A 144,179-nucleotide genomic window follows, 5' to 3' on the forward strand; every position below is an offset into this window, starting at 1 on the left:
TGCAAAATTTTTTTTAGCAAACAATATTGCAAAATATATGTTTTGCACAATACCTGGTGCTACATGTAAAATGTGTAAAAGAAAGACAACACAGTTGTGGAATAGATTAAATTGTTGGCATGGAAACGCATCCATCTGTCTGTCCGTCTGTCCATCCATCCAACCTCCATCAGGTTGGAGGCTGTGGGTACACCCTGTCCCAGTTTATTATTTATTTATTTATTATTAAAAATTAAATAATATTAGAATAAATTCTGGAAAAGAGCAAATTGAAATTTATTTGCATAAACCGATGTGGATGCATGATTTGTTTTAAAAAATGTTTAAAGACAACACCAGATTGATGTGTGTCAAATTTTAATGGAGAAATATTGATTGATGTTTGAATTATGCCCTGGACAAAAATGTTTTAAGATTGACTGACTGAGGCAGCATTCAATGGCAGGGGGAGTAAAGTACTGTAATTTGCATATATTAAATACTTTTGGCTTGTGTGATGACAACTTCATACACATCTTAAGCAAATACATTCTGTTAGATGGTCTACAGTGCAAGTGCATGAGCACATTATGCAACTAATTTATATCTACATAATGATCATTCATTAGTAACGGCGAGCTTCAATAAGAGTGCTCAGTAATAGTGGCTAACCATAGCTCAGAACCAGTTAGCTGGTTTATAGCTGAGCTTTCCTCCCTCTGGCTGTCCCTGATGTCACTAAGCATTACTGATTGTATTGCTTGAGCTGTTGCTGGCCCATGATGTAAAAACTCAAACTCTTCATTAAAAATACAGCAGAGTTGTTAAACTATGGGTAAAAGTCCACTAACATTGAAAGAGGTTCATCCATTATACAAGTGTCTATAAATAAATTACATAATGGAAGGGGTTTTCATGCAGTAGCAGATTAAAGAAAATATTGTGTTTGCCTGACTGACAGGGACGATTACCCACAGTACAGAGCTAGCTTATGCAACAATGAAGATGCCAGCTCTGAGGTCAGATGAACAGCAACAGTATCAGTTCGGACTGCGTAGTTTAAGGTAGTAAAATAATGTATATGTGTACGTATAAACCAATACTGAAAGGTTTTCTAATGGTCAAAGAGAAAAAAGCTAACAGAATCAGGATTATCAATCAACCTTCAATCAATCAATCTCTATTTATATAGCGCTTAATCACATCAGCAGACATTTCAAAGCAAGAAATACAATTTATGCTAAATGCAAGTAAAAAAGTAACACTGGGGATTTAAAGATGCAAACTTATAAAAAGAGAAAAAAGATCTCTGTAATGAGGAAGTAGTAATCCTTTCCTCTGTAACCCCTGTGTCCATTGGGTCCTAGATCCTCTGTCAGTTTCTTGTGAACTGAATAGAATGTGTGGGTTTAGCGGAGGGATGGCAGATCTCTCCAAATTGGCAATGCTTCAGTTAACACTGCTCCTGAGAAACCCAGTCAACTCAAACCCCTTGTCAACTTGAACTGTTTGATCTGGGATACTAATCTGGACCTTACCAGTGGCACTGAGAGAGTTAAAATGTATCATCAGTGAAACTATTCTCAGGCCCTGCTTGCCTCTTGTGCAACTCTGTTGGGTAGTTTTTAATTTGTGCTCACATTTCTAAGCCTAAATGAGAACCCAACAGTCCAGAACTAACATGACTAACAGAGAAACTTTGGGAAGCAGGTCTGTTTTATTGCTCCAGCTGGTGTTGAAAATGTTTCTCAGTTTTAATGCTGCAATACAAATTGCTGGAGCATTTAAACAAACCTCAAGATGACAATCTGACACAAAAATGTACTTGCACACGAGAAAACTTTTCTTCTTCAGTTCTTTAAAATCTATCGATGCCAGTTGAAAGACACATTCTGACAAACCTTTCTTGCAACTGAAAGGATAAAAGCTCCGGTATCACTGCTCACATCAAGGCAGGCATTCTGAACATGAATCAGCGTGCTCAAAGGAGCTGTGTTATTTCAAGTAACTCACCTGTTGAAGATTTACTGAGGGTGCTCCACTGGTAGCTGCTGGGCTGCCTACTGAGGTTTAGATCCAGATGGGCGACAGTTCTCTTGTTGCCATTCCTGTCAAAAACCTCAGAGAAGATTTTGGGATCATCGGTGTTACTGGAGCTGTCTTGATCATGTTCCACATCCTTATCTGAAAGGAGTACAATGCGGTGGTTGAACTGTGGGCTTGTCTGCTTAGAAGAAAAGGGGGACAAGACCGGGGACATGCTCTGTAGGGTGTTTGAGGCAGGGAACGATGAGTTGAAGACTCCCGCCAGAGAAGGTGAACAGGGGCTCTTTCTAAGGGATTTGTTTTGGGCGTAAGGTTGAGAAGAATGGGACAGAGGCAAACATAGTCCTTCAGGAAGCATGCTACCCCTCTTTCCTCCATTGAGTTCTCTTTGCTTTCCATGCTCCTGCTGGCAGCTGCTAATCTCTGGGTGTAGCCCTGTTGTGTCTGGGCTCGTATGACTCACATGTTGCACTTTCCCTTCCACATCCTGCACTTTGGCAACAACTCGTATGCCCACATTGCTCTGGTTGGTTTCACCACACACCTGTTGAGAGAATGTGACTTTTGATAAATTTTCAGGTAAAGTTTCACCCACGGAATCAAACCTCTTCAATGGTCGAAGGTTGCTCCCGCTCTCCCGTCGATTGAGACCGTCCATCAGATTGCAAAAGGATGACTCGTAACCAAGCTCACCATCATACTCTGAGAAGTCATTGCAGAAATCCACATCAGAACCAAATGTCTGGTTGTCCTCCGTGAAGTCCCAACCCTCACGAGTGATCAGGAAGGGTTCTTCCATCGGCAGGAGGAGATTACTCACTGCGCTGATATCAGGACCCGTGATTGAGCTGTCAGAGAGATTGACAGGTAAAATACCAGGGGTCTGTTCTGCTCCTGAAGTTGAGGATACTGACACACCACCGTTAGCTGGAATGTCAACAGATGAAGGCGTACTTGAAACTTTCCTTTTCATCTTATTATGCAGGACCTCCCCAACACCGTCAAGCTTTTTACCTCCAGACTTCTTCAGTTTTTTATTCTTGTATGTGGCTTTTTTAGTTTCTGGAGGCACAGTGACAGAATAGTTACTGGATTCCTGACCTCCAACATAGTCTTCCTCATTCTCCATGCAATCCTGAAGTTTCCCATCCTCATTGCCCATCCTGATTTTGTTGGCACAAGTGTGGCACAGCGACAAGAGATCTGCCAGCAACTGGTGGTGCTCCGCCACCAGCCAGCACAGTTCTGCAACAGCTTCCTTTATTGCCTGATTGGAGCTGAGGAGTCTGCCTGAGGAGTGAGAAGACTGGCCTCTTTGTTCAGACACTGCAAGATCATCCCTTCTCCAGACATGACCATTACCAGCCCCTTCTGAATGAGGGGCGTGGTTCTTATACTTGAACTTCTGGGCCTGCCTCGTGGGGAAATAAAGGCTTATGTTACATAGCTCATGGATGGGTGGATACAGGAGCAACACAGTATGTGTGCCCTCCATGATGGGTGCCATTTGAATCAACCAAGCACACTGTGTAAGTGGTCAGTCCCCAGAGAGAGTGATTGGGCTTGGACTGCAGAAGGGGATATCTGGCTATTCATCACCTGTTTTGTCTAGAAAATGCAAGAGAGAAAAATACAAACAATAATTGGAAAATATATCCCAGAACATGTTTATCTACTAACATTTATACATGCTTGGTGGCTGATTTTTAGTTTTGTGTAAAAAAAATAAATCATGATAAACAATTGGACTGACAAAACATTTTTGAAGCACAGCAACACAAACTGGTCTTTCCCAAAAATGGACCTTCACATTTTTAAACTAAACTCAGTTTTAATTTTAAGCCACTTGAAAAGTGCCAACTTCTGCCAAGCATATTTAAAAATCCTCTTATGGTGACAAAATGACCTGCCGTACTCTGCATCTAGTAGGCTTGGAATAACAATAGAGTTTCCAGCTCCTTAGCTACTTGCTATAAGAAGTGACATCACTGTACCACGTCAGTACAAAACACAAATAAATAAAATACTATCCGAAAAAGATCAGCATGGTAGTGTAGTGTGTGGTGCTGTTGTCTCACAGCAAGGAGACTTTGAGTTTAATTCCTTTCTATGGAGAGTTTGTATGTTCTCCCTGTGTCTTTGTGGGTTCTGTCTGGGTTCTCCAGCTTCCTCTTACCTCCAAAAATATGCAGGTTTGGTAAATTGTTCAATCCAAAATTGGCCGTGGACGTGGCTGAAGAAAGGATGATTACAATCATCCAATCTTCCCAAAGATGAATGAAAAAATATATGAAATATTCTGGATCTATACCAACTTCCGGATCACCTGTTGCCCTCGCCAGGGCAAACAATTTCCAAAATTTAATTGAAATACTTCCAAAGATTTTGAGTTATTCTTCTTGCAAACAAAAACACACTTAGACAAACAAATACCACTTATCTCATAGCCTGCTGCAACTTTCAGTGGCAGAGGTAGGTCCAGCAGTTGCCTTAAATTAAATTAAATCTTAATCTAATGTCCAACAAGATGTATGTCTATCGTCAAAATGACTGCCTTCAGGCATCTCTTAAGGTAGGAGAAGAAGAAAAATCATAGATCTACCCTTTTTTTTCCATATCAACTCCAAAATGTAATGGTTCAATTTCTGGCACATGCACGAGAACCCTTCATCCTTAGTTTATACATAACTGACAAAAATGATAAAATAATTACAGAAATATTCTGCAACTGCCCCTTCAGCCAGATGCACTCCAGAATCTAAAATTAAATCTTCATTCATTAATATAAACAGTGATTATAGTATAATATACACTTAAACCCCAACCCTGCATTATCTTCATCTTCCTTCAGCTGTATGAGAAGATGAAAGATTTCTGGGCCATATTTAATTTTTATTAACATTTTATAAGCTACCGCACAAAAAGCAAAGAGTGTCACACAATATGACGGCATCTCAGTAGTATAGCGTCTATTTGGGATGTTTACAAGAAAACCAAGCACGCATTTGACATGAACTTCAATGAAAACTCTTTATCATACACGCAACCTTTCTGAAATGTTTATGTCATAGCATAATCCCGCGGGTTACTGTCACCTTGCAACGGGCACCAGTGAAATGTAATGAGACGGCAGTATAATGACACTGTTCTGCCCTGTCTGCTATCCTCTAACTACTGAAATAGAAAAATATCCACCAAAATTTATTACAATTTAAAATGTAATTCATGTAATTCGTAACAGACTCGTATCAATTTCATTATAGTGTGATTTTTGTTAAAAGCAGAGAATACGATCTAGTCGACGTGAGAACGTAAGTGTACCTTCAGCAGGTAAAAGCACTTTGAAAAAAGATAAACATGACTTACCGATTGAGAAGCATGGCAAATATTTCTTCACATCTCTGCAGCGCAGCCAGCCAGGACTCAACGCGGCTCCACTGGGCCGCTCCGCCGTGACTGACGGGAGTACGGTCCAATAGAAACCCGCAGCGCCAGCTCACTGCTCTCTGATTGGTTTGTTAGCTTCCATCCCCGTCCCACAATTCGTGTCGGTGCAGCTGCAGCTTGCAGGTAGGCCATGTGATGGATTCCAACGTGCGCATCGAGCAAAGGGAGCCAAGTGTGGCTGGAAATAATTTACATGTGGCAGCACTTTCCAGCGTTGGCTGAGACACCAGGGGCATATCGTTACACACTCAGAGACGCTGAACATCACGGTCCGGGTGGCGCTGTTCGTCACGAAACAGCCGCACCTACTGGTGAACACACGCTTCTGTCTTATTAGTGTCCATTCAAAACAGGTATCTAGTCATCCATTCATTCATTTTACATACCTATTCCTCCGCTTTCGCGTGTAACGGGGGTTGCTGGAGCCTATCCCACTGGAATCTATGACATTATATATTCATACCTACCAAGGAACGTATATTTTCGGTCCAGTTTTTTTCTCTTTCAGCAATAAAAAAGGTCTATCTTTATTTTCTTACTATTGAGGTCACTGTAATAAATCACAAAATATGGACATTACTTATTTGTGTGCAGACTAATGTAGCCGAAAGAGGACACAAGCCAGTGTCTTATTGTGCTGGTCCCAAGCCCAGATAAATACAGAGGGTTGTGTCAGGAATGGCATCCGGCGTAAAACTTTTGCCAAATCAAAGATGCGAATCAAACCAATGACTTCCATACCGGATCGGTCAAGGCCCGGGTTAACAACGACCACCATCGGTGCTGTTGACCTACAGGGCGCCGGTGGAAATTGGACTACTGTTGGTCGAAGAAGGAGAGGATGAAAGTGTGTCTGTAAGAAGAGAGAGAAGAGGAACGCCAAGAGTATAGGACTGAGAGTAGGGACGTTGAATGTTGGAACTATGACAGGAAAAGGTAGAGAGTTGGTTGACATGATGCAGAAGGGGAAGGTAGACATACTGTGTGTCCAGGATACCAGGTGGAAAGGTAGCAAGGCTAGAAGTTTAGGAGCAGGGTTCAAGTTGTTTATATCATGGTGTAGATAGGAAGAGAAATGGAGTAGTAGTTATCTTGAAGGAGGAGTTTTTTAGGAATGTCCTGAAGGTAAAAAGAATGTCAGATAGAGTGATGAGTCTGAAGCTAAGAAATCGAAGGTGTGATGTTCAATGTTGTTAGTGGGTATGCTCCACAGGTAGGATGTGAGCTGGAGGAGAAGGAGAAACTCTGGTTGGACTTTGATGAAGTGATGCAGAGCATACCTAGAAGTGAGAGAGTTGTCATTGGAGCAGACTTCAATGGATATGTTGTGCAGGTAACAGAGGTGATGAGGAGCTGATGGGCAGGTTTGGTGTCCAGGAGAGGAACGCAGAAGGACAGATGGTGGTTGACTTTGCAAAAAGGATGGAAATGGCTATAATGAATGCTTTCCTCCAGAAGAGGCAGGAACATAGGGTGACCTATTAGAGTGGTGGTAGGTGCACACAGGTAGACTACATCTTGTATAGACGGTGTAACCTGAAGGAGATCAGTGACTGTAAAGTAGTGGTAGGTGATAGTGTAGCCAAACAGCATAGGATGGTTGGGTGTAGGATGAATCTGGTGGTGAGGAAGATGAAGAGGACAAAGACAGCAGAGGACGAAATGGTGGAAGCTGAAAAGGGAAGAGTGTTGCATAACTTAGGAAGGAGATAAGACAGGCTCTGGGTGGTCAGGAGGTGCTTCCAGATGACATGACAACTACAGCCAATGTGATCAGGGAGACAGGTAGGAGAGTACTTGGTGTGTCATCTGGAAGGAAAGTAGATAAAGAGACTTTGTGGTGGAATGAGGAGATACAGGAGTGTATACAGAGAAAGAGGTTAGCTAAAAGAAGTGTAACACTGAGAGGACCGAGGAGAGTAGACAGGAGTACAGGGAGATGCAGCGTAAGGTGAAGGTAGAGGTAGCAAAGGCCAAACAAGGAGGTTATGAAGACTTGTATGCTAGGTTGGACAGTAAGGAGGGAGAGACTGATCTATACAGGTTGGCAAGACAGAGAGACAGAGATGGGAAGGACGTGCAGCAGGTTAGAAATAGAAATAGAAGTGAAACTTGACTAAAAAACTCACATGCACATTGAGGACTGGTGTCCGTTCACGTCATCAACACTAGAGGGCGATATTGGATCATGATTCAGAGGTGAAGTTCAGTTCATTTCAGTGGAAGAGATGAGTTATTCCAATATGACAACGGTAAGGATAGTTTGTCCAGACTCACCGTTTTGACTGGGTAAGATTTTTTTTTAAAAAAACTTAAATTTTTATAAAATTGAATGTCAATTTTACAGGCCGTGACACGTTCTATCTCCTTAACTCCTTTCCGGAAAAACACTTCACAGTTTCACCACCTTTTTAACTTTCCTGTGCTTAATGTCACAGAACAACGACAACACTCCGAACACTGTGTGGACGTATTACGTAATTTAGCTTGTTAGACCGAAAATATCACATGTTTGTGTCTTGTTTATCCTATGACTATGTTTTCCCTCTCTTTATAAAATGCGTAATAATGAAAAGCTACAGAAAGCCATTTTGTTAGCTAACCGACACAACGCGCTTGAACACCAACAGAAGCGTCGTGTTTGTGGTGCTGACCGTGGTGCTGAACCGGACCCACGCACAGGAACGGTGGCTCCCGTCACACACGTCCGTGTCCCGCGTTAGCGCGTTATCTGTCTCCCTGACGAGGAGGCAGGGCGGGAAACCACCAGCTAACGGCACGCGGGCTCCTTTCCGGTCACTCCGCTGCATTTAACACACCTGCGTTTGAATATTCGCGCGTTCCCGGTTGTAATTAATAAGGTCTGCCGGTGACGTCGAACATAAAGACCCCGCTGCTGTATCCGGGCTACGCGGCTTGTCTTCTCCCTGGTTCCCCTCCACACCGTCCCCAGTTGCTCCAGCCCACCGATGCTGACACGCTCTCCTCCTCCGGGGCTTGAGCACAGGGGCTTGAGTGACACATGCTGCGGTAGTCTCCCCTGCTCCGTGGCCGTGGATTAGCTATATGCTAATATCGACAGGAGAGAGGAGCCAGCGGAGGCTTCTGAACTGCCTCCTTTGCAGCCATGGCTGAAGGTGGAGAAGGAGAGGATGAAATTCAGTTCCTCAGGACCGTGAGTACATTTTGGACCTGAAGCTCTGCCTTACTATCTCTTTCACTGTACCCTGTGCGTGGATTTCTCCGCTCGATTAGCTGCTATCACTTCTCCTCAGTGATGTTATTTTGTCAGGTAGCCTGTGGTAACCATTTGCAGATCTTACAGGCGCTGATAGCGCTCCATTGTTATGCGCATCGTTCACTGACAGCTCTTGTCTCTTCTGCAGCACCAGAAGTTGTATCCCATGCCATATCAAACTTACATTATGTACCCTGCTGCACGGCTATAGCCACAAATCTTCACTAACATTAGATTTAATCAGTCATCAAATAACTTGTATACATGTAAAAAGCTTCCTGTTGCATCATTGGAGGATATAAAGAGTTGTATATGCTGTAAAACAATTCAAACGTGGAAGCCTGACAGTGTCCAACAGAAACTCCAGGGTTCCTGTGCAACAGCTAAAGGTCTATGTTCATTGATTTTGTCATAAATATTCTTGCTGCACCCGAACAAGAGTAGTAATGTTGTCCTATGGGACATGATCCAAAAGTAGATGCTACACTTAAATGAATTAATGTCACTTAAAATGAATCTTAACATTCAACATTGTCCAAACACTTCCCACTTTTGACAAACAGAGATGATTTGATGTGATTGTGCATTGACAGGCATGTGTGTGTGAGAGGAGATCCACTCAGTGACAGGAGTTGAAGGAGCAGAGTGTTGGAGGTCTTCCAGTCAGACCCAGAGACTGTAGGAGGTGTTTGGTTGCACATATCACTGCCTCTGCTGCTCGTGGTTTCCCTTTATTAAGCTGCTCACTGATGCACAACCTGCTGTATTTGGAGATAAACGGAGCAGTGATGTACTTGATTATTCCTCATTATACTCATCCACTCTTGCTTTTTTTTTTTTAAAGTCAAATCTTCCTATAAAGACTTTAAAAATAATTTGACAGAGAAATGCATCTTAGTAATGAACCTCATTTTACTTCAATGTGGATTCAAGCATAAAAAACATCCAGTAAGTGATGAACCAATTCTTGAGCGAGTCAATGTTATACGGCTGATAGGGGTCTCTATCCCCAGCAATCTTAAAAATTGCCCCGTCCTAGAAAAGCTGACCCCTGCTCTTCATTTGCCCCACGGCCCCCCCACCCTTTCAACCATAGCGCGTAGAGGTCATTACATCAGCAGGCTTGCCACTCCACAAAGCAGCTGACATTTCAGCATCGTTCCTACCGTCAGAAGGGATTTCTTAGAAACAAGATCCATAAAATTTGTGGATTTTTTTGCTTTTGGGACTGTTTTATTCCAAAATTTTGATCTGCATTGGTGTGAGCAATATGACATGATTACTTTTACAAATATTGAAATTGCAATATGATTCCAAAATGTAATAGGAATGGTGTTGTTATTCCTCTGATGTCTAAAGAATTGATTGCAGGCTGGGGCATCTCTTAATCACCACCATGCTTCATTTATAATTGTATGTTGTGACACATTCTACCCCTGGCAACTGCGAAGTGGATATTGCACTTGGCCTTATTGGAGTTTCATTAAAATGTCAATTAATTGTTTGGCCCCTTTTCACAGTGAACATTTCCCCCAGAAGAAGCCCTGAGAGAAGAAGCGAGAAGACGTTCTGATGTGAATGTGTTGCGATATTTTTATAAAAGGCTTAGCAGCTTGTTGCATCCCTCCACACAGGGAAACAGCTGACAGCTGAGATGATTTTGGGATGCGGGTGCAGGCTTGGTGTTAGTGAGTGTATGTGTGTGTGTATGTGTGTGAATGTGTGTGTGTGTGTGTTGAATGCAAATGCTGAGCTGTAGCTCTGTGGTGCAGTCAGGCTGCACCAGACGTGCCACAGCAGAGCACAGTGCAGAGATTATTCATCATTGTAAGCGAGGCACAGCAGACCTACTCATTGTTGGGCTGTACACTGTGTGTGTGTGTGTGTGTGTGTAATATGTATGTACAGTACATATGTATAACTTTGTACGTGTGTGTAATAATATGTATGCATGTATATGTATATGTATGTCTGTGCGTGTATATGTGTCTTTATGAGTGTGTGTGTGTGTGTGTGTGTGTGTGTGTCTGTGTGTGTGTGTGTGTGTGTGTGTGTGTGTGACAGTCTTGAATCTTTGTTGCTGAATTTTAGATGTTACTTGTTATTGGAGTCAAGAAGTTTGATAAAGAAGTTCACAAACCGCCTTTTCTAACAGCTCTCAGTAATTTCCCTGGAGTGGTCGTAGAAATTACCCCGACCAGTCTGCTGCCTATAAACTCAACTCAGTGGGAGGAAAGGGAAGCAGCAGAGAGTAAGAGTGAAAAGATTTCAGCTATGGGTAATTTGATGTTACGGGAAGAGGAACGATGCTGATGGTGAGGCAGGACATTTTTAGGAAAGCCTTCCCCAAACCCTTTTTTGATGTTAGTGGGCCACGGAGCTGCAGGAACTTTATTTTTCCCTCTTTGGAGATTGGTTACATTCACAGAGCCATCAGCTCTGGTGGCACGGCCATCATTAAAAGCAAGATAGAGAATAAGATATCAGATTATGGTTACACAAACAGCTCTTTATGTAAGAGCCAATTCAAACAGGAACTTCTTTGTGTCATCAGAGCAGATGAGAGAGAACGGTGATAAACGCTTACTCATTTTGGTTTCACACCTGGACAGAAGGCTGCTTCTGGGTAAAAACATGTTCTAGCACGTGTTACGATGTCAGCGTAGAAGCACACGTGAACGGATCCCTGCTAGGTGAATATCAGATCGTGACAGTTTTATTAGCGGTTAGAGTGGGAGTAGCGCCTCTGAAACAGCCTGGCTGGAGCTTTGAAGGATGCACTGTGACACTGCTTGTCTGTGAGAATCCATCAGTATCATTTTACAAAAAGGCAATGATTGCTACACAGAAGTAACCACAAGAACAACAAGAACAAAAACAAGTATGAGAACAGAAACCCCTAACAAAGTCATTACCTGTGTGTGTTCTTTAGTGACTCCTCACCCAGTCTCAACTTTGTGAACTTCTGCTTGTTTCTTTCTGATGCTCCTTTTAGCTCCTGGTTGCTCATCTGACCTTTAATACTATTCACTTTTATATCCCCATTTCTCCTCTTGCCTCTATTTGGCCCCTCTCTACTCCACCAGGGGTGTTGTATGTTATAAACAGGTATTAGCTTGTGTACCTGGCAGATGCTACCATTGGACTGTAATGTGACATGAGTGAACTGTGAGGGTGGAGGCTGTTTCCAACTGCTTTGCCCTTGCTCACACGCTACCAAAGGTGTCCTTGATCTGATTATGGAATCTATGGAATGAAGTGGAGGAATTTTTTGCTCACTTCAATGCAGACTATAGCTGAACTATTATAAATATTTTCATCATCAACACTGAGTTTTGTGAACCAGTAGGAAGGTAACTGAGATAAGTTAACTTAAACACATCAGGCTGTGACTTAACTTAATTTCCGTAAATCTCATTCTAACATATTTCACTGTTTTATAAATTAATCTACAAAGACTCATTTCTCTGTTGAAGTGTTACTGACCTTCCATAACATGCCTAAAGTTATTGTTCAGAGTGTGTCATCTATAGTTTAGGATGCATATTGTCATCATCGTACATATGTTTTTAATTATTACAGATTATGGTGAAATTATTCCCACTGGTGGGAAATCAGTTCAGTACACCCTCACATTCTTATTGATTTAAGGAGGAGAACTTTAATGCTACAATGAAGAGGCCTGCCGTCATTTCACATCTGAATCAAAAACATATTTGCTCGATTTAACTGGTGACGGAAAGAAATTTTGTACTTTTTTACTGCTATAGATTTCAGTTGTTGCGATGAAATGATTTTATGGAAAAACAACAACAAATAGAATCTTTCCTTGTGGTGTGTAACAAGGAATCTTGCTTGTCTGGTGTTATTACATCCCATAAAGCGGTGATGTATTGTAATCGTCAGTGTTTGTGTGTTTCTCCACCTAATATCTTCACAACCGTTGCAGAAACATGAAAGAAAAAGCGCATTACTCAGGCGGCAAAGGGGATGAAAATGAGATGATGACCTTGACCTTGAGAAAACTAGGTCAAGGTCGAACTTCAACTTTTGTACTCATCGCAGATTTTTGGAAGGCAGTCATGTGATACCGTACGTGCAATCTATTGGCTGACGGCATCTGGAAGTGCGCTACGTTCTGTGAGTCTCAGACTTCAGTAAGACACAAAAGTGTTAAACAGTCGATAAGAGTGTGGGGAAAGGTAATACAGATAGAAGGTGGTTTCATATCAGTATGGGGAGCGTTCATTAAAATTTAAATTACCGTAAATAATGAGACAAACAGTTTGTCGCACTATCGTGGAATTCGTTAATTGTGTGTGGTTCCTGGAGTGCATTAGCCGCGAAGAATGATGGCGCACTGTATTCCTTATTTGGTACACATTTCTGAAACCTGATGAAATATAATCACAAAACAACTGCAACATTTTCAGGAAGGCAGAGGCACAAAAATTGTGTAGGTCAGGGTAAAATCTTGAATTCAGGGGTGCCGCAGGATGTTGCAATCTCTGACTGCTTTGTTCCATCCCGCTTCAAAGCGGTGATGTATTGTAATTGTCAGCGTTTGTGTGTTTGTCTGTTAGTCCGTCCGTCTGTCCGTTAGTGTACCAAATATCTTCGCAACCGTCTCAGATGGAAAGATGAAACAAAAAGCACATTACTCGGGTGGCAAAGGGAATGAAAATGAGATGATGACCTTGACCTTGAGAAAACTAGGTCAGGTTCAAATTTTTACTTTTGTACACTCAGAAGCCGGATAAGATAGAAAGACGAGGGAAGTAAGACCGTAGATTAAGGTTACTGCTTTGATCTATGGAAGTAGGTCAGAGCACTAGCTTTGATCTTTGACCTTTGCAACTAGGTCAGGGTATAATTTTGAATTCAGGAGTGTCACGGAATGTTGCAATCTCTGACTGTATTGGTTCTTCTTACTATCTGTTTTACCGGCTTTTACTGCGTGGCCGATGACGCACAGAACCTTTCTATATCTATTTATATTTATATTTATATTTATATTTATATTTATATAAATGTGTGTTGTGGTTTTTTTCTTGGTAAGTTTTTTAAACTAACAAAATGCAAAAGTTTGTCTTGCATATGTCCCCACATACCACTACCACATATTGGGGTGTGTTCCGATACTCAGATTCTAAAGAAGGACGTTTCATCAGATGGCTGTTTCTCTTGTGTGTGTGATGAAGTTGATGCTGGAGATAGGCCTGCGAGATGGAGGGCATTAAGCCAGAAGGCCTGCCCAGAGTGATCCCAGTGTAAAGCTGCTGTAATGAGCTATTGATTGGGTCACCAAATGAAGACGTTTCCTCTGTAATGTCACTGACATGCAGCAAGTGGGCCCTATTGATGTGCTATTTTAGAACATGAATATTTAAAGAGGGAAATTTAGCACTCTTCCTCCCTGATAAGACCCTTGCCTTTTGGATGTTGACCTCCAACATGCTTAGCATTTAAGTGTCCAATTCTAGAAGAGGGAGTGTGCAGAATCAAATTGGTCTAATAAGAACAATTGTTTCAAGCTGCTGAAAAGCTGCTGGCTCGTACGATGGAATGGTCGTGTTGGATACTATGTTGAAGGGGATTAAAGCAACTAATTACTATTTTCCTCATTGGTGAATCAGTGGGCGATTAGTGATTTGATAGTGTTTAAAAAGCTACCAGTGCCCAAAGACTCATCTTTACTTACAGTCATCAACAACCCAACAGCTGATCCTCACACAGGAGAAGCCAACATTGTATGTACTGTAACTTCAACAGTTCTGTTATATTTGAATTTGTATAAATTTCCTGAATTGATCATTTTTCAGCTTAATGTCATTTCCCAGTGTGACCCCAACATTACAATCCGTGTTTCCATGAATGCTGAAAACCACCAGGGGACAAAGATTATCTTTGAATTATCTTTGAGGTGGCAGTTAAACATGTGACCCTTGTGTTACACAGGGATGTGAGTGCGGTCCTAGTCTTTAGGATGGAGAGCTTGGAAGGGTTTTACTAAAAATGACAGTCTTTCTCTTCTGTTTTATGGTTTGTTGTTCCTCCCAAATATCCATCCATCCATCCATCCATCTTCCACTGCTTATCCAGAGTCAGGTCGTGGGGGCAGCAACTTGAACAGGGAGCCCCAAACTTCGCTTTCCCCAGCCACATCCACTAGCTCTGACTAGGGGATCCCAAGGCCAGTGTTGAGATATTATTCCTCCACCTGGTCCTGTGTCTGCCCTGAGGTCTCCTCCCAGGACGTGCCAGGAACACCTCCCTAGGGAGGCGTCCCGGAGGCATCCGCACCAGATCCCTGAACCACCTCAGCTGACTCCTTTCGACACGAAGGAGAGCAACTCTACTCTGAGCCCCTCGCAAATAGCAGTGTTTCTCACCCTATCTCCAAGGGAGACACCAGCTATCCACCTGAAAAAGCCCATTTCTTCCACTTGTATCTGTTATCTCGTTCTTTTGGTCATGACCCATCGCTCATCACTATAGCTAGGGGTAGGAACGAAGATTGAACGGTAGATGGAGAGCTTTGCCTCTCAGTTTAACTCCCACTTTGTGGCAACAATGCGGTAAAGGGACTGCAATACCGCTCCTGCTGCCCCAATTCTCTGTCCAATCTCACGCTCTATTTTTCTCTCACTAGTGGACATGACCCCAAGATACGTAACCCTTATAGCACTATGATCGCAACCACGTGATCAGATCACATGTTTTTAAACCTTTCATAACAAATAAAGTCTGTCAAATGGATTGCTGTTTACGCGACAGTATAGATGTGAAACTGTCTTTCGGTTTTTATCTGGAGCCGATTGACCCCAGAAAACTGGAGATATGATTGTTTACATTCGAGCTAAGACAAGTGGTTCAAATGGCTTCTTTTATTGGTATAATCAGATGGCAGGCGCCGTATTTCTGTCCATCGAACAAGTGGGGATGCATTTATTCACGTGATTCGAACATGTCTCGCAATCCATGCATTTTGTCACTGGATGCAAACATGTACCATGATTCGTGCATTGCCTCACATGATACAAATGTGTCTCGTGATTCGTGCAATTCATGTGACGCTGTATCTTATTTTGAAAAACTCCTTTGAAGAGTGGCATAAGTGACACAAACTGTATATAGTTATGTTGAAAATCAATTTGATGAGCATGTTTTTGGTTTTTATGTGCAATAAAATATAATTTTTCCATTTTCAAATTTGACTGTGTGTGTCTATTTTGCCCCAATATGTCAATATAGTAAGTTATAGGGAAATAATAACTATCTCTTCATAAAACTGAAGTTGTGCTGAAGATAAACATACCAAGAATGGGTATGTTAAATCATTTTTAATGTGGTATATAGAGACAAATATCAAAGTTACCAAAAAACGGCCAAAATACTGTAGGTCAGGCGTCTAATAGCTAAACTCCTTCACTTGTGTAAGGATCTCATTCCCCACTTGGAGAAGGCAATCGACCGACTTCCTGCTAAGGACCATGGCCTCACATTTGGACAAGGATTGGATGGCCCTAAGGAGAGGCTCCCTCATCATCCAGCAGTACCTTCCACAGTAAGTCCCTGGGGACCCGATCGTACGCCTTCTCCAAATCCACAAATCACATGTAGACTGGATGAGCATACTCCCAAGCCCCCTGTAGGATTCCTGCGAGAGTAAAGAGCTGGTCCGTCGTTCCACGACCAGGACGAAACCCACATTGTTCCTCCTCAATCCGAGGTTCTACAATCGGCCGGATCGTCCTTTCCAGCACCTTGGAGTAAACTTTCCCTGGGAAGCTGAGCAGTGTGATGCCCCTGTAGTTGGCATTCACCCTCTGGTCCCTTTTGAAAAGAGGAACCACCACCCCAGTCTGCCACTCTTTCGGCACTGTCCCAGACTTCCACACAATTTTAAAGAGGCGTGTCAGCCATGACAGCCTCTCAACACCCAGAGCCTTCAGCATTTACGGGCGAATCTCATCAACACCCAGGGCTTTGCCACCCATGAAGTTGTTTAACTACCTCGGTGACTTTGCCCAAAGAGATTGCCTCTGCAACAGAAGACGGGTCAGTTTGGGGTAGTTGGATTCAGGAGTTCCTCAAAGTGTTCCTTCCACCCACTGACAACCTCCTGAGTCAAGGTCAACAGTGTCCCATCCTTGCCGTATACAGCTTGGATGGTGCCCCACTTTCCCCTCCTGAGGTGTCGGGACAGTACTCCAGAACAACTTTGGTGTCATCTGAAAGTCCTTCTCCATCTCCTCTCTGAACTCCTCCAATACCCTCTGTCTTGCCTCCATCACAACCGAGGCTGCAGTCCTTTTGGCTTGTCAGTACCCTGCAACTGCCTCAGGAGTCCCCAGGGACAGCACGCCCCTGAAAGCTTTCTACAGTCGGACAGCTTCCCTGACCACCGGGGTCCACCACGGTGTTCAAGGGTTACAGTCCCTTGAGGCACCTTGAGACTTTGAGACCGCAGCTCTCAGGTGCAGCTTCAGCAATGTAAGCTTTGAACATCGACCATTCCAGTTTGATGTCCCCAGCCTCCACAGGGATGCATGAGAAGCTCCTTCAGAGGTGTGAATTGAAGGCCTCGTGGACAGAGTCCTCCTCCAGACGTTTCTAGTTCACCCACACTACTCGTTTGGGCTTACTGGGTTTATCCAAAGGTTTCCCTCGCCAACAGACCCAACTCACCACCAGGTGGAGATCATTTGACAGCTCTGCCCCTCTCTTCACTTTTTATATATAGCTTTCTGGAGATGTTAATGTTTTTTTACTTGAAGTGTAGGTCTTCAGTTTTTTAGTCTGGGACATCTTTAATGTACAAGAAAAAGGATTATTCAGCTCTTGGCACATTATTTTTTAATGCTGAGGTTTGTGTGTTCTTCAAACTAACATAAATCTTTAAATTTATATGCCTGGGTCCACTTTTGTTTATGGTAAAAGAGCTATCTGTGCACTCAGTTAAACATATCCTGCATTGAAAATTGATAATAAATGAAAATGTAAACATAGAGGTCGGCTATGAGACTCAACCTGCACTTGGGTTTGGACCTTTTACTAAGAGGGAATTTTAAAAACTGGACCTGCATGGGTTTTAATTAAATACCCCTGCCCTAGAGGGATCCCGTGAAGGACCTCATTTAGGGACTCCAAGAAGGCTGAGTTTTCCCTCCCACAGCCTTAAGGTGTAGGGAGTCGAGTCTCTTTTCCACCGGGGTAAACCAACACAGCAGCGCTCAGCCTGGGGCTTATGACAAGCTTCTCACAAGCTCCTCCCAAATGGATCAATAAAATTAACAATAATGAACAAAAATTCAGGTCAGTTCAAAAAAGTGGAATTTGATTCCTGAATTTTCATGAAACACCAAGTTTTATAAATAGCTGTCCAGGAGGGGTTTTTTTGTGTGTAGTTTTGCTAGCAGGAATCTCCAGCAAGGAAGTTTCATGTCTTTTATGGCAGTAAATTTATAGTGGTTTTTTTGGATAAAATTATCCCAGATCATGTGTAAATCAGAAATCAGATGAAGCAAAAAACACTCAAAGATAGGAAAATATGAACTGTTAGACTTATAAATGTTTTCTGTTGCAAATCTGTATTTCCAAGTCTGTGACTATCAATTAATCACTGTTTGCAGTAAACCTGTACCTTCCACAGTATTTTACTGTTTATATCCTTCTTAAGTTGTAATTTTGTAATTTTCCTAACCATAAAACCTAAATATCTTTTTGTGCTAACCATCATCTACAACAGCTACATAATGAACATGAACATTTAACAGGAAGTTCTGAGTAAGTAAGCCAGTATGTGCATTTCCCAACATGCTTGGAAGCCTTTGCTCATCTGGTTGGTTTTCATTAAGAAATGTGAATTAGAGTTGCTTGTTTCCGTGGGACTGTGTTGAGTTTCTCTTCCATTTGACAGTAAATTCTACACATTGGGAAATGTTGCACAGCATAATTTCTAAGCTCTTCCAAAGTGTCAGTCTTTACAGTCATTTTTCCCCCAAAACGAACCAAAGGTCTTCTCCTTAATTGTAATTGACTGCTCTTCATAGAACATAACTTTCTTAAGTGCAAGCAGGTGGTGGTTCCCTACTTATGTAATCATGTTGCCACGGAGATATCAGTCACAGCTAAAAGTCAAATAAACCCTCACAACTCTTGGCTGTGTCTGTTAATCATTCTCTTCCTGCACGAAGCAGCTCTGATATCTGCAGTATTTCTGTCCAATGTTCCCACTGAGCCCCTAATAATCCATTTAGAGGAGTGCTTGCTGCTGCAATCTGCTGCCGTTGAGATGTGCTACGAGAGAAAGTTCAGTCTTTCTCTGCCAGGATCTTCACACGTACTGTAGGTGTTCCAGATGCAACAACAGTTACTGGATTTAAAACAAACAAACACCCTCTCGGTGTTGCCCCTCTCAGTGGGTGTTCTGCCTCTTCATCTGGTATTGACAACGGTGGCGTTTTCCACCTCATAAAAGATTCATATCGCTTTTAACAACCTCTGCGTTGCACCACAGCAGTGCAGATGACGAGATCACCTTCTTTTTTGGGTGTTGTTGCTGCAGAGTCAATGAGCAGTGTAATAAAAAAATCACTGTCTTACCAGTGAGCGAGGTTGGAGTTTCAATGGGGTTGCTTTTCCAGCAAAGACACTCATGCATGCTTACAGAAATTCAACCCACTTTACCTCATTAGTGCTATACTTGTATAAATTAGGAAAGCATTCCTTCTAGCATCACTCTTCTGTGGAGAGCTACAAAGTTTTTCTGCTTGACATCTAGGCCTAGCCCAGCAGGTGGGTTCAGAGTTTATCAGTTTTTCTGTACTCCCAACTTGCAGAGGTATTTCTGTGGCAATATAAAGTATGACCTGTCACGTTGAAACCCCCACCAGTCTCTGAATGACCCCTTCCTGAAAAGCATGGCAATGCAGCGTACTCAAGGTGGATATTTGATGTTGTAAAAAGCTTCCATATGAAGGGGTTAATTGAGTTTTGACTCCCAGACTGAATGAGATGTCTGTTGTCCACATTTTCTTTTTGGGCACCAACCTTTTTATTACATTGTTCTAAATTTGGCAAATGTCCCTAAGTCAAAGCTAATATAGTGCAAGATCTCTCTTCATCTGTCATCTCTTGAGTGATCCTTCAGCTGGCGGTTTGACACCGCAGCCCTTCACCTGGGCATCTTCACCAGTCCTTGAAGAAACTGAGTTCAACACAGTGGTGTCTGTAGTTCAGCCTCTTGGGAGCTCAATGACACTATGCATGCAATCATGTGGATAAGTGCACTGAACATTCTGTCAGGTCAGGCCGAAAAGGACTGTATATTTTTAACATGGCTGACTCTGCAATCACTGTTTTTTCACATGCAGTATGAGGATTAAGTGTGATACTGTGAGCACTGTTAGGTATCCCAGAGCAAAGTTAAAGAGCATTTTCAAATCATTATCCGATATGTGAACTGACTATGACCTATGTCCACATTATAGTATACTCTGATGTATAGAAAATGTCATGACATTCCTGTGGATCCGACCTGAGGCTGTGACATTTGTGAAATTCCTACACCCACTGCTTCCTTCCATATTCCAGGACACACATACAGCTCTTTTATGTCCCGACACAGAAAAAAAATGCAATGTCCATCTTTACACCTGACATTCCTTTCTTCAATGCCACACAATTGAAATGGAGTTTATGCTTCATGTCTTGGAGACAGGATGGTTACCAATGCACCCATTGGTGCTGCCCTCCTGTTTGACTTCTAGGAAAGTGCTTCCTTTAGAAACACAATACATTGCTTGTCAGGAAGTACAGCTAGTGCTATGTTCTACTAAAAGTCACAATTCCCTCAGAAGGCTGGGTTACTTTTGTAGAGACAGCAGAAAGGGTGGGTGGTAGTTTTATCCTTTTGTTCCAGCCCCAACTATCATGTTGCCATAGACCGCCCTGGAACAGCTCATCGTGTAGTCAAGGGAAAAATACAATACTACCCCTTTTCCTTCATTAAAATTTGTAATACCTCGTTGTAAAAAACTTAAAACAGTAATGCCACTACCTTCTTTGTTACTCTGTTCAATTGGTCAGTGGATGCCGAAAGCAAAGAGGTGATGAAAATGCTTACTTAGCAGTAAGGCACAGCCAGGAAAGAGGAGCAGTGCTGCAAGGTGCAGAGAAACACTTTACAGCTTCCCTGCTATCCCTCCTATGCTCTCTTGGTATTGGCTTATTACCTCCAGACCTGGAGGTGGGGTGGTGATCTGCCTATGGGGCTCACTTGTTTTATAAACTTTCTCCCCATGTGACCTTTAAAGCCCCTAATTTTATAGCTGCGCAATATTGAACTCCAAACTGTTTTCTTTACTGCAACGTGATTCGTAGATAAAAACAAACGTTTCATCCAGATGATGTGTAGCTACTGGTCTGACAGTTTGAAATGAAGATGGCTGCAATATTGATCAGACAAGCAACGCAATACAGGTGTGTGTGTGTGTGTGTGTGTGTGTGTGTGTGTGTGCGCGTGTGTGTGTGCGCGTGTGTGTGTGTGTGTGTGTGTGTGTGTGTGTGCAAGATGAAAGTCTTGATTTACTTCACTGCCTCACAGTAGTTCATTTCCAACCCACAACCACAAGAAAAAAAACAGAACAAAAGTCTGATCTGATTTTAATGCAAAAAACCAGTGATTCCAAAGAATTGATATTGAATCTCACACACCCGCCCGCAACAAACTCTGCCCAGAACCCTTAATTTTTAAATGATGTAATGATAAAATTATGTACACACTATGTCTAGAATCATACAGATTTTCTCCTTCTGTTATGGTGGGGATGTTTTAGGCCTGGTACTGGTACTTCAGGGTTATGATGACCACTACATTTTGCTGTAGTGACACTGGTCAGTGTGGGTGGGTTTTCTGTACGTTTCTATGTTGAAGTTCAATCCATTTCAAGGTGTACTGAACAGTCCAGATTTCAAAGGGCAGGACGTTGTCCTTAACGTCTTCCTGGGTGTACTTAATGTTTCATTTCTATCAAATTTTATGTCATCATTTTGTTGCTAATACATCACCTACTTATTATCAGGAAGGATATTCAAGATCGTTTTTCCCCCGTTTAAATCTGATATATTTTCGAACTGTTCCTTTAATTTTTTTGAGCAGTGTATTATCCAACCCTACCTCATATTTAATGGACTAATGCTTAAGTTTTTGGCAATGTCTGTGCACCACCATGCCAATTGCAACTACAAACATTTTGTGTTGTCAAAGATGTTTTTCACCCTGAAACATTCCTGAGGTGTTTGGTTCCCAGTGAACGTAATTCCTGTCCAGTCTTGGAGATAGATCACCTCGGTCCATATGGACACTGCTGTTCCCGGCTGTATAGTGTGACTGTACGGTGACTGGGTGATTAGATTGAGTGTACTGATTGGACCATCAAGGCCTGAATCCAATGTGAAACAGATGACTGTAAAATACATGCAGGATCAACCATGCATGTGAGTACGGTATTGAACTACCACTGATTAGATTATCTCTCAGTGCCTTACTGGTATTTTCTTGACTGAACATCAGGAGCATTTCCAGCCAATAACAACAGACAATAAAAAAATGTGATTTTCCCATCTGTACAAAGAGCTGTTGTGGATGTTGGTGTGGAGAGACCTGGTAGGCGAAGAAACTGCTGTTCATCTGGGCTGTATTATTTATTGAGATATTAGATAGTGTGTTAGTGTCAGTCTGTCGACAACCTTTCATCTGAGCTATGTGAACTATGGCAAAGTTGGCATGTGACTTTCTTGGGGCGGGGGGATGTGCAGCCTTGGTGGAGCAACTTTGATATGCAGGGTTCTCCACATTAATGAACGAAAAGGTGAAAAGCCGTCCCCGGTTTGCAGACCAAGAGTGTTTAGACTGTCTTCAGGACTTTGAGTCCAGCATGTCTTCTCTTCTGAAGCCAGTCTTTAGTAACTTTTGTTTGGATGCTCAAATAGCGGAAGTAAGAGATGGTCATCAAGCTAAGCAATGCCATTCATCACGACTATGGCACCATTCTTGCTTAAAAATGCATCCATAGTTAAAGCAGGATGACTCTGGGAACCAAGCTGTAGCTAAAACCACTCTCAGTCAGGTGAAGTGTGGGAGCATTTTTAGGCAGAGACTGAATGATGTGATGCTCATCCACAAACGGGACATGTCTGAACTGTGTGAGCGTGTAATGAGAAAACACCTGAGCATTTCAACGTTGTTTAGGATTGACCACGCAGCATTAGAAGCCCTGCTTTAACATACTGAGTGTGTTCATTTTAGTGTCCATAATGTTTGTTAATCACTAGTCCTCTGCACCATTGCTGTTACTTTATAAGAAAGAGAGATCTAACATCATAGTACACTGTATGGTCTGCATACTGGAAATGTCTCATGCCAGTTTGATACACTGCACCAGGACATCATTTTCTGTACCGTTTCAATGCAGATCAGTTCAGGGGTCAGTTCCTGGGTTCAACTTCAGGTTTCAGAGCCGAGCATGTTTGGCTGCATACAACTGCAGCCGGTTTTTACTCACTGCAGCTGTTTGACTACAGGCCAGTTTTGCTGCAAGAAAGCTGCAACCAGAAAAACCACAGGCATGTTTTCAAAAGGCAGTCTGACTGCATCACTACATGCAAATGCAAATACCTTACCTGACCCGATATTGCAGATTCAACGAGGAGATTTAAACCATTACATTGTGACCATACCGATGCTGTTAACAGTGTACAGTATTTTCCGTACTATAAGGCGCACTGGACTATAAGGCGCACCCTCAATAATTTGTTTGTTTTATAATTTATATCATATATAAGGCACACCGGATTATAAGGAGCACACAATAAAAAATAAATAAAATGTATTTGATAAACTGCAGCGGCTGTAGTTGCGCAATCCGTCCACTAGATAGAGCCGCGCTGCTCAGGCAGTCATGATTGCATTCATGACTTCCTGACTACCTTTGAATGGCCCCTATTGTTATGTCAATAAGCCATTCTGAGCCTCATCAAGGAAACCTGATCACTTGATCACTTTGCCATCTTAGAAAGAAGTCAACACGCATATTAAAAAACCTGACATTAAAAACTGGTTAAATTCATTACGAGTGCAGTCAGTGCGAACAGAGCGGATTATTTCCTGATCTGAAGTTCGAAGCAGATATTTAAGCTCCGACTTTTGTCTTTGTCAGTCAGTCAGTCATTTTCCAACCCGCTTAATCTGCTAACGCAGGTCGCGGGGTAGCCAGTGCCTATCCTGGCAGTCTCAGGGCGTGAGGCGGGGGACACTCCGGGCACGACGCCAGTGCACCGCGGAGCCACATAGAAACAAACAAAGCATTCACTCACACACTCACTCCTATGGTCAATTTGGGACCGGCCAATCAACCTGAAGCGCATGCTTTTGGAGGCGGGAGGAAGCCGGAGAACCCGGAGAGAACCCACGCAGACACGGGGAGAGCATGCGAACTCCGCACAGAGCGGGACTCGAACCCGGGTCCGCCGTGTTGTGAGGCAGCAGCGCTAACCACTGCGCCACCGTGCCGCCCCTTTTGTCTTTGTTTATTAATTAAATATTGTTTCGATCCATCGGTAGTCCAGTCGGAGGTGAGGTGCAACTATTTGCTGCTGTGTGTCCTAAACAATTTTTAACTAGTTTTTAATGTCAGGCTGCTAATTTACTGGCAAATATGATGCTGTTTTACTCCTAGAACTGACTTTAACGTCGGTGTCTCACCGCCATGAAGCTCACCGACGCCCCCCCAGAGCTATCAACTACTTTTTAATAAATCAATGCAGCACACCCGTTGGCACCTTTGTCTAGCAGTGACTGCTCTTGAAATTTCAGAAAAGGCTGCAAGTTCAGCTTTGAGGGTCTTTCATTCACCTTTATGCCAGTTTCTCCGTGTGTTTCCACAGACTAATAGAATGGACCGTCACTAGATTCCAGATGACAGCACAATGGCATTTTTAAGACCAATTGAGTTTAAAGTGGGTTATTTCCGACGCCAAATAGTTAGGAAATACTGAGATCAGTCAGTCAGTCAAACTTTATTAATAGAATTGTTGAACGTTCCTTATGTTTTGCTACGTAATCACCAGTACTCCTGCAGTCTGCTCTACCGTCTGAGAGCAGCTCAGTCAGAGCCGGGACTTCGGTGACGCCCCTTGACTACCGTTGTTAGGGGGCGTGGGCCCGAGTGCCTTGAGGGTGCCGTGAGGATGCTCCTCTGGTGACGGAGTGAGGCATGACTGGCGGCCAGACTGCCGGCTTTTTTTCAGCGATCATGTTTACCAATATTAATATGAATATTAATCCATATATAAAACGCACCGGATTATAAAGCGCACTACTGGCTTATGAGAAATTTTTAGGCTTTTAAGTGCGCCTTATAGTGCGGAAAATACGGTAACTGCATATAGTTTACACAAGCAACTAGCCACTGGCATTATTCAATAGCAGGCTTTAAAACTGTCCTCCTCAGCAAAGCCTTTAAAAGAGACGGAAATTTCACTGGATGTCTAGATTAATTTATGGTGTCACTCTGGGCTGGGAATTTTAATGACGTGTGTATGTGGAGAGGTTTTCATGCTGCTATAGCTTTGTTTGCCTCTCTCTCTCTCTCTCTCTCTCTCTCTCTCTCTCTCTCTTGCTCTCTCTGTCTCCCTCTCGCTCTCTCACTTTCTCACTCTCCTCCTGTCTGAGCTTAGGGGACAGCATGTTCAGCAATTTGCCTCAAGATGAGCATCAGCACTCCCATTTACACAGCCACACTGTAGCCCAGCATTCTCTCTCTCTCTCTCTCTCTCTCTCTCTCTCTCTCTCACTCTCTCTCTCTCTCTTTCCCTCAATCTTGATCTTTCTATTTTAGCTGCTGTCACCCCACAGGAAAAGAAAGCATTAGTCCGTGAACCACTTCAACAGAACACCAACCAACAGATAGCCATTATAATCTGCATCTGAATGTTCTTTGAACAAACATTGCTTGGTTTGATTCATTTCATGCTGATTAGGAAATAAACATCCTAGAAATCTTGACATGCACAGATATCAAATTCTGTTCTTAACTAATGAAACAAGCTTGATTTTAACCTAATCCACATAGGCAGCATGATTCACCAGCCATCACCTATGCTGTGGCGCTGAGGCTTTGGCTTTATCTCAGTGAGTTCACTTGTTAAAAGAAAGACCTGAAACTCTTCATCACTTACATCACCAATGAAAACCACGACCATTAGCAGTGTCATTTCTGCTACAGAAACATTGTAGTGTGATGAGGTGGCTGAGTGGTTAAGGCGATGGACTGCTAATCCATTGTGCTCTGCACGCATGAGTTTGAATCCCATCCTCCTTGATGTAAGTTTTAGGGGTGGCAGGAGCTCAAGCCACTAAGCAAAACTGCTGCCTCTCCATGTGAGTCTACGGTCATTGAACTGTTGAATGAAAATGCTATGTGCTTCAGACATGCTGTGTATTGTTACTCATGCAAATGGGTGTAATCTCGTTGCTGGGCCAGGTAACAACATTAAGTCATGTTGAGTTAATCCTAAATGACAAACACTTTTTGTCCAGGTCCTGAATTTTTCAGAGGTAATTATGACCCTTTCAGAAGAGTGCTTGTATGCGAGCAGGGCTTCATAAGTGACTGCAGTCATCTCTTCTCTCTTCTGAACTCCCTCAGAAACTTGGTTTTATGTAGCTGCCTGTGTGAGGTATGAGAAAAAGCTTGTCAGGGGTGCAAACTCAGCTGCATTTTGTTCTGCAGTGCTGAACAGCTGTATCAATCTGTGCACAACAAAGTCACCACGTGTGACCTCGTGAATTTACAGTGTTGACTGGCAGCAGCAGGTCCCAGGTGGGGATAGAGACTTATCAAAGTCACACGTGGACAAAGGCGAGTGTTGTGATCTGTGTGTGTGTGCATACGTGTGTGTATGTAATGCATCGGCTTTGCATGCAGCATTTCCTCCCTTGTCACGTCCTTTCCCTTCTTTCATCATGGCCTCTCCTCTGACCTATGCTGACGTATCCTTGGACCTCCACTCAAACGGCTTCTCCCTGGCTTGTCCTGATCATTTTGTCTTTTGTTCACCAGATCCTGTGGCACAGCATTGAAAATATAAAAGAAAGAACAAATCTGACCTTAAAGAGTGAGGTCAGGTGAGAGCTAAAATTTTTGCTACATCTTTAGAGTAGGAGTCTAAATTTTATTACCACACCGGTCTTTGCTGTGTCATCAATGCACTTGTAACTGGTTCTCCACACAGTGCAAGAAAAGTGCGTTTATGTGTAAAAACAGCTCAAAAAACATTGAAAGTATGGTTTCTATATAGGTTGAGATGCTGCAAAGCTGATGATGTGAAACATGAAGGCTGTTTTACAATAAATGCCCTCACAGCTTTCTCTTTTCTTTCCAATGTGTAATGATTTGCCATTTCCTCCTTCCTTCCTGTACCTTGCTATTTCTTTCTTTTGTATTTCAAAACCAATAATTTACTGCAAGGATTTTTAGTAATGAAGTTACAGAAAATATTTGAGAAATCCTTTTGTCCCTTACATAATTAGTAATGATAATTTCTTCTTAACATACAATAAAATGTAATTTCTTTATGCTACACACCCTCCCGAAGCACTGATTTGTTGCCACAAATATGCACATTCACAACAGGTACTTGTGGGGTTTTTTTGCTTTTCAGCTTCATATGCAGACTTAACATGTTGTCATGGGGTTGTCATGGTTGACAGCATCTTTGTGGATCCATGTCTTAAGCGAAGCTTCCTTTTTTGACAAAGGCACTGCTCTTTTCTTTACATGTTTTAATCATTCAGGTCACTTTACAATCAAAAAAGGTAAATGACACTAGAGAGAGTTAATTTCTCCACATGGACCGTACGATCAGCTGGATGTACACAAAAAGAAATCCTAGATCTCAACCAGGTTGCAAAATTAGGTGATAACACACTAAAGTTACGTCGACTTAGATGCCACATCTTGTTTTCTGACCATATATATGCATCTGTGCACAAATAATATGCACTACACAGTGCCTATACTCTACTTTCTTTGTCCTAATTATGCATAGCTTGCTTTCTCTGCAGTGTTGATGCCTTAAACATTGGCTTGAGTAACTTGCATGAATGTGAGCAGTGGTAATTATGAGAATAGAATACTGGATGAAACCTTATGGGAGGCATTAGAGCGACACATAAAATACTGATGTCATTCTGCTACCAACACACCCAGGTTTTCCTGAACAGAGGTACTTTGCTTTCTTCCTCTCTTGCTTTCGTTTTTGTGTCTGTAAGACATTGTTGAATGCAGCTTTACTCTGTGTATTGTAGCGCCTCCAAGATGTACTTGAAAAAATATTGCCAAGGCAGTGCAGCCCAGGGAAATACTTAATAAGGTGGTAGAACTCACTTTCTGTGAGCTGATGGCATTCATAGCCACTCCACTACCTGCTGAAATGCCTTTCACAGTTCTCCCAGCTGAAGGCTGAGCTGATCCAGACACCTCCTGAGAGCGTTCTGGCTCAGGTACCTATTGCAGTACTTTAGAGGAGGCCCACTAGAATTACATTATCCTCCACAAATCCTTGCTTTCCTTCTCTGGAATGAATAAAACTGTGAGCAGAAGTGTACATAAAACACTGGGCTTGAGAGGCAGCAAGAAAAAGAGAGGCTCTTTAAATAATTACACACTTGTACAGGCCCTAATGCCAGGATTATTCTTTTATGAGCCATAATAACCCCTCACTTGTCTCTGAACTCTGTAATCACTCTTTAGAATCATCAATATTGATAATTTATTTAGAAGCAGTGTTGCCGGTGTGTAAGTGCAGTCCAGCAATGACACTACGAGGTCAGGGCTGTAGGGTGGCTGTGTTTACATTCAGTGATTCTGGAGTCCAGGATGTACTACACCCACCTGTCACTATGCAAACATCTCCACCAATGTCGTTTTTCCCCAGTGTAGTGGGGAAGCCTGATTGGCTGAAGCCAAGAGAATAAGCTCATTGATATGCCTCAGCGTAACTTACAAAAGTCCCCAAGGAGTGTTACACTATGATGGTGTGTGCGCGCGAACACACACACACACACACACACACACACACACACACACACACACACACACACACACACACACACACACACACACACACACACACACACACACACACACACACACACACACATTAACACATTGGAGATGACAAATGCATTGATTTAAAGAGAACAGCAGGATGTGAGAGAGAGGGGGGGGAGGGAGGGAGGGAGGGAGGGAGGGAGGGAGAGAGAGAGAGAGAGAGAGAGAGAGAGAGAGAGAGAGAGAGAGAGAGAGAGAGAGAGAGAATTCCAGTAGAGGGGAATTTAATCTCAAGGTGCCCTTGGAGACAGGAGAATGTGATATTGTTATATTATTTTTTTCGGTTTTTAATATTCTCTTGGATGAAGGCTTGACATCACAGTTTGTGTAGCTGATGTTGGTGCTTCTGGAATCTAGTTGAAGGTCGTGTATGAAATTACTGCATGGGAATCAGATAAATTGATGTAACTTCCCTTCTCATCTGATTCCACAAGTAGGTTGACATTCTCTCATGATTGACTCATTTACTCAACAAAAATAACACGTTTCTGTTCCTACCTTTTACAAGTTAAAGTGAGACACAAAGGCTTGTTACCCTGAACTTTGTTCATCAAGTGTTTAAATCTGTGTTAGTATTTACCCATGATGTAGATAGTCCATCCACCTGACAGGTGGAGCAGATCAAGATGGTGAGTGAACAACAATTTAGCAACAGAATATAACATGATATAGACCCCAGACTCAACAGAAGAGTAAAAGACGTCTGAATAAATAAAATACAATTTACTTCAATGTCTTAAACAAGTGTCCCATTGCTTTTTTCATTGTAAAAACACCACTGAACAGCTTTTCCCTACGAGTATCACAATAAATTCATCACTGCCGATGTGTGATAGTCATTTTATTCTTATATGCTAGCATGGCATGTTAGCTCAACACATCACTGTGAGCTTGGTGGTCTGTTTCCATCGCACTGGAGGAATCCCCTGAAGTGTGATGTTTTATTCAGATTTTGTAAACTGACCCTTCCAGAGTCGAGGAGAGTCTGTTCCTCCCTTCCAGTCTGGCTGACATCAGTTAGAGCCTGGCTTCATGAATGATTGATGGGAGCGAGCATCTCCTCCTCCTCTCAGTCAGGTGTGATTAGGGGTTGAAGGGCAGGTTACAAAGGGAGGGGGAGACAGTGTCAGTTACTTTTATTGTTTGGACTTGAGCTTGTATATACTTCTTCGAGGTTGGATTTGGGAGGAAAGGTCTTGTCCTAGGTTAAACAAAGGCAGAGATATCATAGTGACAGGGCCTCATTAACAAGATGTGTGTGTGTGTGTGTGTGTGTGTGTGTGTGTGTGTGTGTGTGTGTGTGTGTGTGTGTGTGTGTGTGTGTGTGCGTGTGCGTGTGCGTGTGTGTGTTTGCATCTTGTCTCTCAGACAGGCAGACCTGCGATGCGTGGATTGATGCTGTACTTATAGCGCCCAAATCAACCTCCTGCTCACTCCATCAACAATGACACTGATTGCATGTTCCAGCCAGCCAAGTGTTGATTTACCATAGAGGGCTATTCATTTCAATCTGCATTTGAGCTGAGGAACAATTTCATATTGATCCGTGACTGTTAGCATCATCCAAAGTCCTTCCCATAACAGTTCTATGAAAGACACAATCAATCCAATAGCCATTATTATCTCAGTTATGCTTGCTTCCTTCTGTACAAAGACTGTGCTTGTACTCGGTACTGTACAGTTAAATTATGCTTTAAAACTCCAGAATATTTATTTTTTTCAAGGACTTTTTAATACATATTTTATTATTATGTCAGCTTCACTCTTCCTTGTGCGATTTTCACTCTTCAAGTGTTCTTACTGTGATTACATTACTCTGTAGTTGGTGTGATCTCGTAAACTCAAGACGTTTCTTGTGAAGAAATTCTTCCACTGATCACAGATGTGTGACGATCTCCTTAGTCTTTTTCTAATGATACGTTCAAGTCATATGTAACTTGGTAATTGTTATGTTAATGTTCATATTATAATTTACAACTGTCAAGTCTGATGTGGCCCCGCGATAAGCTGGCGTCTCATCCAGAATGTACCCCACGTCTTGCCTGTTGCCAGCTTAGCAGCTGTAAATCAGACAATGATGATGGTCTAGTATACAGTAAGATGGATGGATTTTTGATATGACATGTCATCCTTGCAATAACAATCCATGATTTTTTTAATTTGAATTAACATAATAACCAAAAAGTACAGGAAATACAGTTTTAAGGGGAAATGTGACCTGTCCTCATGTCACCTTCTCTTTCCTCCGTGCCTGCTGATGTAAATAGTCATACCAGAATGTTTTTGTTATATGACTAGCTGACAAGTATTGAAAAATCTTTTTCTATATAAGAGATAATCGTGTTCATGAAAGAAATCCAAAAACATTTTATTTTATTTATAGAAGGTTCACAGTGTTTTTAAAAATTGAATTGCTTCCTGATCTATGATTCATGCATACATGATCATGGATGTAGGAATAAAATGTGTGTCATCACGTGTTTTTAGGGCCCTGAGACTTATTTTCTTAACTTTCATGCAGCGCTAAACAAATGTTAGGAAAAGCTGCAGACACACATGCGCCTGCAGACTCGTCTTTACACTCTCACTCGTTTATTCATCGATCTGTAGTGGGGTGGAGGGCTTTACCGTTATTACCGCTGCTACTGCTCTCAGCACTATCGCTTCTGCATCAAATAATGCAGCTAGCCATTGTACCCCCACCCATCCGCCCTGTAGCATTTCATAGTGACACACATTTTTTTTAATTAAAAGATCAAATAAAATAAATAAATTGTATCCCCCACCCATCCGCCCTGTAGCAGCTCATAGTGACACACATTCGTGCTCACTCTACTATTATGAACACTAACTATGTCCAATTCACTGTTTACAAATATCAGAACACTTGTTGTGGGACTTGTTCTCTCCTTTGTTTTTATTTCTTCAATGATTCACCTTCATGAAGATAAAAGCCAGACTCAATACCTACAGGGCTGCAATAAAAATCAAATTTTTATTGGATTATAATTGCTATTTATGCATTTCTTTGACATAATAGCAGTGTTTAAATGTTCTGTGCAATACTGTAAATAATTAATGACATTGTTACTTCTCTCATGTCCTCTATGATGATGTTGCCACAACGTGTTGATGTAACTGATGCTAACATTGTTTTTAAAAAAAGCTTGTCCAGTTGCCCTCTCTATCTCTTGCACATTGGATAGAAAAAACACTATCATCTGTTGACTCCAGTGGAAATACATACATTCTCAGGTGCAATGACTCAGACACGTGCATTTGAAGAAAATAGGGCGCTCCCTGTGAAAACGGTAGCTTTTTGCAACTTCTATGACACCCTTTGAAATCGATGAGGTCGAGCTGTGTATTCTCCATCCAGTTCTTCCTGAATATCCATCATTAGGCACTAGATCTGAAAGAGAGACTGAAGTAAACAATAAAAAATCATTAAGAAACAAGAGTGATGGTTCGTATATTAGTTTGCTCATGTTTGAGCAACCTGCATGTAATTTTGGTGTAATTCTCGTTGCACATATGAGTTACAATTAATTAAGAACTATTTTTTCAGAGTTATATAAATATCCTTCTCATATGTATGTAGTTTTATTATGCCCATATTTTGTAGCCAACAAAGAACTCCTTGTAACTGCTAGGAGAAGAGAAAGAGTCATCCAGAATTATTTATCTTATGCTCACATACTGTACATGCATACATAAATCCCCTCTTAAGTACTGTAGCATTAAAAAATTTTCTTTAAACATTCATGCAGGCATTAATGTTTTCAGACCATTACATTCTTTTTAATCTTATAACCTCAAATCGATTGTCTCAGTTGTACCAAATATACTGAGTAAACAGTCCAGTGGATCTGGGTTGACTCACAGGGATCAGCTTTGGGTGGTCTCTGTTTAATCATCACAATTAGAAGAGAAAGCTCCGATTAGCCAGTCTAAAACAGAGAAATAACTATAGCTTGTTAAGAGTGGTAAATACACTATAGAATGAACTCTCTGTTGTGACTTTGACTCTTTAACTTTATACATGCACCTTCAATATCACTGTAAGTACACACCCTGAGGATTTGGCAATTCAGGAATGTCAAACTCATAATGTAATGCAAATTATACGAGTGATTGTGTATGGTTTCCTTTACTTATCCATATCGTAAATTGAACATAAACAGCGGTCTAGTTCAGGGATTACAATATAAATCTTTCTGGCTTCTCTTGTTCATTTCCCCTCCATGACCATCGACAAATACTGGTGGTGCTGGAGTTTTCTCTTATAGGTGCACTAGAATGACCATGTGTGTTTATGGGTGTGGTGGGGTTTTCTCGTGACGTACACAGTCACAACATCTACAGTGGGACACATAGCCGCACGGTCTAATGTCCATTTTGCCTTGACAGGATGATGAAGTGGTGCTCCAGTGCGTGGCCTGCATCCAGAAGGAGAATCGCAAATTCTGCCTGGCTGCTGAGGGGCTGGGCAACCGGTTGTGTTACCTGGAGCCCACATCTGAGGCAAAGGTAAGCACGGTTGTTCTGCTAGTATTAACATTACGTCATCCGTGTTTGTTTTCTCTGCAGTTCTGTAATGAACTATAAGGTCATGCACAGAGATAGATAGATAGATAGATAGATACTTTATTAATCCCGGAGGAAATTGCATGAATGTATTCATCAGATTTCACATGAAAGATGTTTTCAGGGAAGTGAATCAGATGAAAGGATGTGTTCACCCAGGAAAGAACGCCATGGAAACCAGACATCCATTTGTGTCCAATAAAGACTCAGCGAAGCCAAGCGGATATGCACACTCAGTGTGCCATCAAACTTTCACTGCATTTCCCTTGATGAGTTTTTCTTCCAAGGGTTCGGGGATTAGGTGGCATCTCTGTGGGCCTGTTGTCAGATGTTAATTCCCCAAAATCATGCCCCTGAACATTTTTTATTGAGTGTTTCATGAACAGAGCCGTTGTTGCTTTAATTACCGACACATTTACTGCAGCATAATCAGAGCAGCTGAAGTATTTGTTGGTTTTATGATGACATTTGAGTTGAATTTGAGTATTTGTCCTTGTAATCACCAACTTGCCACCTTATGCATTTTTTCTTCAGTTTTAACTCATCTAGAAAGAATAATCAGAAGTCTGATTCACTGTTGGATATCCTACACTTCACTGGAATTCAGCTGCCGATGTGACTTTAATATTTTCCTATTGCAAGCTATTGACAACAGGCTAATGGGGTTTTACCACATTGATTGCCTTTTAATCACAGTCATTTGATATTGTCTGAGATTACTTTTGCTCAAACTATGACAACGGGCAAATACAATGTAAATGAGAGTAAGTAAGGCTTCCTAGGGATTGAAGGATCTATATAATCCTGGTATTGAGCTTCTCCTCTTGTAACAATTCTAACAAAGAGTCTATATAGGTATGTTGAGGGGGCATAAGGCTTTCATTCTGGATTGAATGGGTAATTATATGTGACAGTTGTGATTGATGTTCTCCCTATCATGCACTTTGTCTTCATCCTCTGTCATTCTTATGAGAAGGCTTCACCCTGCCTTTGGGATCAACAGGTTAAAAAAACAACAACAACAACACACAAAGTGGTATTTCTTGGGTGCTTAGAAAGGACGCTTGATTTCCTGAGTGAACTGGTCTAGTAATGGCTACAGAACCAGCATGACAGGATGTGGTTGATTTAAAGTGTGCACAGTTTAAATGGGAACATCAATCAGCTGCTGAGAAGCTGGTTGATTGTGATATAAGACCCCCACCCCCATCAGAGACTCAGTATTATGACCACTGAATGTTAAATGCTCAAACACCACAATGGTAACGATGCTGTTTCTGTAAACAATTACTCATGTACACGTGAATAAAGGAGCTAGAATGAGTTAGTTTAAGTTTGGTGTGGATAGTTTCTTGTGTCAACCCTTTCAGTTGACAAGGTTGTCGGCTCCTCCAGTTGAATTGATAAAGAAAGGCAAGACAAGACACATCCTTGAATCAGTCAGCTTTGACACTTTTGACCTCTCTCTGGAGAGAGAAAGAAGGACATCATCTATCCATGGCTGTCATGAGCTTCTGCTCTTTTCCTCATTACACTGTTGAACAATTGGTCTACGGCCATAAACAATAAAACATTGCTGAGCTGCTCCCTGTTCTACACTGTGAAAGGATTTTCTTACTCATGTAGAACTTCATTTCACTGACTGCTCTAAAGGCTGTCCTCTCACCACCAGCTGTAATAGTCTTAACCTGGAGAGAGCAAAGGTCAGCTGTTAGTGATCATCAAAATGAGGGTGGCGTGCAGTACTACATGGCTCAGTGATTGAACGATGGTCTACTTATGAGAAAGTGATTTTATCCCCAGTCTCAAGAACTTGTCTTAGGTAATGGTGTGTATTAAAGTGTCAGTAGTTTGACATTTTAGGAAATTCACTCATTTGGTTACTTAACCCATGAAAACACAACAAATGGCGATAATTTAACATGAAGAGTGGAAACCGGGTGACAGGGGCAACAAAGCTGGCTTGGAGATATCCTTCTTCACTGTTAAACAGGAATATCGTTTTAGCTGAAATATGGGGAAATAAAACTTTTGTAAATACTTGAGAACATATTTTTGGAGCTTTTAGAGCCTTTGCCTATTGCAAATTACAAGAGAGCTAAGTCTCAGCTATGAGACTAAACTAAAGCAACAAAGATGAACACAAACACACCTCTACCTGTTCAATCCAGACCCGTTTTCTGAATGGATGAAACTAATGCAGAATTTGTTCATTCAGGCCTTAATTGATGTAAAGTAGCTGGACATTTCTAGATTTCTTAACTGTTAGAATGTTACATTATTTTGCACAATTTTACTTTGAGTGCATTTATGAAAGCACTGAATTTTTCCCAGGTCTGAACAATAATAGCATCAGTAAGTCCTTTATAATGAAAAAGTCTTCATATAAAACAAATCATTAAAGCTGATTTCTTCATTAGAGATTACTGAGGGTGTCTGCAGTCTGCAGCCAACCAACGACACCATCTGTACATGCTGTTGTTGGTTTCCATCACACACTGGCGTGTGCCGCAGTAAATCGAGTCTTCTTTGTTTGTTTCAAATGTCTCCACAATGCAGCACAGAGCATCTGTATTTTACCATGAGTTAGATGAGTTTGATGAACAGATGGCTGTCCGTGCACACTTAAGGCTACTTAAAGTTTGGCAATCTAAGAGTGAACCCGCTGCTATTTGAACCAGAAAAGGTGCTGTCTGAAGTTTACAAATGAGGGTAAATTGGCCTTTGTGAATGCACCAGTTTGAGGCCAACGAGGATCTTTTCTTTGGTATCATTTATCTTGTGCTTCAATCTCTACCTTCCTGATTCTGTCAGTGAATTAGCTCTATTCTCTCCTGTTCCGTCCAGTGCTGCCCTGGTTAGGGATGTGATGTGGCATTTCTTTGTTGTTCTAATATTACTCTGTCCAAGGCAGGGCTTACCTGAGCATAGACTGGCCTGAGAGTGCTGAATGTGTTTCTAAAATACTTTTTAATGAAACTCGCCCACTTGATGACACTTGGTTCAAGAGCTTTAAAAATGCAGCAGTCAGCATAGTCTTTATGAGTATGCATCAGAATATCCCTATAGATCAGGGAAAGCAGTGCTCTGGCTATATATGGATGCTTTCTATGTAAAACAAAATAATGTACATATGAAAATAAAATCTTTTTAATGGAGCATTCATTAGTTCTGCAGCTCCCCTTAGCTCAGGAGCTTTTTAGCTTCTTTTAGCTTGTTGTTTTGGTTTTCCAGGTGCTACTTTCACCACTGTCATCAGTGTTGTTTCCTAAATCGACAAGTAACTGCTTTCAGCCCTAATAAAACCATTGTGTGATACCTCCTAACTCCTGACAGACAAAGTTAGCAACCACATGTTGAACATATCTGAAAATAGCTGAGCCTTTTGTAGCTAGATCGGAAGACATTTCCTCAGGAATTGCTTTCAAACAAAAACAGAGCTAAATGGAGAACATTTGTTTTATTTACATTCGCCAGATGTACATTAACACAACAAAAATATGTAAAAAATTCATCTGACCGGGATAATACATAATGTATTATGTGTATGCATCTTGTTTCCACTGCCTCTTAAATTGAGCTGGACTTTTGTGGTCCCAAATGGTTGCATGAGATAATCAATTTCATTACCCAGAAGTGATAAAACTGTACACTCCCAGATCAAGATCAAGTTAAATTTTGTTACAAAAAAAAAGTGTACTTTGTGAAAACGAAGTGGTACTTTATTTTGGTCAGCTTTGTGCTTATTGAAGTCTACTCTGCTGTTACAGTATGTTCCTCCAGACCTGTGTATATGCACGTTCATTCTGGAACAGTCTTTATCAGTCCGGGCTCTACAGGAGATGCTGGCGAAGAGTGGACAGAACAGTGAAGGGGTAAGTAATCATTAACACACACACACACACACACACACACACACACACACACACACACACACACACACACACACACACACACACACACACACACACACACACACACACACACACACACACACACACACACACACACACACACACACACTCTGACATTCCATTATTCAGCTCTTCCTACAGCTCTTTTGTATGTCCTGTTCTGTTAGACATTGAGAGAATAAGGTAGTAAAATATTTTTTTGTGAATGCAGTCAGCTAAGTCGAATTTCAAGTTTTTATGTCACACTGAAGACATTAATGTGCGAAATAGGCCAATTACAGGGGCCTAGGAAACCTGGTTGGAGAGAGATCTAGGCTTTCATGAGTATTAATGAGAATGTTCTGGCTTTACTGCAGCTTTTCTCTCTCCAGTTTCTGCTTTTTGCTTGTTGATTAACATTAAACATTTTGAAAATGTGCATTCTTCCCTTTAGAATAAGCTACAAGCAAAGGCCCGAGCTTTCCAGAACATGTAACTTTCAATATAATTAATATAAAGACACGTGTCTGGTGGAGGGAATGCGTCCATGGAATCATTTTTTTTGTGTTGCCTGTTTTTTTCCCAGCTGTAACAAGTGTGTAATTCTTCCATCTTTGTCTTCTGTTTTCTGTGTAAAATCTCAATCTTCTGCTTTGTAGACGCGCGGCCCGGATCGATGGGTATGTGCACCATTCATACCATACCTTTCCCTTTTCACCCCTAATGCATGACACCACATGTCACCACAGAACATTCGTCCTGAAGTCAATAAAAATAGCAATTTATACAAACACCACAACTCATGCTTGATGTAACTCATGATTGTATGGATTTATTGTGCACACTGGGTGAAGAGATTGTGTGTGAGCTCCCACCGAGCTGACAGAGACAAATGACACACTTCCCAGTCAGGTTCCTTGCAACCACTAGCTCTCAAACAACTCACTTTCCACTGCTAGAGGGCCAGAGTGCCGATAGTACTGGATTAGCGTCAGATTAGCGTTAGTCTCGTCCTGGGGGCATTCAGATGGATGTTCTTTGCAGTATTATTTGTTTTATGCAAACCCTACCACACAGCATAAGCTCTAATTTGTCATACTATCTTTAAGTCACTCACTTTTGGCTTCTTAGCTATGAGGTGCTATTAGTCAATGCAGGCAGTTGAGAGCAAGATTGCAGAAGTGAGGCAGTTAAGTACTGATAATCACAGAAGCCCCCGGCTGACTTTGAGTTGACAGTAGCCAGGTCACACTCGGTGAGAATTTCCATAAATCCTCAGTTGCTAAGTCTCATATTCATTGACTTGATAGGTGAGAAAAATGAATGTTTCAGTGGCAGAGCAGTGCTGGAGCATTGTGGCTGCTGTGGATTGTCAGTGCAGAAGGACAGAAGTGAAATTCATTGGTTCCACTGCCACTGCGGGGATAAAATGGTGCTCAAAATATTTAATGCTAAATTAAACCTGAAATGGGAATAATTAACTGCTTATCCAACCTCATCTTTCTTCCAGAAGCACCTTAATAAGGCTATGGAGTCCATCTGAAATTGCATTTCGTGTTTTTATCTGCTGCAGCATAAATATCGGTGGAAATCACGTGCCCCCATTTCTCTTTATCAAATAACTAAAAGTTCTGTATTTATTGGAAAAAGTTTAATTGTCCATCTACTGTATATAGATTTACTTATTCCTACTGTTTCTCACATTGAGAAAGATCCACAAAGCAGTTTTATCACAAAATGCAAAGACTTTGACTGAAAACCAACATAAGCTCTCCTACAATTTAAATTTCTCCAGAGCAAAGTACAATGCTAACATCAGCTATGTAGGATATGTTGCAGCAGCATAAAGACAACATATAAATATCATTGTATACTAACAGCAGACTTTATAACAATGGCCAGTTGACTACACCCCGTGCTTTTATGTAACTTGTCTCTTCTGGGGTTGCGACTCGGCTCTGGAGTTACTGTTAATCAAACACAGGTATGTTCATCCAGTAGCCAAGAGGAAAATGAGTAATACAGACTCTTCACAAAATGATTGACAGCAGTTTAAACATATTTTGTTGATGGAAACGTTCACAACAGTAAAAAGGAACGACTGAATGTGGTTTTGTTTGGACTCTATTGGTGTTGGGTTTTATAATTTATAGTAGATTCTTCTGAAGATTTTTTCATGTCAGTATGTATCAAAAACAACATACATTTTCCGATGTTTCCTATTGGCTAACTGTACTACATTACTTTGGTATTTTCACTCTACTCAACTTGATTGTTTTGTATGTTGTCGTCCCATCCATTTTTCTTTTCCTGCACTGAAATGCCACTAGAGGAAGCACCATTGAAAGGGAAATAGAGGTCGAATGTGTATTGGCTTTGCTCTGAAATCAATGTCTTTTAACAGATGGTCTTATCTGTAGTGCAGGCTGTTTTAGCTGAAGGCACTTGGGGAGAGAAATAGAAGATAACACTCCTATAGTTAGTCTAAATGCCAACTCCCATTTAGCTCAGTATCCCCCTCCGATCACTGCATGGGAGTTTACTGTTGCTGTTCCAAAAGACTGATCTGTTTGATCTGAGGGTTGCTGGTCAAAAGGTCCACTGAAGTGGTCTCCTTTCTCTGCTCTGCCACCTCTTTTTCCTTCAGATATGCATTTTCGGAAGCCATGATACTGTGGCCACATGTATTCTGCAAAGCTGACACACCTTCAAATTAATGTCACTTGTGATCAACAGCAGGATAGGAGACAGAGCTTTATTGTTTCTTCCTTTGTACATCTGTGATTCAATAGTACAGTGTACTCATTTTAATACAGTTTTAGTCATTTCAGTAATTTAAGACCATTTTTTGCTGCAATGTTTCCACAAGTAGAAGATGATTTTTGTTTCTGCTACAAGCTGCAATTCCTTTTACTGCACTCTATCTGTACAGGACAGTGCCCAGCCATAGGATGAGGAAGTAAGTTGGAGACTTGAGGTTTATTGGTTGTGGTGATTGCAGCTGGATGTGCCTCAAAGCATTAAGCTCAGTACCTAAGCCAGCAAATAGCGGTAGCCAGAAGCACAGAAGGAGCCTGGAAACCAGTGCTGCAGTCTGCACTACACAACTGCATCAAATCACAGGCCTGTAGCCAATTGAGGGGGATATGAAAGAATGAGAAAAAAGGCTGAATGAAACTGAATCAAAGGTGAAATACTGCCAGGATTCATGCACTTCTGTGATAATTATGACTATATATCTTTGTATATATTTTAATGTGACGAAGTGGTTCTAGCTTCAGTTTACATTCCACTTCTATGGTTAAATTTTGCTATTCTTGTGCCAATGGTGTTGAGCTGTACAATGCAAAAGAATATTTTTGTTAAGGTCCAAAAGCTCTAGAAAACAATCACATGTTCCCCAAGGACGTTAATGTGTAAACCAAGGAAGATGCTGGCAGACAGGCTCAGGAGAACGAGTTATTTCTTAATAATGACACTCTTTCTTACCTTAATGCTTCCTAGAGGCTCATAAGAAAGGTGAGTTTCATGGGAGTTGGTTGCCAGAGAAAACCAACAAAAGCTCTTGCTTATCCCCACGCATCTCTTCCAATAGAGATACCACCTCTCCTAATCCTAATCCAATTCCATAAAATGCGGAGTCACACCCTGCTATTGTTGCATAAGAGACTGACAGCTGTTGTGCATCTTTCCCACATTACTGTAGTCAGTGTGGTGGAAAGATGACCCCTGCATCATTTTCATTCATGGATACAGGAACGCCAGCTCCTGTGGCACTTCAGATTGCATGTCTTCATTGGTGAGATAAGATGGGAAACCCTCCAAAAGAAGTGTGTGCCCCAGATTTCAGGTCATCGTCATTGGCACAAAGAGCCTAGAAGAGGTCAACATTCAATGGCAGAGGTTGAGCGTATATTGAAGCAGTCTGGGGGCTGCTGGGGTTCAGTCAGGAGCTTCAGCTTGATCTTTAATTGTGTGTTTCTTTTCATGAATCATCTCTGCAGGCAGCACAGAGCGGTGGACATAAGACTCTTCTGTACGGACATGCAATCCTCCTGCGCCATTCCTTCAGCTCGATGGTAAATGACTGCATCAGTGTCACCACCCCTAAGAACATTCAAACATGATTTGTGGGTTTTGCCATTAGATAGTTACACACGACAGTCACATGAATGACCAGCACATGTGTGCCGAGTCCTCTGCAGATGCAGTGTGTGTGTGATACGTCTCTGTTCTGTGTCTTTTGGCCACAGTACTTGGCCTGTCTGAAGACTTCAAGGTCGCAGACAGATAAGCTGTCATTTGATGTCGGGTTACAGGAAGATTCAGCAGGTAAAGTAACACCTTTGGAAAAGTCTGCTGTCATCCACCTTCAGTTGTGTCATTCTTATTTTTTCTTGCTCTCTGATGTCTTCAAGCCCCCTCCTTTCTCTCTTACACATTGTTTTTCAATGAGTTGTGTTTTACTTTTTCAACATCTCAGCTAATATTGCCTATAGAGTCCTGTAGATATGGTGCTGGTTACATCTTTGCTGCACATTCGGTAAGGTTGCCGTGATGTCCTGGTTCCTTGATGTTCTATTTGCATCTTTTGTTATTTTGTACCATATAGTCACGTCATTATGCTCTGAAGACAGTGTTCCCATGGAGCATCTACGTGTCCATATTTTCATTGCTTTGTGCATTATTTGTAATTTCAGATGTACATGTATCAACATGATCTGTGTGTGTGTGTGTGTGTGTGTGTGTGTGTGTGTGTGTGTGTGTGTGTGTGTGTGTGTGTGTGTGTGTGTGTGTGTGTGTGTGTGTGTGTGTGTGTGTGTGTGTGTGTGTGTGTGTGTGTGTGTGTGTGTGTGTGTGTGTGTGTGTGTGTGTGTGTGTGATTGTAGGAGAAGCCTGTTGGTGGACAATCCACCCTGCCTCCAAACAGAGATCTGAAGGAGAGAAAGTGCGGATTGGTGATGACCTCATCCTAGTCAGCTTGTCGTCAGAGCGATACCTCGTACGTTTATTTTTAGCTGTTTGTTGAAGCTGTAACTAGTGTATGTGTATGTTTTGTGTGTATGTGTGTGTGTGCGTGTATGTGTGTGTGTGCGTCAGCATCTTTTAGAGCGTAATCATGTGCGTGTTGTGTGTGTCTGTATGGAAAACCATCAACTCTACTTTTCCCGACATGGCAAAATTTCAGATTGTCCCAGTCCTTGAACAAATTGCTGGTCTTTCTGCCTGACCTTTCCTTCAGGGGGCTTTATGTTAAAAGGACGTCTTTCTTGTCCTTTGTGGTCATAAAACTGCTAACACTTACATTCAGCACGTATTATTTGCATTGAAACGCCTGCTCAGCTGGATTACGGTTCCTTTTGACTTATCATCTTCTTTGCACACACACGCACGCACGCACACACACACACACACACACACACACACACACACACACACACACACACACACACCCCTCTATCACCAGTATTGTGTTCCTTTGGCACTTCTGAAGAGACTTTCGCTTAAGTGGATCTTAAGTGATCTTTAGTCATCAGTTAAACCCTCATTCCCTCTAAGCTTAGCATCACAGCTCCATGCTATGTTAACCCTGGGAAACATGCTCCCTGTGATCCATGAAGTTGGACATAGATACCAGGGTGGTGTTTGCCTTTTTTGTGACAGCAGGGGATCAGCCAGAAGGGCAAAATAGTGTCATGGCCCCCAATGTCATTCATCATATACAGTAGGGACAGCTTCAGAGGGACCCTGGAGACGGACGGATATCGGGATACAGCTGCCACAAAATCGGATTAGCGGAGACAGAAAATGTGACACACAAGCATTACAGCCCCCAAAAGAGAGCAAATCGTCAAATCGACAGTTTTATAGTTCAATTACTCACCTCTAAACTACATTTTTAATGGATCAAAAAGTTTTTCAAACACTACTTTGGTGTCTGTCACCATCATATTTAGATTGATTTCATAGAAGTATTAGAAATCCATTGTTAATTCTTGAACCACATTAGTTCAGATCAGTATAACCCAGTTCTAATGTGATCCATTCTGTGGGAGAGAAAGTAGCGCCGCATAGTTAAATTGTGTCTGCGTGTAACCCAACTGACATCTCGTCTTTAGATCTGTTTTTTATGTTCAGCCCATGTGCTGCTACTGATGACGCTGTAAGCAGAAAAAGTCAATCCTCCAAATGATTTTTCTTTTCTTTCCTTCAGCATTTATCAATCTCCAATGGTAACATCCAGGTGGACGCTTCCTTCATGCAAACGCTGTGGAATGTACATCCCATCTGCTCGGGTAGCAATATAGAAGAAGGTATAGATAACACACAACCCAGAGATCATGCTAGAACACTTTCCCCGCATCTGAACTATTTCATTTAAAAAGAAGTAATCTGATTTGATAGTTTCTATGAAGAATCAGATTATTGCTGATCTAAGAGCAAAATGTTATTTTTCAATGTGGTCATTTTGATCTGTGAAGCTTTGATTGTCATGTGGAATAATCCTTAACTCAGGGTTTACCATGATCTGATCTTTTTGGATTTGTGTTTACAGGAAAAACACTAATAATTAGTTCAGTCTAGGAAACATTTCTTTTCAGGCTGCATCTCCAAAATAATCAGCATTCTATATAGAGTGAGAAAGGCAGCATCAACTACGGAAATTAAATATCACTGATATATAATCATTTTGAAGATTTCTTTGCTTATTCCTCCAATAGGCTACCTGCTGGGTGGTCATGTGATGCGGCTGTTCCATGGACATGATGAGGTGGTGGCGATTCCAGGCTCAGACCAGAGTGAAGAGCAGCAAAGGTGTGAAACACAGCCAGTATTTAACAAAAGCTACAGCAAAAGGGTCACACTGTTGTCATGTCTAAGCAGTTATGTAGCACAGGAGAAACTTCCTGACCTGTAAGTAACCTACTGTACAGTTCCTCGGATCCCACCTCGTGTGATAAAAATGGCTCTGAACGGCGCAACACTTGGCTGTCTGGGGAGCTAAAATAGCTACTGTGGTATTTTTGTCTGCTGTGTGACTCCTCAGCGTCAGCACAGATAAGGTAGGTTGCACATTCTGGGTGTGAAGTGGGCCAGAACAGTTGTCACAGTTCAGTCATACTTTTTTATGGAAGTTAGAAAAGTGCACAACAAGTATAAGGAGCATGGTTAGATTTAATTTCCAGTCCTGATTTTTCTCCTACTGTCATTCTTGAAACCCAAAAAAGACATCAAGCTTTTTGGAGGTCTTCCCTTTTTCTGGGTCAGATAACGCTATCATTGGTGGGTTGATGAGCGATTACTTTTATCTTTGGACCCAGTCACCCATATCACTGATAGACGGTGTCGCTGTAGGCTGTCAGGGTGAAAATGTTGTCTCTGTTTCAAGGACAGAACGTAGCAGTATTTACTGCCTGTGGTTCAGAGTCTGAGCATCCTTCCACTGAATATCAGAGTGACAAACATAAGGAGACAGTGTTCTAAGCCAGAATGAAGGAGCATGACAGCATCAGGGGTGGATAGATGTTTTATGCATCCATAGACTGGCCACATATGGCCACATATGCTTCTGTCCCCCAGGATAGTGAACTATGAGACGGGTAAAGCCGGTGCTAAGGCCAGGTCCTTGTGGAGGCTGGAGCCACTCCGAATCAGGTGGGCTGTTTTAAGTACTGTAATCTGTTCCGTTTTTTGGTTTAAAATGTTCAATCACTCCCTCTGTTATCCTGTTCCACCCTTTTCCTTTTATCTACTGTTTTCCTTATTGTTTCTATCCCTATCCATTTATCTTTACACTCCGCTTCTATTTGCCTACCTCTGATTTAATGCTGCACTTTGGCCTTTCTGTCTTTTTATTCCTTTAATTGTGTTCCTCGCTTTAATTTTCTGCCTTTCTCTTTCAAGTCTTTGTCTCAGCTGTGTTAAAGCCTCATAGGCGCGCAGCTTGTAATTCTTCCATTTCACTTCCTCTGCATATATTTGGAACATCTGTGGAGTTTTCAACCCTGGTTTGTTTTGAATTTCCCCAACAGAAACTGAGGAAAGAATTTTAAAAAATGTTGTCAGCTATTTGATCATTTTTGTGTTGCATGGCATTCTGAATAATTAACAGCTGGCTGCAATGTTTACATCAACTAATTGGCTGATGTTAGACTTCCAGGCATTATGAAAGGCAGCCTTTGTGTTCTTGTAAATTTTCATGTTTGTTTACTTTTAATGTGTGGGTGTCACACTGACAGCTGGAGTGGGAGCCACATCCGCTGGGGTCAACCCTTCCGTCTGCGCCACCTAACCGCCGGTCACTACCTGGCCTTGACTGAGGACAAGGGGTTGGTGCTGCAGGACCGGGAGAAGTCTGACACCATCGCTACTGCCTTCTGCTTCAGAGCCTCGAAGGTTTGGACACACACACTGAGATATGAGGACACAGAATGTATGTGCTTCACTTGATGCTGGTCCTCAAGGTGAAATGTGTCACATGGGGGCACACTCATTAAACATGAAAATGACTTGTAAACGATCACATCTAAACCTTTCAAACGAAACCCCCACTCCACTCCCTCCTCTGTGGAATGGAAAATCAGATTTTTTTCCAAGGACAAAGGAAATTATTGGACCAATGACAGCTATGCCAAAGAGGTTAATTTAACTGCACATGCAGACTCTGTCAAAACCAACCAGTTAGACCTAATGTGTTTTATGGAGTTAGAAGATATGGTCAAAGACCGAGAGCCAGTTAGTGGCCCCACCTTATGTGAGGAGATTTTTCCCTGAGGGTCATCATGCTGAAGTTGTATCTGACACTTAATGTCAAAACAAATGCAATCATCCCACTGAGATGATACAGTCATAAAACACAGAAACTTCTGGCTATTGGGTTGGTGGTGGTGAAATAAATGTCACCCTGTGTGTATCTTCTCTTCTCCTTTCCCCCTTCCACATGCAGGAGAAGCTGGAGCAGAGCCCCAAGCGGGACATCGAGGGAATGGGGGTGGCGGAGATTAAATATGGGGACTCGCTCTGTTTCATCATGCATGTGGCCACGGGACTCTGGCTGTCCTACCAAGCACCGGATGTAAAATCTGCCCGGCTGGGTCCCCTAAAGAGACGAGTGAGTGGAGAGACACACAGGCATTCATGGTCTATGCATCAATTTTTATTTAATATTATTATTTTTAGGGAAATATGTTTGTTGATTTTTTTTATCTGTCCCTCAACTAAACATAAACCTTGGATGTTGGCTATCATGGCAGGAGGTGTGTATGTGTGTGTGTGTATGTGTGTGTGTGTGTGTGTGCGTGTGTGTGTGTGTGTGTATGCGTGTGTGAGTGCATGCGTGTTTGATAATGCGTCCATTGAAACACAGCCAGAGAGCCTGCAGTCTCACCTGTGTTCCAGACATTGTTATTCAGGGATGGATGACGATGGCTGGATTACCCCCTCCCCCAAACTGTCTCACACTCTCTCCCCCTCTTCCCTCTCAAGGCGTGCCTACATGCTGAAGGTCACATGGATGACGGGTTGACCTTGCAGCGCTGTCAACACGAGGAATCCCGCGCTGCTCGGATCATCCGCAACACCACGCTGCTCTTCAACCGATTCATCAGGTTTGCTAAACGTGGCAGCACAACGTTGAATATTCCTCACTAATGAATGCTGCAATGCAACTGCACAAATTGCCCAATTAATCCAAATTACTGTCCGAATTTGTCTTGTAGCACTTTATTAGCGTAATCTGAAAAATGTGCTGTCACTTGTACAAGTCGTCTCACAGCCATACAGTGATGAACCTAATTAATACAGGTGGAGATAGATGAAGCAGCCTCGAAACACCCTTCATTATCAAATCACAGAAGAAGCTTAAACCCAAGCCCTGTAGATCCTCCCACTGTCCACACTTCTCTTGAATACACACAAGTGTTTAGAGTGTTATATGAATGAGCAGCCAAACCCCGAGCAGCTTGCTCACTGGTCCAGTCATGCATGTCCGAATGACAAGCTTTGGAGCGACGTCTCTGCTGTGCACGGTCAGCTGTGATCAAGGAGGCTGCTATGCAGCTCAGTAAATGTTTCTAGGTGTTTGTTATGAAATGGCCCGTTGTCTCCTGGGTTGGGCACTCATGGCTGGGACACACACATCTCCTCTCCCACGCTTACAATAGGAGATATTTTTAGCCAGCAAGCAGAATGCGTTTCAGCATGGATGAACCTGTGGAATAAACATGTGTGTTAGTCATCACAGTGTCTCCTCCAGTCTGCTCAGCCTCCCACTTACAGTGTTTTCACCTTTACTATTCTTGAAATAACTTGATCATAATCTGTCTTCATCTGTGTTTGTTCTCTCCTCACCAGAGACCTGGATTGTCTGGGTGTTAAGAACAGGGTGCTGATCTTGCTTCCCTTCGAGGAAGTATTGCAAACCTTAAATGACCTCATCACCTATTTTCTGCTCCCTGACATCGAACTGGAGCATGAGGAGAGGCAGATCAAGCTACGCTCACTCAAGAACCGGCAGAACCTCTTCAAACAGGAAGTGAGTTTAAGCATTATGCAAACTGACCATCCATGAAATTTAAAAAAAAAAGTGCCCAAGAGTAAAGAATTTGACTTATTATTGTGACGATTTCAGCAAGTGACTGCATATAGGAGTGAGCCAAGAGCAAATTTGCAAAAGACAAAGTGTGGGAAAGTCTAACACAGATCATTCTTTGTGGTATTTTTGAATGCTATCATGTATTTGAAGGTCTTAACTTCGTAGGTGTCAGCAGCTTTTGGTGTTATAATTTTTTTTTATGCTTGCCGGAGTGCATTGAACCATTCCGTTATGCCTCCAGGACCTAAATTACTTGAATCAATTATGGTGTCAGCTGCCTTACTGAGGGGGTCTGTGATGTCATCAATCCAAGCTCCCCTTTATTCTAACAGAGTAGAGAAATGTGTCCTCCAGCCAACATGCATGAGCATCAAGTAGGCACCATAAACATGCATCACTTAGTTCTTTCAATTTATGAAGCAAATATTCAAAATTATGCATATTTCAGCAATTCATCTCATTTAACTGTCTTTCTCTTCCAATTCACTGAAGTATCAAACCTCTCTCTGTCCCACCCTGATGCATTAGTACATTTAGGAAGTCACTCTAGGGAGCTAACTTGATTTTTACTGGCATTACATCTTTTATAGTTTCCATTTTGTCTTCTTTCCATATTCTCTTAGTGTATCCTATCAGTGTAAATATTTCTCTATAGAATAAATTACAGTCATACAGCAGCCAAATGGGATAGGACAATACTTTAGGGCTTTCATCAAATGAAGTTACTGTGCTATTTGTAGCTTTTTTCATAAAATACTTTATTCTTCTCTGTATTATTCATTTATTTTGTTTATGAAGGTATTATATTTATATGTTGCATCACTGTGCATTTCTCAGGGCATGTTGACTCTGGTGTCCAACTGTATAGACCGTCTGAATGTCTACAACAGTGCTGCCCACTTTGGGGAGTGTGCTGGGCCAGAGGCCGGAGCAGCCTGGAAAGACATCCTCAACCTGCTGTACGAGCTCCTAGGTGAGAAGCATACACACACGCACACACACACACACACACACACACACACACGCACGCACAAAGGTGGGCTTAAACCAAACTGCTTCTGTAATCAATCAGAGTCAAGCGATGTTGTTTGGAGCAGCTGTGGGTGTGTTGCTTCAGTGGTGACGAGGAACTTCACTGATCTGGTATTTAACCTTTAGATGGACACTTGCTTCAAACTCCAGAGATCTCAGTTTATGTGATCAGCCAGAAAAGATCAGGAGTCCCATACCCTCAAATTCAAATACTTTAGCTGCTCCCTTTTGAATAGAAGATTTCTTTTTTTCTCCACTGACGTTTGTTGTTATCAATATGCCATTTTTGTCTTTTCTTTCTCTTCCTCTTGCTTTGTTTGTTGTTTTCCTCTTGCATGAAGCCCCTGAAAAATCTTTTCCTCCTCTTACAAAGCAACCGTATGCTCTGTCAGATAAAGACTAATCTCAAGAAAATGATCTGGCAGGGAAGAATGGATGCATTTTACTCTCTCTCTCCTTTCAGGAAACTCTGCTGTCTTCTGTTTTATCTGACAAGTGCAATGCTTGACTTGAATATTTCCTTCACAGGTTGGGAGATAAAAGATACGTTTTTAAGCACAGAAGCTGAAAAAGACAGAAGGGTCGTTATTCTATGTAGCATTGTTGTAATCTGCTCTGTGCCAAATTTTGTGGCCATAACTATTGAAACATCTGAAAGATGCTTGAACAGTGACATTTAAATCAAGCATGTCTATGTCTTTTGATTAGGAAATGCCCTCAGCAATGGAAGAATACATTTTATAAAAGAGAGTTCCCCCCAAAATAATATGTACTGTAGTAGTCATGAATTAAACCACAAATTCTGTAATAGTATAATAATGTCTAGTTTCTATTTGCGGGCCAACAGAAACAGAATTAGTGTACATGTTTGACCTCTCTTCATTAAAGGTCATATAATATTTGATCTTTGGTTTGGATACACGTGTAAGGGTTATCTTTTACTGCACCTTTTGAAGACCTTCTGACCGCCAGGTTTGTCTGTCACACAGTGAAACTGCACATAAAGCAGCAGGCTGAAGCCTTAGTTATGCAACATTCACAAGATTCACATTTGAATTTATCAAAATCATGAAGACTTCCAAAAGTCTCCTAGTTTTGTAGTTCCCTTCATTAAATGCAGCCATTGCATATCATCTGTTAACACTTACTTCACCTCTGGCTTGTATTAGTGTTCCATCCACGTCTCTCATCCACCCCTTCCACGCATCTGCTTAGACAAAGCACTAAGTGGATATGGGATAAATCCTTTCTTTCCTTCCTTCTCCCTGTCTGTCAGGTCACCCTGTCTATTTTTGCGAGGACGTGTGTGGGTGGGTTTGTCCTTAAGTCATTATGACTTGATTCTCCTTGAGACACGCCCCACTCTAGCAAAGGCATCTTCCAAATTAATATTTACATACAAATCAACGTAGAACCTCACTCTTTCTTTGCTTTTTGGTGTTAATGTTAGGTTTTCACCTTTGGGTGACGTCTTTTTGCCGTTGTGTATCAAACCGCAGCATCTAGCAGCTGTGTTACTTTCTATTTCTAAGATTTGACAGATGCACATCTTCATTTTCCCTGCAGCGGCCTTAATTAGAGGGAACAGAAACAATTGCACACAGTTCTCCAACAACTTGGATTGGCTTGTTAGCAAGCTGGAGCGACTGGAGTCTTCATCAGGTATGCTCATGATAATTCTTGCACAAAGTAAATCTATAGTGAAACAAAATGGTGTCATTATTTGAATTTTCTTTGTTTAAGGAAGATGACAAAACCACCAAGTTCCCTAAAGGGTAATACAGCACTCCTGATAGGAAATGTGTCTTACAAGAGTTTAAAACATGACACTGTGCTTGAAAATTCTGTTAGTGCCCCTATTTTATAAATGTATGTTGAAAAATGTTGAAACAGCGGTAAGTCTTGTAATCTCTGCAGTCTCATTGATGAGTGTCCTCCAGCATGTCTATCTCTTCTGCGTGTGTTAACTAATTGATGAATTTGCGGCTGTGCAGGCATCCTGGAAGTTCTGCACTGCATTTTAATTGAGAGCCCTGAGGCCCTCAATATCATCCAGCGTGGACACATCAAGTCTATCATATCACTGCTCTACAAGCACGGACGCAACCACAAGGTGAAGAGCAGGCAGTGCCACGATCAGCTGCTAATCTGGTGTGATGCATGTTAATGACATACCTGGGCTTAATATGTTCTGTGTAATGTGATGTGCAGGGACCATGTTGAATTAAGTGGTAAGTAAAGGTCAAAGTAAGACACATGCTGAAAATACATTATAAGCAATGTAAGCAATTTATTACTATGAGTTTATAAAACTTTCAAAATCATAACATTTCAGGATGCAATCACAAAGTCCAGTGTCTTACATGAGTGTAAAGGGAGACATAGGTATTTGACTCAGTTCAGAGGTAACATGCTCTATCTATCAGGACATCCATCTTGGCTGGACACAAAGCCCCTTCCAGATTGTAGATTATTCACACATCTGTTTTTATCTGGATTAGACAAATGAGATGCTGAGTGGCGACAGTAGCTCAATCCACTTGGTTTTGGGCTGAGGACTGGAAGGTGGCTGGTTAGAGTCCCATGTGGACCAAAAAGTTAAGAGTGAACTGGTAGTGGAGAGGTTCCAGTTCACCTCCTGAGTACTGATGAAATACCCTTGAGTAAGACGCTGTACTCTCACAAGTTGCTTGTTGGGCGCAGTGTGAGTAGACTAAGTGTGGAAAAATAATTTCCCCAAGGGCACCATTAAATGTTGTTTCTTCTTCTGATAATTAGTGAACTGTAGAGGTCCTCATAGGTTGATGGTAGGGAAACTTTCTTCAACAACTTTTCAACAAGCACTAAAGGACACCAAAAAGTGACTTTAGTCTGTTTTATCTTGCATCCATTCATCTCTAGTTTTCTTCTCATTAGGTTCTCTAAAATGCTTCAGTGAATTCACATTTATTTCCATAACACTTCCCTTTGGGTCTCTGTCACATATTTGTCTCTTTAGCTACCAATTAAGTGTACTTATATTCTACCAGCATACAAAATTTTGCCTTTGACACAAGACTCCAGGGAGTTTGACTGCACCAACTTCATCATGAATCCAGTCATTTGATACTGAAATCCAATCAGGAAAGGATAGAATGATGACCAGCGTCTCATGTAAACCTGGATGTTAGTAAAAGGAGTAACAGGCAGTCAATGAAACAAGGAGTTGTCTGACTTGTAACTTTTCATTGGTCTTCATTTGCATATATTACTGGACATGTTTTCTCACATTTGTCATCCTGGACAGTGATCTGGGAGAAATTTAACACTGTAAGTCATTTCTGTCTTGGGTTTAATCTGTTCAACAAGGTCAGTGTGTGATCTGTTAATGTGGAGCTGTGATGCTCTTCCTCTCAGTGGTGTTAATTTCCCCTCCTGGATCCCACCTTTTTTTTTTAGATTTTGGATGTGCTCTGCTCGCTGTGTGTGTGTAATGGTGTGGCTGTACGAACCAACCAGAACCTAATCTGTGATCACTTGCTGCCCAAGAGGGATTTGCTGCTGCAAACACAGCTGGTCAATGACGTTCAGAGGTTAGCTTTGCATCCACACACCACATCACTTCCTACCATTATGCTTCTTATTAGATTAATATTGCAATACAAGACATATTATTATTAGTGCTGTCAGGCGATTAAAAAAATTAATCTAATTTATTACAGAAGTTGTAATTAATCTAATTAATCGCATTTTAATCTCATACCTTTCAAAGGCCCCCAAATAAAGAATTAGAATTCTAGGACTTTACAAAATTGTAGTGCATGACTAATCAATAGAATACACCAAGAAGAGAAGATTTGAAATCCACATTTTTATTGGTTAAGTGCGCTTTAAAAATGAAATTCAAAAGAAAAAGGCCAAGCACATCAGCAAACCAATTAGGACTGGTGCATTTCTCAAAAATGCAATACAAATACATGTAAAATAAATAAATAGAATTCAGAAATAAAATAAGGCTGAGTCTCAAATAGGCACATAAGCAGACTCTCAATCAAAATGAATACTAAAGCTGACTCAATACATCAATTCAAAATGAATAGAATAACATGCCTCCAAATAAGGCAGCATCAACCAATAGGCTTTTCCTTTAAAAGGGTAAGCTAACGTTCAACTCTGTGTCCTTGACATGTTTTACATTTAAATGATACGTTAGGCTGGAGCTGCTTCGGTGATATGAAAGTTCTCTTTTACAAAAGGTACAAATAATAATAATAATAATAATAATAATGGACTAGATTTATATAGTACTTTTCTGGACACTCAAAGACGCTTCACATCGGATCCATTATTCATTCACTCCTCATTCATACTTGGTGATGTAAGCTACGCCTCCGTCAGTCTGTGTAGCCACAGACTAACGGAGGCGTCTACAGTGCAGATTAGCAGCGCAGAATCACTGCGTTTTTGTTGATATTCCCGTCTTTGTTCTTTTTATAAATAAACTTTCCGCCCAAAGGTCCAATGGGCTAAATTTAAAATGCTTGCGCATTGACTTGCCACTCGCGATTAATTGCGGCCCCGGATAAGTGGTTGATGATGGATGTAATTTGCAGCGTCATTAATTAATTAATTAATTTGTAAATTCATTGTTGTTTGTCTATAAGCACAAGTACTCCGTCTAAAGCTCTGTACTTACCGTATAATTAAACAACATGAATTTACCTTCCATCAAATCATCAGAACAGTTTTCTGATTGAGCTGAGGTCATCTGTTTTGCTCTGACCTTTTAAAAATCTCAAGTAAATTTAATCATCTTAAAGCTAAATACAAACTCATCAATTTCACAAAGAATAAACACTGCAAATTAATCTACATGATAATAACTCATCTTTTCATGCGTTACTTCATTGTCAGCATGAGACCCAACATCTTCCTAGGGGTGAGCGAGGGCTCAGCTCAGTATAAGAAGTGGTACTATGAGCTGATGATTGACCACGTAGACCACTTCCTGACCAGCGAGCCCTCCCACCTGAGGGTGGGCTGGGCAAACACCAAAGGCTACGCTCCCTACCCTGGAGGAGGAGAAGGGTGGGGTGGCAACGGAGTGGGAGATGACCTCTACTCATTTGGTTTCGATGGACTTCACCTCTGGTCCGGTGAGTGGGACGAAGAATATTCTGTGTTTGTCTGTAACTCATATAATAAATAAGCTCATGTATTAAAGATTACTTAATGTTGGGCTACAGCCAAGTTGTGTCTAGACATAACCAGAATCGTAATGGGATGAAAACCTCACCAACATGTGTACAAATGAGTGTGTTCAATCCTGTGTGTGTGTGTGTGTGTGTGTGTGTGTGTGTGTGTGTGTGTGTGTGTGTGTGTGTGTGTGTGTGTGTGTGTGTGTGTGTGTGTGTGTGTGTGTGTGTGTGTGGTCTGTCCCAGCGTCACCCACTGGGTCTTGCTTTGCATAACTTTGGCCATGTTTTTGTCCCACACAGGTCGTATCCCTCGTGCAGTTGCATCGCTGAACCAACACATCCTGACCTCAGAAGATGTGGTGAGCTGCTGTCTGGACCTGGGCGCTCCAAGCATCTCTTTCAGGATCAACGGACAACCTGTTCAGGGCATGTTTGAAAACTTCAACACAGACGGGCTCTTTTTCCCTGTCGCCAGCTTCTCTGCAGGGGTCAAGTGAGCATTTTGATTTGTCTCGCCCTTTTTGTTTGACTCAGACTAATCTGCTCTCTGACAATATTGTATAATAAATTAGCAACACTGAAGCATAGATCAGAGAAGACGGAAAACACCAGGGCAAAAGTACACACTGTTTACAACGCATCTCTACGCTCTCTGAAATGCTGTCTGCATTCGATCTGTCTAATCCATCCATTTGTTCCTGTAAGAGTTCATGAATCCTCAAGGCCTTCAGACTAGACACTTGGCTGCATACTCCACTGGTCTTCCACCTCAGCAACAAATTGAGAAGGTCTTTTACAGTTTTTTCAGGATTTCATGACTAAATCAGTTTTTACCTTACCAGAGACCCCGAGAGGATAGTTTGATTCTATATGGTAATACAAGCTGTTAGAGAATTGATTTGATTTATATATAAGTTATGTAAATGATGTCACTGTGGCTAATACCTGAATGATAAACATCTACTGTACAAACAAATTCAGCAGGAATTTGACCTATCAATTATATTCCTCAACTAATCTCAGTCATGTTGCTGGATGTTTTGCCAACAGCGGAGGTGTAGGGGTCTGGTGGGAATGCGATGACAGCACATACCCTGTACTGTCTGATGAAAATGCATTCTCAGAGCACATTGTCGTTCCTGACAATTTTAGACCAGAGAGGGAATTGAGCGTACCATGTGATTCAGCAAATAGCGTTTCATAGAGGAATCAAGGGAGAACATTAAAACAATATGTGATTGTCTACGGAAGAGGCCCGACTGCCGAGTCAGTTATCTTCTATGACTTTGTTTTATTATTCGACAAGTAGTAGTCTGCAGCAGCTCTGTGAGGCTGTGATCCAAGCTAAAGGTCGTGGTCAGATTGCAAAGGTTAATATTATGCTGACCAGGTATCGTCATCCGGCAAATTATTTTATTAATTTCCACTTATTCAGTTGTAAAGTAAGGAGTTCAATATCAACTAGCAGGAACCCATAGAAATTCCACGATAAAACAATAAGATCAGACTTTGTTTGTTTTGGGTTTTTCCTTCGCCGTCACAAGAAAACAAACCTCTGTGTCCAACGAAGCCGTAATGGCTCCGTGAGTGTGGCATTGATGAATGCGAAGACGAAGACCGCTTCGGCATTACTGTCCAGCCATCTGGGTAGACTCGGCTTCGTGAGTTCGGTCCTGGTGAATTAAGCAACGGGGTTCCCCACACGACAACATGAGGTCCATCACAATTAAAGAATATAAACCGTTATGTTTGACGAAGCCAAAGTAAGTGAGAGACACAGTGAGGTTTTCAAGTCAAATATATAGGTGGGGAGATATCAGTGATGACTGATTTTATATTGGACTAGATACGAAGTAGGATGACATGAGATTTGTACTTTTCACAGTAGCATAGGAAAAATTTGACTTTTTTCACATCATAACAATAGCCTTATTTTTTATCATCAAAATAGTTTAGATGGACATCATTTCAATCCTTTATTATCTTCAGAAGAGACAGTCTGAGTCTTTATTAATACTATTTCATTTATATATGCATTTGGGTGTTGTAATTTTTTATGTAATCCAAAAAAAATACTAGCAGTCCTATACCGTAACTCTGGTTCCAAGTATTTGACAGCATAATGGTTTTGGACGTCTCCTTGAATGACCACGAGGTAGCAAGAAACAAGAAATCCCCCATCATTCTAAAATTATTCTAATGTCCTTTTCAGTTCTCAACAGGCATATTTAAAAACCTCACTAAATTCTTTTACATCAGATTTTGAGAATGTTATCACACATCACACATTTTCCTCACATTGTGCAGGATGGGAGGACATCTGTAACACAGGCCCAGAGGTGGGAATTGGTGATTCTGCTCTTCTTTTCCGCTCTGTTCTAATCCTTTTGATTTGATTTTGTTTTAATTCTCCCTTTACACCAGTCATTGTTACTGCTAACTTCACAGCAGACATCCATCTTCATCCTATAATGGGATAATGTCATAATGTCACCAGATGCTTCTTTTCCAACTCCACACTCCACAGTTGACATTATAATTACATAATTATTTTCGGTATTAATTGTTAATAAATTGAAAAAAACATAAACTTGACTTGACATCAAATGCAATGACTTGTGTCCATCATTTATTATTAATGACTTACAGAGCAAACATGCTGCATCTCATATGAGAAGCACTACTTTCACCACTCCTGAATGCTTGAGAACACAGTGGAGCTTGTCCTTGAAACTGACCCACTGAACAGGGTGAACATCTCTGCAGATTTCAAACGTGCCAGAAAATGACAGCCTCACATCTCTCACTCTTCAATTATTGAGGGCTGCAGTGAGAACGGGCTTACACCACTACTACTGGAGTGGCTATTTTTGGCCAGCCTCAGGAGAGCCTCTTCACAGTGATGGCCTGAGACACTTTTTTTTTCCATTCTCAGAGCTAAATTTGTCCCTGATAGAGCAGAGGCTCGAAGAAATGGAAGAAAAAATGCTGTTATGTTTCACTTGTGTTGGTTTTCTTTTCCCTTCCTGCTTTGTTCATTTTAGATAATCTCTTTTATCTAAAAATACAATTCATATTTACACACACATTTTCCAAATTATTAGGCTTGTTCTTACGTTTTTATTACATAGAATTATACAACAACAGAATAAACTGACCCATGACCAATGTTTAATTCCTGCAGGGTGCGTTTCCTCCTGGGCGGTCGACACGGCGACTTTAAGTTCCTGCCTCCATTGAGTTATGCTCCATGTTATGAAGCCCTGCTTCCAAAGGAGAAGATGAAGGTGGAGCCGGTGAAAGAGTATAAAAGGGATGTGGATGGAGTCCGAGATCTGCTGGGTACTGCACAATTCTTGTCTCAAGCCTCTTTCATTCCCACACCTGTTGAAACCAGCCAGGTAAGCTAGCAGGAGAGAAACAAATAGGTCAACGTGGAAATATCCTGCTGTATTATTAAAGTTGTTCTGCATTTGTCTTCAGGTTGTTATGCCTCATCATTTAGAGAAAGTCCGTGACAAACTGGCTGAGAACATCCATGAACTGTGGGGCATGAATAAAATCGAGCTCGGCTGGTCATATGGCAAGGTGAGAATACACTATGCCTCTTTTATGACACACTGACAGCAAAATCATCACTCTGACTCAGAAGTTTAAAACATAATTCATACATTTATCCATGTTTTTGAAGAAATAAGCATCAAAATAACACAATTTTTCCTGTCAAGTTTGAGTTAAAGACCTGCTTAAAATGCATCAATTGTTAATAGTGCTAGGATTAAGTCATCAGAAGCCTGTTCGTCATCTTGCTTTCTCTTCTATAATTTGCGGTTCACACCAAAAAAGAGGGTAAGTGGAAACTGTCATTTTCCATATTCCACAAATCATTCAGTCAATTAGATATGTCATTCCAGTTTGTAGGTAGAAGAATCATTGTGTCTGTGATTTAGTTTGAGTTCTTAATAACAAGTCACCAAAGGGCAGAATGGAGTCTTTTGGAAATCGGCAATAAACGAAAACCTTTTTTTGTCATTTTTTTGAAAATCACATTTATTGATTTTTAAATAATATGTAATCTGTCGTGCAATTGTTATTTTTTGTTGCATTTATCATGTTCTATAACATCTTTTGACATTTTCTTGACATGGTGGAAACATTCTAAAATGTTTGCAGTGTACAGTAGATCTCACTCTGAGGTTTGCTTGATGGACAACAAAGATCTGCTCAAACAAGTTCAAACATGCAATCAGACCTCAGAAAAATAAACAAACAAAAACAAAGACAATTGGGTAGGTTGAAAATATTTTGCATTATTTTATCCTTTTAATGGAATCACATTAGCTATTAGCTCTTTCTGGTCACTTTATTGATGCTATTCCAATCCTATTCTGTATTATAAGAAGAATTCTCCAAAGTATTTTACATTATTTCAGTTAATTTTACTGTTTATTATATGTTTGTTATTTTTACCCGCTATTAGTGTGGGCATAATCAGTAATTAATATCTGATATATTTTGTGTTTCTCAGTCTGATTGTGGTTTATTGCATGTTAGCCAAATGATCAGCACCAAAATGACCTGTTTTGCCCTCCAGTTAGTAAATTACAACAAAAGAACAACAGAATGGAACTCAGCTCTTATGTCTATAATACAAACAGACATCAGAGTCCAGCATCTCTTACTAATACTGTTGGCTTCTAGGCTGTTTTTAAGTTTCTACATAATCTTATTTGTAACATGAAGAGTTTTAAATCTGAACATGATTTTTTTATTGTTTATGTTTTAACGTTTAACTTAATAAGTCAGTGATTATGAATCTTTAGACAACCAAGGTGCATATAGAATTAAATATATAGTGTTTGTTTTGATGGAGATACAGCTCATTCTGTGCTCTCTATTTTTCTGCCCTTGTAATTAATTACAGCAACAGTCACAGTAGACGCCCTTAAGTTGAGAAAGTAAACAAAGTGGCATCTGTCATTTAGCCCCAGTGTATGAAAAATAGTTTTTGTTATTTTTCCGTGAATGTAACTGTAAGACAAAGAACTGCCCGAGTTCTTGTACTATTCACACAAGAGCTGACCGTGTTCACAGCCCTGCATGTTTTTCCTGGTAAACATCCGCCATTGCCATGTCACCACCTCTGAGCAGCATTGCCAAAGGGATTATTTGGTATCAGGCGTAGCCTCAAGAGAGGCCCTTACGTCTGGCTTTGTATTTCAGCCACACACCTTTCTGTCTCCCTGAAGAAGAAATGCTGCCTTCTTCCTCCTTCATAACATGTTCACTACAATCTTATCACCGCCACCATTAGCAGCCTCCTTTTAAATAGCATCCCCCACTTCCTCTTGGTTCATAATGACACTCACTCACTAGGCTGTGTATTTCATATACATATAGTTAGTAACGTTTCCCACATGGTGTACATGTAGCATTATTGTGTAGCAAGGTGCAGGCAAGAAAGGAATATATAATTTATTATGTCTGTGGCTGTTCTTGCTCACATAGATACGGGATGATAATAAGCGGCAGCATCCGTGCCTTGTGGATTTCTCCAAGCTGCCTGAAACAGAAAAGAACTACAATCTGCAGATGTCAACAGAAACTCTGAAGTGAGTTTAATATGTTGGATTGTTTTTCATCATATTATCTTGGAGAATAATACAGAGAATGTGGGATGGAGTCAATAAAAAATGGTTCTTTTAATATTTACTGGACTTTCAAAATTATTTAACCCTTAGACACATCCTTTACAAGAGCACACATTTATTTATCAGATGTTGTTAAAAATCCCATTGTTGGGCAGGAGAGCCCAAACTCAAACTTAAAGAAGTTCATCACTGCTGACCAAACAAAATGGAAAAGGTTAGTTCCAGTAGTTAAGTTTCGGCTACTGGAGTGAAGAAAGAAAAAATTTAACTTGATGCTGCCTTGATGTATTGATTGAAATTTTGGGGTTAGGAAATATATACTATAAATTTTGCTCCAAAAAATAAGTCTTCTTGAGTTTTTTCCAGTCAACAGTGTGCTGCACAATACTCCCAATGAAGATCCCAGTGATGTATTAGATGTGCTTTTTATAAATGGACTTTAATGACAGTGCAGATCATTGAGATCTGTTGAAATTAATACCCATTCAGCGGCAAGTAGCAGACACATCAGAGTGAAACTGATAGGTTACTGAATGACAAACGTTTTTATTGTCACATTCTCCTTTCACAAAATGTGAGTACAAGTTGTCGAAAGCTGCTCATACTCTGCGCTGTCCTCTGGGTATTCTTTTGCCTCGTCTCCTGACAAATTAAAACTTCAACTAGTGGATTTGTCTGAGAGCAAAAACTTCCACACCAATGTGTGCAGCACTGTCAACGTGTGGATTAAACAACTGCAGACAACATGGATTTTGTCTGCACACTGATTTTACTTTGTTTTTACCCAAAGGACCCTTCTGGCCTTGGGTTGCCGTATCGTTCAGGTCAGTTCAAACGCTGAGGGTTCCCTCAAAAGGATAAAACTCCCGAAGAAGTAAGTGTGCATGTTTATATTTGAGTTTTTCTCAATCAAGACTGTGTGTTAGAAAGCTTTTTTTAGTTTTTGGTTTTGATTATTTCAACATCAAATGAGAGGTTATTTATATTTCTAACCAGCAAATGTATATTTAATTCCTTTCTGGAATAAGACCCTGAATAAAAATAAATGTTAAGTGTCACTATGTGTGCATTATTGTACCAAACTAGAAGTACTGTTGTTGGAATTTCCTATTACTTTGACAACTGAGGAAAAATATTTTTTTCTGTAGCTACATGATGTCCAATGGTTATAAGCCATCTCCTCTGGACCTGTCTGACATAAAACTGACTCCAGGTCAGGAGCTGCTGGTGGACAAACTGGCAGAGAATGCACACAATGTATGGGCGAAAGACCGCATCAAGCAGGGGTGGACCTATGGCATTCAGCAGGTACACAGTGTGTTTGACATTTTACCATTATGACTTATTCAGTATTTAGAGAGATGCTCTGCAGTAAAATACAACAACACACAGAACAGATACATCTCGTCACATTTGCTAAATAAGCAAATCCTAAAACTACACACTGAAATCTACCTTCTGTTATACCTTTGGTGTATTTTGGTGCTGTTGCCGTAACATTTGATAAAACACTGTCTCCTGAACTCAGCTGCTGTTTCCACCCTCAGTGTGATGTAGAATTTGTCACCCCTGAATGAATATAAACTTGTAAATGAATTTAATCAAAGGTTGTTGTTTCTGCAGTCATGGGAATCTTGGGTTTTACTTTAAAGAAATGCCCTTTGATTTTCACTGGAAGTATTGTTTCTCATTTGTATTCAGAAATTATTCAAATTTCAACCAGTCAGTCAGTGAGTGAAGACTCATTAATATACCCCTGTTTATAGAGAAAGAGGTTTTCTGTCTGTTACACTTCAGTGTAAAGGATCCCAAAACAGACCCAAAATTCTGAGATGGTGCAGTTCAGTTTTAATGTCAATTAACCACACATAGTAGCAAGGATAAAAACAGATAAGCAGTCCATGACAGTCAAGTGTTATCCACAAGGGATATCCAAGGCAGAGTTAGAGTTGGTACCCAAGAAAACTGTTTGAAAACTCCAGGAATAAGGCTGGATAATGAGGGAGGGAGGTAAAACAACAAACTGCCACAGATGGGAAGGAACACACAACTTAAACACTCTAGGAGGGAGGGAACACGAGAGGTGTCCCCATACAGTGACAGATAATGGAGGAAGTCAGAAAAGGAATCAGTTAAGTGAAACATCAGGAAAAAGTAACTAAAAAAAGAAGGGTAAACTAAACACCAGATTAAGACAGTACCTGAACACAGGTTAGGATGTGGACAATGTTTTTAAGCCACGTGTTGATTCAGACATTAAATAGCTATATCTTTAAGACAATACTTAAAGTTGATGGAAATTGGTCATTTTTTCCATTTATACCTGCTCTGCCATTTTAGCCAGTGTAACTGAACAAACATAAGCAAACAGTGTGAACAATAAATTAATTTCCTTGGTGAAACTCTGGAGAGCAGATGTTTTTACAAACTCTCAAAAAATTGTGTTTTTACAACACAATTTTTTATTTAAGTCTTTATATGACTTTGGAAACTGGTATGTGAGACCAAACAAGCATGCAATCTGCATAATTGACACAAGATTTGAAATTAGACATCACAAATCGGCTTTGGTGGCGTTTATGCAATACATCCATGGATATGTCCCGGTGGGAGCACCGGTATGGGAAATTACTCTGGAAAGTGACAACAATTGGTAATAAATGAGTACTTCACTTCTCAATGAGTGCTCCAGTTGATTTGTTGAGACAATACAATCCATAAAATTTCCTCTGACTCCCTGGTCTGCCTGCAGGATCTGAAGAGCAAGCGTAACCCTCGCCTGGTTCCATATATGCTGTTGGATGAACGCACCAAGAAGTCAAACAGGGACAGCTTGCGGGAGGCTATTCGCACTCTGATTGGTCACGGATACAACATTGAGCCCTCAGACCAGGAAAGTGGTGAGTGTCACTCAGGGACACACGCCTCGTGGAATGAGCAGGCATTCAAATTATCCAGGACATTCTTGTTACAGGATTGTTTACCAGGTGACCTAACATCAGAATAAGACTCTAAGGTGGCTAACCCAAACCCTGGAACTATTTTTTTTTAAATAATAGTCATTCATTATTGGATACTGATAGGCTGGATACTCCATAGGCTGACATTCTTGTTGTCCCTTCCACCCTGCAGGACAAGTGGTTGAGCGGCTCAGCATTGACAAGGTTCGTTTCTTCCGAGTGGAGAGGACGTACGCAGTAAAGACCGGCAGGTGGTATTTTGAATTTGAAGCTGTGACAGGAGGAGACATGAGAGTAGGCTGGGCCAGACCTGGATGTAAGCCAGATGTGGAGCTTGGCACTGATGAACTCGCCTTTGTCTTTGATGGATGCAGGGTGAGTTGTTAACTTGGACTAGACTAATCATGAAAATGTGAGAAAACTCTTGTTTATTACTCCACTGAAAATGATCAGTAGGATTTAACTCTAATTATCTCTGTGAAGTTGTAGTACTCTCAGGTTTTATTTAAGCAGGCAAGAGTGTAAGTAACAATCTCTGCAGGGCACAATATTCTCAGTTTGAGTAAAGAAACTTCAAAATGAGGAAAATCTGATCGATGCATGCTTGCACACACATACAACAATTGATATAATTTTATGACTTCTGTGTTTTATCAAGGGTCATTGCCTGAACATGGGCAGCAGATTGTTTGGAAGATGCTGGCATGCTGGGGACGTGGTGGGCTGCATGATTAACATGGAGGACAAGTCCATGATCTTCACCCTCAATGGAGAGATCCTCATTACAACCAAGGGCTCCGAACTCTGTTTCACAGACTTTGAAACTGAGGATGGTGAGAACATACTGAGCTGTTATGAAAGCCGAAGGTCAGCGATTGTTGGACTGATATGGGGATTGTGAGAAGAACTGTTCATCATATTTTAATCATGCTCTCACATGCAGAACAAATGTCATGAACACAGGCTGCCCACACTGGAGTTATAACTGGAAAATAAGTGCCTCCCTGTAATGAAATCACCTTTATTTAATCTGACACTTGTAAACTGCTGAATTGATTTCCCCCTCCCTTCTTGCTTTATAACCCCAAGGGCTTTTTATTCATTCCTATGCCTGCTTCTCTTCCTCCACTCTCCTTTGCTTCTTCTGCCTGTAATTCAGGTTTCATTCCAGTGTGTAGTCTTGGCCTGTCTCAGGTGGGTCGTATGAATCTCGGCAAAGATGCTAGCACCTTCAAGTACTACACCATGTGTGGCCTTCAGGAAGGATTTGAACCCTTTGCCGTCAACATGAACCGAGAGGTCACCATGTGGTTCAGCAAGCGTTTACCTACTTTTGTCAATGTACCAAAGGATCATAACCACATTAAAGTAAGCACAAAAGCAGAGAAATATTTTTTAGTTAAAAACCGTAGGATTAGGGTTTGGAGGATTTCAGACTTTTCTTGTTCTTGCAGGTAACCAGGATCGACGGCACCGTCGACAGCCCTCCTTGTCTGAAAGTCACCCACAAGACATTCGGCACCCAGAACAGTAATGCAGACATGGTGTTTTGTCGTCTCAGCATGCCTGTAGAGTTCCAGTCCATCTTCAAACTCACTCCTGTCATTGACATGAACGGGGCCCATGAGGAGGACGTCCTTAAAGTCAAACACAGGTTGCTAATTCATGTCTGAGACGTTCAGTCCAGTCAGAATCAATCAGCTGTTTTTTTTAAAATGCTCTGCTGAATGTGCTTTCTGTTAGATATCCGTTGAGATCCGTGAGGCACAGCGATGAAAGTAGACGCGTGGACTACACCAGCATAACTACAGTATAGTTGAACCCTTTTTTGAGAGATTACCAATTTCTGTAGAGCCTGCAGAGGTGGCTAATTTTTCCCACATTTCATTTCAGTACTATCACTCCGTAAGAGTATTTGCTGGTCAGGACCCTGCCTGTGTGTGGGTCGGCTGGGTGACCCCCGACTACCATTACTATAGCAATAACTTCAACCTCAGTAAAAACCGAACGGTAACCGTTACACTTGGGGATGAGCGAGGGCGAGTCCATGAGAGGTGAGAAGACAAACCATCTTGCAATTGAGTAGCAGTTCAGTAGTTCACAACACAGTGTGATGTGGATTAAAAAAGATTGAATTGTTTATTCAAGTTTCAGAGTTGCTCAGAATGACATTATAGTGTGTAAACCCTTTTTAAATGGTCTTTCCACTCTGATAGCGTAAAGAGGAGTAACTGCTACATGATCTGGGGTGGAGATGTCACCAACTCTGCTCACACCTCGGGCCGCAGTAACGTGGACTTAGAGATCGGCTGTCAGATAGACCAGGCCACTGGCCTGGTAACATTCACTGTCAATGGAAGGGAGATTTCCACTTCTTACCAGGTACTTACAATATGTGTTGTGTGTGTGTACACACACACACACACACACACACACACACACACACACACACACACACACACACACACACACACTGTATATACATAAGACACTCACCTGTCGTGGGGTGATTTCTTCAAAGCTTGTTTGTGATCTTGGCTTTTCACCTCTCTTTTTACTTCCATCCATCAGTGCCTCTACATCTGGCGGTTATTCCTTGTGCCACTATCCATCCACTCTCCTCTCCATTCTAGCCTGCAGTTCATCCCGATGACTTTCAGAGCGACTTTTTTCACTCTTTGCAGATATTCCTAGAGGATATCTGCACTCTTGAATTTTGAACTTAGACTTTGCCTATTTGGATGTGATCTGAGAACTAAACCTAAAATAACTCTTTTGAAGGGTTTAATCTCCTTATATTCTCCCTCACTTAAACCATGTTAGGCTCTGTGGAGATGCTGAGTCATTTAGCCAGCCAACGCTCTTCAGTGATCACACTCACGCATGCACTCATTTAGTGGAATTTTGTGATGCGTCATTAAGCTGCTCTCTGCAAGTCACACTTTCTTTCTTGTCCTCAAGCATTTTATGTGTTCTTCCTTTGTGGACCTGCTCTAAACTTGGTGCTGTTATTTGTGCTGCAGGTGGAACCGAACACCAAGCTTTTCCCTGCTGTGTTCGTGCGACCCACTAGCCCTAGCCTCTTCCAGTTTGAGTTGGCTAAAATAAAGGTACGGTTTTTATTGAGGTCCATTGAGTTACCTTCTGGACTGAAATAATCCAATGTAGTAAATTTGAAAAGATTATCTTAACTTTGTGTGCAGAATGAAATGATTCACTGTGTCTCTCTGTGACCATGGCATCTAATTAGTAATGCTCTCATACTACTACTACCCACTGCGCCATTGTGCTGCCCTAGTACATGTGTATGAAGTGAAAATTAAGAAAATAATGTGTCTGGGGAAAGTAAGGGACTCTCATTCATTCTCCTGAGAATTTTAAGGAAGGAATAGGTTGCTATCTGGTGTTGAACAAATGCAGCATTGCTTACATCCCTTCATCCATGTCATGTCCCCGTCCAGAATGCCATGCCTCTGTCTTCAGCTATCTTCAAGAGTGAACATAAGAACCCAGTGCCCCAGTGTCCACCCCGTTTAGATGTGCAGACTATCAATGCCGTGCTGTGGAGCCGCATGCCCAATACCTTCTTGAAGGTGGAAACTGCAAGGGTTAGTGAGAGACACGGCTGGGTAGTTCAGTGTCTGGAACCCCTGCAGATGTTAGCTGTGCATATTCCAGAGGAAAACAGGTACAGATCATGGATTACTGTAATCATGAAATGTTAAGCTGTTGTTTTTTTAAACGCAAATGACTATGTGTTCTATCAAAGACCATTCTGTTGTCTAAATTTGAAGTGTACTTTCAAACAAGTGGAATGTATGGTTCATGTTCAACGTTACTCACCAAGACACATTGTGCTTTTTTCCCCAACAAATAAGCTTCTTCATTGAGTACAGTGGTACCTCTACTTACAAAATTAATTGGTTCTGGAAGAAATTACGTAAGTAGAAAATTTTGTAAGTACAGACGCGTTTTCCATGCAAATGCCCTAATCTGTTCCAAGCCCCCCAAAATTCAGACATAAATGTTTTGTAAAGCAAAAAAATGCATCAAAACATGTAACACATATGTGTTATGATTAGATTATTACACAGTAAATGAGAGTTGTGCATAACGTAAAAAAACAAAGAATAAAGAATGAAGATGATGGTCATTTACCTTTTAACTATTGTCCTCGTTGTCTTTTGTTCTCTTTGGTTCATGCGCTCTTGCCTAACAATGCCGAACTACAGAGTGAATTCCAGTCCTCCTTTTGAACTTCTCCAATCACCCACGCAATGCCTTAAACTCCTTAAACTTCCTTTTGTATTAATAACGTGGTGATTGTAGATGCATTACGGCCATATCCTTTGGCGATATCAACCAAACGCATCCCTTTTTCATGCTTTTCTATGATCTCTTCCTTTGTTTGTATGGACAAAAAACCTCCTTTCTTCGTCTTTTATTTTCCTTTTTTCTCCGTCACTTTCTTGTGGTCCATAGTGAATACTCAAAAAGTTAATACAGTATATTTGCGCAAAACTATCAGAACACCTCACGGGTCGAGAGCCAAATGACGAGGACCCTGCATAAACACCGATCTAGCTCCACACAGAGGTTCCTCTTAGCCAATGGGATGCCAGGAAGATACTAGGTAATAGCCAATGGAAGCGCAGCTATGAGAATGTTGCGTTCAGGAACCTGTGGGAGCTGCGGATATCAGCCGATACTGTATTTTTACTTTACGTAAGTCGAAATTTCTTTCGTAACTAGAGGCAATATTTTCCTGCTGAGAAATTTCGTTAGTAGAAGATTTCGTAAGTAGAGACATACGTAAGCAGAGGTACCACTGTATTTTAAATCCTCTCCATGTTTACTGACTGCAGTCTTCTTCAAGATCTTGTGAACTGCTCTCATGGGTAGCAACATTTATGACATTATTCTCCTTTGAATTCAGCTCTGTTGTACAAAGGTCAAAAGTCATACAGGGAACCATATTGATCCTTATTTCGTTGTTCTATGAGACACCAAATGCCTATCTAGACTGTTTTTGCCAACTTCGTCTCACTTTTTTTTGAAGGTGTGTTGACATCATGGAGCTGTCTGAGCAGGAGGACATGAGGAGGTTCCACTACCACACCTTGAAGCTCTACTGTGCCCTCTGTGCCCTGGGAAACACCCGGGTGGCACATGCCCTCTGCAGTCACCTCGACCAATCACAGCTGTTATACACCATCGACAACCAATACCTGTCAGGCATGTTACGTGAGGGCTTCTACAACGTCCTGATAAGCATCCATCTGGAGACAGCCAAAGAGGCGCGGCTCATGATGAAAGATGAGTTCATCATCCCGGTCACAATCGAGACCCGTTCCATCCGCCTTTTCTCTGATGCTTCCAAAAAGCATCTCCCGCCAGGAGTTGGACTCAGTACCTCGCTCAAACCCCGATTCAACTTTGCTCCACCCTGTTTCATCAACACCAGACGGGAGCAACATCTCTATAGCCCTCAAATGCCACTAGACGCACTGAAGGAGAAAGCTATTTTAATGCTGACGGAGGCAGTGCAGGGCGGCGGACACCACATTAGAGATCCTGTCGGAGGAGGCGTAGAGTACCAGTTTGTGCCAATCTTGAAACTCATCAGCACTTTGCTGACTATGGGTGTGCTCAGTAGTCAGGACGTTCATCAGATCTTACTGCTCATAGACCCAAATGTTTTCAAAGAGACACACGACGAGGGAGTCGCCAAAGCCACTGACAAAGAAGGAGTCACGGGAGCAGAGGAGAAGGCAGTGGAGGCTGGGGAAGAGGAGGCAGCCCAAGAGGCGAAGCAGCCGTTGAAAGGACTGTTGGAGAAGAGGCTTCCCGAGCCTGTGAAACGACAGGTAATGCTGTATTTTAACGATGGAACCCACAGAGATAAACTATCAATACATGTAAACTTAATGAACATCTGCGTTTATGTCTGCCTGTTCATTCCTGAAGACTAACACAGCTTTACTATCAATCACATGCTCCATAAGTGTTTCACCGTAGACCCATTCAGAATTCAGTCAAACGTTAAATCACATTTCTTATGTTGAACAAATGGAAAAAAATATGTAGTGCATTACACCATATGGTGTTTTATTCAGAGTCCCTCATTAGACTATTTCAGAGTGCAGCAGTGATGTGACTGTATCCTTCCCTTGTTTATTCTCCAGATGTGTGAGCTGCTTCACTATTTTTGCGACTGTGAGCTGAAGCACCGCATCGAGGCCATCGTATCGTTCTCAGACAACTTTGTGTCCAAACTGCAGTACAACCAGAAGTTCCGTTACAATGAGCTGATGCTGGCGCTCAACATGTCTGCGGCTGTCACTGCAAAGAAAACCAAAGAGTTCAGATCACCCCCTCAAGAACAGGTGAGATGAGTGGCATTTGCTCCAATTGTTCACTCCAGTCTGGCGCTTGATATAAGAAGGAATTCTGCAACTGAAAGTTTCAACAGACAAAATGTTTTAAACTCTAATATTGTGAAATAAAAGACAGTGCTCAACTCTTTTTTAGCTTTAAATCAAGTAAGTTTTTTTTAAATGTCATGGAATTTCATCTATATGCAGAAACTCCTGTAGTGCAGGTGAAACAACATTTCTCAGTTGTCTTATTACCCAATATAGAATTCATGTAATTTTTATAGTTTTATTTTGTTTTTCTATTTTTCAAACAGAACAAATAGAAAAGAAAATGATTATTCATGTTATTCATTGTATTTGAAAAACCAAGGCATATCAGTGATGTCTATTTTTAATTCCTTTAAACCGAAACTTTTAAGTTGATTTTCCTCTGTAAATAAATAAAAATAAATAATTTATTCTGTTTAGATGTTTCACAGCCCTGCACATCCACAGATCAGACTCCACGCACCGATAAAAATGATGAGAGTTTAATTTAACCTCACTCTGGAAGGTACAGCAGAGCACACTTGAGAGTGGAAAACACTCCCAGAAGAGATCTAATCATCCAAAACATTTAAACCATGAATGTTTTTGTTCATCAGTGTGGAAGGCCTCTAATTTTTATCCATTGTTTATTTCTTGTTTGTTGTTTCTATTCAGATAGTCAAAAAGAAGCACATCACAGCTTATTATTTTAATGACTTAGAAGAGGCAGCTTCATCTCACTAATTTTTTATATTTCTGTGTATACATAATGTAGGTTGCCATGTATCATATCAACAGATTTTGCATGGAGGCTTATCATGAAAATAAAATTCAGCCCACCAATGATGGGATTTTCTAGGAGAAAATATGTAACCTCATGTCTATACTACTTACAGCGCTTCTTTTCCTGAGCAGATTAGTAGCAGTTCTTACCTTTTTGAGGCTTACATGACTGTAAGGTGCAAATCAGCCCCAGAGGGTAAACAGCAGGAACTGTGCGTCACATAGATCTGCTTAATGTTACTGACCACGACAGAAGCCTGCAAGCTCAGCGCTTCAAATGATGCATGTCACTAGATAATTTAAGGAGAGTTGTTATATAAGTTCAGTCACTTTCCTCACATCTATGGATAACCCCACCCCCCACCCAAACACACACACGCATACACACGCACGCACGCACATTCCTTTTCTACTTCTTCTATCATCAAATTTATTCCATGTCCCAAGTGGATGAAAGCTGCTCCTTTAGGCAAGTCATCCTTTTTGTATGTGGTGTCATTGCTCAACTGACAGCACAGACACACACACACACACACACACACACACACACACACACACACACACACACACACACACACACACACACACACACACACACACACACACACACACACACACACACTCACACACACACGCACACACACACACACACACACACACACACACACATGCACTGTATTACTCGAGGGTCACAGCTGCAGCTAGAGTTGAGCACTTCACAGCCTCTTCAAGGACTTGTAATGGTGTGTCTTACTGAGTGCAGCTGGAGAATCAGCCTCTTAGCATTTTTTCTCTGTGTACTCCTACTCCTGCACAGATATCCTTCCAAAGAGTCATCTCACATTGTTTATGCAGTAACGTGTCTACTCCCATGTTTCTGCAATTTAGATCAACATGCTGCTAACCTTCAGTATGGGTGATGACTGCCCATGTCCAATTGACATCCAGGGAGAGCTGTATGATTTCCACAACCAGCTGCAGCTCCACTGTGGTGAGATGCCGACATTTATGAGTTTTTTTCTTAGTTATGTTTGTCATGAAACATTAAATATTCTATTGAACATGGTCAATTGTAAAAATCTATTGTCCGGTGATAAAATGGTTTCAAATGGTTCAAAATATAGAAAACAAATTCAGATTGAGTATTTCAATCTCTAAACCACAGAAGCTTGGTTTCATTATATTGTCATTATATTTAAAAGAAACAGTATTTGCAGAGAACAATATTGCTTGAGCTGCCATTCTGTCAACCTCTGCTGAAGTGTTCCAGTGCTTTCTTCCACATATGCTCTGTTTCCTTTATGTATCTCTGTCCCTCTGCAGAGGAGTTACACTTCAGAGTCTCCTAGATTGCTATAACTTCCTGTTGTTTTGATGAATTGCCTAAACGTCTGCAGTACAACTGATCTTATAGCATTCTCAACCGTGTCACATTGAGCAACCTGTTGTGGCTCCTTCAACGCACAAAGCAACAAATTTTTTGCTTTAAAAATTGCACATTTTTATGTCCATTATATTAATGCACTATTCTCACAGGAAACTATATTTGACAGAGATATTGCTTCAATACACTTTGCTCTTCATCTGCAAGTTTGTCGATTTGTTTTTGCTGTGCAGGAATCCCAATGGAGGAAGACGAGGATGAGCAAGCAACGTCTATCAGAGGTCGCCTCCTAATGCTGGTGAACAAGATTAAAGGCCAATCTCTCAAAGCAGAGGAGCCCACGAAGATAGCCCAAGCTGCTCCATGTGAGGAAGTCACTGTTTTTTGATCCATCCATCCATCCATCCATCCATCCATCCATCCATCCATCCATCCATCCATCCATTTATCCATCCATATTCATGTAGATGAAATGACGGTATTCATCTCTTCGTCAGTCGCTTTTCCGCCTTGCATGTCACGTGTCTGCTGAAGCCTATCCCAGCTTGCGACAGGCCAGAGGTGGGGTACACTCTAGACTTGTCGCCAGCGCATCACGCAGCAACACTTCTTTTTTTGAATATTACTCAATAATCTTCATACAATTTTAAGTCTAAATATCCAAGGAATAAACACAGTTGAACAATTTTCAGTTTTTTTCTTTTTCTGCAATTCTTGTCTAACGAGTTTGACTTTTCCATAATAGGATACGGTCTGACACACATTCTTACTTTTTATTTTCTCCTTCAGTTTGCTTGTTTATGGTGTCTTTCAGCCCCTTTTGTACAAACTCTGTCTGTGCTCCTACCTCAAATGGAGAATGTAAAAGCTGGAGCTCTGCTATTGTATCTCCACCCACAGCCTTGTCTCGGTTGTTTGCCAGTGTCATGTGGGTTGAGTCATGGGTGACAGTCATTTCCATTTCAATTTCCATCCAATTTAGTTCTGGTGTTACAGACTCAGGTGGAGGAGAGGCTCCAGTATGAAAAGTATCTTTCATCATCTGCTCTTGGAGACGTGAGGAGAAAAGAAAGAAAACCCAGTAAATATAAAAAAATTAACCCGATTAAACATTAACATGCATTGATGTAACTTATCAAACTTGAGTGCATACACCGAAGCAAAACAATAATTTCAATAGAAGTACACTGTAATCAGAGTGTCTGTCAGGGTGACGGTCGGGAACAAATTGTACGGGATTTTCTGTCTCAAGTATCACTACTGACTTTATTGGTGTCGGGGCACACAAATCAAGTCACTGATTATCACGACAAAATGGTCCAGAATAACTTTCACTTAGTTATGTGAACATGTAATGTCGAAAATTGTGTTATTGTTATACATTTATTGATTTTTATTTATTTTCAATTTTCCTGTTCTGCAGGTAAAACAAAGCAATTGTTTGCCTTTAATTGTAGAGATTGGGATTAAATAATGTGAAGCAATGTACAGTATTTTATTACTTTTAAAAACATTTGAAATTATACGTGCAAGTGGACGAATTACACATGGCTAAATATACACTGCTGACTAAGGATTCAGTCTCTCCACTGGGAATTAATGTGACCCCAAAGTGGACCATATTGGACCAGGACAGGAGTAAAGCAGAGTGTAAACAGAGGAGTGTGTGTTGTTTCTGTTTAGTAGGCCTTTTGGTGGTGGTCTCTGCAGTTGTTGTGAAGAATGAGTACTTTATTGGTAATTCAGAGGTAGGCATTATGTGCTGGTGACATCATAGTCCATGGAGATTCCTGTCTAACCTCGTCTGTCACCCTGTCCATCACCATAGCAAACAGCTGATCCCTGATGCAGTTCCACCTCCACCTTGAACTCCTCTGTCACACCTACAGCACACCTCACCACTGTCTTACAGTCCTCATACATGTCCTGCACCGCTCTAACATACTTCTCTGCCACTCCAGACTTCCTCATACAATGCCAAAAAATGGTAGCTTGAAGATGACATGATATTGTCTGTGTTGCTGCTCCGTCCGTAACTTCTCCTCCCATCACATCATCTCACTCAGCCAGACCCTTAAGAAGCAAAATGTGCTGTTGTCTTAGACTTATTTAATGAAAATGAAGTAAAAGGAGCACAGAAGTCATTTCCTCCAATGATGATGGGTTTATCCATCAGAAGTATTTAATGCTCAGACATGATGACTGGCCTGCAAAAAATGTGTGTGAGACAGAATATGTGTGAATTCTCAAACCATAAAAAATGTCAGCTTCGATCAATCTAATGCACGACTGGTTAGATATTTTTGTTGTGTTGTAGAGAGGGAAAATGGAGGGGATGTGATTTAAAGAGGAACACAGGAAGGTGCGTGTGTGTGTGTGTGTGTGCGTGCGTGCGTGTGTGTGTGTGTGTATGTGTGTGTGTGTGTGTGTGTGTGTGTGTGTGTGTGTGTGTGTGATAGTTTGACAGAATGTAATTCAGGTGTTATGAAGCATCTGGGAAGAAATGTCACTTCACATTTTGGTGCTTCTGACACCCATGCAACTCTGCAATAGGATTGGTTACTGCTCTGCAAACTTCTCCTGGCTAAACACACACACACACACACACACACACACACACACACACACACACACACACACACACACACACACACACACACACACACACACACACACACACACACACACACACACACACACACACACACTTGCATTGATTGACAGCCTGGTGTCAATTAGTCGAACAGATCCAATCAAACATGCAGTCACAGGGTCTTAAAAACTCTATCCACTAATTGCAACAGACCTGACCATCAGTTGTGATTCAATTGGTTCAGTTTTTGAAAAGCTGTTGCTGTCTATCTTCGTGTTCAGTTTGCTCCCCGAGGAACAACTCACAAATATCTACAGCACACACACTCACCCACACACCTCACTGTTTTAACTTTGATGAAGATTTGAGACTAAACCACAAATGAGCTTTCTAAACAAACCTCTCTGTTTTACCACGGAAGCAAATTTCTGGACCATATAAGACCATTAATGACACCTCCCTCCCAGAAATCAACAGAAAAACTATCAATAACCTTTCCTGATGCTACACAAACACAAACAGATTTTATTTCCACTCCATTGAATACGCCTTTTTGTGAATGAGATGAGTTTTTGTTTCTCACTTAATGGAACAATACTTATAGAATAAATTGTAGAGACACAGCTGAGTGAAGTAGAGTCAGGTCCTGGTGGAGGTGGTGGATACATGGATGTTGTTACATTAGTTTGGCAAGACTTTTATGGAGGTGTCTGTCTTTTCTTTTTCTGTTTTGTATTCAATGTCTGATTTGATCGCTGAGCCATTTTGAGGGATGCAAAAGATACCTTTTTTTTCTGGGAGCTACCAGTCAAGTGAGGGCTCTTCAGAGAGTAGAGCAATAAAGCTTTATGCTGTGTGTGTGTGTGTGTGTGTGTGTGTGTGTGTGTGTGTGTGTGTGTGTGTGTGTGTGTGTGTGTGTGTGTGTGTGTGTGTGTGTGTGTGTTGTGTTTTATACTGAGACCTGTAATTCACTTTCACTATAAGACTATAACACACCTGTGAAGCTTTTACACTTTGAACCTGTTGTTCTGTTATATCTGTGGCCTTGAGCTCACTGCCCCCCTTGGAACTGTGTGGACTTTGGCAGAGGCAGGTTTAGATCCCCTTAATATTAGCATGCAAAATGAGATTTTTCCCTTTCCAACATTATGCTTTTACTCCAAAAAAAAATCCCAGATATGTCCCAATAGATATCACAAGAGTGCTAAGAGGTCTCTCTTTTCTATTTCCCAAATTATAGCAAAACAGTTTTGTCTTCCCCCTGTGAACTCTGAAACACAGCTTGAAGACACACCAGTTGCTCACTAGCGTTTCACCTGCACATTGCCCTCTTGGAGGTGCATTCACATTATTCACATCCTCTACCTGGATGAATTACAGATTCAGCCTGTTTTGGTGAGAAATCACATTAGGATTGCTATCGTGCTGCTCAGACAGGCTATTGTTGTTATGCTGTTTTAAGGTTCAGTTAAAACATATTTGAAATGTAAATAGTATAAAATAAGATTGTACCAGTCAAAGGGTCAACAGCTCTATTGTGTTTAACATTCTTGTGTCTACACTTATGTCATGTTGTGTCATTTGTTACGAGCTTAGAGATTGCCTTTGCTTGTTGTATTGTGTATGGTGTTATACAAATGAGTCTGCTGAAATGGTGCAATATGTTGTCTTTTATGTGCCAGAATGTCTTTAGTACAATTCTCTGCTATGTGTTTTTAGCCTTCCTCACAGTCATGACAGCAACAAAACTGTCTGCACAAACGTTTGTCCTACTTCACAGGGCTGTCCCCAAAGGTCTGACCCCAGAACCACCCCTGGTGTATGATATACTGAGTCTGATTGCAGTCTGACCATACTCTAGACATAGATGATTGGATTGGTCAAGTGGTCTCAAACAAATGTTCTATTATATTAAGTCTATCCAGTCACATACTCGAAATATAACAGGTTTCCGTTCCCATCTGACTGGTGATGGGGATAATTGTGCGTTGCTGGCGGGTACGCAGTCTATATAAAGCACTGTGTTGTGCGTCATCAGTTAGTTTCACTTCTCCACTGGGAATCAGAATGTGGTGATTAGAAGAGACAAAGTAAGACAGACGAGCTGCAAATAACAAATCTGTTACGAGAAAGACTTGAGTTTTACTGCCACATGCAGAACATGCTTCCTCCTCCTGGGGTTCTGTGGTTTCTCATTCAGTGAATCCCAGTTCTGATGCTTTTGAGTCAACTGTAAAGGCAAGTGTAATCTTAACTCTTAATTACTTGGTGTAATCAAAAGAAGATGAATTTTTTGATTGGGAGCTGAAACATTTTTAAACCCTTAACAGAAATCCAGTTGTTTTCCAAAATTATGGGTCAACTTTACTAATTTTTTCCCCCCCAGCAAATCTCAAAGAGCTGATCTCTCAAACAATGGTCAGCTGGGCTCAGGAGTGTCACATCCAGGATCCAGAGCTGGTCCGCAAGATGTTTAGCCTGCTGAGGAGGCAGTATGACAGCATTGGGGAACTGCTAAGGGCCATGAGGAAGACCTACACAATCAGTGCTGCTTCAGTCCAGGATACCATCAACCTGCTGGCTTCTCTCGGTCAGATCAGATCGCTGCTGTCTGTCCGTATGGGAAAAGAAGAAGAAAAACTCATGATTGATGGACTTGGGTAGGTTGTGGTTGTTAGGAGCTCTAACCGGGAAAAATATTTTGCCATTTTGGTAGTTAAACAATGTGCCATGTTTATGAGAGTGCTAGTTTTATGCTACAAGACACATATTTTAAATTCAATGGGGTAGTTTTGAATGATGTTTCCGTTGTGTCATTCTTCCATTTCAGAGACATCATGAACAACAAAGTGTTCTACCAACACCCTAACTTAATGAGAATACTGGGCATGCATGAGACTGTCATGGAGGTCATGGTCAATGTGCTTGGAGGAGACAAGTCCCAGGTTTATACTTTTCAAGTCTTCTGTCCTTAAACAGACATCAACAGAGTTTTGCAGAGTTTTAGAAAAGATTATAGCAGAAAGTTTCGTGTCATTGTTGCATTTACACATAGACTGTGTGTGCGACAGTCATGGTCACGGGCTGAGGATACATAGATAAAGTGGTCTCAGTAGACTAACTACTGACTACCTTCAGTAGGTAGTCTTCATCCCCAGAGTCTGGGAGTGAGGGAAGCCAGAACAGGCTCCATCTGGATGTTAATTAGGTCATTTCTGGTAACAAGTCAATAAACTCATCACACCAGAAAAGGGTATCAACTCTCCAGGACCACTTAGTGTCACATTAGTGTTGTGTTTCATGGGGTTTAATTAGTTAGCAATGCATGGCTAGTCCACAGTATATTTGTAAATGTGAGAACTGTGGGCTGAAATTATTTTAAGATCACATCTGTCTGGATTTAAAATGTAACCACAATTACCCTTTTAGTAACTGTTTGTTTCCACAGGAAATTGCTTTCCCCAAGATGGTGGCCAGCTGCTGTCGCTTCCTGTGCTACTTCTGCCGAATCAGCCGTCAGAACCAGAAAGCCATGTTCGACCACCTCAGCTACCTTCTGGAGAACAGCAGTGTGGGACTTGGTGGGCACACCTTTATGCAACACCTTTGTTCCATGAAATTCACATACTAGCCTCGCACCTCATGCCAATTCATGTGTGTAGATAAATTCTGAGAAGCTACTGACTCATCTATCATTCTGTTAGAACAGGGCAGTGCCCCGTTGTTAAAAAGCATCCTGCTGGGGTGTCTCTTCTGGATGCACACACAGACGTGCCCAGACATGCAAAAATACACACAAGCACATTTAGAAATTGCTCACCTACACACGTTTTGACAGGATACTCCAAATAAATATAAATCTCTAACAAACCTTCTACACCTTTTTTTAAATTCTTTTAAAAATATGTAAGATATAGCCTCAGGTACAGATGACGTGTTTGTATGCTGTGAATTAGAATCGACAGGTGGAGGAAACTTTCTGTTTAAAGAATCTTAGTAACTAGAAGGAGTGGACCTTGAAGTCCAAAGGCAGACTTATTGATATGTGTGTATGACACAAGTCAAAGATTGACTGAATGAGCGTATTTTGTATTTCAGCTTCACCAGCTATGAGAGGCTCCACTCCTCTTGATGTGGCTGCCTCCTCCGTGATGGATAACAATGGCCTGGCTCTTGCGTTGGAAGAACCCGACTTGGACAAGGTTGGTTCAGTCTGTATTTATTTAGTCAGTATGTTTCTGCTTGACGTAAACACATTTTCACTGAAGAACACATAATGAAGTATTTGTCATCATCTAGGTTTTATACAGCAGGGCTGGATGTGTAGTGATCTGTGTATCATAACTGTTTGTTTATTCGCTATACTTATAGGTGGTGACCTACCTAGCAGGCTGCGGCCTCCAGAGCTGTCCGATGCTCCTCGCCAAAGGTTATCCGGACATCGGCTGGAACCCCATAGAGGGGGAGCGCTACCTTTCCTTCTTGAGATTCGCTGTGTTTGTTAACGGTAGGACAGTGGTTACCATCTGGACTGTGGGCTTTCTTTTCAACACTCGCTCTGTCTTTCTCTTTCCTTAACTCTATCTAAAAGGGTAGAAAACAAAAGCAATCCTCCAATAATGTTTGGAAGTCCTTTATTCAGGCACTTTGAAAGTAGATACCAGAGGCTTACCGTGGAGATAATGTTTCTGTTAGAGTTACAGTGTGTGTACATGCTGCAAAGTAAATCTGTTCTTGGTTGTACTGTACAGTTTTATACTTGTGTCCCAGGTGAGAGTGTGGAGGAGAACTCCAGCGTTGTGGTCAAGCTGCTCATTCGTCGCCCGGAGTGTTTTGGACCTGCCCTGAGGGGAGAGGGAGGAAACGGCCTGCTGGCAGCCATGAAGGAAGCTATCAAGATCTCCGAGACACCAGCTTTGGACCTGCCGGGCTCTGTTCATGGAGTCAGCTCTGATGTGTAGGCCTTACAAAAACAGCAAAGCTTATCAAACCAATCTGAGGGCTTAACCTTGAAATTAGTTTGTTATCCTCTGTGCCTTTACATAATTTCTCTGTTTTTTGTCCTGTTTTCTGTTTCCTTCTGCACTTTCCCCGCTGTTAGATCTGCTGACGGTGATGATGAGGAGGAGGTGGTACACATGGGCAATGCCATCATGTCCTTTTACTCTGCGCTCATTGATCTGTTAGGACGTTGTGCCCCAGAGATGCATGTATGTGTTTTAAAACTGTAATTTCATGTGGTGTGTTCCTTGGACAGATTTTCTCTTGTCTCAATGGCATTTTCTCTTCTTCAGCTCATCAACAAAGGCAAAGGTGAAGCATTGCGTATTCGTGCCATCCTACGCTCTCTAGTTCCCACTGAGGACCTTGTAGGCATTATTAGCATTCCGCTAAAAATGCCCATAAGTAACAAAGGTACCGGTCTGCACCATGTTGAGCACACTAAAATACAAAGTTTGCACTTTGAGAGCGTGGCGGAAGGTTATTGATTTCATTTCACTGCTCATGCCTGTTTAATCAGCTCAGTGCTTTAATGCACACTCTCATATCTCTGAGTAAGCCTGATCATTTCAATAGCAAGCTGTCCTGCTCTTATTGATTGATCAACATAATCATGACAAGACGTGCCACTTAAGTGGCTGAGCTCTGCCTCAGGTTTTGTCAGCAAGCTAAGAATGAAGACAGCGAACTGTGCCTTCCCTCCTACTTAAAAAAGACTTTATGACCTGATATTTGTCTTGATATTTGATGGAATCAGACCAGCATAGTTTACTCTACATGACATGCCTTCCATTCCTTGTCTCACTCTCTCTTAGACGGGTCGGTGACTGAGCCAGATATGTCAGCCAGTTTCTGTCCAGATCACAAAGCCCCTATGGTGCTGTTTTTGGACAGGGTTTATGGCATAGAGGACCAGAGCTTTCTGCTTCACCTTCTGGAAGTGGGCTTCCTTCCTGACCTGCGAGCTGCTACCTCTCTGGATACGGTAGCTAAAACTGACAGTAATGAAGTACTGAATGGCCAGCCACTGTTACATGAACTTCGTCAACAATTTTCTTGTCAATAATGCTGAGCACCCTTTATAATAATGTGGAGCTCCTGGTGGAACCTTTGTTGTAGTTATTCTAATACAGATAATTAATATAATTGTTGTTTGACCTCAATTAACAATAAAAATAATGTAATTTAAGTACCTGGACAAAATCATTACAATGACAGTGTCCTCAGCCATAAAGTCAATTTATTGCATGTTCTGTTTTTGACTCAAATGAATCAGGACTTTTATTCAAAACTTTGAGCACCTCAGCTGAATCGAAGTCAACTGTTTGTGCTGCAAAGTTTTTACGAGTGTTTAAAATGTTCATGTCGATAAGACAGCAAGGGGAGCCACGATTACACCTGCAAAGTTTCTTTCATGTCTTCTCGGCCAGCAGCGTTTGTTATCTTCTCATCATTATTGAAATGAACATAAGTATCGATTCATTTTGACCGCTCCATTGAAAATGAGTTCATGAAATATAATTGCTTATTTGAAAGCAAGGGTTTTATCCTCCAAGCAGAGGCCGGGGATAATTGTCAATAAAAATTTCAACTGGAGTCACCCAGAGTCCTGAAAGTAGTGGCTTGACTCAGTATTCATTCAATATTTACAGACTTTGCATTTGATCACCTAAAACTTCATAAGCATTTCACTAAAATACTGCAGCAACAAAAATGCCGGCATATAAAACTCATTTTTTCCCCCTTTTTGAAGTGACATTTCCTCGTACTAAATGAATCAATCTGTCACGAGGTAACTTGGGGCTCTTTCTCTGTAAAGGAGGGTCTTTGTACCACGGAGACGGCCCTGGCCATGAACCGCTACATCGGCTCAGCCTTGCTACCCCTCCTCACCCGCTGTGCCCCTCTGTTTGCTGGCACTGAGCACTATGCCACCCTCATCGACTCCACTCTGCACACCATCTACCGCCTCTCTAAGGGCCGTTCGCTCACCAAGGCCCAGAGAGATGCTATAGAGGAGTGCCTACTAGCTGTCTGCAAGTAAGAAGTAAAATTCTTCAGTAGAAAGTACAAACATTTTTTAAATTTTTATTTAATTTACTTAGCTCACATTACTAGAAAAAAAAAATCAGTTAGTGCAGTTAACTTAACTTAATAGTTCTAGCCTGTCTTCCCAAAATGCCTCTCTAGATCACTGAAACAAATACGCTTATAGTCTGATGATGTTGTGATTTGGGGCTGCCCATGGCAGAAGCACTGTTATCTTTCTTACCTTATTCTGCAGGCACCTCCGTCCCTCTATGCTGCAGCAGCTCCTGCGCCGCCTCGTCTTTGATGTGCCCTTGCTGACTGATTACTGCAAGATGCCTCTGAGGGTGCCAATAATTTTGTTACAGCTTTAATATGAAATATTAAAGGATTTTCAGCTCTGTGGTGAAGCACATGATATCTATTTCCAACATTTGATTTGATGGCTCAGCTTAGATATGCTGGGCTCACCTGCTTCTCTCTCACACACAATTAGCTGATGTGCAAGAAGTGGTTAGCAGCATGAGTGGATGAAGTATTGGTTTGTGTGAATACATGCTGCTTCCCTTCATACATCTGAGAGAAAACTCAGGGTGTAATAAAGAGTGACTGCTCTAAAATGTTGGACATACTTATTGTATACTTTCAGAAACGTGTGGATTTCATTTGACTTTGTGTGGAAGATCGGATTTTCTATGAGGTTTAGTTTGCTATACCTCTTTGACCCAGTGTTGTTATGCTGTGACTTCGTGCACAGGCTGCATGCCTTTCTGTCTGCTTGTTGATTAAGTTGCACATTTATTAATCTACTTTTCTTCATGTTTATCATCCAGCTACTAACCAACCACTATGAGCAGAACTGGAAGTACTATTGTCTCCCGTCTGGCTGGGGGAGCTACGGCACAGCATCCGAAGATGAACTACTGCTCACCAAGAAAATCTTCTGGGGTGTATTTGAGTCTCTGTCACAGAGGGTAAGGGGGTTGCTCTTATGTTGCACAAGCTTTTTTTTCTTTTGTGATTTCACAGTAGTTTCATCATTACCTAAGTAATAGTCCTTAATGATCTGGTGCAAGCCCCCCAAAAAGTATTAGAAAATGTAAGACTACAGATATTCTACAAAGTGATTAGAGTAAAACAAAACTCATCTAAATCTTTAATTCTGAGTTTATGTGAGTGATCTCACTGAAGCCTGTACTTGATTCAGACGGCCAAACTCAGTTCAGCTCACTTAATGCACCCTCATGAAAGAAGGCAACGCAAAAAGCCGGCGTAAAAACATCAATATCTCGACAGCCTTCATTGATCTGAAGCCCTGAGCATGCTGGTTATCCAGCTTTTAGGATAATTCTTCATTGGATTCTCTTCTGCTTGCCCCTGCACTGATTCAGTGAAACTATGGTGGCTTTGTTTTATTTTACATCAGCTTTCTTCTAAAGCTCAATACACCTTAACTGAACAATTAAACTAACGCATTTAGTTTGTTATGTCTGTTGCTTTAAGGCAATATTAAGCACTAAGTTTTGAATTTAGTCTGCAGCTTTTCCTCTTTTATCACGCAGAAATATGACCAGGACCTATTCAAGATGGCCATGCCATGCCTCAGTGCCCTAGCCGGAGCATTGCCGCCAGACTATGTTGATGCCTCCATTAGCATCACGTTGGAGAAACTTGTTTCTGTTGATGCTCAGGGCAACTTTGACCCCAAGCCCATCAGTACTTCTAAGTAAGTTAAAGACAGATTTAAAAGAGAAATGTTGCATCTGTTTCACTTATTATATCATACCTGTACATGTATGCATTATACCTGATTTCAGGTACATGCATGTACTGTATACACACATGTTAACTGTCACATTGTTTTTCAAGTATTGCTCTTCCAGAGAAGCTAGAGCACTTTGCCAACAAATATGCAGAGCATTCCCATGAGAAATGGTCAGCAGAAAAGGTAAGAGCCAAACATGAGAGCTATTACCAATCAAACAGGTGTTCAGTACCACAGTTACTGTTCAGAACCAGTCACAGGTGTCAGAAAAAACAGTGGACACTTCTATGTCCTTGAAAAACTGTAACCCTCCCAAATCATCATGATTCTCTCCAGCCTTTTCAGAATTAAAAAATATGGTTCAATTTAATATCTTTATCTTGTTCTTTTTCTGGTACCACAGAACTATTTCTTTTGACGATCCATTCTTCTCTTATTATGAAAAGGGATACTCTGGGATTGCTGCCAGTAATTTTGAAAGTCTCCATTTTAGAAAGCCCTTGTTCTCTTTTGTGCCAACTGCTTAGCCTGCATTGTTGCATCTGTCAAAAACAATTACAAAGTGCTGAGGATGGCAGGAACTCAATGTACAATGACCCCTTAATGTGTTATGCATGCTTAATATCTTACCCAGTCTTCCAAATAGCAAATAGAATCCTTAAGTGATTCTGAAGGCAATGAGGATTGCTTTCACATTGCACATTTCTCTGTACTCATCCCTCAGGTGCTGCTGGGATGGAAATATGGAGATTGTGTTGATGAGAAGGCCAAGATTCACCCTCAGCTCAGGACATACAAAGCCCTAACAGAGAAGGTACAGGATGTAAAGATGATCAAGACTAAAAGACTGAAAGTTTGAAGCTTTTAGGCTTAGTCCCAATTTTTATTTCTGTGCTTCAGGAAAAAGATATTTACAGATGGCCAATCAGAGAGTCCCTGAAGAGCATGTTGGCGATGGGTTGGAGTATTGACAGGACCAAAGATGGAGAAAGCATGTCTCAGCTAAGGGAGACTGAGAAAATGCGAAAGATCTCTCAGGCTTCACAGGTACGGTGCAGTGATTGTGATGAAGACAAGCACTGACATCACAAATCTATTTCGTTAGCTTGGTTTATGAAACGTATTTAAAACAAAAACACAGTGTGAGTCACTGTAAATGTTTTTAACATGTTCAGGCAAACGGCTTCAATCCAATTCCGATTGACATGAGCAACGTGGTTCTGTCCAGAGAGCTGCAGGTGAGTGGCAAGTTTTTTTAAAAGTCAGATATTTTGTCAGTGTGAATTAAATATGAAAATGTGAATGAGTAATGTGAAGCTTCTAAATGAGATCTAATGTTTTATTGTATTCTTAGGGGATGGTGGAGGTGGTGGCTGAAAATTACCATAACATCTGGGCCAGGAAGAAAAAGAGTGATCTTGGAAGCAGAGGTGATTTGCTCAGTCATATGCAACACATATTCCACAGAGATATCTGAAAAACAAACAGGAAGAAACAATATATCAGAAAGCTCGACAGAAAGCTTGACTGATTGTCTTTTAGCTAACACTAGGTCGTCTGTGTTGCAAGGTGGGGGAACGCACCCTCTGTTGGTGCCCTATGACACACTGACAGCCAAGGAGAAAGCCCGCGATCGGGAGAAGGCCCAGGACCTTTTCCGCTTCCTGCAGGTCAACGGCTACAGCATCACAAGGTTCTGGATGCAACCTGTATTAGGTCAATGTCTTTCAGAACGTTATTCAAAGAGAACCTGGTGGTCTGATACAGTTGTATTGTATCGCAGAGGTTTGAAGGACTTGGAGCATGATTCATCCTCCATGGAGAAGAGGTTTGCTTACAAGTTCCTCAAGAAGCTCCTGAAGTATGTTGACTCAGCTCAGGAGTTCATCGCTCACTTGGGTATGCTAATATCACATAGACCTGAGTTGAGACACTAAACTACTTAATATTAAACTTGTTTTGTATGATTTTATTCCAGAGGCCATGGCTGCCAGTGGCAAAACAGACAGATCCCCTCATGAACAGGAAATCAAGTTTTTTGCCAAAGTAATGATGCAATAAAAGACAAACATTTTACGTGAACGGATTCATTTTTAGTTAAGTTTATGTTCAGATTATCTGATCATATCATTATTTGTGTCCTGCTTCAGGTTCTCCTTCCTCTTATTGACCAGTACTTCAAGAACCACTCGCTTTATTTCCTGTCCTCCCCCAACAAGAACCTGAGTAGCAGCGGTTATGCGTCCAACAAGGAGAAGGAGATGGTGACCAGGTACACAATGACAACAGTGTCATTTACATGAAGCATTATCGCATGAAAATAAGTCACCATTCTTTACTAAAAATCTTTAACTCATGCAACTTTCTTAATTCTTTCTGAAATAATTAATTTCGTTGTGATTGTCTGATTTCCTTGCTGTGTCTGTCCATCACACCTCCAGCCTCTTTTGTAAACTGGCAGCTCTTGTCAGACATAGGATTTCTCTCTTTGGTAAGCTGATTACGACTGAATGGCCACTGTGCATGTGTGTCAAACATATTAATTTACAGGCGCTGGTAGGCTTCTTTAGCTACCTTTGCTTAGAGCCAAGCTACTGGCTTCCAGTGTTTGTGCTAAGCTAAGCTATCATATATGGACTATAGCTTCATATATACTGTACAAGCAAGATATCAGTCGTCTTATCATGTCTTCGGTATAAAAGCTAGTGTGCAAGTATCCCTAAGAACAAGAACGTTCACCCCTTCTACTGATATAGTGATTGGTTATTTAGGTTTTCTAACTTTGATAGTTCAGTTGATAGAAAAGCTGCATTAATTTAACCCTCAGTCCTTCAACCACAGTGGATGTCCCACATGCATCAGAAATTCATAAACTAAATGTGTCTTAGTAATTAACCTGTAATTAACCTTTTCAACCAGGGACTGTAAGTTATAGCATGTACAAACTCAAGAACTGAATTCTAAAGAGAGGCTCATGAAAGGCCCTTAAACATGAATGACAGGTGTGCTTATGTCATGGTAATGGCTCTTTTACTGTCTTGTAGGGAGTGACTCTACCACCATTGTCAGCTGTCTGCATATCCTGGCACACACACTGGACACCAGGTGTGTAGAAATTAGGCATCAAGACTCGCAGGGAATTTGGCACCATTAGGATTCCACCTTGAAGGGAAAATGTTTAGTCATTCATTTTCTGTTACCGCTTAACCTCTGTAGGGTCAGGTAAGCTACAGCTGGCTGTTAAATGAGACAAGTAAATGTAAACAGTCGGAATGACTGATGGGTTAGGGTGTATAAATGGTGCTTATATATTTAATGTCTATGGTATGTAAACATGTGCTCAAAAACCACTGGACAGAAATCATTGAAATTTTTCACATTCGTTGGGTGACCTAAAAGATATGCGTTCACGTTTTTTGTTTATATATTTTTAGGTCAAGTTTATTTTCATTTAGTTGATAACATGGATGGGGCCGTCTGCCCTTGGTCAAGATTTCCTGTGAGGGAATAATTCTGTAAGAAACCAATTACATATTCCTATTGAAAGCAAGAACGGACTTGTCTAGAGAAACCTGAGCATTTTCTTTTAAAACATTTATTCCCATAATGTCTTATGGGAGGTGCTGACATTAAAAGATACAGAGTATCCTCTGGCATTTCAAATAAGCAAAACAATTTTCACACACCACATGTTGCCCAGGGCCTGTAGTGTTCTTTGTACTCTAACGTACTCTTTGTTAATGCAGCTCACACATCATAAGGCTCAATCTACAATGTATTATCATGTCTGGTCTGTAGTGAGGAGCTACAGCTGGTGCCCACAGACTCTTTCATTTCTCCTTCCTACTGGGACACAGAAGGCTTAAAAATGGGAAATTCATTTGGCAGCGTTATGAACTGTGAAATGCTGGAGATGGGCAGACTAATCATATTAATACATTGTTCTATTTCACAATGTCATACAATATGTCAGAGCTCCAACACTGGCAAGCTCACGTTGGATTTACATATACACCTTTTCATTTAATGAATCATTGATGCTTTGTGTATGGGACGTCAGGCTCATACTGATGTCTCATATTTCTTGACTAAAACCTTCACAGTCAGTAATTTCATAGTGAGGTTGTCCTGACGTGCATATGCACTGTGGTCTTTGCATGCCAAACGGTATCCTGTGGTTTAGTACACTTCTGCCCTTGGGTAGCCCCTCATTTAGCGTCAGTGATTTCTCACACCGTGTGTTACTTCAACAGGACGGTGATGAAGTCCGGCTCTGAGCTGGTGAGGGTGGGCCTCAGGACGTTTTTCGAGAACGCCGCAGAAGACCTGGAGAAAACATTTGAGAATCTGAAACTAGGGAAGTTTACTCACTCGCGGTCCCAGATGAAAGGGGTGTCGCAGAATATCAACTACACCACTGTAGCACTCCTCCCTATTTTAACCGCTTTGTTTGAACACATCACTCAGCACCACTTTGGAGTCGACCTGCTTTGTGAGTCCTGATGGCAAATTAATAATGATCAAATGTGTGTTAAAGGCTGATAAAGAGCTGGAGCAAAGTGTTAACTTTAATGTAAATACAGGGATATGATCTTTATATTATGGCATCACGGAATGCCAAAATATTAGGTCAAAATTCTACTAAGCCAGGCGCTGTACTGATGCTTGTCAGGTAGTGTCCTAACATGTTACTGTATACTCACGTGAACAGCATTGTTGGTACTCTTTGGTTAATGCAAGAAAAGCCCTCAACAGTCACTGAAAATAACTTGAAACTAACTAAACAATATTTTGTAATATTTTCTGTCTTTTCTACAGATACCAACATTTTTTCCCAGGCCTGTTTCATGAGTTTATTTATTTTAAATAATTCAGTTGAACCACACTTGCAAACCAATGTATTACTTTATTGGATAATTTTTAGTACATTTTTTGTCAGATTCAAATTATTTCCGTGAACATTGTTGCTTTTTCTTTCATTAATCGAGGGGCACCAGCAATTTTATCCACATATGTATATTTTGTAAAGTTGCATGGTAACAGTGTCTCGATGAATACGTTAGAATTTAGCTTAAAGCCCTGTGTTGCAAGATTCAGCCTGAAAGACATTGGCATTTCTTTAGACTTACTATTACGCCAATCTTTTTTTTTTCCCAGTGGAGGATGTTCAAGTGTCCTGCTACCGCATCCTGACCAGTCTCTACGCACTTGGCACTGGGAAAAACATCTATGTAGAAAGGTAAACATCCAAACTGGTTACTTGTTTTAAACCCTGTGCTATTCAATGCAGCTTTCAGCAGGTCTCATCCTCTCTCTGTCCTCCAGACAACTACCAGCTCTTGGCCAGTGTCTGGCCACTCTAGCTGGAGCAATGCCTGTAGCCTTCCTGGAGCCTCTACTCAACACATATAACCCTTTCTCTGTCTTTAATACCAGGAGCGCACGAGAACGAACCAGTGAGTCACATGTATTTGTTCAAAAATGAAAGACTTGATTAACAGAAGTAGATTGATTTAAATTATGTCAGCACTACAGTCAGTTTTCACACATTCCATAGGCAGAAACTGATGATCAGTCCCATCAGAGTTTTTTCCCCCGCGTATTCAGATAATCTGAAGTCAAACAGTAATGTTGGGCTATCTTGATAGTTAATAAAATAATTTAATTGAACTAAGTGGAGTTGAGGGAGCCACTTTTCACAAACAAAAAAAATTCTTTATGTCAATTATGTGCAAGGTTTCTGCCTGGAAGCATTACCACTGACCTCTGAACTCTTAATATTTTTCTATTTGATGTTAACTATGTGTCGAGTTAACTGAGAAATGTATGGAAATAAAACAGAGTTATCAAGCATAAAAAAGGACGTCAGACTTATGATTACCAGGAAGCACATCAGCGTGTTATTCACACAAGTGCGGAGGAATACCTCAGTAGCGGAAATCTTGGCTTAGCCTCTACATCCCCCAGGATAGAATTCATTCAGCAGAGATTTAAATATAAAGTTACATTTTGTTAATGCAGTCTTTAGGAGTTTTATATCTTCTGTAATTGTTTCTGGTAAGTCTTGAGGACTAGCACTTTCGTATGTAGAGTAGTAATGGTATTTAAATGACCTCAAATAGTGATTATAGATTGAAGTTTGATAAATAACGACAAACAATTCAGCTTATGGACAAACTGTTGGAACTGATTGTGTTCATGTGTTAAGGACTACCTGCTTCAAATAAATTCATATCTGTCAACACTTTTGCAAGCACACCTGCTGTTCTTAAAGTCTTTTTAGTTTGAAAAACACCACTACCTTTCACATCATATTTAAAACTGTAGTTTCGAAAATCCTGCGATATTTTCAGTGTTGGGAATACCGGATTCAGTTGAGGAGATGTGTCCTGGGATGCCACGGCTGGATGGCCTGATGAAGGACATCAATGACATGTCTGAGTCTGGAGCCCGGTACACAGAGATGCCTCATGTTATTGAGGTGGTGCTGCCCATGCTGTGCAACTACCTGTCCTACTGGTGGGAGAGGGGTCCTGAGAACCAGCAAGCCATTGGGGGCAGCATCTGCTGCACCACTGTCACCTCTGAGCACCTCAGCCTCATTCTTGGCAACATCCTGAAGATCCTCAACAACAACCTGGGCATAGATGAAGCTTCCTGGATGAAGCGGATTGCAGGTAGGTGTGCAGGGATAAAATCATATGATAATCCTGAGTCCACACCAGTTTTAAGTCACTTTAAGTTTCAAGTTTAATCATTGCTGAATTCATTGTATGTTTTTATTTTCAAAATTAAAGCCTAACAGCATTTCACAGGAGTCCAGTATGAAATATAAAGTAGGACTAGCAGGATTACCAATCCAGTGTCAACCTATACAGGCAGTTCAGCATACAGTAATCCCTCACGCATTCGTGCATCAACACGCGCGACTTCACCTCATCGTGGATTTTTAGTAGTCACATGATACACTACGCGCATTCTATTGGATGACGGCATCCGGAAGTGCACTACGTTCCGTGAGTCTCGGAACGCAGCGCACTTTCGTGACACACAAAAGTACTTTAAACAGTCAATAGAAGTGTGGGAAAAGGTAATACAGATAGAAGGTGGTTAAATATCTGTATGGGGAGGGTTCACGCATGTTTAAATGTATACTGTATTTTGCATGAATGCTATTAGTGCTAATGCTATCAGTTAATTAATTGCATAAATGTTAATGAGAAAGAGTAAATACTGTTAAAACCTATCATTAAATTTGAATAAAGATGATTCTACAGAAAAAAATATAGGAATGATATGATTTTCTGGTGCAGTGAAACATTTTAAATGCTTGCTGATCTGTACTGAGTGAAATTTTCTGTTTAGTGTACGTACAGCCCATCATCGGTAAGGCTCGTGCAGACCTCCTGAAGAGCCACTTCCTGCCTACGCTGGAGAAGTTGAAGAAGAAGACGGTGAAGGTGGTTGCTGAGGAAGAGCTTTTGAAGGCAGACAACAAGGGAGACACCCAGGAGGCAGAGCTACTCATTCTGGATGAGTTTGCTGTACTCTGCAGGGACTTGTACGCCTTTTACCCAATGCTTATCCGTTATGTGGACAACAACAGGTCAGCACACTGAGTAATACAGCAGATGACGCCATGCTGTATTCCAAAGGAGATGGTCCTGATGCACTTGTTTCCATTGCTGCAGGTCCAGATGGCTGAAAGAACCCGATGCTGACTCCAATGAACTCTTCAGAATGGTTGCAGAGATATTTATCCTCTGGTGCAAGTCTCATGTAAGTTCTGTCTTCTGCTTGCATGGTAATCTGGAAAAACAAACTGGCATTATGAACAAGAATGCTGACAAGTCATTACTGTCTGCGACTTTTGTCTTTTTTCAGAATTTCAAAAGAGAAGAGCAGAACTTTGTGGTCCAGAATGAAATCAACAACCTTTCCTTCTTGACTGGTGATAATAAAACCAAGATGTCTAAGGTTGGTTATGTATTTTCACAAAGGCTCCCAAATTGCTTTAGTTCCTTATTCCTGCAGCAGACTAACACACATTTAATCACGTAAAACTGCTCCGTAACCCTTCAAATCTGTGTTCAACTTTGTCTGACACACACAAAAAAAGATCCTGAAATGAGCAGGATCATGACTGACTTTGACTTATGCCTGTATGAGTGAATTTATGCATGTATGTTTCTAATGTTACTTGACAGAAACTCAAATACATTCATCTGTAGCCAAACCTTCCTTCACACCTTTAGCCCATGTCTGCGTCACAGGGGTCAGAAACTGCCTTGTTGAGCAGTTTAAAGGAAAACAAATGGTTTTCACTGGATCCATTTGAGGACCGAGTACCCTCTCATTGTTTTCCTCTACCTGTCCCTTTTTTCTGTCTCTCCCTCTCTCTGTCTCATACAGTCCTTTAAGGAAAAGGTAGAGTGATGCAGTGCATGAGCTGTTTACCTACTGTCTTATTGGCTTATGTGCTCCAGTCGCTAAGCAGAGAAGCCAATAGCTTGTGCCGCTGTCCAATATAGTCTGTAGTGTAGTTATGTTCTGTTTCTTGTCTCCTAATTATCTGTGGTCTCCATTTATCACCGTGTGTGATGCTAACGTTGTCTTCGTCATTCACTTGTGGGCGGAACATGTGTCATCTGGTCTAATGAAATCCAGCCCTTCTGTTCCCAACCATGTGATCTGTGACTGGTGTTTGCAGTAAATAGATTGTGTTATCCTGTTGTGTGTATTTCTGTGTATGTCAGTGTATATATCTATATATACATATAGTCATAAGTTTAAATTTGCTGCTTTTCCTCACTGCTAACAGAAATAACTTGCTAGTTTGACTCCTCTGTAAAGCCTCAGCAGCACAGAATCATTTTGGTTATGGATTCTGACAATAGATAACAACTTGTCTTGCCTCTGGCTTTTGTTCAGTTACACTGCTCAATTAAAATACTGTAAAGGCATCTATTTACATAGATACATTTAAATGTTGAAAAATATGTATTTGTTAGAATTTTGTACTGCCTTGTCTCAATTTGACATTACTATTTCTTTTTTTTAGTCTGGAGGACAGGACCAGGAAAGGAGGCATAAGAAAAGGCGTGGGGAGTTCTACTCCATCCAGACCTCTCTTATCGTGGCGGCTCTAAAGAAAATGCTACCGATTGGCCTCAACATGTGCACCCCGGGAGACCAGGAGCTCATCTCTCTCGCCAAGACCCGCTACCTCCTGGTGGGTCATCTGTTATGTGACTGATATGTAAGAAACTGTATTTCAGATGTTTGAATTTCACCTCCTGCTTTTGTGTAATAGAGGGACACTGATGAAGAGGTCAAAGATCACATCCGGCAAAATCTGCATCTTCGAGAAAAGGTGAGGATGATGAATACATTTTCAAGCATGCCATTGATTATAAGATTTAAAAGACTGCATGAATTGTATTCCATTTCTTTTATTTTTAACATGGTCCCAGTCAGAGGACCCTGCAGTGAGGTGGCAGCTAAACCTCTACAAAGACATAGCGATGAGAAGCGAGGGGCCTCCAGATCCTGAGAGGGTGGTCGACCGTATCCAGAGGATCTCTGCTGCTGTTTTCAACCTGGAGCAGGTCACTCAAACTTTAGGACGCATCCAATCACAGGAAGAGCTGCAAACTACTCTTGGCGTGCTTATATCATTGCCAAACATCAAATATTGTCTCTAGTGATGAACAGTCTTCTAATTTGTGGGTGATTCAGAACTTATTCGGTTCTGCACCATGCACTCAAAAAAATAATACTGCATGTTACTTAATTCAATCAGTGAAACATTTTTACACTTACAAATATTGAGTAGATATGAAAGCTCTCAAATCTGTTTAAACAAAACCTGAGTCATGAATAAAATCTAAGTAATATTTCCTAGTACATCTGAACTAATTGATTTGGTTCAATTACCTATAAAAATTGAGTAAATGTAACTGAATTTTGGGGGTCGCAAGCCAAAATGCAGTGGGATGGCACCTGCCTCAGCAGTGGGTGGGAGGTGAGCTGACACCTCCCACCGTCAGCTCACACTCCGAGGGATATCCTGGCAGGAGTGGGATTTGAACCACCGATGGCTGGGTGATCTGTCTTCAAGACATCTGCTCTACCACTGAGCCACTGCCAGCGTGAGTGACCAGCGCCCCAAAATCTTAAAGAGGCGGAATCAGTTCCCTTCTGTTTACTTGATGTTTTGAAGTTGTTAGTTACGTCTCCAATACAATTGAGTTGACTTGTTTAATAATTGTACTTATTAAAACTAACTGATATTTGTTAATATATTCGCAAAAAGGTTGGTGAAACATACACTTATTATTACAAATATTTAAACCATGTAATCTGTGAGTCAAATAATACTTTATTTTAATTAAGTAAACTTAATTTACATGTGTCTATTTCACACAAATATTCCTGTTGAAGTTTTACTAATTAATTTTGATGTAGTCAAATCAAATACTCATCATGATGATATTCAGAATTTTTATTGAGCATGCATAACTATATATTACTGTCACATTTACTAGGTCCTTGAATCATTTTTTAGAGTGTGTGTGCCTTTTACTTTTTATGAGTAACAAAAACAAATCTAGTTTCACTGGTCCACTTCACTAATTCTGACTCACTCTTCAAATGCACTCCTTCCACATTTGCAGTTTTTTTGGTGAAGGTTGAGTCACTGATTTACACATAATTACTAGCACTTCAGAAAATCCTAATAAAATATCAGGTTAACATATTCATTTTTATTTTGCCTAGGTTTAGGCACCTGGTAGAAAATGTCTTGATAAATGATCTAGACTTATTCCTGACTTTTTCTGCTCCCATCAGGTGGAGCAGCCACTGAGATCCAAGAAATGTGTGTGGCAGAAGCTGCTTTCCAAACAGAGGAAAAGAGCGGTCGTTGCCTGTTTCCGCATGGCTCCACTTTATAATTTGCCCAGGTATGACTGAGTACACCCGCAGCCCCTCTGTCAATCAATACAGCCATGTAACCATGAATCCGAGATGACGCTGAACATTCACCTGCAGCGCCAGCAGCAAATGGAAAGCTGTGTGGCAAGTGTTGAAATACCGGCTCTATGTTTACTGGCCCAGTAGCCCAATACACTGTTTTTCTCATAACTGTCTTTTCTCCTTTTCTTTGTTGTGACCCTGCATTAATGCTTCCCTCCCTGCATTTGTAGGACAAATGTCTGGCCTGCAGCTGTTATCAACAAGTAGAAATAAAGGGACCAAATAGCAATTTCATGCCCTGCTGCTCTGTAACTCAATCACAGGAAGTCAGGCAGAGGGCTACAGTTGGGAGGAAAACAATTATGAGGCCCAACCTGGATGTGGCCATCTTCAGTGTGTGCTCAGACGATGCTGCCCGCCTGCCCGCCAGCATGACTAATTTATTAAGTCTTGTTCACAGTGAACAGTGACACAGTGCAGCTGATAATTCTTTATTTAGACAGTATTGTTGATTGCTTTTGTTTGTAGTTATAGGTTTGTGTTTGTCGGGGAAGGATATGTCACCACTTTTTCCTGAGTTGCACACATTCAGATGTCGTCTTTTGTCTTCTCTCCACTGTATCACACTCTTGTACCTCATCCCCTCAGGTACAAAACTAATAATTACTTCCTGAATGCCTACCAAATTATTTGGCTGGAGATAATGCTCGAGAAGTCAGACTATGCCTGTCTGCTCTCCATGCTGACGGTAACGTAGTGGAGACTTAATGATGCTACTGTATGACTTTCGATACTGAACCCCCCCCCCCTCCTTACAGTTTATGCTATGTTCAACTTGCATTCAGATCTTTGCATTGTTTTTCTTTCCCACTGGTCAGTTTTCTAGAATAGATGAATGCTACAGCTAGCAGCAAACTGGATCTAGAGTGCTTTGTTGGAATAGTTTGGCTTTTGTTGAGACTTTGATTCATCCTGTTATTCTAAATGTGAACCCTGAGCAACAGGCATTTATCTGAACAGTTCATCATGGCTATCATCCAGTAAATCAAAAGTCCTCCTCGCAAAAAAATGCCTTTATTTTATCTGTCCTCAAAGGAAAGGCAAGGTGAGTTCACCTGGTTCCAGTCTTTATGTTTAGCTAAGCTGATGGTCTACTGAATGTGGCTTTCAACGTAAAAGTATAACTCCTATCAGAATATCACAAGCTACATATTGCCTATTGAAGTTCAGTAATTAGCCAATTAATCAACTCTAGAATTTCTGTCTAATTTTAAGACTTTTCAACAACATTTGAAAAATTACAGCTAGATCCAGTTTCTGACAGAGAGCATGTGCATTACCACATGTATGTGCAGCGTACCAGTTCCCTCTCAGGTGATCAATTTGAAGTACCAGCGCCTTAGACTAATCAATATTAACTTCCTGCATAAAGAGGACTCCCCACCTCCTTTGCTCTGCTCCTATCTAACCCAGGCTAATCTCCTCTCACCCTCCGTAGGCATCGCTCTATTAACCTCTTCCTTCTGGCTTATCAGAGAATATGGATAGAAACAGAGGCATACTCATTTGAGGAGAAGCTAGTGCAGGATCTTGCAGTAAGTACTTGTGTCATCCCCTGGTGCCCTGTTGTTGGTACCTTTGTGCTGAATTTGCCCCTGTAGCACCACCTTTCTTTACTTTCTGTCTCAGAAGCACCCCCCCCACGTATGACTGGCTCACACTGTGTCATCTTGTTTTTCACCGTGAGGCCTGTTTATGGCAAGCATGACATCATTGATGATGTCAGAGCCAGCTGACATATTTTAACTTCAGTGTCCAACATTGCTAAGAGGGCATCCTGCCATAACACTTCAATATATCAGTGACATTTATGAAAGTTGGGGAGTTTAAACCATCATAAAACAACATAATCATTCATCATGTTTGTAGAGAAAGCATTAAAGATGTTTTTTGCACTTTGTAGTCAAAAACACATTTTAATGCTTATTATGCATAGCTTAAAGAAAATGCTCAAAGACACATGAAATCATGTTTAATGAATTATTTTTTCTTACTGGGAGACAATCATGAAAGCGTAAGAGCTACAGAAACCCTACTGCGTTAATGAGTTTGTTTTTCTTTTTTTCAATAATGAAAGGAAGATATGATTTGAATTCATATGACTTTGTTCTTTTAGATTTCTTCATATCAGAGAAACCCACAGATAGTTGGCTGCTGTCAACTTCCTAGGAAGTGAAAGTTTGAATTACACTTTGAAAGTGTTAACATGGAGAGCTATGCTTAACGTCCATCTTTTAACATTGCATTGTGTGTTTGCTGTGTGTGTGTGTGTGTGTGCGTGTGTGTTTGTGTGTGTGTGTGTGTGTGTGTGTGTGCGTGTGTGTGTGTGCCAGAATGCCTGTGTACGTGCTTGTCATTGTGCCCATGCTTGTAATTGTTTGCACGTGTTTTTCCCACTTTTTCTGCTTCTCTTAAGGTAAGAAGAGAAGTGTAAAGCTCTTTCAGTTGTGCTGCTGTTCAGATTTGTAGCTGATTTTTGGAAGATTTTAATGAGTTCTAGGATTTAATTGCATGTGTTTGTCCAGAAAACACAGCCCAAAGTAGAGGAGGAGGAAGAGGAAGATGTCAGAAAGCAACCAGACCCACTTCACCAGCTCGTTCTGCATTTCAGCCACAATGCTCTCACTGAGTGCAGGTATTTAGATCTTCTCACACAGACACCTTCGCGCTCTGTGCTACATATAAAGTTTGACCATCGTCGCAATAATCAAAATCCTCTTATTTTGTTCAAGGGTAGAGACAAAGAAATCTACTGTATTCCTTTTACACAAATCTACTGTAGTTTTGCTGCTTTTTTTTTTTTTTTACAGTGACTTTAAATATAACCACTAAAACTTGCTTATCTTTCTTTAAATGATGAAATGTGATTATGGCTACACAAGTTTAAAGCTAATTATTTACTTTCTTCTTTTGTTAGTTCATTGGATGAGGATCCTTTGTATATTGCTTATGCTGATATGATGGCAAAGGTACTTTATTTCCTCTAAGATTATTCTCAGATGTCTGCTGTTCAGCTGGACTTCACAGCGTTGACAGTTTGCTCTCTCTTTCAGAGTTGTGCTGAAGGAGAAGAAGAGGAAGAGGAGGAAGAGAAGGAAAAAACATTTGAGGTGCAACTGAGCAACTGGTTGTGCAGGATGACTGCTCTGTGTGCTACTGAATTATTCTGAAGAAATGTGTGTCTCTCTATATTATCATTTCTTGCAGGAAAAGGAAATGGAGAAGCAGAAGATGCTGTACCAGCAAGCCAGACTGCATGACAGAGGAGCTGCAGAGATGGTGCTTCAGATGATCAGTGCAAGCAAAGGTAGGAAAGCACAAATTCACCGCCAGCATTTTAAAGTTCCGGCCGTGGTTTGGTCACTGAATTATAAAAATATTTTGGTGATCAGGTCGACTTGGTGCAATGGTGACATTCACGCTCAAACTAGGCATCTCTATTCTCAATGGAGGAAACATTCTGGTCCAGCAGGTATGCATCAGCCAGCATGCAGAAACTGTAAAGTCATGGCACCAGCCTACCATTTATTGCGCTTTTATGTTGATACAGAAAATGCTGGACTACCTAAAGGAAAAGAGAGACATTGGATTTTTCAAAAGTTTGTCCGGACTAATGATGTCCTGCAGGTAATGACTCTGTTGGTATCTAAACTAAACACACATCTAACCTAAATTCAGTTTTATTTCATAGCTACTGTTTAAATCATCCACAGTTTACTAGTCACAAGTAAACAACTGTGAAATCAGTGGTGCATTGTCGAACACTCTTAGTGTTAATAAGGTAGTTATGATATTGCCAAAGATTTTTGACTGTTGTTTTTTCATGAGCATCCCAATTTGGAAATGAAAATGTGATAATAGAAAATGAATCTATCACATGTCCAGCCTTGTTTGTTTATTTCTTACAGTGTTCTCGACCTGAATGCTTTTGAAAGGCAAAATAAAGCTGAAGGTCTGGGGATGGTTACCGAAGAAGGATCAAGTAAGTGAGGATAATGAAAATGGTAAAATCCCCTTTAGCTCCCTCTTATGCTCATATATCGACCAATGCACACTATGCAAATGTTGCCATAAAATAATTTCCTGTTTGGATCATTGTACAAAAAATAAACAAAAAATATAACGTATTGACAAAGGTTAAATACTACATGTTTATTACTCTAAGTGCTACAGTCTGCATTGCTGCTGAATGTTGATCTGCTACAGATCAACAGGCAAATTGAAACTGGTTGTGGAATTGTTTTCATTCGTGCAGCAAACAAATTTTTCCTTCTTCAGTGTTACAAGTTTCAGAAACCGCAGCACAAGCCATTAGCATCTGCTCTTTAGTTTGTCGTTGTACAAGCTCATCTCCATAAGTGTGTCTGGTCTACTTCATACCACGTGTCAAGATCATGCAGGTGAACCTGTTCTACTGTATGTCTAAGTCCTGTCTCGGCCTTGTCTGCCACTTAAATACACTCACAATTCACAACTACAGTACATCTTTTTTTATCAGAGGTCTCTATTTGAAGGACGGGTAGCATACAGTACCTAAATATATTTTTGTCATGCATATTCCAGCTCATTTACACCTCATAAGCTCAGGCATAAGTGATGGTAACTGTTAGTCTGGTACAGAATATAGTTTAAGACTTTGTTTAATCATAATTGTATGTCAATGTCGCAAATCAGTGTGAGTATATAAGCTATTTCTATCCTTCTCTCCTGTTCCTAATTCTTCTGATTGAATATCAATGTCTTCTCCTTTGCTTATGTCTGGTTTTGTTTTGTTTGTTTGTTTGTTTTCCTCTGATCATGTTTTTTATCTCATCAGTCGCAGTCAACGTGAGTGAGCAGGGTAAATACATGGTTTAGATTCTACTCATTCTATGCAATGCTGACAGCTTGATTGCTCTTGTCCAACTTGTTCCTTCCTCTCCCCATTCCCTTCAAGTCTTTCTGTCCCCCTTTCCCTTCCTCCCTTGTCCTGAATGCATCACCACCATCTTCTGTTGTATCTTGGACTGAAGGAAAGCATGCATGTTCCTGCAACATTTGGACAGATTGCTCAGTCCAGATGCCCCAAACTGACTCAAATCTTCTCACCTTTCTTCTTCCGCGTCCTTTATGAGGAGACAATGCTTGCCATTTTTGTGGGATTTTTATGTCATTTAATTTCACAGTACTAACCAGGGTGTGATTTAAAAAAAATCTCCCAAAGCTTTGATTGTACAACAAAGCTTTGCTGGTGTGAAAGAAAAATTAAGCACATTTTTTTTCCTATAAAATTTGTGAAATTATATCTTGTGTTCCAACTCAAAATATAGAAAACATAACAACTACACAGCTTTATAAGGCATAGAAAGCTATGCAGGACCTGATACCTTTGCTGACATTAAAATAAATGGTCTCTGACCTTCTAACCATCAGGAGGGGCAGTTAATCTAATTTCCTGTCCTCAGGTTCAAAGGTACTACAGGATGATGAGTTCACAAAGGATCTCTTTAGGTTTCTGCAGCTCCTCTGTGAGGGCCACAACAATGGTAAGTGGGCAAGTATTTGTAACGAAAGTGTTTAAAAGTTGGCCGAGTTGTGTAAATGTTTTCACTACGGCTTGTTGTTTGATCTTATTCCAACATTTGCTGTAGATTTTCAGAACTTCCTGAGGACTCAGACAGGAAACACAACTACAGTCAACATCATCATTAGCACAGTGGACTACCTGCTGAGACTTCAGGTATGATGTTATTACAAACCTATCTACTACAATTTTACATTCACTTACAGTACTCAAATGCCATAAAACACTTTTACGTTTGATTCTTACTTCATTTAGGAATCCATCAGTGATTTCTATTGGTACTACTCTGGTAAAGACATCATAGATGAGGCAGGTCAAAGGAACTTCTCTAGAGCACTGGCAGTGGCCAAGCAGGTCTTCAATTCTTTAACTGAGTATATACAGGTACCACCACTACACACCACAGCACAACAAGACTAATTACCATTCTGATCATTAAAGGCGGTTGTTGATTCTTTATTATTTCCAGGGTCCCTGTGTTGGAAACCAGCAGAGTCTGGCACATAGCAGGCTGTGGGATGCAGTAGTTGGATTCTTGCATGTTTTTGCCAACATGCAGATGAAGTTATCTCAGGTATGCTAAAGAGAAAACATGTTACATAAATAAACTTCTGAGGCACTTTTTCCCAATTTTTTTCTTTATTTCCCTATATTTTTTACTGCACTTCATCTGCTTCACTGTTATTTGATACTTTGTGGATTTATGATTACCGGTACACGTGACAAATGATCATCTTTCATAAGTTGACACAGGGTTGTCGAATCAAGATAAAATTTGAATAAAAATATCTCCACTGGGTCTGGTCTTATCTATTGGCAACAGAGGAATTCTCAAGTTGTGAAGACACACCAACATAAACTGTTTTATGATATGAGTCTACTTTGTTTCCCACGCCAAAGTGCCTTCTTGTGTATTTGTAGTCGGCTAAAACCTCTTTCGGGTCTCTAGGTGTGTGTTGCCACTAGAGGTCCCTCCAGGCTGAAGGATAACCTCAGGCTACAGCAGAACAATTACAGATTGTATATCACTCTGCTGTGCTGTGTGATGCATTACTCCATCAATGACATTTCCTCCTTGCCCAATAATCCAAGAAATACAACCACCTCCATATATCTCCTGGTCATCAGGAAAAGGCTCGGTCTGACAATAGACGCTGGAATTAAGGGCACAGATGGAGGGGTTTGAATTTAGCGCATCAATGTATGCCACAGATTTATGGCATTCGGAAAATGGGCTCCATAGAGAGCTTAAATGAGTCAGACTGACCTAGCCATCTGCTTCAGGACACTCAAATAACATTAACCCTGGTGCTGATGGATGGATGTTACCTGGAAGGCCCTCTTCTGCCACTGCAGGGCTATTGTGGGTCCTCACAATCAAACGCAGCCTTGATCTTTCAGGGAAATTAGACGGGGTGGCTGAACCCTTACAGGGCGGCGATCAGTCAGTCTGTGTGATATAGAGCAGCGTGACTCACAAGGTTTCCCTTGTTTTGTCTTTTCCTAACAGGACTCCAGTCAGATTGAATTATTGAAGGAGCTGCTGGATCTGCAGAAGGACATGATTGTCATGATGCTCTCTCTTCTTGAAGGTTTGCATGATGACTCGCTGACTCCACACTAGTTTTGTCGATACAATTAGTTTACAAGGACATTGTCTCTTACAGGACTTTCATTAAATAGATAAATTGGTTTGGAGCATAATTAAATATTTTCCAAACAGCTTTGCTTAATCTGTTTGTATTTATTTTGTGCTCTGGCAAACTTTGCTCAGGACATTTCTCTGTTACATTGCAGGTAATGTTGTCAATGGTACTATTGGCAAACAGATGGTGGACACCTTAGTGGAATCTTCTAGCAACGTGGAAATGATCCTAAAATTCTTTGACATGTTCCTGAAGTTAAAGGATCTGACTACTTCAGACAGCTTTAAGGAGTATGACCCTGAGAGTAAAGGGGTGATCTCAAAGAAAGATTTCCAGAAATCCATGGAGAACCAGAAGCAATATTCCCAATCTGAGATTGAGTTTCTACTCTCCTGTGCTGAGGCGGATGAGAACGACATGTTCAACTATGAGCAGTTCGTAGAGAGATTTCATGAACCTGCAAAGGATATCGGCTTTAATGTGGCCGTGTTGCTGACCAATTTGTCTGAGCATATGCCTCACGATGTTCGTCTGTCAACGTTCCTCAACCTGGCTGAGAGTGTCCTCAGCTATTTCGAGCCTTATTTGGGTCGTATTGAGATCATGGGAGGTGCAAAGCGCATTGAAAGAGTCTACTTTGAGATCAGTGAGTCGAGTCGCACCCAGTGGGAAAAGCCTCAGGTGAAAGAGTCAAAGCGCCAGTTTATCTTTGATGTGGTCAATGAAGGTGGGGAGAGTGAGAAGATGGAACTATTTGTCAACTTCTGCGAGGACACCATCTTTGAGATGCAGCTCGCTTCTCAGATTTCAGAGCCGGACCCAGTAGAACGTCCAGAGGAGAATGAGGACGACAACCAGAGCGTGCAGGAAAACCAGGAAGAGGAAGAGGAGGAAAGCATGATGTTGGAATCCTCCTCAGCTTTCACAGTCGCATGCATTTCCATGAAGAAAAGTCTCTGTCACTTTCGCCAGCTGCTCACGTTCAAGAGCATGAGGCGACAGTACAGAAGGTTCAGGAAGATGAGTGTGAGAGAGATGGTGCGTGGCTTCTTCTCTTTCTTCTGGATGATCATCACAGGTCTCTTACACTTTGTCTACAGCCTAGTTTGGGGTTTTTTCCACATCTTGTGGACCACTATGTTTGGCGGTGGCCTCGTTGAAGGGGCCAAAAATATAAAGGTGACAGACATTTTGGGTAACATGCCAGACCCCACCCAGTTTGGCATCCACGGAGATGTACTAGAGATGGAGAAGATGGAAGCGAATGAGGCGTCTGCTTTGGCAGAGATTGGTCAGCTGGCTCAAGGAGAGGCAGCAGAAGCAGACCTGATGGCTGAGCTGCTGAACATTCAGCCCAAGAAGGAGGGAAAGCACGGCACCGAACCGGGATTGGGGGATGTGTCAGAGGTCGTGGTTGGAGATGCTCCATCGATTGCCAGTGCTGTCAAGCAGAAGAAGGCACAGGTTAGTATTCCAGGTTAAATCCAGGTGAATAAAGCTGCTTCAGTCTACCTGTCTTCCTATGATTTTCCTTCAAAGAATATTTTTTTGATGGTCAAAATATTTTTTATCGTAGATGGCTGCAAAGAAGAAGGTGTCAAATGGAGACTACAAGTCTGATTCAGAGAAAGGAGAGTAAGTGTCCTCAATTCACTCTTCATTCATTCATTCATTCATTCATTCATTCATTCATTCATTCTGTCTGTCTGTCTGAGTGGAATTGCTATCAAAGTAATTCTTGATATTTTAACCACCACCGTAGATACCGTATGTTTGTTGATCTGTTTATTATTTGATTGTTAGCTGTGTTATGCAGAAACTAGAGTTCTTGGCAGATTTTCATGAAACATGGTTGAAGATTTGGGAATTTATCAATGAATGACGCATTGAATTTTGCAGGGGGGGATCCAGAATTTTTTTTTAAAACTTGTTAGGTTAATTTTAATCATTTGAATTTGAATTAAGGTGCAATTTCATTATAAGGTGAGTACGGATCCTCCTGTTCACATTGCTGGATGTGTCACAGTGTGTTTGATGTTTGTCTAAGTAAAGCATAGTTCACAGAAAGGCTTTAATGATGTAAAATGTCAGATATTTAACAGGATTGAAGTTAGCTTTGGAAAAAAAAAGCTATTAATTTTTTTTAATTTTTTTATTGCAGTTCAGAATATGGTGAGAAGAAGGATCATGACAAGACCAAAGATGAACCCCCTCCAGAGACTTTAGTGGAGGAGAAGAAAGTCCTGAAGAAGAGGCTTGGCCAGAAGAAAGAACCACCAGAGGCCTTCATGGCCAGCTTCTTTGCTGGCTTGGAAATCTACCAGACCAAGATGCTGGTTAGATATCAATAATATCAATAATATCAGAACTCTTTTACTAAGATACATGAACAGACTTCAAATCGACTTCTTGTACTTCAACATTTTTTATGTGAATGACTGTTTTCACAGAATTATCTGGCAAGAAACTTCTACAACCTCCGCTTCCTGGCACTGTTTGTCGCTTTTGCCATCAACTTTATTCTTCTCTTCTACAAGGTAAGCTTGAAATTAAGTCAAAGGTATGTATGACATATATGCAGAATGACAGTTGTTGTTATTGCTTTCATTAAGTACCTTCAATGTCTTTGTCTTTAAGGTGACAGGTGATTACTCAGATGATGAAGACCCCTGGAATGGTCGAGGTAGATCTGGGGAGGAGGATGAGGAGGGTGCCCTGGAGTATTTCATCCTGCAGGAGAGCACGGGTTACATGGCGCCGACACTCCGATGTCTCGCTATACTGCACACGATCATCTCTTTCCTGTGTGTGGTGGGATACTACTACCTGAAGGTACAGCGTCTCAGCAGAAAAGAAATCCTCGGAAGTTTGATTTGTATAAACTTTGTAGCTTTGGCGGTAAAAAGTTGTTCTGATGAAAGCCTCTAATTATTTGGATAAATAATTTTAGTATTTCTGTTCACAGTAACAAAAGAACAAAAATGTGTTGTATTTTAAAATTTTAAGACCATGTACAATAAATCCAACTAAATTTTGTGGCCAGGGCTTAAACTTATTACATGACTTAGAATTATACCAACATCTGTACAGCTGACATTGTATTGGAAGAACAAATAAAAAGTGTGTGAAATGTCTTTGCTTTATTAATAATTCTCTTTATGCCCAAGGTGCCCCTGGTTGTGTTCAAGCGTGAGAAGGAGATAGCAAGGAAGTTGGAGTTTGCCGGCCTGTACATCACGGAGCAGCCATCGGATGAAGACATCAAGGGGCAGTGGGACCGACTGGTCATCAATACCCCGTCAGTCAGTTACTGTACACTTTATCAACTCTCAATGTTTGAGTTAAGAAAAAAAAGTTGAATGCTGTTGTTTTTTTTTTCTGTTTCTTACAAGTTCCTTCCCAAACAACTACTGGGATAAATTTGTCAAACGCAAAGTAAGTGGCTTATGCAATTTTCATGTAACTGCTGTTCTGTTCACACTCTAGTGCTGTTTATAGTCTCGGCTACAGCATCATTCCCCGTTAATGTTTTGCTGTTTGTAGGTCATCAAAAAGTATGGAGATCTGTATGGTGCCGAGAGGATAGCAGAACTACTGGGGCTCGATAAAAGCGCACTGGATTTCAACCCCACAGAAGAAACTGTTGCCAAGGAGGCTTCGCTGGTGTCATGGTGAGCGACTAGAGGGATGAAGAGCAGACAGACGAGAGCTTCTTTGAAGCATCAGTCTCACATCAACTTCTCTGTTACTCCAGGTTGAGCTCAATCGATACGAAATACCAAGTCTGGAAACTGGGGGTGGTGTTCACAGACAATGTAAGTTCCAGTATGGTCTGCATTCTGGTTTTATAGGCTGATGAGTGAATTATTTGATTAATGGATGAACGGAGGCATTGACAGTTTCATTTTGTGTCTTTGTCAGTCATTCCTTTATCTGGTGTGGTACACCACCATGTCCATCCTGGGACACTATAACAATTTCTTCTTCGCTGCTCATCTACTGGACATCGCCATGGGGTTCAAAACCCTTCGCACCATCCTGTCCTCCGTCACACATAACGGCAAACAGGTGAGGATGAGGAAGATGCAGGACTTCTTCCAGGCAGCAGGGGTCACTGCAGAATTAGTGGCAGTGATTGGGATTGTGACTACAGCCTGATTATTCCCTGATGTGGAAAAACACATGCCAGTTTTAGCACAGTTTCCATGCTCCTGTCCTACAGTCTATTAACAACATACGCAACAGATGCAACAGCAGTTTGGGTTTACATAGAAAAATAAAAGATTAATATGATCTGTGATCTATTGATTGATTTCAATCAGGTTGTTTGATTAATAGTAATTAAACTAATATTAAAGTTTTTGAAAAACCTGAAGCTTCTTTTATAATTTTTAACCTCCAGGTTAAAGCCAGAATCTAAATTAAATCACACAGTACTTACCTGATGACTAATCTCACTCTCCTTGCGACTCTAACTCCGACACAGACAGAACTGTTAATCCGTTCTTCCCATACATTTCTAGCTTGTGTTGCTCTCTGTCAAAGATGTTACAGTAGATAATGAAATTTACAGTTGCACAATATTTCCTGGTTGCACTAGAAGATGCCACTTGCCAAATAATGTATGTGTTGTATCAGGACTGAGATATTATTATTATTATTGTATAGTTGGAAGTGAAATGCAATGGATTTAAGTGAAGCGAGCGTAGCTTCATGGTGGGAATTTAGATGGAACCGGTCTCCTTTGACATTTAAGTTCAAATGGCTCAATTGCCTTCATTTCTGTTCCAACTCCCATGGATCATCGTGTTGGCTGGCCAAAGGGCCAAATCGGAATTTAATGTCACTTCAATCTTGAAAGGTTGAAATGGCAAGGCCTCAAGGAATTGCCAATAGTTCCTACATTCCTCTGCCTGTGGCCTGATCAATCACACACCTAGTTTTTTGGGTTTACAAGTAAATCTGTGAAGTAGCTTTGTCTGGATGTTTCAATGAGTTTTTACTTTGGGGGAAACACACCTGTATGATTTGTTACTAATCACAAGTATTTCCTACTCATTAGAATTTTTCCCTTCTCACCATCACCATCCCATTGTGCTCCTCCTGAGGTGCCAGCTTTTTTTAATAGGAAACAAATGGGTGCAGGGTGGCACGGTGGCGCAGTGGTTAGCGCTGCCGCCTCACAACACAGCGGACCCGGGTTTGAGTCCCACTCTGTGCGGAGTTCGCATGCTCTCCCCGTGTCTACGTGGGTTCTCTCCGGGTTCTCCGGCTTCCTCCCACCTCCAAAAGCATGCGCTTCAGGTTGATTGGCCGTTCCAAATTGCCCGTAGGAATGAGTGTGTGTGTGCACGGTTGTCTGTCTTTAAGTGTGACTCCGCAGTGCACTGGCATCGTGCCCGGAGTGTCCCCCGCCTCACGCCCTATGCCGCCGAGATTGGCTCCGGCTCCCAGTGACCCGCTGCGGCGGATGTAGCGGTGGTAATCTGAAGAAGACAAATGGGAGCTGGCGGGTGTGCCCCAGCTGTGTGGAGTGTGTTTCCACCACAAACATGCAGGTAGCCAGAAAGTTTGTTAAGACGTTTAACTGACTGGCAGTGATCCTCCTCAGCTGGTGCTGACAGTGGGTCTGCTGGCAGTGGTGGTCTACCTCTACACTGTGGTGGCCTTCAACTTCTTCAGAAAGTTCTACAACAAGAGTGCGGATGACGATGAGCCGGATATGAAGTGTGATGACATGATGACTGTAAGTATCACTGGTGTGAGCGTAATGATGAACACACACACACATGAAGGAGGTTTGCCCTCACCCTCCTGTGTATTTCAGTGCTACCTGTTCCACATGTATGTCGGGGTGCGAGCGGGTGGGGGCATCGGGGATGAGATCGAGGACCCTGCCGGTGACCCCTATGAACTCTACCGTATCCTATTTGACATCACCTTCTTTTTCTTCGTCATTGTCATCCTCCTGGCCATCATCCAGGGTAATCCTTTACAGTTCCTTCCGTTAATAATAGTGTATTTTACTGAATGTGTCTCATTTCTTGTCTCAGCAACACTCTAAATGTCATCGCTAGCTTTATAATACTCGCCTTGGAAGTAGAAAACTCATATTACACACTGGGTTCAGTATTTTTAGTAAGTGGGGGTTGTAAGCTGTGCTGGTTTTGATTACACAGATACGGTATACATGATATTGTGGTTACAGGTTTGATCATTGATGCATTTGGAGAGCTGAGAGACCAACAAGAACAAGTCAAAGAGGACATGGAGGTGAGACTGGATTAATCCTCCCAGAAAGACACCAATTTACAGGGAGATGGGGACCTCAGGAGAGTCCTAAGATGCCATGGGGGTTTCATCCTATTCAGAATCAGAAATAATGTGTTTTAGTGACCTTAGTTATTGCATGATGTCGAAAGGGCAGAATCAAAGCTCATCTTCATCTCTCTACCCAGTTTACAGGAAGTACTACTCATGAATAAAACCACTGTAAAATAAATAAAGGCAACAAAGGGGGTTTATATCCAACTTAATCCCTTAACTTTAGCGTGTTTCAAAAATCGCAGTTCCTTTCCCTTCCTTTCAAGGAATCTTCTGTCAAACACTTGGCCTAATTTTGTATTTTTATCTGTCTATCTCTATTTTAAAGCAAAAGGCTGGAAGGTTGTCATCCATATAAACAGTCATATGCTGTCTCCATTCCTCACAGATTATAATGAGATGGAAATACATGTTTAGTTCAAAAGATGTGAATGAATTAAGTGTAACTTTGGAGAAAGACTGGAAAATATGTCAACTAGGACTCCAAAGAGGAAATCACAATGTTCTTGTTGCTGCTTTCACTTACAGATAAGCTTGAAAACATGAAGATGTGTATTTTCTATAATCCAAATTGTCTCTTAATTAGTAGCGCTAATAACTGCATGAAACAAGTCACATGACGGTCAACAAGAGGGAGTAGTGTTTTCACAGTCTTTAAATGTTTTCTTTTCAGACCAAATGTTTCATCTGTGGGATCGGCAATGACTACTTTGACACAACACCTCATGGATTTGAAACTCACACTTTACAAGAGCACAATTTGGCCAACTACTTGTGAGTCCTCTGCTTTATAATTCTTAAATCAGTCATTGTCACATTTAGCAGCATGTGTTGCTTTGTCGCTGTGATTTAACAAAGTGATGGATGGCTGCTTGATGAGTAAACAGGTCATCCCTACATCACATCCCTTCAAGTTCTTTCCTTCTGTTCCTCTGTGTCCTTCTGGTGTTTCCTTATAATGACCACCGCAAAAGAAAGTTCAGTCCACGAGCTAATAGTCAGCCGGCTGGATATTAGGACCTCATTACGGTGCTTCATTACAACTTAAAGCCATGAACTTTATTGGAAATTAGGTTTGTGATGATGTGCATTCATTCAGTATTCACAACGATTTGACAACGTCCATTACCCACAGAGACACAGCGGCCTGTCGTCATTCACCCCTGATTTAGGAAAGCCAAATGATTTGGTGACATTACTCATTTGACACACACGGATTAATTTTTGCTCTGACATTTTTGTTTTTGTCTTATTGGCCTTTTTCCTAAAGGTTTTTCCTGATGTACCTCATCAACAAAGATGAGACAGAGCATACCGGCCAGGTACGACGTCCCCCCCCCCACATCCGTGACCTTCTCTGAGGAATCTCCAGCTAATCAAAAGCAAAGAAACAGTACATTTACAGTCACTATTAAAGATAGTGTTAATTTCTTCAAGGCAAACATGATGCCAAATGTCCTCTTCTCTATAATGAAAAAAAAAGAGATGCTGTAACAAGGTTTAAAAAAAACAATATAATGTTCATGTTAAATGTTAAAAACTACGGCATTAAGCATTGATCCTTTTTTTCACCAATATTTCTCTAAATAATTAAAATTTGAATATTTCCTATTGATTGAACTACAGAAATTTACTGTTGTCTGCTTAGTATTAAATTAGATATGATCATGATAAGATTTATCAAATATATGAGCAATCAGATATCTGACGGTGTTTGTCAGATACATTGACACCTATTGGAATATTATATTGGCAGTAACCTTCATGTTATTCCATAAAATTCATGTTTATTAATGAAATCCTAAAGAGCAATGCTGAGGTGTGCAGAGGTGACTACAGGTGATCATATTGTCTTATAAGCCTCATCAGTCAAACTCTAGTTCACAGGCTGTCAACAATCTCCTTGAACTGTGATGAGGCATTTCACCAAAGGCATGTGTTTATGTCTGAACACAGCCATAAATCATTGTGGATGTATTATCGTCAACACTGAATTACTCTATGAGCTTTACTGCTGCTCCTCATGAGTCATGTTTGATGTGATAGTGAACGGATGACATGGGGCATGGACAGCTCACTTTAGCCTCTAATAGGGAAGGTTTGATTTAATCATCAGCCTGGTCTTGCGCCAATATGAAAATGTCACTTTTTTAAACTTTTAAACTTCACTCTAATTTAAAGCAAACGTGTTTTGTAATGCTGTATGAGTTACAAGTGAATTTTTTCTGACTTTAACCCTTCATTTTGTCTAACATAGGAGTCCTATGTGTGGAAGATGTACCAGGAGCGCTGCTGGGATTTCTTCCCAGCTGGAGATTGCTTCCGCAAACAGTATGAAGATCAGTTGGGATAGAGCAGATGTATCCTCTCTTTGTCTAACCAGAGTCCGTGGGCTGCTGTACAGCTGATGGATGACAACACCTCTACAGCCGTTCTACCAATGACTCTAAGGAGAGACAAAACAACTCCTGTATCAAAGTAGAGAAACATCTTTACTTCCCTCACAGTCGGTACAGTGCTCGTCTACAAGGAAACAACCTGTAACATGATCCTTTAGTTTCCAGAATTGTCTTTGACAGCGTGTTGCCTTTTACTCCACATAACCCCAAATCATTGCACAATTCTTTTTGTTTTTGATTTTTTTATTTATTTATTTATTTATTTTTGAGAAACTCTGGGTTTTGTGGGGGTACGGGACAATGTGTCAGTCATTTTATGCACAAAAACCCAACTTCAATATTTTGAGAATGTTGAACTTGACACAAAATGCCAAAAGAAAAGTGGATTAGTACAGTAGATGTACATATTGTGGAGAAAATGTGATTGGAGGATGTTTGTCTTTCAGATGTTCTAACCTCATATATTGAGAAGTTTTAGAAGTATCAAAAAGATTTATTACAAAGGAAAAATGCCTATTTTTTTCATGAAGTGCCTTACAGTACTGTATCTACACTACAATGAAGCTATGCAAAACATTGTTTCTCCTTTATTGTAAGTCAGTACAGTATTTTTCCTGAAGCAGTAAGAAGTAGCCAATCAGACGCGTGGAGTGTGGCAGAACCTTTTCATTTGAACATAGAAAAACAAATTGATTTGATATTTTGCTGAATGCAGCATAACTGTAAACGTTCAAGGTACAATTGTAACAATGATCCATCAGAATTGACTGAAAACCGTCAAACAAGAACAAATATCAAATGCTATTGTATGGCCCTTTGTATGTCGTAGCTTTGCTGATCTGTGCTTTTCTTTTGATGAAAAAAAAAGTAAAGAAACCATTGCAGGAAACATTCTTGACAAGTCTATTATTACTATTATATTACTAATCAATATGTCCTCAAAGTTGCAAATCCTCTTTTAAAACAGTTTCCATCAGCATCATAGCGGTTCTTTCAAACCTAAAGGCTCTGATAATGAGTCACTTCATCCCCAAAATCAGCCGGATGCTCCAGTAGTCATTAATAACATTGTGGTAGATGCACTCCTGATTGGTCAGAGAGGCAGAATGGGGCCTCAGCAGTCCACCCATGGTGCCACCTGTCAGCTCACATCTTGTCACCACACCTCAGCCACCAGCGGTGCTGCAGCCTTCCGCTGAGAGCCGCTCTGCTTCCCCAGCTCCTCCACCAACATCCAAAGCAGCTCCAGGATGGCGACTGGTTTTTATGGTTCCAGCACACTGTGAAGAAAAAGTGAAATAAAGACCGAAATACCAAAAAACCACATTCATCAGCAGTAGCTTTAAAAACAGTGAGTCATATTTTAATATGTATTTAGCGAATAGTGACTGCACTCTATAAAGCAAAGGCAATAGCAGAGGAAACTCAATTTAAGTTGGAGGCAATATCTTCTATTCTGTAAGACATAAGAACTCTGATATTATTTAGTGTATAATGTGACCATTATCGCAATGGGGGGAAATAACATAGCTTGAGAAATTACTGATATAATCATTCTCAATAATTTGACAATATGAAAGCTGTAAGACACCCCTCTCAACACGAAATAGCAACAATTGAGCCATCAAATAACTGGAGACTTATTAAAGCAATAAAATTACAGTTTCCAGTTATTAACAAAACGGCAGCAAAATGAAATTATTTTCTCATTTTAAAGGAACATAAAATGATTTTTAGGCAGATACTTAGAAAAGTTTCAACAATTACATACTGTATATTAGATTTCTGCATTACTTGAGATATCGGTGGAATACTCAATTTAGTTTCAAACAAACCACACAAGACTGAAACGCGTAACGTAAATGTAAAGATATTTGTGTTATATATCCAAATATCCATATACAGGTGTAATAAAAAAAAGTTATCTGTTTAAATCAAATATCACCACGACTCAAGTGCAGCTTCTAACGTTGGAGGAAATCTCATGTTACAAATGTTTTTGTAGGTGATGACATCCATCGAGAAAGAGGGTGTCATCACTAACAGAAAACTTTGTCACATGATGCAAAAGTCAGCAGAAGCTCAACATCATCTGAACCAGTGAGTCTAATAATACTTTAGATGTGTTTGTTGCTGCGAGGAAGCAACACAATCTAAAATGTGATTTCCTCAGTCACAACTTCAACAGGCATGGTGGGATAAAAATTTAAGTATTAACACCTAAACACAAAAACAGGAAGCAGGGTGAAGAATAAATTCCCCTGTGAAGACATGTTAAAGTTCCCTAACACAGTTACTCCATTATAAAAGAAGTGGGACATTGTATAGAGAGGGGTTCATTTATCGGACAGCTTGTTGCTGACAGCTCTTCACACGGGCTCCAGGGGCCTGATCTCATTCAGCCATGATAAAACAGGACACAGTTTTCGTCTGGGTGACTGGTTGGAGCAGGAAGGGGATGGTTTATACATCCTCAGGTGAGAAACCTACAGCCTTGTGTCCTTTATGTGACCCCTAAAACTAAGAACACAGCAATCCATGTGGTCTTTGTTTCTTGTTTCTGTAAAAGCCAAGGGTTTAGAATGATTATTAGTGTGAACTCGATGTGCTAATTTGAAATTAACAGTCAGTGTCCAACATCCATCTTGTTAACTCTGACCACATCTTTCTCCTACTGACCTACTGCGACCCGATGCAGCTGAAAGTCGAGTCCAACGCGTCAACCTGGACCCCGTATGGCGCACGGCGCTGTGGAGCGACAGGTATGATGGGAAACAATGAGAGAATTGCATGAGTCACAAGTCACCTGCTGCTGCTAACCTGCAGAGAAACCTCCAGACGCTGACAAAATATTGTTCATTTATGTCAAACAAGCAATGATTTGTCATTTAATAACTGTTATTAATCAGCAATCTGTCTCAACTCAAACATCAGGGAAAAAAATAAGTTTACCAATGAACAACTTTAGCATGCATTTGATGAAACTCAACCCATCACCAGCATCACTACTACTACTGTGTCACATGGTCTCAGAGCTCAGTTGATGATGTGGTTTCAATCATAGCGGGGGTTTTTTTTTTACACTCCTTATTGCTTAAAGGTAAATACCAATCTATTTTTTATGTGTAAAAAGAAAAAGACATAATCAGTTCAAATCTAAAGATGTTGGGTTTGCAATGAAAACTGAAGAAAGCAGCAAATCTTTCGAGTAGAAAAACTGGAGTTTTTCATGCAAACAATTACCTGATCAAAAACAGTCGACAATTAATTGACAACTGTGCACCTCTGTTGACTGATGCCGACCCTGTGATGAGGTAAGCTGCAGCACAAAAAGAATCAAGCAATTAACAGTGGATGATATGCAATCAGATATGAATTTCAAGCCTGAGGAAGTTTTGTTATTAAATCCCCGGACTAATTATCAGGCAGATACCTCTGACAGACATTTCGCTCTGTGGTATTGTTTCCATTCAGACTTAAGACAACGAGGGGCTGCAGACAACACTGCATTATGGAAGAGGTTTTCATGCTTTAGTATGATTCAGTGTTTGTTTGTTTGTTTGTTGCATTTGTTGTTGCCGTGGTTTCTCTCACCTGACACAGCTCCTCACCTGTCCTCCATAAACATGTGAAGTTGCAGTAGAAGCCAGACTCTGTCATCCTCTCCACAGCTTCAAAAAACCTTTTTCTCATGAATTCGCCCCTCAAGGATCATTATCTTTTCCGTGTCGGCCACTGGGTCCAAAACAATAACCATTATATTCAGCCAATAAATTATTTTAGGTTATTGTATTTTAAACTTCATGTCTTTGGAGGATGGATACCTGAAAATAGAAATAAAATCGATGGTAACTGATTTGTCATTGTGAGGACAGGGGCCTGTAACAATCACAGGGGTAAAACTGTAAGGGATCGATGATGAACACATGGAAACAGTAACACAGGTGATATCGACTGTAAAGGAGAGTACTGGAGCAATTGAACTCTAAAGGAAAACAATTTTACCTGAAAGTGATAATTGCCATGTGGCTGAATCTCTCTTTCTCTGTGTGTGTGTGTGTGTGTGTGTGTGTGTGTGTGTGTGTGTGTGTGTGTGTGTGCGTGTGTATGTGTGTGTGCGTGTGCGCGTGTGCAGAAAGCACTATCGATGCTTACATTAAACCCGATGCCTTTAGTTGATGCGCTGCGGTACTGATGTCCACTTCTTTGACAGATGTGTGCCTCCCTGAAGGCCATAGCGTTTATATTCGTGTGTGTGTGTGTGTGTGTGTGTGTGTTTTGACAGACATGGAGCATTAAAGTCTTGAGTGTCTGTACTTCACAGCCTCCTTTTTGTTGTCATGAAAACCGTGAATGAACATGTCAGTCAACATGTAAAATGTAATTAAACGTGATTTCAGCCTCCAAAGATCCAGCGTGCTTGGGCCAAATGGTTTCACCTAATGCCTCACTGACCCTTTCGATGGATAGTTAGAATATGTTCTGTATTATGACGACCACAGTTCCTTTCATAGCCCAACAAATGCCGCTCAATCTTGAATGTTTTATGTCTGAAACATCACCTTCTTTACTTTACCTGAAAACAACAGAGAAAAATAGAGTTGGGTAATTTAAAGTTTAATGTCAGAAACACAGACGGTGAATTATCGCTGTGGTTCAAGGACAGATTCTTCGATTACACTCATTTGCGTCACAGATTCTAGACATATTCCATGTGCATTATGTTCAAAGTGGGAACTGCCAATTTTTTTGTCCACTGGAAAAACAGTTCTGACAGATTAAACAATCCTTTTGATTGTATAGTTCCTAGTTACCAGATTGTATAGTTCCTAATAATGACCTGACCGCCATTTATCATTTACTGAGCTTTGACATCAGCAGGTAACCTGGTTTAACTTTTTCTTTGAAGGATCGGTTACATTTACAAGGTTAGACAGAGACTCTGCAGCCTGTGGCTGTGGGGTAACTGAATGCTGAATGGCCCACAGGGCAGACGGACACTGATGTGAGGTGAGCGGTGCGGAGTGAAGGTTGAAGGGAATTGCTTCCTACTCCACCGGTGTTCTATTGCGCTGATACGGCAGGGGACATGTCAAGTTCAGATGGCGCTCTGGCACCAGGCCAAGAATACCTGGACAGGACCAAAGAGGAGGATGCAGTCATTTGTTTGGGCTTGTATAACCTGTGAACACATTAACTTCGCATTCTAGGATTTGACCAAAAGCAGATAAACGAGGCGATTGTCGCATGTCCAAGAAGAGCACAAAGTGAGCGTCATGTTAATCATTTTTGATTTCATCCAAGGATTAGATGTGAACATGCAACCACAAAAAGTCCTAAAACAAATTCATTCACATTTTAATGAATTTACATGGAGACGTAAACAATGAACACATTTAGCTATAGGTTTTAATATCAGCTCATTTGCACAAATGGTTTAATTATATTTGTCAGGTGTTTTTCAGCCATACCCCCCCCCCCCAAAAAAAGAAGAAGTGAAAAACAAGTAGGAAGTAGGAAGAGTCAGGCATTTCCCTCTGTTTCCAGTCTTTATGCAACATTAACTAGCAGTTGTTTAGCAATGTGGAAACCACAAACTGGCTCTGACTCACTGATTAGCATAGAGTCAGAGTCATACGTGTTGATGATTTAACATGAACAAGGCAGATGAGTTTAAACCTCTCTTGTTTTAATGTTAGGTGCACACCCACAGTTTTGTTGCATTCCACATCAATCACATTTGATTGGTTTGTACTGGCTGACTTAAAGCTAGGCGCCCCATCACAAACTGTAAATAGAGTCAGAAGAGAGGGAACACAAACTTTCGCTCGTAGCTAGGATGGGATAGGCTCCCGCTCGAGAAAATCGTGATCGTCTCATCTAAAAGAAAATGGATGGTTCTTCCAGAAGCCTGATTCTAATCACGCTGAAGTTTTCTGTAGGTCAAATATACCATAGCAATAGAGAAGGAGTCACCCAAAATAGATAAAAGTTTTGTTCCAATTAAGTCAGCAGATATGGTGGGGTTACCCTCTGACTGCCGCAGAGACAAATGGATGTCTCTAATCAAGATAATTGTAGCTGATGATGAGGACAAAAATGTACAGTAATTAGACAGTTGTTTTTCAATCACCAGGTTGTTATTCAAATTTGCACAAGCCTCCTGAGTCAAGTTTTTCAAAGTAGGATGCAGTGTCATTACAGACACAGAAATAATAACGGTTGTTTGACACCATGGAATTTAAACATTTAAATAGCAAAGCTATTCTAGCTCTAAAAAGAACGGCAGAGCCTGGCTCGAGTAGAACCTGATGGTTATGATGATGAACACAGTGATTGCATGATATAAACTGGACTTGCTCCTCCTTTCTGTGAATAATGCATGTTATTATCAACGCAGAGCATAAACGGGTCCGACACTGACGCTGACTAATGCGAGTCAAAGAGGGACACAGAGGTAACTTTCCAAAAACCTTTCAACCTTCATTCTTCTGAGCGGCCCTGGATTTCACTTCATGCTGCATTTCCTTATCTTGGACGCTTGCCACAAACCGCCTGTGTCACATGATGTATCAGAGCAGTCACTGTTAAATATGGGAGGGAGAATTCCCAGTGGACTTTCTGTTGTAGGATACAAACCTTTGCAGTGAACAAGACAAATGTGCTTTTAGATTTCCCCTTCTATCATGGAAACGTAGTAGCAGGATAGGTGTACCACACACACTCTTACAATTGAGGTTGTGGGAGCAGTGGGAGTATTTTTAAGGAAGCTATAAAAGCTATGTTTCTTTTAAAGTTTATTGACTTACCTAAAAATCGTCATTATTAGAGCCATAACTGAGAAAACCCACAACTACTGGAGTAGCAATAGTTCACTGCTTTAGTCATGTGATCTACTGGCCAATCAGGGATGCACACAGGTCGATCACAAATGTATTTTTGGATAATTTGTCAAAGAGTTCTGAGTTGCGTTAAACTGCTCAGTACATGGTCACACTCCGTCATCTCATGCTTGCTTTCAGAACGACTGTAAACTAACATCAACCTGATAGGACATGCTGTGCCATTAATCCAGTGTAAGGATAGGAAGCCGAGCTGCATGTGACGATGACAATGTTAACATTCCTGTTTTTAGGCTGTGGCTGAATAAAAACCGACACTGGAAGGCTTTGCATTACCTGGAATAGCTTTTTAAAACCCAGGAGAGTGACCTTCCAGCCAAAGTGAGCTCTGACAAAGATTGAATTGAAATTCAAACTAGTAGACAAACTTGTTCAAACACCACGCGTGTGGTCCCTGCCATGACTGGTCCTACAAATGGATGGAATGTCTGGCGCAAATGACACAGTTCCTTCTGTTTGATGGACATGAAACCTGTGATGGATGTCACCCTAAAGATTGTGAACTTCATTCTTGCCAGCAGCTTTCAGAAGAGGCGACTTCCTGCTCAGATGGAAGAAATCAAACAAGGCTGCTTTTGTGCACTGATGTGATGCTTCAGAAGAAGTTAGTTTCTGGACAGATTTTCTGAGCTGCTTCCTGAAGTGAAAGCGAAAGTGTCACCCTGAGTGTGAGCTGACAGTGGGAGGTGTCAGCTTACCTCTGGAAAAACTGCCGAGGCACCCTTGAGCAAGGATGTTGTCCCCTTTACAACATCATTTGCCTGCTACTCTACCTCCCCCTGCATGCATGCCTACAGCCCCCCCCCCCCCCCCCCCCTATGTGTGTGTGTGTGTGTGTGTGTGTGTGTGTGTGGGTGTGTGTGTGTGTGTGTGTGTGTGTGTGTGTGTGTGTGTGTGTGTGTGTGTGTGTGTGTGTGTGTGTGTGTGTGCTACAGGGGACTGTACACACTAACATGTATGCATGACTTTGAAGCATTTACTAACTAGAGTGTGCTCTTAATTTCCCTTTGGGGATCAGACTAGTAAATAAAATAAAATAAAATAAAATAAAATAAAATAAATAATTAACACATAATCATTCTTAAAGGGAGGAGATGAGACATGTGTCTTTTTACCTGTCAGCCTTATATGGATTCAAAGACATAAACTAGCGTCTCAGTTCAGAGTTCAGATCCTCCATGACAGATGACTGCCTCTCTGCCTGCCTGAAAGCTGTTACCTGGTACCACACCCCTGGGCTTTACTTTTTTGTCTCCATGTATTCTTGTAGTTTAACACCTCAAAAGGGGGTTAAACTTTTTATGAGATCAATGCATTTCTTAGTCTTCCAGCAAAGTCTTTTTTTTTTATATGCATATATATTATTGCATGTGACCATCCCTGGCCCTCTCTGGGAACCAAGTTTTCCATCTGTATTACAATTTCATATTATGAGCCAGAGAGGGAAGTGCTGCACCTCTGCGAGTTAAGGAGGAAATCAGAAAGAGACGGAGAAATAACACAAACAGGGGAGAGGACACGCAGGCAGTGCGGTTAGAGTGGAAAGAAGCTGTTTCATTATCTTTCACAACCAACACCTTAATGGTATTAAACACCAGAGTAGTGGAGGTCCTGACAATATAGAATAGGTCACCAGAGGAAAACGGTGCAGCAGGAAGATAGAGGGCATGAGATTGTGATGTCTGAAGAGAGACTCATCATTTTCTGATGGAACCCAACGGTTCTCAACAATTGGACTCGAAACACCTGGTTTTAATAAATTTCCATTCTTCGCCCCATGCCTCATCATTGTGGGAGTTTTCTTGTCTGGTGGAGCTTGCTATGTTTAAAAATATAAAAGTACAGTAGTTCTGGAATGCAAAAACCTTACCTACTGATTTAGAGGCACATCAAGGCCAGAAATGTTCAGGTATGTAGTAAAGTTTAAGTAGCATTACTTCCCCTTTTGTCCATTGGAAGATAACCTGAAATACATTTTTACAATTTCTTTGTGTGCTTACATTTTCACAGACTTACATCCTTAGGAGGCAATGTTTACATGTATGTTCATAATCTCTCTGAAGTGTTTTAGGATGCAAAATTTGACATTCATGTTAATGAGTCATGTAAGAGTAAAGATGATGGGTATGTTATCAGTTTGGTTGAATTTAGTTTCCCAATAAAGTACTTGATGAATTGAAATGACTTAAAATCTTTTGGAAACATGAACAGCAATCCTCCCAGGAGGGCTGCTACTTCACTCAGAACCAAAATGATCAAACTTTTTCTTCGGGAACAGTTAGTGATTGCAAAAGCCCTGTTTAATACTCTGTTAATTGTGAAAGTCTGTAGAAATTGTCTGTTATTCATAGATATCATTGAGGAATTCCAACATGGAAATTTCACAAAATTATTTAACCAAGAAGCTGCAGTCTCCTTTCCACCTGGGGCATCAGTGCATGAGATATGAATAGGGACCACTGCTACTCTCTTGAATATGGAGTGGAACAAAAACAGCACATACCGTTCTTTATCTTCTGGCTGCCCTGAGGATCATACTGAGGTGTGAGATTATAGAATTTTGCACCAGACAGCTCTGAAAAAGGGAAAACAGATACGATAATTTCATTTCATTGTGTGTGGAATCCTCAAGTGCGTTCCACTGGTGATTTCAGCATGACACAAGCTTATAAAGGCAATTTACTGTTGTTTTTCCACTCAACTTATTAAATTGTGCGCCTGAGGACATAGCTGCTTAGACAGCTTTAGGTTATTGTGCACATAAAAACAATGCAGGCAGTCGCCACCAGAGTACAAAGCCAGTGTTAACATCTTTTGAAATCTGAAATACTGTATGTATTATATTGCCACAGTTATCTTGCTATCCTTGTGAATAGAGCAAAACCGTATTGATTTAAGATATAGTCACATTTGTAATATCCCCTTTCAAAATCTTTTAATCCTGTTATTTTTTTTCTGCAGATTAAAAAATGGAATCAAACTGTGGCTGTAATCACTTTTTGAGATATGACCAGCCACTACTTCTCTATAGCTCATGAATGTCCAGCGATGATTCAGCTCGTTGGAACGACTGTGAGGCTGCTGCTGTCAGTTTGGATTTTCACCTCTCTTTTGGTGCATGCAGAGACACAGAGAGGATTGTTATTCAGATTAATTTATTTACACTGGCTGAAAACAAAAAATAAGCAATTTCAGGGCTTTGTTTACTCATCCAGGTTCCCTCCTTATAGCCTTATATATCTAAATTTAGCTGTTAGATTTATCAGAACTGAACTACCGCCTTCATCCAATCAGATCTAACTCATCATCTAAATCCACCGTCAGACTATGCACATAATATGATGTCATGATAATTGTGACCATACCAGGAAGTAGACTGGGCCAGATTTTATTACAGGTCAAATTATTATGGTTTATGCCACCATGGGAGTTCTTCACCAGTTAGTACACTCATGAGCTTCATAAAATTCAGACTTCATTTTCACCCAATTTCTTAGCCTCAAAAAAAGAGAGTTTCCGTGAACACAGGAAGTCCTGTGCTGCTGACTAAACAACTATTTATTTAGAGGAAACAAAAACTATTTAAATTAACAATCACTTTTTTATTAGTAGAATGCATGAAGTTTTAAATATAAATGCAACAGACCCTGCTGACATCACATGTCAGGTGTAGCAGTAGTTGAATACCATAAGGAATGCGTGATCATCAAACTCTACAGCCAATCAGAACTGAGGATTCATTCACACAGGACACTGCAATCTTTTCCAGCTGCAGGTTGTAAATACTCGTCGACTGGTGCTTATCTCATGAACACTCAGCCTTAATTTCCTGCCGTTATTGTCTTGGACTGTTAATTGAATTCCCCGCCAATCTCTTCAGCCGATCACATTTATTTAATTCGACAGTGGAACATCATTGTCAGTCTTTAATCATCTACTGCTGTCCTGTTGAATATAACCTTCTGTCTGGCTTTGTTCAAGCTGTTGCTATGCACATCCTCTACCTCCCCAACACTGCCCAGTTTGTACAGATTAACCAACTTTTTTCTCTGTCTCAGCAGAGTCATCAGCCACCACCACCATCACTACCACCAGTGTCTGGACTGAGGAATGTATTTCACTGCTGCTCAGGGCAAATTATCTTTGATCACAATCTCCCTGAAAAGTGCCAAAGATTTCAGACTATTTTTACTTATAATCTGACTCAATAAAATATATATTGTAATATTGCAATATTGCAATAAAGTAATATTGTATATTGCAATGTTTTGTCCCTCCTGGTCAAAATATTGCTTTTGTGATGCACAGATCACAGAAAAGAATCTAACAAGTCTGATGAGATTAACCAACAGATACACAGCACAGCCATGGATCAGTCAGACGGAGACGCCCTGCAAAACTGAATATCAGCATCGGCTCCATGTTTCTTTTTACATCTCACTCAGAGGGGACACAACAGATCTTCCCTCACTCTAATGATATATTTTTCTCTTTGTATGCCCAGAAAAAGTAAACTTCACATTACTATTGTAAACAGTGATACATATCAATGACATGTGATTTGTTAAGAGGGGAGACAAAGGCTTGGAACACTACAGCTATGATAAATGTTTGGCCACTCACTGCAACTCCAATTTGTGCAAATAATAAAGTCCAGTAGTTTAATAAAGGAAGTCAAAGACAGGGACTCAAATTTTCAGTATCAGGCAGCGACTTGAGGCATGTGACGCCTGAATCTATTTGTAACTCAATCAACAGAATGGTCATGTCTGGGGTTAGCTTGCTACTGCTTGTATTGAGGAGGTTTATTTTATTGGATGAAGTTTGCTGTGTATTGTGTTTGGTGTGTTGTGTTGGGAGTTGTTGATGATGATTGATTCCTCTTGTCTGTTGTCTCATGGATAGTCTTTTTCCCGCTTGTCTTCATGCTGGACTTTTATGGTGCATAACTTCCTCACAGCGGTAGGCTCCATTTTCTCCCAGTATTCATAGCTTCATGGAGAACGTTAAATATTCTACTCTGCTGAACAACTGGGGCACATGTGGGGTTCTGGGATGCACCATTACACAGTGACTGGACATAATTTTACAAAACACAGCAATAGCCAGTTTAAATGGTCGTGAACACCTAGTCAATGATGCTGCTGTAATACAATAGATAGAGATGTGATGATGCAGTACATTGGCAGACAGACTGCCCAGGTGACAGGATGCTAAAGACTTCAAGTTATGATACACAAAAGCATTCAGTTTCAAACCAACTGTTAATTTTTTTGTAACAGTTTGCTTTGATTAAAAAATAAACACAAAACAAACAAAAAAATTGCGACAAACACAAAATAACAGACTACAGACAGATCAAACCCACACTTTGATGGCCAGGATCCTGCTGTGCCATCCCACAGTTCTACAACACAAAGCTAATGAATGCATAGACTTACAGACACAATAATGAACTAACATACATTATATAAATACTACCCTATATGCACATGTTGACTCCAGCAGCTGCTTACCATCTATTAAAGTAGTGGCCCATGCCTGAACAGACCATTCTCTAGCAAAGCAGTAGTAATTGAGCCAGCCAGCTGAAATGGACAAAGCAAGTCACGAGTGGTAGACTCCATCCTGGGCTGCCTGAAACACTCAGCACAGCCATCGCTGTTAAGAGTTTTGCAGGAAATAGCCGAAAGCTGACACTCAAAACCCTACAAACCTTCACAAATGTAACACTGCAGTGGTCCAGCACAATGGAACGTGGTCTCCAACATGGAATATGAGTGAAAGATTGACCCTTCCTTCTTGTATATTCTTCTTATGCTGAGGAGCAAATTAAATGTACTTGGCTGCATCGGGCTGGTGTGTATTATCGGATCTTGTATAATATAACTACTGCAGGTATGTGCCTTCAATTTACTATTTTTACTATCAAATTACTATTTTGTTCATTTTTCAGCATTAAACCAGTGATATGGTAGAAAATAAGATGAAATGATTCCCTTGCTTTGACTTGCGCATACCGAACCTTTTACTATATTAAGTTAGTTACTGTAAAACACATGTTAATGGTAGAGAATTTCCTCAGCCTATTTAAACAATGCAATAATCTGTTTTCTGAGGTAGACATTATAATATATAGGTGAAATGCACTTCTTGTTTTTTTAAATACACACCAACATTGGAAATATTCTGTCCAAGTCCATCCTTCCATTTAATTTAGTGGAAATCCATCGAGTTTCTTCGCATTACCATGTTGATGGACAAAAGCAACAAACAAATTTATTTTCCATAAATATTCTAGACTACACTAAAGGTCTCTGATATGTCCTACATTCATCTGTCAGGTGGCTACTGACAGATGAATGCAGAACACGCAGTATCCACCTGTGTTACTATCAGTGTGGAGATGAATGATTGTGGAAGGAATGTTTCTAGTTACAGCTACTGGAGGAATTCTCCTAACTATGCAACCTCATGCAAGACCTTCAGAACCATGACATGCCTAACTTACCCAAAGTAGCTATGCTAGCTTTATTCTCTCATCACTCAGCTCAGGAAGTTGGTGCAACTTCAGCCAATTAGCACACAGCACCACAGGAAAGTCTTATCAATAATCCATGGCACATTATTTAGGATGGAGATAAAATATTCATGACTGAGACTCGTGAAAAGACAAGTATGCACTTCGAACCATCAAAGTGCACTTTATAAATTAGCCTTGGTTCATCCTCAAACTTCTGAAGGGATGTCGCTTTTAATATTTACTCAATGGTCCGGCTGTGTGACGCCATACTTCTGACAGCCAATGCATCAGGAGTTCTCAGCAGTTGGGAGGCCATCTGTGTTTATTTTCCATTAAGAGTGGGTCTCCCATCTCCCCTCTCTTATCACTCCCTTCCTCAAGGATACACTTCATGTTAGATCTATCAATAATTCATGTGTTGAATTTAGATAATCTCATTGATGAATATCAAGGAGTCTCACATATTGTATTTACTGTACACATGTCCAAGACAGAGGAAAGCACCTGACTCAGACATGATCAAATCATGTACAAGTAATAGAATGACAATAAATCTGAAACAATATGTGCATCAAGCTAAACATACTACGATTTAACAATATGGAGAATTCTGTAGAGTTTATGTGATTAAATCCCAAACAAATGGTATAGAGTAAATGTGAGTGTGACTGATTTATAGTAAAAGAGTAAATAGTTTGTGTGGAGGATGAAGGCCCACATGGGTGCTACTCTGCCCCCAAAATAAACACCTAATAAGACAGTTGGTGTGTTGCTGGGTTAGCAGCCTGCAGGCTCTGCTAATAGACATCTCACCCAATTAGCATTGTCTGGTTTAAGTATAGAAATGAGCTTAGCAAGGGTAGGCATGCCGTCAGAAAAACAAACACGCACACAATCAAATTGAGATATTTTGGGCGGCTCTCCTTAAGAATCAGTAAGTTTGGGAAATGAATGATGACAAAGAAAATGTGACTTTTTGTTCCTGACTTCTATGTTATAATGGAAGAGAACAACTGAGAATATTCACTCGTGAAATCAGGATTTACAAAAGTCTTATTCAGGGCAGTCGTCTCGTCAGGTTCTTCTGGCACAAATCCAACTCGTTGTCACAGCTTCAGATCTTCTGGAGGCTATGAAAAGACGCTCCTGTCGCACCTCCGTTGGTGGCAGTGACCACATATGTTGAAACCATCTGTCGACTGACTGATTCATTCAGTCAGTCGTTATCTTAACCGCTCCACAATTTGTAAATCAACTGCTGCAAAGAAAACCTCAAAAATGATCTAAAAAAAAAAAGCTAAAACTAAACATGCTGTTTATCATACACACAAATGATGTTAAACCTGATACGTGACTGTCTGTGAAGGCATTGGTGTGCTTCATGTTTGATGAAGCACACAAATTGTTGTGTGCAGTGTGCAGAGGGAAGAACTTAACTAATATAGTAACAACGGAGAATCATCTTCGGAGAAATAACTCTAGCTAACAAAGTAACAACGGAAAGTCACCTAACTCAGGGAAATACTCGTGAAGACCAAAAACAAGGGAATCACTGGAAACAAAAGCTTGCAGCTGGAACGTGTGACAGGAGACAACGTCAGCAACGTGGCGAGACACAGAGTGCATGACTTGGAAATCTTCCGGCGCTGAACAAAAGGGGAAAGGTGGCCAAATAGGGCCCAGGTAACCAGCCTGATGAAACTCATGTGTGGAGACGAGACTCTGCCCACGAGCCCAGACCCACCTCCTGCCATGCTTCAGCACTGCAGAGAGGGAGAGGGGAGAGCAGGGCAGAGAAACATAAGCAGGGCAAAAAATACAACCATGACACAAACGGATCCATGTGAAAACGGCCCTGGTAAAGTCAATTTCTTTTAAATATGTTTTGAAAAAATGTTCTGCATAGAGATATGACATAGAATTTATTTATAAATCGATAAAACATTCATAACCACCGGTTTAATCTGAGGAACGTCACTGAAAGTTAATGGAAGTTGGAAATGATTGAGATGTGTGTGACAAGGGCAGGAGAAAGCAGGAAAAGATCTGCAGCTCCTCCTAAAATGACACAAACATCTGGAAGTTGATGATTTATGATTCTCTGTCTTCAGCTTCTCAAACTCAGTGATTAATCATAAAACAGATTTAATTAGATTTGGCTACTCATAAGAAATGAGAGATTCAATATTTCCCTCAATCATTAGACTTTAAAAAATGTGATTCCAACTGAATTAATTCCTGATTAACAAATTATTGGCAGGGTTAATTGAGGTTTTCATGAAAAGACCTTGAAATAATCTGGCTAGGGAACAAACACTTTTTATATTAGAGTACAAAATTTAAATTTAAAAAGGTCAATTAAAGCAATTGAAGGCGTGTGGCAGAGGGGGTAATGAAATATTGGTAATCTGAATTTAACAGACTGTGAAGCATATTAATTAGATTCTGCTGATGATATTTCCATCCCTGCTGGGCTGAGCTGATATTAAACACTCCCCAGGGAAAATTAAAGTTTGTCCACAGTCTTGGCATGATTGAGAAATCTTTTATTTACAGCAACTGTTGGCAAATTACTGCTAAACAGAAACTATGCTGACAGTAAATGTGCTACAGCTTGCTGAATATTTCTACTCAGTCAATAGAGACAACATTCCAAACTCACACCTCACATCTTTACAGGGGTCCTATTATGAAAATAGGACAGAATCAAAACGATCGGATTTTGCTAGAGCACAATTTGTGACGCCGCAAATTGCGCTCTTTGATTGGACAAAGTGATTCACGATATTGATTGGTTGACATGCCCAAGGTCATGGCCATCCCCGAGGGGGAGTTCGTTCAGGCTACAGTAGCATTGTGCGTTAATGTCCTAGCTCAGAGCTACACACTGAAAGTTCCTCTCAAACTGTTGAAGTCATCTAGCATTTGGCTAACTAGCTCTACTTCAGTCATGTGTGTGTTAGTCCGCTAAAGGCGTGTCCTCATCATCATAGTGAACACAGCTGCGTGTATCCAAAGCAACTACATCGCTCATAAACAAATAGCCTCAGCCTTTATTTACAGCCTAACAGATATTCACTGTCACCAGTCAAGGTTTATGTTCAACCCTGCATGGGAAATAATCCAGGCAGAAATCAAGAGTTGAAATTATCACTCACACACACACACACACACACACACACACACACACACACACACACACACACACACACACACACACACACACACACACACACACACACACACACACACACACACACACACACACACAACATCCCCTGCTCCAGCTGTGTCGTAAGAAGTCGACTGATAGAAGTGACTGACTGTATCCCTTACAGGATGTAATACCCCTGCGTTGTCTTCCTTGTAGGTTAGTGGATGCAGAATGGGGAAAATGGGGACCCCGCCCAACATCCATATATAGTACTCAAACGCTTTGGCTCACCTTTCCCGAACTGCGATAGCTTCGCTCCCTGCAATTTCTCATTGATAATGACAATTTTTTTGTAGTGTTCACGCAATGAACAACGGAGTCACGTTCAGCTGACTGAGAAAGCGGCTCCACGTTCGGAGCAGAGAAATCAACAGTCATTATCAAGAGAGACAAAATTGAGAAAAATAAGAGCGAAATACCTAGTAATACATTTACTGAAAGTTTAAACAGTTTCAGACGGATCGCTAGTGCGCGTGTGTACAAATGGCGCATGCAAACAAAATGCACGTGAATCCGAGGGGGGAGGGAGGTGTTGATAGAGGCGGCTCAGAGGGGGTAAGGGGTGGAGGTAGGGAGCTGAGAACCACGGGCCATTAACACAGAGCTATTCGGGGCAGAAGAGATTCTATCAATATTCAGTCAAAGATATTGAGGACCACGGATCATTTTGGGGCATGACATTTCAAGTATAGTGTAGTTGGATATTTGGTAGCTGAATGACATGAATTAAAAAAAGCATAATATGGGACCTTTAAGTTTCTCTCTAATAGAATGGACAAAAGAATTGCCCAAGCTAGTTTTCACTAAACTTATGTGTATACAATTCTGTCTCCCTTGGGTGCCATTATAAAGGGCAGCTGGGTTGGCCTCTTTTCCCAGTGAGGGGCTAAGCTGCTGTAATTTGCGGCGTCAGAACAGTGAGAAGAGGCGGCCCCATCATGTGGCTTCGTCAGGGCCTCACAGAGCTCTGATAGTGAGGCAGGTAAAGTTGCCTCATTAAAAGCCATGAGGCTTGCACACAAAAGAGCCTGACATCAAAAACGCCCTTGCTGCCTTTGGTCTGCCTCTGCACACACGCGTTTGACCAAGAATGCAGCGATATTAAAGTCACACAAAAGACCTCTCCGCTGCGGCACCCAGTTTTATTGTTACTGTCTGGCACCTCAAAGCAGCGCAGTGTTTCCTGCTGGAAACAATTAATCATTCTTTTGTATTTTTCAGAAAAAGAAGAGAATAGAAATGAAAAAAAAAGGCTGAAATGGGCTCTCAGGTCTCTGTCAATAAAGGTTTTCGTGGAGGATGCAAGTGTAGATTATGGATGTCTTGGATGAGAATGTACTGTATGGTACTGTTTTCTTTCTTTTGTAAGGCAGGTCCATAGTCACGGAAGCATAGATTTAAGAAGGCATGTGCTATTAGCCTATAAAACAGGCCCAGCAGATTCAGTGATGGCACCAACCAGGCTTTCATTCAGATAGATTTCCTTAAAATCAATATTTATTTCTCCATGAAGGAGCACACGTTTCATCATCACTTGATTTCTCTCTGTCACCATCACCCAGTCAAAAGGCTATTGAACCCAATACATGATAGCACGTCATTCATTCATTCATTCATTCATTCATTCATTCATTCATTCATTCATTCATTCATTCATTCATTCTTTCATTCATTCATTCATTCATTCATTCATTCATTCATTCATTCATTCATTCATTCATTCATTCATTCTTTCATTCAGATTGACATGTTTTCTTATAAATCAGCTCATTGTAAAAGACTGAATATCATATATGAATAAATAAACACATTCTAAAATGAACGTGTAGATAAGTACAAGTAAATCTTAAAATAAAAAAATGGACAAATGCAAAGAATGAGCCGTTAAATTCGATAAGCAAATGCTGGGTCATGCATAGAAAAGTGAAGTCATACTAAGACGACTGCTAATCAGTTGTCTTAGTATGACTAGATTCATCTGTCATAATTCATAAGTTTGTGCACACAAGTATTTATGAAACAATCGACCAATTCAATGCTTCAATTATCATCATTTTTATTATTATTATTATTATTATTATTAGGAGAAGGTTGTGGGTCTGATGTTTGATGTAACATTAAATACAATACAGACATTTAATGTGGGTTAATGGGATGAAAAAGTCTGGTTGATTGTATTTGATCAGCTTTTTGATTGGGATTTGAATGATTGGTTGCTTTTTATTTGCTGTTTTATCAACCGGATGTTTCTAAGTTCTCTAAACTTAGATCCAAGCTTTTTTCAGAAGCATTTTTTATAGGAGCAATAGAAACTTGGATAGTGGGAAAGTTAAGCATAGTGGAAAGGTGAAGCGATGTAATGGCTGTGTTTCAAACTTGAAATATGCTCTTAGTTCAAAGTTGCAAAATTCACAAGCCACCCCCCGTCTTCATCTCTTTCATTCCTCCCAGCATGAGCTCTATTCCTCATCACCAACACAAGCTCCTGGACTCCAGAGGAACATCTTCATAATGGAAGCATGAATCTGTCCGACCACTTTCGTTGGTGATCCACTTCCTTCCTTCTACTTGCTTCAGTTCTGCCTTTTTTTCTTTTTTTACATTCATTATTCTCCTGATTGGAATGTTCTTGGGCATAGTTACACTATGGTATGGATATATTTATCAAATGTCATACTTCACTTGCATGATGGCGACGTTAAAAAGGTTTAGTATGAACTTCCATGTATTGATCGGGAGATGCAGCAACACAATAAGCACTTTGAAATAATGTCATGTATTTGATGGTTTAGTCAGGGACGTAGTCCTGTCTTTCTCTTGAGGAAACAAATCAATAATTCGGTTGTTTGAATTCAATACTGTTCATATAAAAACTGGGCTAACTTTTTCAGTGCTTTGAGTGAGCCATTAAAGAATTACTCTTTTGCCCTCTTGCCACAGGCATTTTGTGATTGAGCTGCATGTAGTCACTGGAGGATTGATAGAGTGTGAGTGGGACGGGGCGGAGATGAGATGTGCTCTGACATCCCCGCTCCAGAACTGCTGGACGTCAAATGTCAGGAGCCAGACAGCTTATGCACAGGACGTCAAGAGTTGGAGATGAATGTCTGAGCTGTCTTTTATTGGTTTGACAGTGAATATGTGTCTGTCATCCATCTGTAGTTTTGTACATATGTTTAAATGTACAAGAAGAGTGCAGGATTATTCCACAGGCCTTCAGGGAGAAGTTTTTATACTTGTACACCTTTTTGTCACTGCAGGTGTTTTAAATATGTCACACGTGGGTCTCCAGGTGCACCGGCATGAACCGAGGAAAGCTTTAGTGGGTCTGTCACCGGGAGATTGGAATCTTGTAGGCCTGGGGCCGTAAGGAGGCCAGTGGGGTATGGATGAAAATAAACATCAATGCACTTAGCTCAGGCATGGAACGCTTTCAAGGAAAGTGGACGGAGATATGGAGAGAGGGAGAAAGACGGAGAGTGGAAGTGACAGAACAAAGACGAGATGGTTGGAGAATTGAATAAGTCACCAAGCAGAACTCAAAACGTATTGTATTTTTCTGGTTGGGATGAGTCACAACGGATTAAGGTACAGAATGGTATTTCTTTCATCTAAATGTTGTGTGATATTTGCACTCAGAAATTCTGTCCTGGAAGATGCACTTTTGTAAAGGTGCTACATGATTTCTGAGGATTCATATTAAACTTTTCACGTGTTGAGCCCAAGAAAGTGTGACGAGAGACGCTGGTGGAGCAACATAGAGCACAGCGCTAATGCATGGATGGAATATAATGTGGGCATTGGGCACAAGCATGGTAGACTGTTCCACTTATTGCTGCTGTAGCTTTTGGTGTTACATTCTTTTATAAGGCACCTCTTCTCCTTCTTCCCTTTACTGTTGTGTCTCCACAGATTTGCTTATGAATAATCATTTTCAGCTATGGGGGCCAACAGACTTACCTGAGGGTGGTTTGTGCTTTCAAGCAAACAGTCCTGGTTGTTCAAGCTTTTCCTTTTCCCTCAGGTGCTCGGTAGCTGTTCTTCAATGTTTCATCTGATGAAGGAAGTTAGTAATTAGTCAGATCTTTTGTCTTGCAAACCACAAAGACTTTCAGTTGGGTTACAGAATATTGTCTTATACAGAACTTCACATAAAAACCAACAATCAAACAGTACAAGCCAATACTGATTACGTCATGCTGGATGCACATGATACCGTTCTATGGTGGGCTTCATGAGAAATTTTATGCTTTGTCTCCTGGGTGAAAGTTAGCTTGTGAGTAAACAAGGTTCTCTGCTTGACTCCGTTTGACAAATATGAGAAACAATTACAAATGTAATGAATGAATAGTAGTGACCAGAATGAGTTGTAAAAACAGCTATGTACCTGTGAATTAATCAAACAGTTTTCTGCATCAAAGTCATAGATCTGATAATGGCTGAACTGGGGAATAAATAGCCATTCTATTACAGGAAAACTGAAATGAAACTCCAGTAAAAAATGACCGATGAAACATGATCTGATCTGTACGCCAGTAAGGGCTTATGAAAATCCCAAAAAAAGTATTTTCAGAGCTTTTAGGGAACATTTACGTTGATTCTGAAAACACAGAGGTAAAATGTTGCTACACTCTGTCATGACACCACAGGCATCATAAAATAACTGGTCGACTCAAGTGAATAATTATCCTTCCAATTATCCAACAATGTTGGATCACAGTTTTATTGCCATATGTTCTCAAAGCAATCAGTCTTTGTGTATTTGCTGTTGAGATATGTAATGGACATCAATTTAATGTATGTGTTGATTTTTCTGCAATCAATAAACAGTGAAATTATCAAATATGTAAAAAAGAAATTGATAAATAATACATCATTCACTATAATTTTTATATATAACTACTGGACCATGTACACTGAGATTAAGGTATATGGGATTTTTGTTTGGAATGCAGAAACTTGACACAAAATTATAAATATTTATCAGTTTTGTCACAACAGTATATTAAGATCATTTTGCAAAAGAAATATGTAAAATAAAATAAAATAACACAGTATTGAGCATCAGGACATTATATTTAGAAAAACAATTGACATTCAACATTTTGCTACAAATCGCATGAGAAAGGCTGGATGTGAACACGCCACGATAAAAACAACAAAAAGCAAAACTATTATTAAGCTCTGTTATGATGTCAAGTTTTCAAGTCCTTCAAGCAGCCAACAAACTGCCTGTCACCTCTCTAGTTGGACTGGTGCCTTTGCTGGTCGTCTGTGGCCAGCGGGTGTGTGTGTGTGTGTGTATGTGTGTGTGTGTGTGTGTGTGTGTGTATGACAGTGAGTGTTGTGTACCATCTTGACTGACAGCTGCTTCTGTATAGAGGCCATTCTGGATGACAACACAACCAGGTGGGTGGACTCTCATCAGGGGGAAGCAGGCATAAAAAAGGAGTCAAAAACCTTCATTCTAATGAGGACAGTTTCATAACTCATCATGCAACTCAAACCTGCTCTTACTTTGTAAGCTCTCAAAAACATTCACACACACTAGACAACTGTTCATCACACGCCTCCTGCCTTTCATCGGCCTGTGCCGGAACAGGCACGACCGTCCCTCAGAGCATCACCTCCTTCATGTCAGAGCAGTGGTGAAACAAAAAGAATCACAGGTGAGTGAAGTAACACCATTCAACCGTGAAGCCAAATGTTCTCCTTTGCTCTATTTCCCTTAGTCCAGTGTTTCTCAAATAGTACAGCGATGCCAGGGGGGGCATGTGAGACCCTGGGAAACATGCTTTTTTTTTTTTCCGTACTAGAATAAAGTGTAATAGTACATCCACTACAGTAGTAAGCAGTGGCGCGCTCATTGTCAGGTGTGTGCAGGGAGTACAGTGCACCCTTGTTCTTCGCGGTTAATAAGTTCCAGGAACCACACACGATTGACGAATTCCGCGATAGACAGACAAACTATTTATCTTATTATTTACGGTAATTTAAACGTTTATGTAGTGAAAGAGGTCATGAAGTTAGTTGGTGCGAGAGAGGAGTATGCAGACGACAGGGTTAGATGGAGGCAACTGATTCACTATGGCGACCCCTGGAGGGAAAAGTCGAAGGGAAAAGAAGAAGAACCCTCCCCATACTGATATTAAATCACCGTCTATCTGTATTACCTTTTCCCACACTCTTATCAACTGTTCAAAACACTTTTGGGTCTCACGTAACTACGAGACTCATGGAACGGAGCACACTTCCGGATGCTGTCAGCCAATAGAATGCTGGCAGCGGACAGCAGGAAGCCTAATAAATTAAGGTACCACTTAAAGACATTACACCCCAATCACGTTGATAACCCGCTGGAATTTTTTCAGCGAAAACGTGCCGACTATTGCCAGAAATCATCCTGCTTTGTGAATGCTACTTCAGTAAACCAGTGACTCTGCTTGCATCATATAAGGTGGCATACTACACTGCTTGGTGCAAAAAGCCCCCACCATAGCAGAGGAGCTGAAACACTGAGCGGGAACTGAGAGTTCAGTATCAAGCTTCAAACCCGAAAAGCTGTGCACTGACTAGCATGCCCATTGTAGTCATTATTTCTGACTTTCTCATTTTGATTAAAAAATAAAAAATTACCACAAATTGTTTTATTAATTTTTGTTTTGTAGGTTAAGGTGTTTTATATATTGTGTTCCACACTTAATGTTTCTGGGTGATTAAGGATAGGGACGGAAGTCTATTGACAGAAGTCTATAGACAGGTGCCAGTAGTGTGATGGGAAGATGGAAAGAGTACTTTGAAGAGTTGATGAACGTGGAAAATGAGAGAGAACAAAGACTAGAAGAGGTGACTGTTGTGGACCAGGATGTAGCAAAGATTAGTCAGGATGAAGTGAGGAGGGCATTGAAGAGGATGAAGAGTGGAAAGGCAGTCGGTCCTGATGATATACCTGTAGAGGTATGGAAGTGTCTAGGAGAGGTGGCAGTAGAGTTTCTGACTGGGTTGTTCAACAGGATCTTAGATAATGAGAAGATACTTGAGGAATGGAGGAGAAGTGTGCTGGTGCCCATTTTTAAGAACAAGGGAGGCGTGCAGAGTTGTGGCAACTACAGAGGAATAAAGCTGATGAGCCATACAATGAAGTTATGGGAAAGAGTAGTGGAAGCTAGACTAAGGGCAGAAGTGAACATTTGTGAGCAGCAGTATGGTTTCATGCCAAAAAAGAGTACTACAGATGCAGTATTTGCTTTGAGGATGTTGATAGAGAAATACAGAGAAGGTCAAACGGAGCTGCATTGTGTTTTTGTAGATCTGGAGAAAGCTTATGACAGGGTGCCCAGAGAGGAACTGTGGTATTGTATGAGGAAGTCTGGAGTGGCAGAGAAGTATGTTAGAGCGGTGCAGGACATGTATAAGGACTGTAAGACAGTGGTGAGGTGTGCTGTAGGTGTGACAGAGGAGTTCAAGGTGGAGGTGGGACTGCATCAGGGATCTGCTCTCAACCCCTTCTTGTTCACTATGGTGATGGACAGGCTGACAGACGAGGTTAGACAGGAATCTCCATGGACTATGATGTTTGCAGATGACATTGTGATCTGTAGTGAGAGCAGGGAACATGTGGAGGAGAAGCTAGAGAGGTGGAGGTTTGTCCTGGAAAGGAGAGGAATGAAGGTTAGCCGCAGTAAGACAGAGTACATGTGTGTGAATGAGAGGGACCCAAGTGGAAGAGTGAGGTTATAGGGAGAAGAGATCAAGAAGGTGGAGGATTTTAAGTACTTCGGGTCAACAGTCCAGAGCAATGGAGAGTGTGGAAAAGAGGTGAAGAAGCGTTTACAGGCAGGATGGAACGGGTGGAGGAAAGTGTCAGGTGTGATGTGTGATCGAAGAGTTTCAGCTGAAATGAAAGGAAAGGTGTACAAAACTGGTGAGACCAGCAATGTTGTTTGGTCTAGAGACAGTGTCACTGAGGAAAAGACAGGAGACAGAGCTGGAGATAGCAGAGATGAAGATGCTGAGGTTCTCTCTGGGAGCGACCAAGATGAATAGGATCAGGACTGAGTACATCAGAGGGACAGCACATGTTAGAGGTTTTGGAGATAAAGTCAGAGAGACCAGACTGAGATGGTTTGGACATGTCCAGAGGAGAGAGAGTGAATATGTTGGTAGAAGGATGCTGAGTTTTGAACTGCCAGGCAGGAGACCCAGAGGAAGACCAAAGAGGAGGTTTATGGATGTAATTAAGGAGGACATGAAGGTAGTCGGTGTGAGAGAAGCTGATGCAAAGGACAGGGTTAGATGGAGGCAATTGATTCGCTGTGGCGACCCATGAAGGGAAAAATCGAAAGGAAAAGAAGAAGACTGGCTTAGCCTCAAACACCGATAGAGGAAGAGGCAACATTACCGCCCACCAGTTGCAGTAAGTTATAGGAGCATGTTGTTGTATTTATTATGACTGTGGAACGGTTCAGAGAGGTTTGCTGTCTCCTCACGCTGAACTAGGTCTATGGGTCAGCAGGCGTCCTCATTGTTACAAGCACAAAACTGTGTGTCAGTTGTTCAAACCCACTCAAACTGGGTCAGGCTGTTTTTGGTAGGGTGATCTAATAGTGTCTTTTAGGTTCTAGATGCAAGTGAATGTTCAAATTAAAAAGTTTTATCTGTAAGTAAAAAAACAAGACTGTGAAAAAATTTCTAAGTTCAACATCAGCTGAATAGAAGTCTTCTGCTTAGTCACAAACACAGAACCACTTTGATGATACATGTGTTCCCTTGTTCCGGCGCTGAAGATGTGTTTCTTCTTTGAAGCCATAATTTAGACAATAAACAATCTGTAGCTGTAACGCTGGTGGACCTTTTGCATTTTGTGCTTTGTTTTGAGTGTGTCTTCTTTTTGATGTCGACATGCAAGTGTCTGGATGAAGGGGAGAAAAATATCTAGAGGATGAACATAAATGAGAGTAAATCTATAGGAGCAAAAAAGTTTTTTCTTTGGTTTTGTTTGTGAATTATATCTTATATCAATCTATCTGTTTATCTGTCTGTCTCTGTCTGTCTGCCCGCCCGCCCGTCCATCCATCCATCCATCCATCCATCCATCCATCCATCCATCCATCCATTCATCTGTCTTATCATTATAAACTGTTTACTTCTGTGAAAATAAGGGAATTGATCCATCCTCCCTGCTTCAGTGTGAAGCTGAGACAAGATGATAGATTAGCTGAGAACAGAGAAAAGAGAACGACTCAAAAGGAAAAGGAATTAATCCGCACATGAGCACTTCTTAAAGTCTGACGTCATTTCTTTAATCAATACGAGAACCAGACAGCAAACCTCCACCCGGGCAGCTCAGTTTCCCCGTGAGCAGTAGTCCCATGACAGTTTGACTCTTAATGTAACATCGACCACAAAAGCCCTCCAGGAAGTTAGAATAATCTTTCTTTTTCCTTTTTGTTTGTCCCGTTAGGGGTCGCCATGGCGTGTCATTCTTTTCCTGTCTTGAGTCTAGCCTCCGCTTCTTGTTCTCACGTCTTCATTGTGTGACTCATCATCTTTATCTCTCTGTAGTTCCCACAACTCTGCACATCACCCTCATTCTTAAAAATGGGCACCCGCTGCCTCCATTCCTCAGGCATCTTCTCACCGCTAGAATTCTGTTAAACATCCTGGTTAAAAACTCCACAGCCACGTTACGCTTCCACACCTCCACAGGACTGTCATCTGGACCGACTGTCCTGCCCTTCTTTATCCTCTTTAGTGCTATTATAACTTCACCCTTGCTAATCACTTCTACTTCCTGGTCCACCACACTTGCATTTTCTACTCTACATTGTCTCTCATTTTCCTCATTCATCAACTCCTCAAAGTACCGCTATTCCTTCCATCTACCCAGTACACTACTGGCACCAGTTAGCACATTTCTATCTCTATCCTTAATCACCCTAACCTGCTGAACGTCCTTCCTATCTCAATCCCTCTGTCTGACAAATCTGTAGAAATCTTTCTCTCCTTCCAAAGTGTCCAACCTGGAATACACGTCATCATATGCCTGTTGTTTGGCATTTCCACCTTGATCTTAATGCATTTTCGTCTCCTCTCCTTTGTCCTCTCAGTGCCCCACCTCTTCTTCACTAGCCTCTTTCTTTGTATGGTGTCCTAAACTTTACTTTAGGGTTCCACCACCGTGTCTCCTTTTCCCTTTTCCTACCAGATGACAACCCGAGTTCTCTCCTGGTTGTTTGTTTGATCACCTTGCCTGTAATGATCCAATCTACTGGCAGTCTCCTTTGCCAACCAATAGCCTGTCTCTTCTTGTCTAAAAGTCGCACGACACTCTTCTTTTCTCAAGGAATAATATTGAAATAATTATTTACTGATTTCTCAAGATGCATTAGATTTGACACAGAGCTGAATCAGCACACTTTCAGCAATAATGTCATCTGAGTGGCACATTTCTCTTTTTATTATGTTTTCTTTCCACAAACTTTCTCAATCTGGAATATTAGTTGGATCTAGATGCAATCTAATGTGTGGTAGATCTTATGAGGATGTCATTGTGAACATTTAACTTAAGTAGTGACTGTCAAATGTCAAACAATGTGAAAAGTACATTTGAAAATAAATAAGAACAATATGAATCAAATCGCTTGAAGAAGACCTTAGATAACACTATCAGACTGGACTCTAAATAGAATGACATCTAGAATATAATTAAAATAATAGCAACACAATAAGAGACTATGTTTATACAGTAATAGAATGACATCGATAATGATCATAGAATCGTAAATTTGGTAATAGGTGTTTCCTTGGAATTACAATTGTATGAAGGATACTTATAAAATAACTCCGTATGTACACTCACACACACAGATTTGGTATGTAATATGCAGGAATGTGTTTTGGTGCTTCGCCTTAAATAGTTCATAGTTCAAGAAATTCTATAATAAGGAACAAGAGTATTCCACTAAAAACTATAGCAAACAGTTATTATTGTGGAATGACTGGATCGATGCAATTTCAAACATTCTGTACAATTACCTCCACTTTGTCCATTTAATGGTGTAAATGATTCATCTTTCCATTCTCCACTGAACAAACAGAAGATTTGATTAGAAAACATCTTCCCTTGGAGAAAAACCATCAAATCTTAAAAACAGCATTAGAAGAAAATGTCGCTGGTGGCTTATAGATTTTCTACATTAACAAATAGTGGATTCAGTCAGTGTAGCGTGTCTCACTGAGACCTAACATACCTCAGGATGCGTGCGTGACAAATCGGCCTTCCCATTAGGGTTAACATTGCATGCAAATAAAGCAGATTAGAACAAAGCCCTGGGGATGGACACAAGAATTCATCTCACAGGGGCGAAAGAAATAAGTGCTGTCATCTTAGAGTTGCTGGGATAATTTTTTTTAAAAAGTGCAGACAGACAGTGAAGAAGATTTAATAGCACAAGGCTGCTACATCTCCAAGGAGGGTTGATTATGAACTCGATCGATCTATTCCACTGCTGTTTGGAAGATTGGTCTATCTTTCTTTGAGGGTTTTTCCATTTTTCACTAAGTGGGAAGCTGAAGGAGTTGTTCAGCAGGTGGTCCTGAATTATAGCAATTAAAAAGACGGACGGCTCATGAAGGCAGCACGACCTGAGGGCAGGACGGCCCAGACAGCCCGAGGCAGGGGGAGTCAGATATTGAACACCTTTATCAATTATTTTCCGTCTCTATTATCTCCTACTCCTTCTCTCTGTGGTCAGACTGGGTCAAGCTTTGTTGATGAGGTGCGAAATTCTTTTTTTCTTCATTTTGCTCTTCGCTCAGTGGAAATTTGGCTACTGCTGATAAGATTCCCTGCAGCAATGGTCCAGCTCATTTGAAGCGTCAACACCCTTTTTTAGGTGACCGATGATTCAGACAGAAGGCGGCTGGACGAACTGATAGTGACATCTCCAGCATCCCCAACAAGACCTGCGTCACTGTTCTCACGAGAGCATTCGTGTATCGCACACCCACAGAAAAGAAAGCAGCGTTGAGTCAGGGACATCATTAGAATGTAAAATGGGAGAAGAAATTTAATCCAGCTGTGCTTGTTTTCCTGTCCCCACAAATTACAGTCTAATTATTCTGCACATGCCAAATAAAGTACTGACTGTGTCCCTATCAGTGGTAGCAACAAATATATCCTGATACGCAGGATGTCCTGAAGAGGACTGGTTATGTGGCTGCAAATGAGTTCCATCATGATGAGCTTGAGACAATGCACATTAGCCATGGATTCACAAATCATTTAAAGTGTTAGAGCTCATTGTGAGTAGAAGGTCACCATTAACATTATTAACTATTAACCCCGACATGTCAGCCAAGGAGTTCTGAAAGATTTTAGTGCTGAACCAGCTTAGGATTCTGAATCACCTTTTACTTTTTTCATCCCGTGTTATTTCACTTCAGACCGCTCAAAATAACAATACTGATGATCCTCCTGTACGAAGTTCAGAACCTGAACCTGATGATAATTAGAAACCGAGAGATGAAGTGTGTCGGTAAATGCTGCTCTCTCAGCTACATTTAGCTGAAGTGGATTCTACGTCATTCAAATGGTAAGATGTTATATCTAAATGAAAAATGTAAAGGACCCACCCCAAATATTGTCAAAGTAATTTAAAGAAAAAGCCTGATAAACAGGTTTTCAGCATCAAGGAAGCCAACCATCTACAGTTTAAGTATCTTGATTCTGCTTCCACTCATCTCCACATGCTCAGTAGTGTGAACTCTTTCTTCCACTAAGTATTATTGTGTGCGTTGTTTCTCCTTGTTGTTCGCTCACACTAATGGGTTTTTCCTGCCAGTGTCACCTCTGCCAACGTTCCTCAGCCTCTGCCACTCGGTTCTCTGTCTGTTTTACCCTCTGGATTCATTGGCTAAATCATCTATATTATAATAAATTCTTACTCACATCCACTCTCTGTGTCTGTGTCCTCTCTGAGGTGCACAATGGAAGCTAAATGGGACACCAACAAAAATAAATAAAGTACATCTGCATGGCGTTTCCATCTGGTCTTCTCCATTATCTGTTTCTGTGTAGCTTAGCGATTAACAACAATGTGTAATTACAACCGACAAATATTTTCATTATAAAAGTATGAAGAAGAAATATGACTTTCTGGCCTGCAAATGCAGTGTAATTACTGTGAGAAAGACATTTCTGTCTTTCCGTTCAAACATTTTAATGGTTATTTGTGTTTCGTGTTTGGTTGAATTTTTTGGGGAAATATTTGCAATTTTGCTTGGATTTAGATTCTACATGTATGCCCGCCCAGGGTTTGCCCCACCTCGCGTCCTGAGACATCTGGGATAGGCTCCAGCTCCCTGTGACCCGCTATGGCTGATAATGTATGGCTGCATGAGAAATATGTGGCTGCAGCCAGAAGCTAGTTAGCTCATCTTAATTTAGCCTAAAGAATCTATAGGAAGTCAGTGTACCCTGTAAACAAACAGTCCTGCACATAATGATTGGTAAAATCACTGTAATTTTAAACTTGCTTTTACAGAAATGAAGGTTTGTTCCCTTCAGCCACAGGCAAGAAAGCTTCCTGTGGTGCCTTTCTGATAACCAAACCACACTAGTTTCCTTCACTGGCTTCATCTGTAACAGATATGAGAGTAGTATTGATCCTTTTATTTAATTTACAGCAAACGTTGTTCATGCTATGTCCTCTTTTCATCTGTTTTAGTTTATGGTGGGCAGACTCCATTCTGACGTTGTAATAAATTTGGGCCTGCACTTGATCTAGGTGGTCATGCAACGTCATAAAAATATATATACTGGTATATAACAGTCATTAAACTGGAATTACTCATGCATCATTTACAAAAAACACAAATTTAGAGGTTATGGAATGAATAGCATACCACACTGTCATTTGGTTTACTAAACCTTAATTCAGTATGTTGCAGTAGGAAGGTGGATGCCTATGTGTAATTTAACAGGATTTGTTTATGCGGGCATAATCAATAGAGTATTCCCGTGATCTCAGGCACACCCAATAGGGCTAACAGAAGTAGTGCTTTTTCCTTTTAATACATTGCAACACGTAAGCACTCATTGTCACGTATACTGATGACGTAGGAGTGTATCAGTGTCCTTAATGGAGCACAATCCACAGGTCCACAATAAAAACACAATCCGAGCTGCCTTGACTCAGTCTCCTCTCTTAAGACAGCATTAAAGTTGCATTGTGGGGCGGGAGCGCTCATGTGCCACCAAGCCCCATCTGATTGGTGACCGAGCCGGTGCAAAGCATTTCACTCTTTCACTGTTAGTCAGAGGACATGGATCCTGCTGCTGGATTCCAATTTCGCCAAGCATTTAGATATTCATGACCCTAAACATAGAATTCATTCATTAGTGTTGAATAACATTAAACACAGGGCGATCATCAAACCTATGTATTATTTAAGGGAAACTCTATTATATAAGCATCCAAGAGTTCAGTCTTTGATGAAAAGCTGCACTGCTGATTAATGGTTTATCATGATGTCAAAGAGAAGTTGTTTACTGGGTGCCAGAGGGAGACAAAAAATATAAAGAACAGGCAGGCATGAGTTCAGATAAACATTTGTTGAAGAGAAAAGATGTCAGAAATCAAAGTGAACGATTGATCTCGTCAGCCAAAGTCACTCTGCAGAACTGTTCACAGCAATTTGTTTAATAACTGCTCAAAAGTAAAATGAAAGATCAGTCATTTAATGACACACATTTACCACCAGCAGTACACAGCACAAGCAGAATGAGGACAGATGGAGGAAGACAGGAAAGAATATTCAGTTTCATAGTGGCTGATTCTATATTTTTTATTTTTCCAAACGGATGCACAATTGCATCACGAGATAAGAAAAATTCTCTGATCTACGGATGGACTCACATTTTTAATACCCTTCCCTTTTTTTGTCAGCTGTGCTGAGCTGAGACAATGATCACTGGAAATAACAACAACATTTTTAGGTTGCGGATGAACAGAGACTGTCTGAATGACAGAGGGCTTCAGCGATTCCCTGACGTCGACCATCATTTACTGATTAAAAGCTCTGTGAATATTCTTTCAGGGAAAAAGCGGATGTCATAATCAAACCTTAGCTGGATATGAAGTCGCTCCAGAAATGTCATCATTTAAAACCCTTTTTTGGGTTTTTAATGTCAAAGGTCATATCCTTCACTTAAGCTTTAATTGTGCATTTAATTAAAGCATTAATCATTAATTTCAAGTGCTGTTTAATCAATAAGACATAACCTGAGAAATCAATATAAACAAGTTTGCAAAATGATGAGGCATTGGCGTGGACACTTGACACTTGCACTTTTTTGTTAATGTGTAGGTGCACGGTACCTTATAAAAAGCATGAGCTCTATAAAGTTTGTGTCTGTCAGCACTTCAACAGCAATGATGAGCCAGGTGTCTGTCCTTTGGCCAGTTGCCTGGAAATGGCATTGGATTATACGGCAAAGCACGGTGGAGGGTGGAGCGCTGAGTGGGTGCAAATATACGGTGCCCTGAGGAACAGACGCGGAGAGATTTTCATGAAACCCATCAATCATGTTGGCGGTGCATGGCTTTGACCTAGTCACAAAATCATTTTAGAGCTGCATTATGAAAAATGTCAATATGAAATGAAGGAGGGTGAGCCATTTATCTGTTATCCTCTAACCAGCTCCTCTGCTCCACAGGACAAAAGTGCAGCACGGAGGTCTTTTTAACACATTGCATTTTATCATCACTATAACTGCAGTTTATTTTAATCTTTAATTTATTATTCCTAGATTTTATCTCTAGTTTATGTATTTCTTCTGCATTTCATTTTGAAGCAATTATGATGTACAGGAAGTCCATTTTTGAAGTCCGTCAGCACACAAAAATGGACTTAACAGCAATAGCTAATTTGAAATTAGCAATTGCTGTTAAATCATGTGCCTTGTGATGCTTTAAAGTAAAGAAACTCTTGCAAACCAATGTCACAACTTGACATGCAAGCAATTAAACCTTATTTAATTGTGACAGTGGAGGCCTGCAAATATAAAACATGATGAAAATGATTTGATAAAGTAGAGAAACGACAAATATATCAAATGAGAGTGGCAGAACTCTCATCATCTCAGGACCTCACAGACATCATTACTGTACATCCAAAGCTTAGAATTAAGGGTCATTTGATAATTTCATGTAATGAGTGTGTTTAGGATTAACAGCCTATTGTCTTTGTCTTTCGTGTGACCTTCTCAATGTGGCATGAATTAAACGAGGGTAAATACTAACAATTCATCCTACATATCAAAGTATTATATTGGCCGCAACTGAATTTATTAGTGTATCACTCTGGTGATTTGATGGAGGCTTGTGGGAGAGATCAGTGCACATCATCCAGATTAATGCCATATAAGGGCTTTAAACCCATCCGGCCAGTCATGTAATGCCAAGGAAATAATTCCCCAATCAGCACAATGATATTAATTTTGTGTGCACACATGCATCCACACACAAATGTGTAACAAAGGTGCCAATGAAATATATGTTGCTTCAGTATTCTGCTTATCTGGCCATGTCAGCGCTCTTCCATGCACACAAAGGCGGCGGCACCATTTAATGTTCTGCAGATGAGTTTGCTGATAGCCACGCTGCTTTCTCTTCGGAGCAGATCAAACACTTTTCGGTAAAAACGTAGACAAAAGACTTGCCACTGAAGGTAATTAATGGTCTATGTGACAAACAAACACAAGACAAAAAAACCCAGAATTGATCTTGACTGGTGTGACTCAACACCCCCCTTGTCAGCACCACCTTAACACACACAAACTCTAAATCCTCCAAAGCAGCCCCTCTGAAGCCACCCAGCCACCTTTCCTCCCCCTTCCAGCTTCATACTTCATGACTCTCACACTCTGTGGTCTGAGCTGCATGCTCACTGTCCCGAAACATGATGAACCACTCAGCCCTATGGAGATTTCTCCTCCCAGTGAGCTAGCGTCAGCTACATCTGTGCCTGTCAGCCAGAGCGGATGCAAAGGCAGCCCTAGCAGCAGAGTGGCAGCAGCAGAGAGTTGGCTCGAGCATCAGGCAGCCTCGCAGTGATATTCAGTAAGTTGACTGGGAGGCAGCACACTTCATTCAGCTCAACTCTCACTGGCAGGGAAAGTCCTCTTTCTCCTCTATCATCTGCTCCTGAGCCATTTTAACTCATCTAGGGGAGACTGAGGAGGGATGCTCAACAACTTCAGGATACTTTTCTCATCTGGACACACAGTGGCTGTGTCGGATGGCCGATGGGGAACATGATGCTATACTCTGTGCAGGGATGACCAAAACTCTCCGGTGTCTACGTCTCCTCCTTTTATTCGTCTTCTTTCTCCTTTGCCTCTGCGCTCCCCTCTGGCATGCGAGGGTCAAGCCAGTGGGATTTCTCATCCACCACAATCCTGCCTCTGACTGTGCTGTGATCCTGTTCCTCAGTGCTACACTTGACCTGAAGGCTCCCCAGGCAAAATAAAGGGATTAACTATGAACTTTGCTCTCACCAGGAAAGAAGGTCAACTCTTAAAGAGGGGATGAAAGTCAACTGTAGGTAGGTTCATCTTGGTTTTTTTTTTTGTCTCCTTGACTCAAGATTGATTAAATGATCGGCTTTGTGCGCAGATGCATGACCTGGATTTAAGGGGAATGGCATCATGTGTGCACAAGTGCATGTCTGAGAGGTCTAAGCATGTATTTTTAATGTAGGCTTTTACCACAATAAACACAGCAGTGGATGGGTGGCTGGAAAGATGTGTAAGAGTCAGTAATT

General features: G+C 41.0%; 2 protein-coding genes and 1 non-coding gene across 4 annotated transcripts in view; 2 read left to right on the forward strand and 1 right to left on the reverse strand.

The window, feature by feature from the left end:
- The window catches only part of LOC137611373 (formin-like), a 48,735-nt gene extending 43,280 nt beyond the window's left edge, over positions 1 to 5,455 (reverse strand). For both annotated transcript variants that reach the window (XM_068339527.1, XM_068339525.1), the window contains exons 1-2: positions 5,392 to 5,455; positions 1,993 to 3,633 (exon numbers count right to left, since the gene is read on the reverse strand). In XM_068339527.1, the coding sequence (XP_068195628.1) occupies positions 1,993 to 3,532 (1,540 nt within the window). In that variant the 5' untranslated portion in view covers positions 3,533 to 3,633; positions 5,392 to 5,455. The remainder of the gene's footprint in view (positions 1 to 1,992; positions 3,634 to 5,391) is intronic.
- A 3,144-nt stretch (positions 5,456 to 8,599) lies between these two features.
- On the forward strand, positions 8,600 to 110,591 carry LOC137611239 (ryanodine receptor 3-like). Its single transcript, XM_068339330.1, has 103 exons — positions 8,600 to 8,647; positions 33,301 to 33,420; positions 37,248 to 37,352; positions 41,375 to 41,449; positions 41,624 to 41,702; positions 42,260 to 42,372; positions 43,585 to 43,684; positions 44,093 to 44,186; positions 44,952 to 45,026; positions 45,611 to 45,767; positions 46,318 to 46,482; positions 46,857 to 46,978; positions 47,724 to 47,904; positions 48,802 to 48,937; positions 50,563 to 50,658; positions 50,991 to 51,109; positions 52,435 to 52,568; positions 53,890 to 54,131; positions 54,474 to 54,666; positions 57,358 to 57,574; positions 57,657 to 57,761; positions 59,682 to 59,785; positions 60,615 to 60,698; positions 60,973 to 61,132; positions 62,577 to 62,724; positions 62,957 to 63,159; positions 63,443 to 63,617; positions 63,944 to 64,152; positions 64,239 to 64,438; positions 64,528 to 64,594; positions 64,678 to 64,838; positions 65,001 to 65,166; positions 65,808 to 65,894; positions 66,246 to 66,472; positions 67,844 to 68,651; positions 68,970 to 69,170; positions 70,860 to 70,962; positions 71,589 to 71,720; positions 76,335 to 76,608; positions 76,779 to 76,893; positions 77,397 to 77,529; positions 78,047 to 78,150; positions 78,320 to 78,455; positions 78,719 to 78,905; positions 79,050 to 79,158; positions 79,243 to 79,363; positions 79,765 to 79,934; positions 80,769 to 80,989; positions 81,234 to 81,324; positions 81,811 to 81,951; positions 82,540 to 82,703; positions 82,847 to 82,925; positions 83,467 to 83,556; positions 83,643 to 83,789; positions 83,918 to 83,980; positions 84,097 to 84,172; positions 84,312 to 84,435; positions 84,526 to 84,641; positions 84,721 to 84,788; positions 84,893 to 85,014; positions 85,184 to 85,233; positions 85,787 to 85,847; positions 86,996 to 87,234; positions 87,900 to 87,981; positions 88,068 to 88,198; positions 89,096 to 89,419; positions 90,108 to 90,348; positions 90,434 to 90,521; positions 90,627 to 90,719; positions 91,804 to 91,974; positions 92,056 to 92,115; positions 92,216 to 92,350; positions 93,594 to 93,706; positions 94,368 to 94,467; positions 96,305 to 96,414; positions 96,697 to 96,748; positions 96,833 to 96,889; positions 96,987 to 97,086; positions 97,172 to 97,251; positions 97,330 to 97,406; positions 97,688 to 97,761; positions 98,596 to 98,619; positions 99,224 to 99,304; positions 99,410 to 99,498; positions 99,598 to 99,726; positions 99,812 to 99,916; positions 100,853 to 100,934; positions 101,140 to 102,452; positions 102,565 to 102,623; positions 103,150 to 103,324; positions 103,439 to 103,525; positions 103,626 to 103,820; positions 104,156 to 104,286; positions 104,381 to 104,423; positions 104,532 to 104,659; positions 104,743 to 104,803; positions 104,910 to 105,056; positions 106,600 to 106,734; positions 106,816 to 106,972; positions 107,197 to 107,261; positions 107,986 to 108,086; positions 108,583 to 108,634; positions 109,570 to 110,591. Exons 1-103 carry the CDS (start codon positions 8,600 to 8,602, stop codon positions 109,663 to 109,665), a joined length of 14,655 nt encoding a protein of 4,884 aa, XP_068195431.1. The 3' UTR covers positions 109,666 to 110,591.
- On the forward strand, positions 26,016 to 26,097 carry trnas-gcu (transfer RNA serine (anticodon GCU)). Its single transcript has one exon. It is a non-coding gene; the product is annotated as a tRNA-Ser (tRNA).
- Positions 110,592 to 144,179: the final 33,588 nt, after the last annotated feature.

Source organism: Antennarius striatus, chromosome 17 (assembly GCF_040054535.1).
Source record: "Antennarius striatus isolate MH-2024 chromosome 17, ASM4005453v1, whole genome shotgun sequence".
NCBI lineage: Eukaryota > Metazoa > Chordata > Actinopteri > Lophiiformes > Antennariidae > Antennarius > Antennarius striatus.

Excerpts from the sequence above, each read along its gene's own strand:
- LOC137611239 (XM_068339330.1), top strand. The coding sequence starts at position 8,600 with ATGGCTGAAGGTGGAGAAGGAGAGGATGAAATTCAGTTCCTCAGGACC. Across the intron at positions 46,979-47,723 it reads CTCTTCAACCGATTCATCAG|AGACCTGGATTGTCTGGGTG; the intron begins GTTTGCTAAACG and ends TCTCCTCACCAG. Across the intron at positions 50,659-50,990 it reads GCGACTGGAGTCTTCATCAG|GCATCCTGGAAGTTCTGCAC; the intron begins GTATGCTCATGA and ends GCGGCTGTGCAG.